At 42.7% G+C, this 141,213-nt stretch overlaps 10 protein-coding genes across 18 annotated transcripts; 4 read left to right on the top strand and 6 right to left on the bottom strand.

Moving 5' to 3' along the window:
• Positions 1 to 31,325: 31,325 nt before the first annotated feature.
• LOC109642960 (complement C1q-like protein 4) lies at positions 31,326 to 32,493 on the bottom strand. The gene is made up of 4 exons (XM_020107919.2): positions 32,374 to 32,493; positions 32,107 to 32,208; positions 31,866 to 32,006; positions 31,326 to 31,769 (listed from the first exon to the last, which is right to left on the bottom strand). Exons 1-4 carry the CDS (start codon positions 32,378 to 32,380, stop codon positions 31,336 to 31,338), a joined length of 684 nt encoding a protein of 227 aa, XP_019963478.2. The 5' UTR covers positions 32,381 to 32,493; the 3' UTR covers positions 31,326 to 31,335.
• Positions 32,494 to 33,982: 1,489 nt separating this feature from the next.
• On the bottom strand, positions 33,983 to 37,579 carry ftr86 (finTRIM family, member 86). Its single transcript, XM_020107921.2, has 10 exons — positions 36,936 to 37,579; positions 36,625 to 36,720; positions 36,261 to 36,494; positions 35,822 to 35,984; positions 35,576 to 35,668; positions 35,426 to 35,476; positions 35,157 to 35,198; positions 34,974 to 35,039; positions 34,667 to 34,869; positions 33,983 to 34,420 (listed from the first exon to the last, which is right to left on the bottom strand). The coding sequence occupies exons 1-10, from the start codon at positions 37,431 to 37,433 to the stop codon at positions 34,085 to 34,087; spliced, it is 1,782 nt and encodes a 593-aa protein (XP_019963480.2). The 5' UTR covers positions 37,434 to 37,579; the 3' UTR covers positions 33,983 to 34,084.
• A 377-nt stretch (positions 37,580 to 37,956) lies between these two features.
• Positions 37,957 to 41,789, top strand: nudt8 (nudix hydrolase 8). Of its 2 annotated transcripts, none has more exons than XM_020107923.2 (5): positions 37,957 to 38,112; positions 38,712 to 39,611; positions 39,688 to 39,820; positions 40,191 to 40,268; positions 40,458 to 41,789. In XM_020107923.2, the coding sequence occupies exons 2-5, from the start codon at positions 38,713 to 38,715 to the stop codon at positions 40,641 to 40,643; spliced, it is 1,296 nt and encodes a 431-aa protein (XP_019963482.2). In that variant the 5' UTR covers positions 37,957 to 38,112; position 38,712; the 3' UTR covers positions 40,644 to 41,789. The 2 variants fall into 2 exon arrangements, with proteins under 2 accessions (XP_019963482.2, XP_019963481.2); XM_020107922.2 differs by having other exon boundaries at positions 38,104 to 38,583.
• Positions 41,790 to 41,938: 149 nt separating this feature from the next.
• mfrp (membrane frizzled-related protein) lies at positions 41,939 to 48,690 on the bottom strand. Its single transcript, XM_020107920.2, has 13 exons — positions 47,853 to 48,690; positions 46,802 to 46,907; positions 46,068 to 46,205; positions 45,781 to 45,948; positions 45,438 to 45,657; positions 44,509 to 44,639; positions 44,296 to 44,421; positions 44,135 to 44,211; positions 43,898 to 44,046; positions 43,565 to 43,695; positions 42,896 to 43,030; positions 42,512 to 42,639; positions 41,939 to 42,423 (listed from the first exon to the last, which is right to left on the bottom strand). The coding sequence occupies exons 1-13, from the start codon at positions 47,904 to 47,906 to the stop codon at positions 42,199 to 42,201; spliced, it is 1,788 nt and encodes a 595-aa protein (XP_019963479.2). The 5' UTR covers positions 47,907 to 48,690; the 3' UTR covers positions 41,939 to 42,198.
• Positions 48,691 to 49,183: 493 nt separating this feature from the next.
• Positions 49,184 to 56,290, top strand: LOC109642964 (complement C2). Its single transcript, XM_020107924.2, has 19 exons — positions 49,184 to 49,348; positions 49,461 to 49,576; positions 50,056 to 50,203; positions 50,315 to 50,500; positions 51,621 to 51,794; positions 51,932 to 52,030; positions 52,186 to 52,328; positions 52,669 to 52,810; positions 52,942 to 53,076; positions 53,420 to 53,524; positions 53,658 to 53,795; positions 53,971 to 54,080; positions 54,170 to 54,296; positions 54,547 to 54,694; positions 54,859 to 54,932; positions 55,075 to 55,166; positions 55,280 to 55,412; positions 55,769 to 55,818; positions 55,901 to 56,290. The coding sequence occupies exons 1-19, from the start codon at positions 49,297 to 49,299 to the stop codon at positions 56,081 to 56,083; spliced, it is 2,355 nt and encodes a 784-aa protein (XP_019963483.2). The 5' UTR covers positions 49,184 to 49,296; the 3' UTR covers positions 56,084 to 56,290.
• pnkp (polynucleotide kinase 3'-phosphatase) lies at positions 56,287 to 63,494 on the bottom strand. Its single transcript, XM_020107925.2, has 17 exons — positions 63,201 to 63,494; positions 62,167 to 62,213; positions 61,630 to 61,908; positions 61,225 to 61,530; positions 60,671 to 60,750; positions 60,301 to 60,358; positions 59,827 to 59,934; positions 59,665 to 59,736; positions 59,375 to 59,423; positions 59,092 to 59,162; positions 58,856 to 58,948; positions 58,411 to 58,507; positions 58,253 to 58,314; positions 58,015 to 58,124; positions 57,059 to 57,146; positions 56,905 to 56,972; positions 56,287 to 56,789 (listed from the first exon to the last, which is right to left on the bottom strand). Exons 1-17 carry the CDS (start codon positions 63,319 to 63,321, stop codon positions 56,669 to 56,671), a joined length of 1,830 nt encoding a protein of 609 aa, XP_019963484.2. The 5' UTR covers positions 63,322 to 63,494; the 3' UTR covers positions 56,287 to 56,668.
• On the top strand, positions 63,426 to 70,739 carry LOC109634435 (TRPM8 channel-associated factor homolog). 4 transcript variants are annotated; one of them, XM_069533927.1, is made up of 13 exons: positions 63,486 to 63,616; positions 64,528 to 64,611; positions 64,891 to 65,556; positions 65,855 to 66,071; positions 66,311 to 66,602; positions 66,981 to 67,282; positions 67,433 to 67,607; positions 67,901 to 67,992; positions 68,175 to 68,382; positions 68,685 to 68,921; positions 69,557 to 69,780; positions 69,932 to 70,045; positions 70,201 to 70,739. In XM_069533927.1, the coding sequence occupies exons 3-13, from the start codon at positions 64,910 to 64,912 to the stop codon at positions 70,441 to 70,443; spliced, it is 2,751 nt and encodes a 916-aa protein (XP_069390028.1). In that variant the 5' UTR covers positions 63,486 to 63,616; positions 64,528 to 64,611; positions 64,891 to 64,909; the 3' UTR covers positions 70,444 to 70,739. The 4 variants fall into 4 exon arrangements, with proteins under 4 accessions (XP_069390032.1, XP_069390028.1, XP_069390031.1 ...); XM_069533930.1 differs by lacking the exon at positions 63,486 to 63,616 and adding an exon at positions 64,063 to 64,151; XM_069533931.1 differs by lacking the exon at positions 64,528 to 64,611 and having other exon boundaries at positions 63,426 to 63,616.
• A 3,299-nt stretch (positions 70,740 to 74,038) lies between these two features.
• LOC109634608 (endonuclease domain-containing 1 protein) lies at positions 74,039 to 76,661 on the bottom strand. The gene is made up of 6 exons (XM_020095237.2): positions 76,643 to 76,661; positions 76,392 to 76,509; positions 76,188 to 76,288; positions 75,430 to 75,544; positions 75,133 to 75,289; positions 74,039 to 74,886 (listed from the first exon to the last, which is right to left on the bottom strand). The coding sequence occupies exons 2-6, from the start codon at positions 76,488 to 76,490 to the stop codon at positions 74,495 to 74,497; spliced, it is 864 nt and encodes a 287-aa protein (XP_019950796.2). The 5' UTR covers positions 76,491 to 76,509; positions 76,643 to 76,661; the 3' UTR covers positions 74,039 to 74,494.
• Positions 76,662 to 85,207: 8,546 nt separating this feature from the next.
• dpf1 (double PHD fingers 1) lies at positions 85,208 to 126,516 on the bottom strand. 5 transcript variants are annotated; one of them, XM_069534059.1, is made up of 12 exons: positions 126,193 to 126,516; positions 114,117 to 114,146; positions 113,417 to 113,577; positions 111,939 to 112,046; positions 110,521 to 110,648; positions 108,992 to 109,081; positions 108,122 to 108,200; positions 107,861 to 107,992; positions 92,981 to 93,100; positions 90,558 to 90,670; positions 89,855 to 89,936; positions 85,208 to 88,404 (listed from the first exon to the last, which is right to left on the bottom strand). In XM_069534059.1, the coding sequence occupies exons 1-12, from the start codon at positions 126,405 to 126,407 to the stop codon at positions 88,334 to 88,336; spliced, it is 1,329 nt and encodes a 442-aa protein (XP_069390160.1). In that variant the 5' UTR covers positions 126,408 to 126,516; the 3' UTR covers positions 85,208 to 88,333. The 5 variants fall into 5 exon arrangements, 4 of the variants coding, with proteins under 4 accessions (XP_069390160.1, XP_069390162.1, XP_069390163.1 ...); XM_069534061.1 differs by having other exon boundaries at positions 110,560 to 110,648; XM_069534062.1 differs by lacking the exon at positions 126,193 to 126,516 and adding an exon at positions 125,672 to 125,900.
• Positions 126,517 to 128,319: 1,803 nt separating this feature from the next.
• Positions 128,320 to 137,965, top strand: LOC109634629 (zinc finger FYVE domain-containing protein 1). The gene is made up of 12 exons (XM_020095290.2): positions 128,320 to 128,567; positions 129,971 to 130,252; positions 130,748 to 130,970; positions 131,103 to 131,320; positions 131,419 to 131,525; positions 132,665 to 132,773; positions 132,922 to 133,019; positions 133,345 to 133,462; positions 134,187 to 134,357; positions 135,269 to 135,464; positions 135,962 to 136,060; positions 136,593 to 137,965. Exons 1-12 carry the CDS (start codon positions 128,445 to 128,447, stop codon positions 136,823 to 136,825), a joined length of 1,977 nt encoding a protein of 658 aa, XP_019950849.2. The 5' UTR covers positions 128,320 to 128,444; the 3' UTR covers positions 136,826 to 137,965.
• Positions 137,966 to 141,213: the final 3,248 nt, after the last annotated feature.

The following is a 141,213-nucleotide window of genomic DNA, read 5'->3' as shown; positions in this document are numbered from 1 at the left end:
TGACCCCTTCCGGAGGTCGTAGAAGCTCGGGGATGGTAGCAATGGATCGGGCATCCCCACATTAGTTCAGATGGAACCGACTTCCAAGTCTCTATGACCTTCAGAACAAAAGTTATTCAAGAATATCTTGATCTCCAATGGGGTTTCCTCCCCAACCCTAACCCTAACCCTGGCTGCAACCCTAACCCTAATTGCAACCCTAACCCTAACCCTCATTTCAGCCCTAACCCTATTCACCCTAGGGTGAATAACTCTGCGCTGCTTGCTCGAAACGGGCTGAAATTTGGTGTGGGTGCGTGGCTGTCTCCCATTTAGTATGTGTGAAATGCCCAAGTCTCTACGACGTTCAGAAAAAAAGTTATTCAGAAATATCGTGTACTTTTTGGTTGAGATTTGGTGGTTTGACCCCTTCCGGAGGTCGTAGAAGCTCGGGGATGGTAGCAATGGATCGGGCATCCCCACATTAGTTCAGATGGAACCGACTTCCAAGTCTCTATGACCTTCAGAACAAAAGTTATTCAAGAATATCTTGATCTCCAATGGGGTTTCCTCCCCAACCCTAACCCTAACCCTGGCTGCAACCCTAACCCTAATTGCAACCCTAACCCTAACCCTAACCCTCATTTCAGCCCTAACCCTATTCACCCTAGGGTGAATAACTCTGCGCTGCTTGCTCGAAACGGGCTGGAATTTGGTGTGGGTGCGTGGCTGTCTCCCATTTAGTATGTGTGAAATGCCCAAGTCTCTACGACGTTCAGAAAAAAAGTCATTCAGAAATATCGTGTACTTTTTGGTTGAGATTTGGTGGTTTGACCCCTTCCGGAGGTCGTAGAATCTCGGGGATGGTAGCAATGGATCGGGCATCCCCACATTAGTTCAGATGGAACCGACTTCCAAGTCTCTATGACCTTCAGAACAAAAGTTATTCAAGAATATCTTGATCTCCAATGGGGTTTCCTCCCCAACCCTAACCCTAACCCTGGCTGCAACCCTAACCCTAATTGCAACCCTAACCCTAACCCTAACCCTCATTTCAGCCCTAACCCTATTCACCCTAGGGTGAATAACTCTGCGCTGCTTGCTCGAAACGGGCTGAAATTTGGTGTGGGTGCGTGGCTGTCTCCCATTTAGTATGTGTGAAATGCCCAAGTCTCTACGACGTTCAGAAAAAAAGTTATTCAGAAATATCGTGTACTTTTTGGTTGAGATTTGGTGGTTTGACCCCTTCCGGAGGTCGTAGAAGCTCGGGGATGGTAGCAATGGATCGGGCATCCCCACATTAGTTCAGATGGAACCGACTTCCAAGTCTCTATGACCTTCAGAACAAAAGTTATTCAAGAATATCTTGATCTCCAATGGGGTTTCCTCCCCAACCCTAACCCTAACCCTGGCTGCAACCCTAACCCTAATTGCAACCCTAACCCTAACCCTAACCCTCATTTCAGCCCTAACCCTATTCACCCTAGGGTGAATAACTCTGCGCTGCTTGCTCGAAACGGGCTGAAATTTGGTGTGGGTGCGTGGCTGTCTCCCATTTAGTATGTGTGAAATGCCCAAGTCTCTACGACGTTCAGAAAAAAAGTTATTCAGAAATATCGTGTACTTTTTGGTTGAGATTTGGTGGTTTGACCCCTTCCGGAGGTCGTAGAAGCTCGGGGATGGTAGCAATGGATCGGGCATCCCCACATTAGTTCAGATGGAACCGACTTCCAAGTCTCTATGACCTTCAGAACAAAAGTTATTCAAGAATATCTTGATCTCCAATGGGGTTTCCTCCCCAACCCTAACCCTAACCCTGGCTGCAACCCTAACCCTAATTGCAACCCTAACCCTAACCCTAACCCTCATTTCAGCCCTAACCCTATTCACCCTAGGGTGAATAACTCTGCGCTGCTTGCTCGAAACGGGCTGAAATTTGGTGTGGGTGCGTGGCTGTCTCCCATTTAGTATGTGTGAAATGCCCAAGTCTCTACGACGTTCAGAAAAAAAGTTATTCAGAAATATCGTGTTTTTTTTGGTTGAGATTTGGTGGTTTGACCCCTTCCGGAGGTCGTAGAAGCTCGGGGATGGTAGCAATGGATCGGGCATCCCCACATTAGTTCAGATGGAACCGACTTCCAAGTCTCTATGACCTTCAGAACAAAAGTTATTCAAGAATATCTTGATCTCCAATGGGGTTTCCTCCCCAACCCTAACCCTAACCCTGGCTGCAACCCTAACCCTAATTGCAACCCTAACCCTAACCCTAACCCTCATTTCAGCCCTAACCCTATTCACCCTAGGGTGAATAACTCTGCGCTGCTTGCTCGAAACGGGCTGAAATTTGGTGTGGGTGCGTGGCTGTCTCCCATTTAGTATGTGTGAAATGCCCAAGTCTCTACGACGTTCAGAAAAAAAGTTATTCAGAAATATCGTGTACTTTTTGGTTGAGATTTGGTGGTTTGACCCCTTCCGGAGGTCGTAGAAGCTCGGGGATGGTAGCAATGGATCGGGCATCCCCACATTAGTTCAGATGGAACCGACTTCCAAGTCTCTATGACCTTCAGAACAAAAGTTATTCAAGAATATCTTGATCTCCAATGGGGTTTCCTCCCCAACCCTAACCCTAACCCTGGCTGCAACCCTAACCCTAATTGCAACCCTAACCCTAACCCTAACCCTCATTTCAGCCCTAACCCTATTCACCCTAGGGTGAATAACTCTGCGCTGCTTGCTCGAAACGGGCTGAAATTTGGTGTGGGTGCGTGGCTGTCTCCCATTTAGTATGTGTGAAATGCCCAAGTCTCTACGACGTTCAGAAAAAAAGTTATTCAGAAATATCGTGTACTTTTTGGTTGAGATTTGGTGGTTTGACCCCTTCCGGAGGTCGTAGAAGCTCGGGGATGGTAGCAATGGATCGGGCATCCCCACATTAGTTCAGATGGAACCGACTTCCAAGTCTCTATGACCTTCAGAACAAAAGTTATTCAAGAATATCTTGATCTCCAATGGGGTTTCCTCCCCAACCCTAACCCTAACCCTGGCTGCAACCCTAACCCTAATTGCAACCCTAACCCTAACCCTAACCCTCATTTCAGCCCTAACCCTATTCACCCTAGGGTGAATAACTCTGCGCTGCTTGCTCGAAACGGGCTGAAATTTGGTGTGGGTGCGTGGCTGTCTCCCATTTAGTATGTGTGAAATGCCCAAGTCTCTACGACGTTCAGAAAAAAAGTTATTCAGAAATATCGTGTACTTTTTGGTTGAGATTTGGTGGTTTGACCCCTTCCGGAGGTCGTAGAAGCTCGGGGATGGTAGCAATGGATCGGGCATCCCCACATTAGTTCAGATGGAACCGACTTCCAAGTCTCTATGACCTTCAGAACAAAAGTTATTCAAGAATATCTTGATCTCCAATGGGGTTTCCTCCCCAACCCTAACCCTAACCCTGGCTGCAACCCTAACCCTAATTGCAACCCTAACCCTAACCCTAACCCTCATTTCAGCCCTAACCCTATTCACCCTAGGGTGAATAACTCTGCGCTGCTTGCTCGAAACGGGCTGGAATTTGGTGTGGGTGCGTGGCTGTCTCCCATTTAGTATGTGTGAAATGCCCAAGTCTCTACGACGTTCAGAAAAAAAGTTATTCAGAAATATCGTGTACTTTTTGGTTGAGATTTGGTGGTTTGACCCCTTCCGGAGGTCGTAGAAGCTCGGGGATGGTAGCAATGGATCGGGCATCCCCACATTAGTTCAGATGGAACCGACTTCCAAGTCTCTATGACCTTCAGAACAAAAGTTATTCAAGAATATCTTGATCTCCAATGGGGTTTCCTCCCCAACCCTAACCCTAACCCTGGCTGCAACCCTAACCCTAATTGCAACCCTAACCCTAACCCTAACCCTCATTTCAGCCCTAACCCTATTCACCCTAGGGTGAATAACTCTGCGCTGCTTGCTCGAAACGGGCTGAAATTTGGTGTGGGTGCGTGGCTGTCTCCCATTTAGTATGTGTGAAATGCCCAAGTCTCTACGACGTTCAGAAAAAAAGTTATTCAGAAATATCGTGTACTTTTTGGTTGAGATTTGGTGGTTTGACCCCTTCCGGAGGTCGTAGAAGCTCGGGGATGGTAGCAATGGATCGGGCATCCCCACATTAGTTCAGATGGAACCGACTTCCAAGTCTCTATGACCTTCAGAACAAAAGTTATTCAAGAATATCTTGATCTCCAATGGGGTTTCCTCCCCAACCCTAACCCTAACCCTGGCTGCAACCCTAACCCTAATTGCAACCCTAACCCTAACCCTAACCCTCATTTCAGCCCTAACCCTATTCACCCTAGGGTGAATAACTCTGCGCTGCTTGCTCGAAACGGGCTGAAATTTGGTGTGGGTGCGTGGCTGTCTCCCATTTAGTATGTGTGAAATGCCCAAGTCTCTACGACGTTCAGAAAAAAAGTTATTCAGAAATATCGTGTACTTTTTGGTTGAGATTTGGTGGTTTGACCCCTTCCGGAGGTCGTAGAAGCTCGGGGATGGTAGCAATGGATCGGGCATCCCCACATTAGTTCAGATGGAACCGACTTCCAAGTCTCTATGACCTTCAGAACAAAAGTTATTCAAGAATATCTTGATCTCCAATGGGGTTTCCTCCCCAACCCTAACCCTAACCCTGGCTGCAACCCTAACCCTAATTGCAACCCTAACCCTAACCCTAACCCTCATTTCAGCCCTAACCCTATTCACCCTAGGGTGAATAACTCTGCGCTGCTTGCTCGAAACGGGCTGAAATTTGGTGTGGGTGCGTGGCTGTCTCCCATTTAGTATGTGTGAAATGCCCAAGTCTCTACGACGTTCAGAAAAAAAGTTATTCAGAAATATCGTGTACTTTTTGGTTGAGATTTGGTGGTTTGACCCCTTCCGGAGGTCGTAGAAGCTCGGGGATGGTAGCAATGGATCGGGCATCCCCACATTAGTTCAGATGGAACCGACTTCCAAGTCTCTATGACCTTCAGAACAAAAGTTATTCAAGAATATCTTGATCTCCAATGGGGTTTCCTCCCCAACCCTAACCCTAACCCTGGCTGCAACCCTAACCCTAATTGCAACCCTAACCCTAACCCTAACCCTCATTTCAGCCCTAACCCTATTCACCCTAGGGTGAATAACTCTGCGCTGCTTGCTCGAAACGGGCTGAAATTTGGTGTGGGTGCGTGGCTGTCTCCCATTTAGTATGTGTGAAATGCCCAAGTCTCTACGACGTTCAGAAAAAAAGTTATTCAGAAATATCGTGTACTTTTTGGTTGAGATTTGGTGGTTTGACCCCTTCCGGAGGTCGTAGAAGCTCGGGGATGGTAGCAATGGATCGGGCATCCCCACATTAGTTCAGATGGAACCGACTTCCAAGTCTCTATGACCTTCAGAACAAAAGTTATTCAAGAATATCTTGATCTCCAATGGGGTTTCCTCCCCAACCCTAACCCTAACCCTGGCTGCAACCCTAACCCTAATTGCAACCCTAACCCTAACCCTAACCCTCATTTCAGCCCTAACCCTATTCACCCTAGGGTGAATAACTCTGCGCTGCTTGCTCGAAACGGGCTGAAATTTGGTGTGGGTGCGTGGCTGTCTCCCATTTAGTATGTGTGAAATGCCCAAGTCTCTACGACGTTCAGAAAAAAAGTTATTCAGAAATATCGTGTACTTTTTGGTTGAGATTTGGTGGTTTGACCCCTTCCGGAGGTCGTAGAAGCTCGGGGATGGTAGCAATGGATCGGGCATCCCCACATTAGTTCAGATGGAACCGACTTCCAAGTCTCTATGACCTTCAGAACAAAAGTTATTCAAGAATATCTTGATCTCCAATGGGGTTTCCTCCCCAACCCTAACCCTAACCCTGGCTGCAACCCTAACCCTAATTGCAACCCTAACCCTAACCCTAACCCTCATTTCAGCCCTAACCCTATTCACCCTAGGGTGAATAACTCTGCGCTGCTTGCTCGAAACGGGCTGAAATTTGGTGTGGGTGCGTGGCTGTCTCCCATTTAGTATGTGTGAAATGCCCAAGTCTCTACGACGTTCAGAAAAAAAGTTATTCAGAAATATCGTGTACTTTTTGGTTGAGATTTGGTGGTTTGACCCCTTCCGGAGGTCGTAGAAGCTCGGGGATGGTAGCAATGGATCGGGCATCCCCACATTAGTTCAGATGGAACCGACTTCCAAGTCTCTATGACCTTCAGAACAAAAGTTATTCAAGAATATCTTGATCTCCAATGGGGTTTCCTCCCCAACCCTAACCCTAACCCTGGCTGCAACCCTAACCCTAATTGCAACCCTAACCCTAACCCTAACCCTCATTTCAGCCCTAACCCTATTCACCCTAGGGTGAATAACTCTGCGCTGCTTGCTCGAAACGGGCTGAAATTTGGTGTGGGTGCGTGGCTGTCTCCCATTTAGTATGTGTGAAATGCCCAAGTCTCTACGACGTTCAGAAAAAAAGTTATTCAGAAATATCGTGTACTTTTTGGTTGAGATTTGGTGGTTTGACCCCTTCCGGAGGTCGTAGAAGTTCGGGGATGGTAGCAATGGATCGGGCATCCCCACATTAGTTCAGATGGAACCGACTTCCAAGTCTCTATGACCTTCAGAACAAAAGTTATTCAAGAATATCTTGATCTCCAATGGGGTTTCCTCCCCAACCCTAACCCTAACCCTGGCTGCAACCCTAACCCTAATTGCAACCCTAACCCTAACCCTAACCCTCATTTCAGCCCTAACCCTATTCACCCTAGGGTGAATAACTCTGCGCTGCTTGCTCGAAACGGGCTGAAATTTGGTGTGGGTGCGTGGCTGTCTCCCATTTAGTATGTGTGAAATGCCCAAGTCTCTACGACGTTCAGAAAAAAAGTTATTCAGAAATATCGTGTACTTTTTGGTTGAGATTTGGTGGTTTGACCCCTTCCGGAGGTCGTAGAAGCTCGGGGATGGTAGCAATGGATCGGGCATCCCCACATTAGTTCAGATGGAACCGACTTCCAAGTCTCTATGACCTTCAGAACAAAAGTTATTCAAGAATATCTTGATCTCCAATGGGGTTTCCTCCCCAACCCTAACCCTAACCCTGGCTGCAACCCTAACCCTAATTGCAACCCTAACCCTAACCCTAACCCTCATTTCAGCCCTAACCCTATTCACCCTAGGGTGAATAACTCTGCGCTGCTTGCTCGAAACGGGCTGAAATTTGGTGTGGGTGCGTGGCCGTCTCCCATTTAGTATGTGTGAAATGCCCAAGTCTCTACGACGTTCAGAAAAAAAGTTATTCAGAAATATCGTGTACTTTTTGGTTGAGATTTGGTGGTTTGACCCCTTCCGGAGGTCGTAGAAGCTCGGGGATGGTAGCAATGGATCGGGCATCCCCACATTAGTTCAGATGGAACCGACTTCCAAGTCTCTATGACCTTCAGAACAAAAGTTATTCAAGAATATCTTGATCTCCAATGGGGTTTCCTCCCCAACCCTAACCCTAACCCTGGCTGCAACCCTAACCCTAATTGCAACCCTAACCCTAACCCTAACCCTCATTTCAGCCCTAACCCTATTCACCCTAGGGTGAATAACTCTGCGCTGCTTGCTCGAAACGGGCTGAAATTTGGTGTGGGTGCGTGGCTGTCTCCCATTTAGTATGTGTGAAATGCCCAAGTCTCTACGACGTTCAGAAAAAAAGTTATTCAGAAATATCGTGTACTTTTTGGTTGAGATTTGGTGGTTTGACCCCTTCCGGAGGTCGTAGAAGCTCGGGGATGGTAGCAATGGATCGGGCATCCCCACATTAGTTCAGATGGAACCGACTTCCAAGTCTCTATGACCTTCAGAACAAAAGTTATTCAAGAATATCTTGATCTCCAATGGGGTTTCCTCCCCAACCCTAACCCTAACCCTGGCTGCAACCCTAACCCTAATTGCAACCCTAACCCTAACCCTAACCCTCATTTCAGCCCTAACCCTATTCACCCTAGGGTGAATAACTCTGCGCTGCTTGCTCGAAACGGGCTGAAATTTGGTGTGGGTGCGTGGCTGTCTCCCATTTAGTATGTGTGAAATGCCCAAGTCTCTACGACGTTCAGAAAAAAAGTTATTCAGAAATATCGTGTACTTTTTGGTTGAGATTTGGTGGTTTGACCCCTTCCGGAGGTCGTAGAAGCTCGGGGATGGTAGCAATGGATCGGGCATCCCCACATTAGTTCAGATGGAACCGACTTCCAAGTCTCTATGACCTTCAGAACAAAAGTTATTCAAGAATATCTTGATCTCCAATGGGGTTTCCTCCCCAACCCTAACCCTAACCCTGGCTGCAACCCTAACCCTAATTGCAACCCTAACCCTAACCCTAACCCTCATTTCAGCCCTAACCCTATTCACCCTAGGGTGAATAACTCTGCGCTGCTTGCTCGAAACGGGCTGAAATTTGGTGTGGGTGCGTGGCTGTCTCCCATTTAGTATGTGTGAAATGCCCAAGTCTCTACGACGTTCAGAAAAAAAGTTATTCAGAAATATCGTGTACTTTTTGGTTGAGATTTGGTGGTTTGACCCCTTCCGGAGGTCGTAGAAGCTCGGGGATGGTAGCAATGGATCGGGCATCCCCACATTAGTTCAGATGGAACCGACTTCCAAGTCTCTATGACCTTCAGAACAAAAGTTATTCAAGAATATCTTGATCTCCAATGGGGTTTCCTCCCCAACCCTAACCCTAACCCTGGCTGCAACCCTAACCCTAATTGCAACCCTAACCCTAACCCTAACCCTCATTTCAGCCCTAACCCTATTCACCCTAGGGTGAATAACTCTGCGCTGCTTGCTCGAAACGGGCTGAAATTTGGTGTGGGTGCGTGGCTGTCTCCCATTTAGTATGTGTGAAATGCCCAAGTCTCTACGACGTTCAGAAAAAAAGTTATTCAGAAATATCGTGTACTTTTTGGTTGAGATTTGGTGGTTTGACCCCTTCCGGAGGTCGTAGAAGCTCGGGGATGGTAGCAATGGATCGGGCATCCCCACATTAGTTCAGATGGAACCGACTTCCAAGTCTCTATGACCTTCAGAACAAAAGTTATTCAAGAATATCTTGATCTCCAATGGGGTTTCCTCCCCAACCCTAACCCTAACCCTGGCTGCAACCCTAACCCTAATTGCAACCCTAACCCTAACCCTAACCCTCATTTCAGCCCTAACCCTATTCACCCTAGGGTGAATAACTCTGCGCTGCTTGCTCGAAACGGGCTGAAATTTGGTGTGGGTGCGTGGCTGTCTCCCATTTAGTATGTGTGAAATGCCCAAGTCTCTACGACGTTCAGAAAAAAAGTTATTCAGAAATATCGTGTACTTTTTGGTTGAGATTTGGTGGTTTGACCCCTTCCGGAGGTCGTAGAAGCTCGGGGATGGTAGCAATGGATCGGGCATCCCCACATTAGTTCAGATGGAACCGACTTCCAAGTCTCTATGACCTTCAGAACAAAAGTTATTCAAGAATATCTTGATCTCCAATGGGGTTTCCTCCCCAACCCTAACCCTAACCCTGGCTGCAACCCTAACCCTAATTGCAACCCTAACCCTAACCCTAACCCTCATTTCAGCCCTAACCCTATTCACCCTAGGGTGAATAACTCTGCGCTGCTTGCTCGAAACGGGCTGAAATTTGGTGTGGGTGCGTGGCTGTCTCCCATTTAGTATGTGTGAAATGCCCAAGTCTCTACGACGTTCAGAAAAAAAGTTATTCAGAAATATCGTGTACTTTTTGGTTGAGATTTGGTGGTTTGACCCCTTCCGGAGGTCGTAGAAGCTCGGGGATGGTAGCAATGGATCGGGCATCCCCACATTAGTTCAGATGGAACCGACTTCCAAGTCTCTATGACCTTCAGAACAAAAGTTATTCAAGAATATCTTGATCTCCAATGGGGTTTCCTCCCCAACCCTAACCCTAACCCTGGCTGCAACCCTAACCCTAATTGCAACCCTAACCCTAACCCTAACCCTCATTTCAGCCCTAACCCTATTCACCCTAGGGTGAATAACTCTGCGCTGCTTGCTCGAAACGGGCTGAAATTTGGTGTGGGTGCGTGGCTGTCTCCCATTTAGTATGTGTGAAATGCCCAAGTCTCTACGACGTTCAGAAAAAAAGTTATTCAGAAATATCGTGTACTTTTTGGTTGAGATTTGGTGGTTTGACCCCTTCCGGAGGTCGTAGAAGCTCGGGGATGGTAGCAATGGATCGGGCATCCCCACATTAGTTCAGATGGAACCGACTTCCAAGTCTCTATGACCTTCAGAACAAAAGTTATTCAAGAATATCTTGATCTCCAATGGGGTTTCCTCCCCAACCCTAACCCTAACCCTGGCTGCAACCCTAACCCTAATTGCAACCCTAACCCTAACCCTAACCCTCATTTCAGCCCTAACCCTATTCACCCTAGGGTGAATAACTCTGCGCTGCTTGCTCGAAACGGGCTGAAATTTGGTGTGGGTGCGTGGCTGTCTCCCATTTAGTATGTGTGAAATGCCCAAGTCTCTACGACGTTCAGAAAAAAAGTTATTCAGAAATATCGTGTACTTTTTGGTTGAGATTTGGTGGTTTGACCCCTTCCGGAGGTCGTAGAAGCTCGGGGATGGTAGCAATGGATCGGGCATCCCCACATTAGTTCAGATGGAACCGACTTCCAAGTCTCTATGACCTTCAGAACAAAAGTTATTCAAGAATATCTTGATCTCCAATGGGGTTTCCTCCCCAACCCTAACCCTAACCCTGGCTGCAACCCTAACCCTAATTGCAACCCTAACCCTAACCCTAACCCTCATTTCAGCCCTAACCCTATTCACCCTAGGGTGAATAACTCTGCGCTGCTTGCTCGAAACGGGCTGAAATTTGGTGTGGGTGCGTGGCTGTCTCCCATTTAGTATGTGTGAAATGCCCAAGTCTCTACGACGTTCAGAAAAAAAGTTATTCAGAAATATCGTGTACTTTTTGGTTGAGATTTGGTGGTTTGACCCCTTCCGGAGGTCGTAGAAGCTCGGGGATGGTAGCAATGGATCGGGCATCCCCACATTAGTTCAGATGGAACCGACTTCCAAGTCTCTATGACCTTCAGAACAAAAGTTATTCAAGAATATCTTGATCTCCAATGGGGTTTCCTCCCCAACCCTAACCCTAACCCTGGCTGCAACCCTAACCCTAATTGCAACCCTAACCCTAACCCTAACCCTCATTTCAGCCCTAACCCTATTCACCCTAGGGTGAATAACTCTGCGCTGCTTGCTCGAAACGGGCTGAAATTTGGTGTGGGTGCGTGGCTGTCTCCCATTTAGTATGTGTGAAATGCCCAAGTCTCTACGACGTTCAGAAAAAAAGTTATTCAGAAATACCGTGTACTTTTTGGTTGAGATTTGGTGGTTTGACCCCTTCCGGAGGTCGTAGAAGCTCGGGGATGGTAGCAATGGATCGGGCATCCCCACATTAGTTCAGATGGAACCGACTTCCAAGTCTCTATGACCTTCAGAACAAAAGTTATTCAAGAATATCTTGATCTCCAATGGGGTTTCCTCCCCAACCCTAACCCTAACCCTGGCTGCAACCCTAACCCTAATTGCAACCCTAACCCTAACCCTAACCCTCATTTCAGCCCTAACCCTATTCACCCTAGGGTGAATAACTCTGCGCTGCTTGCTCGAAACGGGCTGAAATTTGGTGTGGGTGCGTGGCTGTCTCCCATTTAGTATGTGTGAAATGCCCAAGTCTCTACGACGTTCAGAAAAAAAGTTATTCAGAAATATCGTGTACTTTTTGGTTGAGATTTGGTGGTTTGACCCCTTCCGGAGGTCGTAGAAGCTCGGGGATGGTAGCAATGGATCGGGCATCCCCACATTAGTTCAGATGGAACCGACTTCCAAGTCTCTATGACCTTCAGAACAAAAGTTATTCAAGAATATCTTGATCTCCAATGGGGTTTCCTCCCCAACCCTAACCCTAACCCTGGCTGCAACCCTAACCCTAATTGCAACCCTAACCCTAACCCTAACCCTCATTTCAGCCCTAACCCTATTCACCCTAGGGTGAATAACTCTGCGCTGCTTGCTCGAAACGGGCTGAAATTTGGTGTGGGTGCGTGGCTGTCTCCCATTTAGTATGTGTGAAATGCCCAAGTCTCTACGACGTTCAGAAAAAAAGTTATTCAGAAATATCGTGTACTTTTTGGTTGAGATTTGGTGGTTTGACCCCTTCCGGAGGTCGTAGAAGCTCGGGGATGGTAGCAATGGATCGGGCATCCCCACATTAGTTCAGATGGAACCGACTTCCAAGTCTCTATGACCTTCAGAACAAAAGTTATTCAAGAATATCTTGATCTCCAATGGGGTTTCCTCCCCAACCCTAACCCTAACCCTGGCTGCAACCCTAACCCTAATTGCAACCCTAACCCTAACCCTAACCCTCATTTCAGCCCTAACCCTATTCACCCTAGGGTGAATAACTCTGCGCTGCTTGCTCGAAACGGGCTGAAATTTGGTGTGGGTGCGTGGCTGTCTCCCATTTAGTATGTGTGAAATGCCCAAGTCTCTACGACGTTCAGAAAAAAAGTTATTCAGAAATATCGTGTACTTTTTGGTTGAGATTTGGTGGTTTGACCCCTTCCGGAGGTCGTAGAAGCTCGGGGATGGTAGCAATGGATCGGGCATCCCCACATTAGTTCAGATGGAACCGACTTCCAAGTCTCTATGACCTTCAGAACAAAAGTTATTCAAGAATATCTTGATCTCCAATGGGGTTTCCTCCCCAACCCTAACCCTAACCCTGGCTGCAACCCTAACCCTAATTGCAACCCTAACCCTAACCCTAACCCTCATTTCAGCCCTAACCCTATTCACCCTAGGGTGAATAACTCTGCGCTGCTTGCTCGAAACGGGCTGAAATTTGGTGTGGGTGCGTGGCTGTCTCCCATTTAGTATGTGTGAAATGCCCAAGTCTCTACGACGTTCAGAAAAAAAGTTATTCAGAAATATCGTGTACTTTTTGGTTGAGATTTGGTGGTTTGACCCCTTCCGGAGGTCGTAGAAGCTCGGGGATGGTAGCAATGGATCGGGCATCCCCACATTAGTTCAGATGGAACCGACTTCCAAGTCTCTATGACCTTCAGAACAAAAGTTATTCAAGAATATCTTGATCTCCAATGGGGTTTCCTCCCCAACCCTAACCCTAACCCTGGCTGCAACCCTAACCCTAATTGCAACCCTAACCCTAACCCTAACCCTCATTTCAGCCCTAACCCTATTCACCCTAGGGTGAATAACTCTGCGCTGCTTGCTCGAAACGGGCTGAAATTTGGTGTGGGTGCGTGGCTGTCTCCCATTTAGTATGTGTGAAATGCCCAAGTCTCTACGACGTTCAGAAAAAAAGTTATTCAGAAATATCGTGTACTTTTTGGTTGAGATTTGGTGGTTTGACCCCTTCCGGAGGTCGTAGAAGCTCGGGGATGGTAGCAATGGATCGGGCATCCCCACATTAGTTCAGATGGAACCGACTTCCAAGTCTCTATGACCTTCAGAACAAAAGTTATTCAAGAATATCTTGATCTCCAATGGGGTTTCCTCCCCAACCCTAACCCTAACCCTGGCTGCAACCCTAACCCTAATTGCAACCCTAACCCTAACCCTAACCCTCATTTCAGCCCTAACCCTATTCACCCTAGGGTGAATAACTCTGCGCTGCTTGCTCGAAACGGGCTGAAATTTGGTGTGGGTGCGTGGCTGTCTCCCATTTAGTATGTGTGAAATGCCCAAGTCTCTACGACGTTCAGAAAAAAAGTTATTCAGAAATATCGTGTACTTTTTGGTTGAGATTTGGTGGTTTGACCCCTTCCGGAGGTCGTAGAAGTTCGGGGATGGTAGCAATGGATCGGGCATCCCCACATTAGTTCAGATGGAACCGACTTCCAAGTCTCTATGACCTTCAGAACAAAAGTTATTCAAGAATATCTTGATCTCCAATGGGGTTTCCTCCCCAACCCTAACCCTAACCCTGGCTGCAACCCTAACCCTAATTGCAACCCTAACCCTAACCCTAACCCTCATTTCAGCCCTAACCCTATTCACCCTAGGGTGAATAACTCTGCGCTGCTTGCTCGAAACGGGCTGAAATTTGGTGTGGGTGCGTGGCTGTCTCCCATTTAGTATGTGTGAAATGCCCAAGTCTCTACGACGTTCAGAAAAAAAGTTATTCAGAAATATCGTGTACTTTTTGGTTGAGATTTGGTGGTTTGACCCCTTCCGGAGGTCGTAGAAGTTCGGGGATGGTAGCAATGGATCGGGCATCCCCACATTAGTTCAGATGGAACCGACTTCCAAGTCTCTATGACCTTCAGAACAAAAGTTATTCAAGAATATCTTGATCTCCAATGGGGTTTCCTCCCCAACCCTAACCCTAACCCTGGCTGCAACCCTAACCCTAATTGCAACCCTAACCCTAACCCTAACCCTCATTTCAGCCCTAACCCTATTCACCCTAGGGTGAATAACTCTGCGCTGCTTGCTCGAAACGGGCTGAAATTTGGTGTGGGTGCGTGGCTGTCTCCCATTTAGTATGTGTGAAATGCCCAAGTCTCTACGACGTTCAGAAAAAAAGTTATTCAGAAATATCGTGTACTTTTTGGTTGAGATTTGGTGGTTTGACCCCTTCCGGAGGTCGTAGAAGCTCGGGGATGGTAGCAATGGATCGGGCATCCCCACATTAGTTCAGATGGAACCGACTTCCAAGTCTCTATGACCTTCAGAACAAAAGTTATTCAAGAATATCTTGATCTCCAATGGGGTTTCCTCCCCAACCCTAACCCTAACCCTGGCTGCAACCCTAACCCTAATTGCAACCCTAACCCTAACCCTAACCCTCATTTCAGCCCTAACCCTATTCACCCTAGGGTGAATAACTCTGCGCTGCTTGCTCGAAACGGGCTGAAATTTGGTGTGGGTGCGTGGCTGTCTCCCATTTAGTATGTGTGAAATGCCCAAGTCTCTACGACGTTCAGAAAAAAAGTTATTCAGAAATATCGTGTACTTTTTGGTTGAGATTTGGTGGTTTGACCCCTTCCGGAGGTCGTAGAAGTTCGGGGATGGTAGCAATGGATCGGGCATCCCCACATTAGTTCAGATGGAACCGACTTCCAAGTCTCTATGACCTTCAGAACAAAAGTTATTCAAGAATATCTTGATCTCCAATGGGGTTTCCTCCCCAACCCTAACCCTAACCCTGGCTGCAACCCTAACCCTAATTGCAACCCTAACCCTAACCCTAACCCTCATTTCAGCCCTAACCCTATTCACCCTAGGGTGAATAACTCTGCGCTGCTTGCTCGAAACGGGCTGAAATTTGGTGTGGGTGCGTGGCTGTCTCCCATTTAGTATGTGTGAAATGCCCAAGTCTCTACGACGTTCAGAAAAAAAGTTATTCAGAAATATCGTGTACTTTTTGGTTGAGATTTGGTGGTTTGACCCCTTCCGGAGGTCGTAGAAGCTCGGGGATGGTAGCAATGGATCGGGCATCCCCACATTAGTTCAGATGGAACCGACTTCCAAGTCTCTATGACCTTCAGAACAAAAGTTATTCAAGAATATCTTGATCTCCAATGGGGTTTCCTCCCCAACCCTAACCCTAACCCTGGCTGCAACCCTAACCCTAATTGCAACCCTAACCCTAACCCTAACCCTCATTTCAGCCCTAACCCTATTCACCCTAGGGTGAATAACTCTGCGCTGCTTGCTCGAAACGGGCTGAAATTTGGTGTGGGTGCGTGGCTGTCTCCCATTTAGTATGTGTGAAATGCCCAAGTCTCTACGACGTTCAGAAAAAAAGTTATTCAGAAATATCGTGTTTTTTTTGGTTGAGATTTGGTGGTTTGACCCCTTCCGGAGGTCGTAGAAGCTCGGGGATGGTAGCAATGGATCGGGCATCCCCACATTAGTTCAGATGGAACCGACTTCCAAGTCTCTATGACCTTCAGAACAAAAGTTATTCAAGAATATCTTGATCTCCAATGGGGTTTCCTCCCCAACCCTAACCCTAACCCTGGCTGCAACCCTAACCCTAATTGCAACCCTAACCCTAACCCTAACCCTCATTTCAGCCCTAACCCTATTCACCCTAGGGTGAATAACTCTGCGCTGCTTGCTCGAAACGGGCTGAAATTTGGTGTGGGTGCGTGGCTGTCTCCCATTTAGTATGTGTGAAATGCCCAAGTCTCTACGACGTTCAGAAAAAAAGTTATTCAGAAATATCGTGTACTTTTTGGTTGAGATTTGGTGGTTTGACCCCTTCCGGAGGTCGTAGAAGCTCGGGGATGGTAGCAATGGATCGGGCATCCCCACATTAGTTCAGATGGAACCGACTTCCAAGTCTCTATGACCTTCAGAACAAAAGTTATTCAAGAATATCTTGATCTCCAATGGGGTTTCCTCCCCAACCCTAACCCTAACCCTGGCTGCAACCCTAACCCTAATTGCAACCCTAACCCTAACCCTAACCCTCATTTCAGCCCTAACCCTATTCACCCTAGGGTGAATAACTCTGCGCTGCTTGCTCGAAACGGGCTGAAATTTGGTGTGGGTGCGTGGCTGTCTCCCATTTAGTATGTGTGAAATGCCCAAGTCTCTACGACGTTCAGAAAAAAAGTTATTCAGAAATATCGTGTACTTTTTGGTTGAGATTTAGTGGTTTGACCCCTTCCGGAGGTCGTAGAAGCTCGGGGATGGTAGCAATGGATCGGGCATCCCCACATTAGTTCAGATGGAACCGACTTCCAAGTCTCTATGACCTTCAGAACAAAAGTTATTCAAGAATATCTTGATCTCCAATGGGGTTTCCTCCCCAACCCTAACCCTAACCCTGGCTGCAACCCTAACCCTAATTGCAACCCTAACCCTAACCCTAACCCTCATTTCAGCCCTAACCCTATTCACCCTAGGGTGAATAACTCTGCGCTGCTTGCTCGAAACGGGCTGAAATTTGGTGTGGGTGCGTGGCTGTCTCCCATTTAGTATGTGTGAAATGCCCAAGTCTCTACGACGTTCAGAAAAAAAGTTATTCAGAAATATCGTGTACTTTTTGGTTGAGATTTAGTGGTTTGACCCCTTCCGGAGGTCGTAGAAGCTCGGGGATGGTAGCAATGGATCGGGCATCCCCACATTAGTTCAGATGGAACCGACTTCCAAGTCTCTATGACCTTCAGAACAAAAGTTATTCAAGAATATCTTGATCTCCAATGGGGTTTCCTCCCCAACCCTAACCCTAACCCTGGCTGCAACCCTAACCCTAATTGCAACCCTAACCCTAACCCTAACCCTCATTTCAGCCCTAACCCTATTCACCCTAGGGTGAATAACTCTGCGCTGCTTGCTCGAAACGGGCTGAAATTTGGTGTGGGTGCGTGGCTGTCTCCCATTTAGTATGTGTGAAATGCCCAAGTCTCTACGACGTTCAGAAAAAAAGTTATTCAGAAATATCGTGTACTTTTTGGTTGAGATTTGGTGGTTTGACCCCTTCCGGAGGTCGTAGAAGTTCGGGGATGGTAGCAATGGATCGGGCATCCCCACATTAGTTCAGATGGAACCGACTTCCAAGTCTCTATGACCTTCAGAACAAAAGTTATTCAAGAATATCTTGATCTCCAATGGGGTTTCCTCCCCAACCCTAACCCTAACCCTGGCTGCAACCCTAACCCTAATTGCAACCCTAACCCTAACCCTAACCCTCATTTCAGCCCTAACCCTATTCACCCTAGGGTGAATAACTCTGCGCTGCTTGCTCGAAACGGGCTGAAATTTGGTGTGGGTGCGTGGCTGTCTCCCATTTAGTATGTGTGAAATGCCCAAGTCTCTACGACGTTCAGAAAAAAAGTTATTCAGAAATATCGTGTACTTTTTGGTTGAGATTTGGTGGTTTGACCCCTTCCGGAGGTCGTAGAAGCTCGGGGATGGTAGCAATGGATCGGGCATCCCCACATTAGTTCAGATGGAACCGACTTCCAAGTCTCTATGACCTTCAGAACAAAAGTTATTCAAGAATATCTTGATCTCCAATGGGGTTTCCTCCCCAACCCTAACCCTAACCCTGGCTGCAACCCTAACCCTAATTGCAACCCTAACCCTAACCCTAACCCTCATTTCAGCCCTAACCCTATTCACCCTAGGGTGAATAACTCTGCGCTGCTTGCTCAAAACGGGCTGAAATTTGGTGTGGGTGCGTGGCTGTCTCCCATTTAGTATGTGTGAAATGCCCAAGTCTCTACGACGTTCAGAAAAAAAGTTATTCAGAAATATCGTGTACTTTTTGGTTGAGATTTGGTGGTTTGACCCCTTCCGGAGGTCGTAGAAGCTCGGGGATGGTAGCAATGGATCGGGCATCCCCACATTAGTTCAGATGGAACCGACTTCCAAGTCTCTATGACCTTCAGAACAAAAGTTATTCAAGAATATCTTGATCTCCAATGGGGTTTCCTCCCCAACCCTAACCCTAACCCTGGCTGCAACCCTAACCCTAATTGCAACCCTAACCCTAACCCTAACCCTCATTTCAGCCCTAACCCTATTCACCCTAGGGTGAATAACTCTGCGCTGCTTGCTCGAAACGGGCTGAAATTTGGTGTGGGTGCGTGGCTGTCTCCCATTTAGTATGTGTGAAATGCCCAAGTCTCTACGACGTTCAGAAAAAAAGTTATTCAGAAATATCGTGTACTTTTTGGTTGAGATTTGGTGGTTTGACCCCTTCCGGAGGTCGTAGAAGCTCGGGGATGGTAGCAATGGATCGGGCATCCCCACATTAGTTCAGATGGAACCGACTTCCAAGTCTCTATGACCTTCAGAACAAAAGTTATTCAAGAATATCTTGATCTCCAATGGGGTTTCCTCCCCAACCCTAACCCTAACCCTGGCTGCAACCCTAACCCTAATTGCAACCCTAACCCTAACCCTAACCCTCATTTCAGCCCTAACCCTATTCACCCTAGGGTGAATAACTCTGCGCTGCTTGCTCGAAACGGGCTGAAATTTGGTGTGGGTGCGTGGCTGTCTCCCATTTAGTATGTGTGAAATGCCCAAGTCTCTACGACGTTCAGAAAAAAAGTTATTCAGAAATATCGTGTACTTTTTGGTTGAGATTTGGTGGTTTGACCCCTTCCGGAGGTCGTAGAAGCTCGGGGATGGTAGCAATGGATCGGGCATCCCCACATTAGTTCAGATGGAACCGACTTCCAAGTCTCTATGACCTTCAGAACAAAAGTTATTCAAGAATATCTTGATCTCCAATGGGGTTTCCTCCCCAACCCTAACCCTAACCCTGGCTGCAACCCTAACCCTAATTGCAACCCTAACCCTAACCCTAACCCTCATTTCAGCCCTAACCCTATTCACCCTAGGGTGAATAACTCTGCGCTGCTTGCTCGAAACGGGCTGAAATTTGGTGTGGGTGCGTGGCTGTCTCCCATTTAGTATGTGTGAAATGCCCAAGTCTCTACGACGTTCAGAAAAAAAGTTATTCAGAAATATCGTGTACTTTTTGGTTGAGATTTGGTGGTTTGACCCCTTCCGGAGGTCGTAGAAGCTCGGGGATGGTAGCAATGGATCGGGCATCCCCACATTAGTTCAGATGGAACCGACTTCCAAGTCTCTATGACCTTCAGAACAAAAGTTATTCAAGAATATCTTGATCTCCAATGGGGTTTCCTCCCCAACCCTAACCCTAACCCTGGCTGCAACCCTAACCCTAATTGCAACCCTAACCCTAACCCTAACCCTCATTTCAGCCCTAACCCTATTCACCCTAGGGTGAATAACTCTGCGCTGCTTGCTCGAAACGGGCTGAAATTTGGTGTGGGTGCGTGGCTGTCTCCCATTTAGTATGTGTGAAATGCCCAAGTCTCTACGACGTTCAGAAAAAAAGTTATTCAGAAATATCGTGTACTTTTTGGTTGAGATTTGGTGGTTTGACCCCTTCCGGAGGTCGTAGAAGTTCGGGGATGGTAGCAATGGATCGGGCATCCCCACATTAGTTCAGATGGAACCGACTTCCAAGTCTCTATGACCTTCAGAACAAAAGTTATTCAAGAATATCTTGATCTCCAATGGGGTTTCCTCCCCAACCCTAACCCTAACCCTGGCTGCAACCCTAACCCTAATTGCAACCCTAACCCTAACCCTAACCCTCATTTCAGCCCTAACCCTATTCACCCTAGGGTGAATAACTCTGCGCTGCTTGCTCGAAACGGGCTGAAATTTGGTGTGGGTGCGTGGCTGTCTCCCATTTAGTATGTGTGAAATGCCCAAGTCTCTACGACGTTCAGAAAAAAAGTTATTCAGAAATATCGTGTACTTTTTGGTTGAGATTTGGTGGTTTGACCCCTTCCGGAGGTCGTAGAAGCTCGGGGATGGTAGCAATGGATCGGGCATCCCCACATTAGTTCAGATGGAACCGACTTCCAAGTCTCTATGACCTTCAGAACAAAAGTTATTCAAGAATATCTTGATCTCCAATGGGGTTTCCTCCCCAACCCTAACCCTAACCCTGGCTGCAACCCTAACCCTAATTGCAACCCTAACCCTAACCCTAACCCTCATTTCAGCCCTAACCCTATTCACCCTAGGGTGAATAACTCTGCGCTGCTTGCTCGAAACGGGCTGAAATTTGGTGTGGGTGCGTGGCTGTCTCCCATTTAGTATGTGTGAAATGCCCAAGTCTCTACGACGTTCAGAAAAAAAGTTATTCAGAAATATCGTGTACTTTTTGGTTGAGATTTGGTGGTTTGACCCCTTCCGGAGGTCGTAGAAGCTCGGGGATGGTAGCAATGGATCGGGCATCCCCACATTAGTTCAGATGGAACCGACTTCCAAGTCTCTATGACCTTCAGAACAAAAGTTATTCAAGAATATCTTGATCTCCAATGGGGTTTCCTCCCCAACCCTAACCCTAACCCTGGCTGCAACCCTAACCCTAATTGCAACCCTAACCCTAACCCTAACCCTCATTTCAGCCCTAACCCTATTCACCCTAGGGTGAATAACTCTGCGCTGCTTGCTCGAAACGGGCTGAAATTTGGTGTGGGTGCGTGGCTGTCTCCCATTTAGTATGTGTGAAATGCCCAAGTCTCTACGACGTTCAGAAAAAAAGTTATTCAGAAATATCGTGTACTTTTTGGTTGAGATTTGGTGGTTTGACCCCTTCCGGAGGTCGTAGAAGCTCGGGGATGGTAGCAATGGATCGGGCATCCCCACATTAGTTCAGATGGAACCGACTTCCAAGTCTCTATGACCTTCAGAACAAAAGTTATTCAAGAATATCTTGATCTCCAATGGGGTTTCCTCCCCAACCCTAACCCTAACCCTGGCTGCAACCCTAACCCTAATTGCAACCCTAACCCTAACCCTAACCCTCATTTCAGCCCTAACCCTATTCACCCTAGGGTGAATAACTCTGCGCTGCTTGCTCGAAACGGGCTGAAATTTGGTGTGGGTGCGTGGCTGTCTCCCATTTAGTATGTGTGAAATGCCCAAGTCTCTACGACGTTCAGAAAAAAAGTTATTCAGAAATATCGTGTACTTTTTGGTTGAGATTTGGTGGTTTGACCCCTTCCGGAGGTCGTAGAAGCTCGGGGATGGTAGCAATGGATCGGGCATCCCCACATTAGTTCAGATGGAACCGACTTCCAAGTCTCTATGACCTTCAGAACAAAAGTTATTCAAGAATATCTTGATCTCCAATGGGGTTTCCTCCCCAACCCTAACCCTAACCCTGGCTGCAACCCTAACCCTAATTGCAACCCTAACCCTAACCCTAACCCTCATTTCAGCCCTAACCCTATTCACCCTAGGGTGAATAACTCTGCGCTGCTTGCTCGAAACGGGCTGAAATTTGGTGTGGGTGCGTGGCTGTCTCCCATTTAGTATGTGTGAAATGCCCAAGTCTCTACGACGTTCAGAAAAAAAGTTATTCAGAAATATCGTGTACTTTTTGGTTGAGATTTGGTGGTTTGACCCCTTCCGGAGGTCGTAGAAGCTCGGGGATGGTAGCAATGGATCGGGCATCCCCACATTAGTTCAGATGGAACCGACTTCCAAGTCTCTATGACCTTCAGAACAAAAGTTATTCAAGAATATCTTGATCTCCAATGGGGTTTCCTCCCCAACCCTAACCCTAACCCTGGCTGCAACCCTAACCCTAATTGCAACCCTAACCCTAACCCTAACCCTCATTTCAGCCCTAACCCTATTCACCCTAGGGTGAATAACTCTGCGCTGCTTGCTCGAAACGGGCTGAAATTTGGTGTGGGTGCGTGGCTGTCTCCCATTTAGTATGTGTGAAATGCCCAAGTCTCTACGACGTTCAGAAAAAAAGTTATTCAGAAATATCGTGTACTTTTTGGTTGAGATTTGGTGGTTTGACCCCTTCCGGAGGTCGTAGAAGCTCGGGGATGGTAGCAATGGATCGGGCATCCCCACATTAGTTCAGATGGAACCGACTTCCAAGTCTCTATGACCTTCAGAACAAAAGTTATTCAAGAATATCTTGATCTCCAATGGGGTTTCCTCCCCAACCCTAACCCTAACCCTGGCTGCAACCCTAACCCTAATTGCAACCCTAACCCTAACCCTAACCCTCATTTCAGCCCTAACCCTATTCACCCTAGGGTGAATAACTCTGCGCTGCTTGCTCGAAACGGGCTGAAATTTGGTGTGGGTGCGTGGCTGTCTCCCATTTAGTATGTGTGAAATGCCCAAGTCTCTACGACGTTCAGAAAAAAAGTTATTCAGAAATATCGTGTACTTTTTGGTTGAGATTTGGTGGTTTGACCCCTTCCGGAGGTCGTAGAAGCTCGGGGATGGTAGCAATGGATCGGGCATCCCCACATTAGTTCAGATGGAACCGACTTCCAAGTCTCTATGACCTTCAGAACAAAAGTTATTCAAGAATATCTTGATCTCCAATGGGGTTTCCTCCCCAACCCTAACCCTAACCCTGGCTGCAACCCTAACCCTAATTGCAACCCTAACCCTAACCCTAACCCTCATTTCAGCCCTAACCCTATTCACCCTAGGGTGAATAACTCTGCGCTGCTTGCTCGAAACGGGCTGAAATTTGGTGTGGGTGCGTGGCTGTCTCCCATTTAGTATGTGTGAAATGCCCAAGTCTCTACGACGTTCAGAAAAAAAGTTATTCAGAAATATCGTGTACTTTTTGGTTGAGATTTGGTGGTTTGACCCCTTCCGGAGGTCGTAGAAGCTCGGGGATGGTAGCAATGGATCGGGCATCCCCACATTAGTTCAGATGGAACCGACTTCCAAGTCTCTATGACCTTCAGAACAAAAGTTATTCAAGAATATCTTGATCTCCAATGGGGTTTCCTCCCCAACCCTAACCCTAACCCTGGCTGCAACCCTAACCCTAATTGCAACCCTAACCCTAACCCTAACCCTCATTTCAGCCCTAACCCTATTCACCCTAGGGTGAATAACTCTGCGCTGCTTGCTCGAAACGGGCTGAAATTTGGTGTGGGTGCGTGGCTGTCTCCCATTTAGTATGTGTGAAATGCCCAAGTCTCTACGACGTTCAGAAAAAAAGTTATTCAGAAATATCGTGTACTTTTTGGTTGAGATTTGGTGGTTTGACCCCTTCCGGAGGTCGTAGAAGCTCGGGGATGGTAGCAATGGATCGGGCATCCCCACATTAGTTCAGATGGAACCGACTTCCAAGTCTCTATGACCTTCAGAACAAAAGTTATTCAAGAATATCTTGATCTCCAATGGGGTTTCCTCCCCAACCCTAACCCTAACCCTGGCTGCAACCCTAACCCTAATTGCAACCCTAACCCTAACCCTAACCCTCATTTCAGCCCTAACCCTATTCACCCTAGGGTGAATAACTCTGCGCTGCTTGCTCGAAACGGGCTGAAATTTGGTGTGGGTGCGTGGCTGTCTCCCATTTAGTATGTGTGAAATGCCCAAGTCTCTACGACGTTCAGAAAAAAAGTTATTCAGAAATATCGTGTACTTTTTGGTTGAGATTTGGTGGTTTGACCCCTTCCGGAGGTCGTAGAAGTTCGGGGATGGTAGCAATGGATCGGGCATCCCCACATTAGTTCAGATGGAACCGACTTCCAAGTCTCTATGACCTTCAGAACAAAAGTTATTCAAGAATATCTTGATCTCCAATGGGGTTTCCTCCCCAACCCTAACCCTAACCCTGGCTGCAACCCTAACCCTAATTGCAACCCTAACCCTAACCCTAACCCTCATTTCAGCCCTAACCCTATTCACCCTAGGGTGAATAACTCTGCGCTGCTTGCTCGAAACGGGCTGAAATTTGGTGTGGGTGCGTGGCTGTCTCCCATTTAGTATGTGTGAAATGCCCAAGTCTCTACGACGTTCAGAAAAAAAGTTATTCAGAAATATTGTGTACTTTTTGGTTGAGATTTGGTGGTTTGACCCCTTCCGGAGGTCGTAGAAGCTCGGGGATGGTAGCAATGGATCGGGCATCCCCACATTAGTTCAGATGGAACCGACTTCCAAGTCTCTATGACCTTCAGAACAAAAGTTATTCAAGAATATCTTGATCTCCAATGGGGTTTCCTCCCCAACCCTAACCCTAACCCTGGCTGCAACCCTAACCCTAATTGCAACCCTAACCCTAACCCTAACCCTCATTTCAGCCCTAACCCTATTCACCCTAGGGTGAATAACTCTGCGCTGCTTGCTCGAAACGGGCTGAAATTTGGTGTGGGTGCGTGGCTGTCTCCCATTTAGTATGTGTGAAATGCCCAAGTCTCTACGACGTTCAGAAAAAAAGTTATTCAGAAATATCGTGTACTTTTTGGTTGAGATTTGGTGGTTTGACCCCTTCCGGAGGTCGTAGAAGCTCGGGGATGGTAGCAATGGATCGGGCATCCCCACATTAGTTCAGATGGAACCGACTTCCAAGTCTCTATGACCTTCAGAACAAAAGTTATTCAAGAATATCTTGATCTCCAATGGGGTTTCCTCCCCAACCCTAACCCTAACCCTGGCTGCAACCCTAACCCTAATTGCAACCCTAACCCTAACCCTAACCCTCATTTCAGCCCTAACCCTATTCACCCTAGGGTGAATAACTCTGCGCTGCTTGCTCGAAACGGGCTGAAATTTGGTGTGGGTGCGTGGCTGTCTCCCATTTAGTATGTGTGAAATGCCCAAGTCTCTACGACGTTCAGAAAAAAAGTTATTCAGAAATATCGTGTACTTTTTGGTTGAGATTTGGTGGTTTGACCCCTTCCGGAGGTCGTAGAAGCTCGGGGATGGTAGCAATGGATCGGGCATCCCCACATTAGTTCAGATGGAACCGACTTCCAAGTCTCTATGACCTTCAGAACAAAAGTTATTCAAGAATATCTTGATCTCCAATGGGGTTTCCTCCCCAACCCTAACCCTAACCCTGGCTGCAACCCTAACCCTAATTGCAACCCTAACCCTAACCCTAACCCTCATTTCAGCCCTAACCCTATTCACCCTAGGGTGAATAACTCTGCGCTGCTTGCTCAAAACGGGCTGAAATTTGGTGTGGGTGCGTGGCTGTCTCCCATTTAGTATGTGCGAAATGCCCAAGTCTCTACGACGTTCAGAAAAAAAGTTATTCAGAAATATCGTGTACTTTTTGGTTGAGATTTGGTGGTTTGACCCCTTCCGGAGGTCGTAGAAGCTCGGGGATGGTAGCAATGGATCGGGCATCCCCATATTAGTTCAGATGGAACCGACTTCCAAGTCTCTATGACCTTCAGAACAAAAGTTATTCAAGAATATCTTGATCTCCAATGGGGTTTCCTCCCCAACCCTAACCCTAACCCTGGCTGCAACCCTAACCCTAATTGCAACCCTAACCCTAACCCTAACCCTCATTTCAGCCCTAACCCTATTCACCCTAGGGTGAATAACTCTGCGCTGCTTGCTCGAAACGGGCTGAAATTTGGTGTGGGTGCGTGGCTGTCTCCCATTTAGTATGTGTGAAATGCCCAAGTCTCTACGACGTTCAGAAAAAAAGTTATTCAGAAATATCGTGTACTTTTTGGTTGAGATTTGGTGGTTTGACCCCTTCCGGAGGTCGTAGAAGCTCGGGGATGGTAGCAATGGATCGGGCATCCCCACATTAGTTCAGATGGAACCGACTTCCAAGTCTCTATGACCTTCAGAACAAAAGTTATTCAAGAATATCTTGATCTCCAATGGGGTTTCCTCCCCAACCCTAACCCTAACCCTGGCTGCAACCCTAACCCTAATTGCAACCCTAACCCTAACCCTAACCCTCATTTCAGCCCTAACCCTATTCACCCTAGGGTGAATAACTCTGCGCTGCTTGCTCGAAACGGGCTGAAATTTGGTGTGGGTGCGTGGCTGTCTCCCATTTAGTATGTGTGAAATGCCCAAGTCTCTACGACGTTCAGAAAAAAAGTTATTCAGAAATATTGTGTACTTTTTGGTTGAGATTTGGTGGTTTGACCCCTTCCGGAGGTCGTAGAAGCTCGGGGATGGTAGCAATGGATCGGGCATCCCCACATTAGTTCAGATGGAACCGACTTCCAAGTCTCTATGACCTTCAGAACAAAAGTTATTCAAGAATATCTTGATCTCCAATGGGGTTTCCTCCCCAACCCTAACCCTAACCCTGGCTGCAACCCTAACCCTAATTGCAACCCTAACCCTAACCCTAACCCTCATTTCAGCCCTAACCCTATTCACCCTAGGGTGAATAACTCTGCGCTGCTTGCTCGAAACGGGCTGAAATTTGGTGTGGGTGCGTGGCTGTCTCCCATTTAGTATGTGTGAAATGCCCAAGTCTCTACGACGTTCAGAAAAAAAGTTATTCAGAAATATCGTGTACTTTTTGGTTGAGATTTGGTGGTTTGACCCCTTCCGGAGGTCGTAGAAGCTCGGGGATGGTAGCAATGGATCGGGCATCCCCACATTAGTTCAGATGGAACCGACTTCCAAGTCTCTATGACCTTCAGAACAAAAGTTATTCAAGAATATCTTGATCTCCAATGGGGTTTCCTCCCCAACCCTAACCCTAACCCTGGCTGCAACCCTAACCCTAATTGCAACCCTAACCCTAACCCTAACCCTCATTTCAGCCCTAACCCTATTCACCCTAGGGTGAATAACTCTGCGCTGCTTGCTCGAAACGGGCTGAAATTTGGTGTGGGTGCGTGGCTGTCTCCCATTTAGTATGTGTGAAATGCCCAAGTCTCTACGACGTTCAGAAAAAAAGTTATTCAGAAATATCGTGTACTTTTTGGTTGAGATTTGGTGGTTTGACCCCTTCCGGAGGTCGTAGAAGTTCGGGGATGGTAGCAATGGATCGGGCATCCCCACATTAGTTCAGATGGAACCGACTTCCAAGTCTCTATGACCTTCAGAACAAAAGTTATTCAAGAATATCTTGATCTCCAATGGGGTTTCCTCCCCAACCCTAACCCTAACCCTGGCTGCAACCCTAACCCTAATTGCAACCCTAACCCTAACCCTAACCCTCATTTCAGCCCTAACCCTATTCACCCTAGGGTGAATAACTCTGCGCTGCTTGCTCGAAACGGGCTGAAATTTGGTGTGGGTGCGTGGCTGTCTCCCATTTAGTATGTGTGAAATGCCCAAGTCTCTACGACGTTCAGAAAAAAAGTTATTCAGAAATATTGTGTACTTTTTGGTTGAGATTTGGTGGTTTGACCCCTTCCGGAGGTCGTAGAAGCTCGGGGATGGTAGCAATGGATCGGGCATCCCCACATTAGTTCAGATGGAACCGACTTCCAAGTCTCTATGACCTTCAGAACAAAAGTTATTCAAGAATATCTTGATCTCCAATGGGGTTTCCTCCCCAACCCTAACCCTAACCCTGGCTGCAACCCTAACCCTAATTGCAACCCTAACCCTAACCCTAACCCTCATTTCAGCCCTAACCCTATTCACCCTAGGGTGAATAACTCTGCGCTGCTTGCTCGAAACGGGCTGAAATTTGGTGTGGGTGCGTGGCTGTCTCCCATTTAGTATGTGTGAAATGCCCAAGTCTCTACGACGTTCAGAAAAAAAGTTATTCAGAAATATCGTGTACTTTTTGGTTGAGATTTGGTGGTTTGACCCCTTCCGGAGGTCGTAGAAGTTCGGGGATGGTAGCAATGGATCGGGCATCCCCACATTAGTTCAGATGGAACCGACTTCCAAGTCTCTATGACCTTCAGAACAAAAGTTATTCAAGAATATCTTGATCTCCAATGGGGTTTCCTCCCCAACCCTAACCCTAACCCTGGCTGCAACCCTAACCCTAATTGCAACCCTAACCCTAACCCTAACCCTCATTTCAGCCCTAACCCTATTCACCCTAGGGTGAATAACTCTGCGCTGCTTGCTCGAAACGGGCTGAAATTTGGTGTGGGTGCGTGGCTGTCTCCCATTTAGTATGTGTGAAATGCCCAAGTCTCTACGACGTTCAGAAAAAAAGTTATTCAGAAATATTGTGTACTTTTTGGTTGAGATTTGGTGGTTTGACCCCTTCCGGAGGTCGTAGAAGCTCGGGGATGGTAGCAATGGATCGGGCATCCCCACATTAGTTCAGATGGAACCGACTTCCAAGTCTCTATGACCTTCAGAACAAAAGTTATTCAAGAATATCTTGATCTCCAATGGGGTTTCCTCCCCAACCCTAACCCTAACCCTGGCTGCAACCCTAACCCTAATTGCAACCCTAACCCTAACCCTAACCCTCATTTCAGCCCTAACCCTATTCACCCTAGGGTGAATAACTCTGCGCTGCTTGCTCGAAACGGGCTGAAATTTGGTGTGGGTGCGTGGCTGTCTCCCATTTAGTATGTGTGAAATGCCCAAGTCTCTACGACGTTCAGAAAAAAAGTTATTCAGAAATATTGTGTACTTTTTGGTTGAGATTTGGTGGTTTGACCCCTTCCGGAGGTCGTAGAAGCTCGGGGATGGTAGCAATGGATCGGGCATCCCCACATTAGTTCAGATGGAACCGACTTCCAAGTCTCTATGACCTTCAGAACAAAAGTTATTCAAGAATATCTTGATCTCCAATGGGGTTTCCTCCCCAACCCTAACCCTAACCCTGGCTGCAACCCTAACCCTAATTGCAACCCTAACCCTAACCCTAACCCTCATTTCAGCCCTAACCCTATTCACCCTAGGGTGAATAACTCTGCGCTGCTTGCTCGAAACGGGCTGAAATTTGGTGTGGGTGCGTGGCTGTCTCCCATTTAGTATGTGTGAAATGCCCAAGTCTCTACGACGTTCAGAAAAAAAGTTATTCAGAAATATCGTGTACTTTTTGGTTGAGATTTGGTGGTTTGACCCCTTCCGGAGGTCGTAGAAGCTCGGGGATGGTAGCAATGGATCGGGCATCCCCACATTAGTTCAGATGGAACCGACTTCCAAGTCTCTATGACCTTCAGAACAAAAGTTATTCAAGAATATCTTGATCTCCAATGGGGTTTCCTCCCCAACCCTAACCCTAACCCTGGCTGCAACCCTAACCCTAATTGCAACCCTAACCCTAACCCTAACCCTCATTTCAGCCCTAACCCTATTCACCCTAGGGTGAATAACTCTGCGCTGCTTGCTCAAAACGGGCTGAAATTTGGTGTGGGTGCGTGGCTGTCTCCCATTTAGTATGTGCGAAATGCCCAAGTCTCTACGACGTTCAGAAAAAAAGTTATTCAAAAATATCGTGTACTTTTTGGTTGAGATTTGGTGGTTTGGATTTCACTATTTCCGAAGGATTAGAATTACATATTTGCAAATCCAATTACACACAAAGTTTAAATACTGATTTGCAGATCCATGTAAATATTCACAAATCTGATTACTGAAAACACAAATCTGATTACTCAAACACTGTTCTTGGCTTTGTGTCTCATTTAATAACTCTAGGGCTTCAAGAAAAATGTGTGTATTGAAGAAAAATGTATGTCTTGAAATTGAAGGTCCAGTCCTGAATATCTTTGCTCTGTTTGCCAATAATCATTAATATTTGGGCGTCACACCCCAAGGCACAACTGACATTCATCCATCCATCCATGATGGTCGTGGGGGCAGCTGGAGCCAATCCTAGCTGACATTGGACAAGAGGCATGGTACAGCGTGGACAGGTCGCCATATAGCAGGACCAACATTACTGAGGCAAAGACATTTGTCATGAGACATTTTTTTGGCTCCAGTCTGATAAATGGAGTCATAGCAAGTTGTGGTTAAAGACTACACGGTTATGGTATTTTTTCCTCTTTTATAAAGAGTGTTGTCAGCTCTAGTTTAAATTGTGTTTTTGTTACATTTTGAATTCATGTTTTAAGTTTGTTCCATGTCCCCTCTGTGTCCCTCGCTTGTGTCCCATCTCTGTGTTCCTCTTTATGTTCCACCCTGTGCTTCTCCTGGTTTCATCCCTGTCATGGTTATTGTATTTTCTTTTATGAGGAGTGTTTTCAGTTGATGTTTCAACAGTGTTTTTGTTACATTGTGAATTCATGTTTTAAGTTTGTTCAGTGTTCCTCTGTTTCCTGTTTTATTTTGTAGTCCCTGCTCCTGGTGTGTTTTCCCCATTTGACTTCCTGCCTCTGTGTTTAAGGCAACATTAGCTGACACTCAGAAAAAGGTCCAACTGAACTGATTGTGGCTGCATTTGCATTGTGGGTAATGTAGTAATCAGGTTTTTCAAGGAAGAAAAATACCTAAAATAAAAAAAATAAAAAAAGGTTTCTCATTTTGTTGAATGTATTTTAATCCTCTTTTACAACTTCCCCTCAAGACTCTGACAGTGCTATGAGAGTGAAGTGCTGAATCGATAGTCAACTCATTTAAGTGTGCTATTCCCCAGACTAAAAAAAAACATCTCACAATGCTGCAGTTTTGTTCAAAATCCAGATTTATTTTCTTGAAATTAAACAGATGACATGTTTCAATCATAATTTCCAACACACAACATCAGTCACTGGAAGATTTTCAGCTTCAAGAACAAAGACACTTTATGTGTGATGTTGGTCAGGTCTAAGGAAGGTTGGGACACAGGATAACAACATTTTGAAATTTGATGTCTGATGTTTGAAATGGCTTCAAAAACATATTTTAGTGAATAGATAACATTGAGAATGGGAATAGTAGCATATGATGAAATGATATGGGGATGGGTTAGAGCACAAAAGATCAGATAGATTAGGGAATACATCTCACAGCTGTCCCCTCAGGAAGATTTATTCTAACAGCTTCAAACCATGTCGGTATGGTGACAGCTGAAACCCAGAGCAGCTTCATTTCTCTAACTTAGTCAGTAGCATAGAGCAGGAAACCAGTGAAAGTGTTGTAGTGGCTGTTGTTGTCGCAGAGGAAACATCCTATGGGCAAACTGACAGCCACTATGTCCCCAGCTAGCAGGTGGAGAGCCACAACAATGGTGGCACTGTCCTCTTGGTCCTGCATGTTTTTTTCTCTGGGTCCTGCCACCACCTGACCGTTGACCTGAAGAGTGGCGCAGGCGGCGAGGCTGTTGCCAGGCGACCCGGCGTCACTGTAGACAGTGAGGGCGAGGCTGTACACACCAGAGCGGGGAGCTGTGAAGATACCAGTGTCCACGCTGTAGCCGTTTCCAAGGTTGATGAAGACGTGCTTGTAGGCGATGACCTTGTCGTCACGGAAGGGACCGAAGCAAGTCAAACTGTCTTCATTGGTAAGTGCGACAGAGAAGGCGCTTCTGCTGTCTGGATATGCAGTGGGATACAGAAATAGACTTATTGTGAAGATTCAACTGAACAGTCCAGCTGCTTTATGTTGTGTAACGCATGCTCTTAGCTCACCTCTGACATTGTTGAGGACAGTCATTGTTTTTATGAGTTCCTTTTCCAGCTGATTGAGAGTCATGTTAAAGAATGTCTCCATCCTGTGTATCTGCTGCTGCATCAGACAGCAGCCACATGACGCCTGGTCCGTGAGACACACTGTACACACACACACACATTTGCACCAGGTTGGAGCTTTACATATCACATTATGGGCAGACAGTGTGTTTCTAACTTGTTTTCTGCAAAAATCTCTCACCGTTGTTTTCGGCAGGATCAACAACATTCTTGCCAGGTCCACCCCAGGAAAAACTGTCGTCTTCAGCCATAGCTGATCCCAGCAGACACAGTAGTACAATAGCTGGGAGGAAAAGAGGGAGGAATATATAGCAACAGAGAGAAAACCAACATTGCCTCTTAGGAGAGCAGATAATTTTACTCATAAGCATCTAGTCTCCATCCGTCTCCTTGTTGCATTTAAATTAGCAGCTTGTTAACAGTTTCTTCTAACTATGAGCATTCTCACCTCGCATGGTTACACTGGCAGGTGATGCTGGCGTCAGAAGAGCAGGTGTGATAGACTGATGCAGGGTCAAGAGTCATAGATATATACGTTTCCCATCAATTCCATCCAGCTGGCTCCTCCCTGTTTCCTCTGCAGTCCATCCCCTTTTTTTGGCCTTTACGCACATCTATACCTGTATACCCTAACTCATTTCTTCATGGGTGGGGGCTTGACATGTCACATATACATACACACCCGCCAGGTCTTTGTCCTGTGGATGTAGGTCAGGTATCATTTCTACCCTCTGAGGCAGGTTGTCCAAGTGGTTCAGTGTTTCCATCAACACACATAGTGTCTTTCCTCTGTGTTTATGAAAGTGTGTCACGCTTTATTGTGCATCGAAAATAGAATGATCAGTCATCTGGTTTTGTTCACATAAAATACGTTTAAGGAGTTTAGATAACTAGAGTTGTTTGAGCTGAGATTGAGGTTTTTGTCAAAGGCTGATAGTGTTCTTGAGCTAACTAAGACACAATGAGGTAATACCTCTCAATGTTTGGAATGAATGATTGGAAAAAAAAAAGTTTTCCCTCCAATAGAGGAAGGAGCTGAGAACACATACATATAATAACGAACACAAATGTGGACTTGCCATTGTAGGTTTATGGATGATGTAACCCATGTCCAGTGAAAAGAATGGGTGGGGAAAAAGGAACAATGCAGGTCAGATGGTTCTTTGCATATCCATATGGGAATACTAAAGATACTGTACTAGGGATAACTTAAGAATGGAAGGGCACTTCAAGTGATCCAGGTCACTGAGGTGTGGGGCTCAAAGATAAGATCCTCAGGACACTTGTTATACCCTTAGGAACACAGGAAGATAGGAGTAAGAAATGCCTTATTTGTATCAGCCAGACCAGAATAGAAAAAATACTGGGTGATATCTGAACCATCAAGAGTCTACACTTTCACAGGACACTGAGATGTTTCTGTTCAGTGAAAAAAAAAACTAGGGCAGTGCATGTTCTAAACCTGCCTCTTTGTGATGTTCTGTTCTCTTGTCCTGTGTTAAAGCTCCGGAGCTACTTCAGAATAACTCTTTGTCTTTAGTGAGTCCTCCTCAGCTCTACAATATACTGTCACTTTTTATTGTTTTGGTGCTGAACATTGAGTGCAGAGCTTTTTATAAACAGTCTCTGATGCAGAGTGAAATTAGAAAACATTGTGTTCATCGTACCTGGTTTATCTGCAACAAAGATTTTGTAGCCAATGTTTTTATAAAATGAAACTGAATTTGCTTTATTAATGTTCACATGTGGTCAATTTACAAAGGTGTTTTTTCAAGGACATGTTCAACTTGGTCCACAGACTGAAGCCACACTGCCTCACTCCCACTGGCACTAGGCAACCCTCTACAGAGCGCCTGTTCATTCAAAAGATTTTTTTATATTGAACTCATCACGTGTCAAAATCACACCAAATTTGACACTAAACTTTTCCGGGCCATTAAAAATACACATGCCAAGTGTGAAGCTGATAATTTAAACAGATTGCGAAATATGTTTTCCACATTCAGGCAGATATTTGTGGTATTACTCTGTACTTTTTACAAAAGTGTGAATGATGATAATGTGCATATTCCTTCTTTATTCACTTACATACACAGTTTTAGAAACTTTACATCAGGCAGTTGTATCTAAAAAATAATTGCCCATCATTCATATACAATTTAATCCAGTTGGCAGACCGTCACTGTGGCCCCTACTCCTGCCCAGAATCTGAATCCTGGGTACAGTGGTCCAGTGAAGGGGGTCTGGTGCCGGTGGATGAGGTCAGCCTGGTTGTTGACGATGCGGTAAAAGGCCAGAGTCCCTGCATGTTGGTCCAGATACACACCGATCCGTTTGGCCTTAGTTGAGCCGAGGATTTTTTCCTGCCCGTCGTGCCAGAAGGAGAAACCAGTGCCAGACCAGTACAAGCTCCAGGAATGGGGATTGTGGCCCAAACGACTTTTGTCATCAGATCCTTTACGTTCAATCTCCATGTAGGCCACACCAATAGTGATCTGCATGGGGAGACAGGGAAAACTAGATTAGGAAAGGAAGCCACTCCTGGTGGTGATGGTGCCAGAGGAGAAATAAGAGGATTAATATTCATCCAAAAATGAACCACAAATTTTCATTGCAATGCCCCCAGAAGTTTTTAATCAAAGATGAGAGAATGTATCTTTTTATTTTGGATAATAAAGCAGGCAAGACACATGTCTATATCTGAAACCACCCATTTCATGACTGAAATAAAAAGGATCCACCTTTTGGCCAGTCCACTCCACCTCCCAGTAGTAGGGGCTCCCAGCCAGGGGCTCTCTGCAGAGAACCTGTCTCCAGAAGTGGAAGCGCTCTGGGTGGTCGTGAGGGTTCAGATTTTCAGCCCGCATCGTGGCCTTATGACCTCCATCTAACAACTGGATGTGGCGATACACCGTGTTCGGGTCCATGGTGGGTTCAAAGCGAACTGAAGGGACAGGATGTATTTAAGTGAGAACTCTCACTGCTTTGCAGGCTTTGACTTTGTGGTCTATTTAATCTGTTTCATATTGTGAAGCATGATGGACTCACATTTCAGCAATTCTTCTCTAGACTTTGGTTCTGGATTCACAAGTCCTGTTGTTGTTGCAGGAGGTGCTAAGATTACAAAAACACACAAGTTTATGAAATCAGGGATTACAACTAATCTGCACCACACCTATGTCTACAAATAGATTACTACCTGCGGGCAGTTTATAAAGGGTTTGTATTTACCATGAGGTTGAGGAGGATGGAAGGTTTGAGGTGGGGCTGAAGCTTCATGTCCACAGAAATGGGGAGAGAGGGAACAAATACAACAAGTAAAGCAAATATTGAAAACCTCAACTACATTACGTTTAATATCATTTGAAACATATTTTCATGTTTTCACATTGAGGACATGCAGGATTTAGAGCTGGATATTATAATGAAGACTTATGCCCTAGGAAAAAAAGTACAATTACACAAAGCAAATATTATCTTATGTTTCTAAAGTAACTGACCTTGAGGTCTTGGAGGCGGCATAGGTGGAGGGTCCATCATCATTTCATACACTACAGAAACAAGAGGATGAGTTTTGAGAAATACATCAGGTGTCCTTTTCTTTAGTACACATAATAGTCAATACACTGCACGATTAAACATTTCTATACCTGTGTTTTGTGCTTTGTCCTGACCACAGTTTTCAGTGACTGTTGCACCTGAAACTGCACCACTGGGTGTTGAAGGCACGGGGACATGATTCACTACAAAGAAATGACAAGTTTTGACTGTCTGAAGAAGAGGAGGGGGTAAGAGAACAGGGGAGAGGAGAGGAGAAGAGAGGAGAGCAGAGGAGAGGAGAGCAGAGGAGAGGAGAGGAGAGCAGAGGAGAGGAGAGGAGAGGAGAGGAGGCTGACCTAATGTGTTGATCTTGGCCAGACTGGCTCTGCAGAGCTCCTGTATCGATGTTTGTAATTCTTGCATGACTGAACGGATGGAGGCGACAACCGCTTCCTCCCGACAGAGCACTGACTCTCCCGTGGCACCTGTCTTACCCAGTGGCTCCAGGGTTAGGAAATTCTTGAGAACAAATGACATTAAGTTTCAACAGCAATTCTCGTCTCTGTTAAACTGTTATCTTATGCTTTTATACTGTTATCTTATGTTACGCTATGTTATATAACTTACCTGCTGCTACCTGTTCATTTGCACTATTGGTATGTATTGAATGATGTGCTGTGTGTGTATTTTACAAGAAGCCAAAGACAAATTTCCACTATAAAGTGGACAATAAAGTCAGTGTCCTGTATTCATTTATTTTTCTTGTGAGACTTCCAGGCTAACCCTGCTGCACACCTTCAGGAAGCAGACGTTGTCCTGCATGTCGGCCAGCCTGCTCAGCTCCTCGCTTTTCCAGCCGAGCTGTGCCACCTCCTGCTCTAGTCTGTGAATCTGCACCTCAACCTGGCTTCCTATGGAGGTCTCATGGGTGCTGAGGAGCTCGCCAGCCTGGGTGCCTGTTAGACTCACGTTCTTGGCCAGCTCTGTGTATAAATCTGTGCTCTCTTGCTGTAGAGCCTGGACCAAGGCCTGGGGGTAAGGAGAGAGGAAGACAGGGATCACAGATGAAGAAATTACAAAAGCAGTAGACATGTATTGTATGTCATAAACTGATATACAGGTAAGATATCCGAAAGGTAATACAAAAATGATCATTTACCTTGTGCTGGCGAGCAAGATGTGGGAGCTCCTTAAGTTTCTTTTCAGTCTCCTGAATTCTCCTCTGTACCTCTGCTTGCATGTGAACAAGCTCTGTCTATACACACAGACACACACACGATCCAGAGTTTAGCATAGAAAAGAGACCAGAACACTTAAAACTCACCACATGTGACAGGTGTAAACACTAAAGACAGTTGTTTAACAAGAACTTCAAGCACATTTGGAAAATGCTTCTCGTTCTTCAGCATGGCAGAAACAACTTATAAAACAGCACTCATTCAACCCTGGTGGTCCTTTTCCATTACGTACCTGCCTCTTCTTCCTCTCTTCCTGTGATTTGAGCACATGATGTCCCTTGTGTCCATGCTGGCAGCATAGCTCACACACACACTCCTTGTCTTCACGGCAATACAGTTCCAGAGGTTGGTTGTGTTGAGGGCAGGATCTGGGGTTCTCCGTTGGAAGCTGGGGGTACACACTGCCCTGTCGCGGCCCTAAATGTGGTAGGACCTCCAGGTAGATGGGCATGGAAGGTGAGGCGGTGGAGAAGCTTTGCTTGAAGCTGTTGGTTCTCAGTTTTTCCATGGCCTCCACAAGGACAGTGCTCTTAGCCAGCGAGGGCCGAGGGCTGAAAACCTGCCGACACTGGGGGCAGCTGTACTCACCCTTGCTGTTTCTCTTGTCCCAGTGGCTCTGAATACAAGCCAGGCAGTATGAGTGTCCACAGGGTAGAGTGGCTGGGTCCTTCAGAGTGTCCAAGCACACTGAGCAGACAAATGTCTCCTCCTCAGTCCACGCAGAGGCCATATAGTGCTGGGTCGAAGGTGGCAGTTCACAGAGATCAGAGCTGGATATATACGGACAACCACGCGGTTCCCTGTTCAAGTAAGGTGAAGCGGACAAAGATGGCAAGTCTGAAATGCCAGTTGACACGAATCACATGCTGCTTAAAACCTGAAACAACCTCCAGGTTTCAGGCTGGACTGGTAAAACAGGTGGGGTGAGGAGTTTCTCGCTTGTGTCATAGGTGATTCCCAGGTAGAGAATTCATACAGATTAGGCCTCATCGACACATGGCAGCTTCACGACTCTTGAAAAACAACCAACAAAAGAATCATATTATATATTATATTATATCACAGTATTAATAAGCTGATCATACTAATAACTGCTGTGATTTTTTTTGTGAACCAGTGAAATAGGAAATAAAAAGTTAATTCATAGTGATTCAAAGAGGATAGACTGGTTCTTCTCTCGGGGGCGTGACTAGAGATGGAAACGTCAACAATGGCTTCTTTATATACAGTCGTCCCCCCCCCCCCGATTATTTGCTGCAGCTGAATGGAGAAGTTGTGAAACACGTGTTTGGCGAGAGCGCAGTGAAGGCAGCGGCCACGCGCAAGACGCCGGTCCTGCGCCATATTGACTTGGGGCAGCAGCAGCCGGTTAACTGAGGCAGAGCGCGGCTGCTGATTTCACTGTGAAGGTGAGTGTTTTCCTCGTCCAGACTGCACCTCTACATCAGCGTCTTCAGCCTGGTGTGTCTCTGAGCCCCTGTGGGACCGGACGAATCCTCACCATTGACAACACTGGAGAGTTGACGTTAGCTAGTTTTCCCACTTTGCTCGTGTTATGCTAATGTTTACTTCAGCTAGTTAGCATGCGCTTGGATGACTTCTTCAACCCGAAGAAGACGTCGACGGCTTTTCAAACCGACTGGGTTAGCTTCGGTTGTTACCGAGAGTCCACAAACTGAACACTTTGACGCAGTGTGATGTTTGTTTTGTCTCAGACGTCGCTGTCGGAGCTGAGATAGCTAGCTAAACTTACAGCTGGAGCTAACAGCCAAAGTTTGACACAAAGTCTTGATAGTAAAAATAATAATGGGGTCCAGGTTAGGTCCAGGGTTTGAATGGACAAAGCTCATACTGGCTAAGGTTAACACTTTACACAAGAGGTAATCATAACTCCTCATTCTGCTGGTAGTGTCCTGTTTACCTGAGCTAGGTGGTCTGGTTAGCTGATGGTTACACAATTGAAATGCTTTTTAAACGTGTCTCCTGGGTGTGTCTGTTTTCTTTACAGGATGTTCAGGGCCCCTCATATCCTGACATGGTCCTGTCCAACAAGGACATTGCTGCTGTTGAGAGCATGTCCCCCGTCTGCTCTCTCTGAGCACACAGTGTGCCAGGGTGCAAGACATGTGAAGGGGAACCGGAATGAAGGGATTCCTGGAGGAGGCCGAAGCAATGAGGGGCTGTCATCATTATCCAAAGAGACTGTATCCAATTCAATACAGCCACATGTATTCAACTGGAAGTGTGATAGTCATCACCTGACAGAGGTTTCATTTCATAACTCCGTATCCAAAACAATTGTATCCAGTCCTCATCAGACCCCTCAACTTTCTACCTCTGTAAAAAACAAACCAGTTCCTGAATCATGGCAATCCACTGTAGTGAAAGTTTCAGGTCGGAACCCTCAAGCTATGAGCACTCACCAGGAATGTTTAACCAACACAACTTGCCTTCTACCCTGGAGGAGGCCTCAAGACTTTTGCCATGTTTCACTCAGTTTCACCAATAAGTCTCCATGTAACCCACAAAGCCATTTATATCACAGGCGGCACACTGCCAGCTTATCAGCTATGTCATCACGCATCTTAAACCACTTTCACAGACGATCACAAGCCACCAGCTTCTTTCTTCAGCAAAGCAGAGCTATTCATCAGGTTTCCCCTCATTTGGTGGATGACTGGAGGGACTGTCTATCCCTGGAGAATGAAAACAGGTGTCGACAGAACCTCAGGCCCAACTTGAAGCTCTATGACGCAGCAAGATGGAGCAAAGCAACAAGTCAGAGCCAAGGAGAGAAACAGCGGAAATATGCATCTGTCCTGGTCTCGCTCTGCACTGTTGGGGGGCAGCCAGCGTTTCTCTTCACCCTACGCTCCTTAAAACTGGGCAGGAACAAGGGAGATGTCAGGTTTGTGGCTTGTCTGAAACTTTTCAAATTGTGTTAGACAGTCAGAGTATGTGTCCTTATTTCCATTTCTGTGTAGCTTTGCAGGAGGAAAAAGTGATCCCTCAGATAGAGATGTGGTGGCCACAGCGCTGAGGGAAACCTGGGAGGAGCTGGGTGTTAATGTTGCAGCAGACAGGGTCTGGGGAGTCCTGAAGCCTCTCAGGGACATGGTGAGTTCGATGATTTAGTTTTTAAGAATTTGGGCCATGTGGTGAAGTAGAGAGCTTTGATAAGTCTTCCCTTTTTTTATTTTCTGAACTGATATAATGTCATACTGTGAATGAATCTATCCAGATTGCAAATGTATTCTTTACATTTAGTTATTCACATTTTTTTCCAGGACTAGCCATAAATTCAGTATCAGGCCTTAAGAAACTTGTCTTTATGTCCACTACTGCACAGACAAATCTCTCTTCATAACATAAAACATGGCAAATGGTTTCATGTCACTTAAATATTTCATTGCACTTAATGTTATATATGTAATATGTTCATACTGATACTCAGTGTTGAGTTGACACCTTTTGTCCCTCTCTCCAGACAGGGATGATGATTGCTCCTGTTCTGGCTAACCTGGGGCCTGTAGAGGAGTTGTCGTTCAAACCAAACCCTGCAGAGGTACGACCGTCCTGTGTGTAGCACTTCACTACATTTATATCTGCTTGAAATGGTCAGGCTTCCACATCTGCATTGTAACAAACTCATAAACAGTTATCAAACAAATACCATAAACACACATCTCTTTCTGGTGGGTTTGTGTTTTGGACCAAAGATGTAATGTTCCTCTTTTGTCTGTTTCTGACACAGGTCGAGGAAATCTTCACTTTGCCCTTGTCCCACTTGTGCAACCCCCAGAACTGTGGCTACACACACTTCCGCACTGGTGACAAGTATGCATACACACTCCCCGTGTTTCACAACGAGAAAAAGCGAGTGTGGGGTTTGACTGCCACTGCTCTAGACCTAACCCTGAAACTTGTTGTTCCTCCTTAACAGCTTAGTCACTGTTACTTTACAGTGTAGATGTCTATAGCACACAGTATGTGACTCAAAGATGTGTTTATGAGAAATGTGCAATCAAACTTTGTGTAGCAGAACCATGTCAAGAATCAATGTGAATACTGACTGAATTTATTTTGAACAATAGCAAGTATTATCTTTAAATGAGTTTCTTCTCTACTGTTCACAAGTCTGCCATAGTTAAACCACTTCAGAAGATTAAATACTTTAGGTGCCTCCATATTTAATAACTACAGGCCAGTGTCCAATCTACCATTTTAAGTCAATTTACAATCAACTGGTTTATACATTTCTCAATGCCTTTGACTCTATGTACCTTGATGGCCTTTTTAATTTTACTCAGTCAGAACAAAAAACTCTGGAAAAAAAACTTTTGGTAAAAAAACTTTTCATTACTTCAGCTTCCCTGAAGACCCAAAAGCAGCAGAGAATGTGGATATTTTTAAAAGAGCTACTTTTCAGTCTGGCTTTTAATTAATTTTATTCATGTTATTTATTTAATTACACATCTTAGACTTGTATTCAGTTTTTATTTTCTATATTTGTTTCCCTTTGAGTAGTGTTCTTTTATTTCTAGTTTAACTTGATTGAAAACACCTTTTTTTTTAAACATTATCATTTTATCTTTGTTTACCTGCCCTATTATTCTTTGCAAATTAATGAGATCTGTGATTTATGACTGCTTCGATTCCTGTGTGTGTTTGGGTAAGGTATTGTTTTTATAGTTTTTATTCTGTAAAGTACTTAGTATTATTTTATGAAAAGTGCTTAACATATTTAAGCATTATTATTATTTAAGCGTATGAGTACTAAGTATGCTATTGGTATCATTTATATGCAATATTTTATTTAACAACTGTCAAAGCTCATAAATTCTGAGATACCTTGTAACTTCCAGTTACCAATTACGTGGGTTTTAACTTGAATAACCTTTTCCATACAGGTTTCAAACGAGGTTTGCATTTACTTGTCCTGCAGTTCATGATTTGACTCAACTCATGTCTGTCATATTGCATCTCTCACCATATCAGGTCTGGACTGTTATGAGCACTGAAATGATTTAGGCGCATCGTAATGTGCTGTGTTGAAGAACCATGCAATAAAGGCATTCAGTATTCATTCTTCCTTCATAGGTCATTTACATGATTTACTGAACATCACATCAAGGCAATAAATAGTGCAAAAAGAGATAACAGATTTTTCGGTGGGAGAGGAAGCTTCAACCCCTTCATTTAGCTCAGTGAATCAGACAAAAACACGATAAACATGTCATAAAGGTACTTTGAGGCTGTTTTTTTAGTTTTTTTAATAAAATGGCAGCTGTCACCTTTTTCTCTATGTGCCATAAAAGCTTTATAGGCAGCAGTGTGTAATGAGGTTTGCAGTAATGATGCATCTCATTTCTGTCACACTTGAGTGCTGTGGTACAGCTGAGTCCAGAAGAAAAGTTTCCAGTTGTGTGAAATTGCAGGCAAAGTCGATGCAGTGAAATGTTTTCAGAAAAACTAAACTAGAGCTGAGGTGAGCATCAAGGCAGTGAGCACTCTAAGGGGTCCTGTGAGTCGGGCAGAAGGTGGCAGTTGAAGGGCCAGCTGAAGGAGAAGAGATCAAGGGCCTGACTGCACTGCTGCTCAGCCAAGGAGCAAACTGAGCGGCAGGGCTGGAGGACGCCACCCTGGGGGCTGCACTGGGGCAGAAACATCCCACACACCAGCCTCTGCAGGGGCTCAAAGCAGCCCAGCTCCATAAGCACCTGCATGACAACATATGGGGCTCAGTCTTTGATCATCCAGCATTCAAAAAGAAAGGTGAATTGGATATTTCATGAATGTAGCTCTTACCCGGTACTGTCGCAGGACTGTGGCAGCTTCTCTCTGGTCAGCAATGGAAAGCCAGATATTTGGGAACGAGGTGAGGTTGTAGCTGAGGCCCTGACACATCTCCACCTCTATTAACTCACACGATGAAGCTGAGGACATGGAGACAAACAATCCAGAGAATCAAAAGTCACTTTCTCCAATACAAAGTAAATTATGATATAATTGGAGGTCAACATTCTTTTCTTATTTTGTAAGTGACAAATCAGCTCCACCCTGCATGCTTTTATTTTGTAGTTTGTTCTTTTATTGTAAGTGGTTCAAACAGCGGCGCTCTGGAGACAGTAAGCAGTGTATCTGTGCCAGATCAGGACTGTTATCGGGGTCAGAGATAACAGGTATACTCACTGAAGGGAGGGTAGGTGGAATTTCCACATCCCTGTTCGTCTGCTCCGTCTGGGCAATCGTTCCATCCATCGCACAACCACTGCGGCTGGAGGCACGCCCCTGAACTGCAGGCAAACTGGCTGGGACCACATGTCCCTGCAGATTCCGAGAAAATACAATTCAAAAAGACCATCGCAAGAGGCTGAAGAAGGTTGGAGAGCAAAGCAAAAAGAAAAATGTGGAAGCATTCTGGCCCCTAAAGAAAGTGTCAGATATAAATGTTTTTTGCAGAATAAATGCAGGCAAGAAAAAAGGAAGTAAAAAGAAGGAAGAAAAAGGATCAGATATAAAGGAAACTAGAAAAGCACTTAGATGAGCTCATACCTCCACCAGGAGGTGGAAACTACATTTTAATCTGTTAAATCCAGTTTATTTAAAAATATATATTTTGATCTGCACAAAATGCACACACTCATAAATACCAGTTCCCTAATCATACCTGATTTTTTTAATTAACGTCCATGAATTATTCTCTGAGAACTCAACTGAAACGTTGAAAAACTCACAATGTTAAATAAAGCGATAAACTATTTCCACACCAAAATGTAATGGGGTCATGCCCCACCCCTCCAAAAATATAATGGAAATCATTTGAGTGGTATTGCTGTAATTCTGCACTGTAAAACTCACTGTCCAGTACGGACACTGCCTGGTACGTTGCGTTGAATCCGCTGTCGGCCACTCCCTCGTCAGCCACGAACACCACAGTCATGTGGGGGCCCGAGGAGGTCAGGTCAGGTGGGACGGTGGTGCCACAAAACCTGAGACAAAGGCAGAGCAAACAAGCTTCACAGCATTGTGGCCATGTGACGTCCCAAATTTACCATAAATATACAGGATTTTAACAACGACGAAGGCAGAGGGTAACTGCAGAGGTCATGGGTCAGGCCCCCCCCCCCCACAAAATCCTACATAACATCTGACTTGCAGAGAATAAAAGATCTAAGCTGTGTTGTGTGTCACCTTCCCAGGACTCTTCCAGCTCCGCTGTCGACGCTGTCGTGCACCTCCACGTAGTCGAACTCACACACGTCCTGAGTCTCCAGGCTGAAGTTCCTGAAACTCAGCGTGATGACGTGGCCCTCCTCAACGGATATATACCACATACACAACTAATGGAAAACAGAGGAACGTGTGGTCAGGTAACAAAATGGTTCACTTCAGAGTGTGTTTCGCGGCCTGGGGCAGTTGTGAGTGTACCTGCTGGTGAGGATAAGGTTTTGGGTGGTTTGGACTTGACAGGTGACCATGAGGACCTGCCTTCTGCCCGCCACATTCTGTAAGGAGAGTCAGTGTCCACTGTTCTTATGACCTTTTCAAATCTTATTGACATTTCTGTTTTCTTATCTCAGTTCTCTCACCCTTGTGTTTATGGCTGCAGTTTTCCTCGTCTGTTTGGTCATGGCAGTTTGGATGACCGTCACACACAGACACGGGCAGCAGGCAGCGTCCACTGTCACACATGAACTCTTCTCTGGAGCAGCTCTCTGTGAAAACACATAGTAAATACATGCACAGATGCACATTAATGCATATAAGCATGCACGTTTAACTTCCATGTGCAGACTACTGACTGTGTCCAGGCTGCAGGGCCCTGTACTGAGCCGTGAAGCCGGCCCCAGTGATGCTGCTGTCAGAGCGGAAGGTGACCCACACTGTGCTGCTGTTTGTGTTGACTGTCGGTGGTGCTACGTTACCACAGAACCTGCATAAGAGAAATACAGACCTTTTGTTTTCGAATGATCAGGGTTTTTTTAAATTACAGCTTTGGGTTTCCACTTGAGTTTGAACTTTGCACGGTGAATTCTTATAACGATCTGTGAGCTTTGTGACCCTATGTTCCCTTTTTGCAGTTTCGCGAATCAGGTTACAACACTTTCCAAGAATGCAACTAACAGCAAAGGTCAAAGTATTCACAAGGGCTGAATTCTGTCACAGAAACCCTCAGTACCAGTAAGTGCTTTACGATCATGCAAAGACCTTTAGCGCCATCTACCAACAAATTAATGTAATGACATACACCCGGCAGAACGTGTAAAATTAAATCAGTTTCACTTATGTTTCCATTAAGGATGGACTGTGGCCAAAGATTATATCAAGATAATATTTTTATATCAGTATGTATTGATAATTTTAACAATTGATACCATTATTATTTGTTTTAGGTTTAAAGTTTTTTTTCCTGAATGAAGGTTGTGGTTTTAAACTCTTTACAAATCTGTGGTACATTATTATGTGTTATACCTCCTCACTGTTAATAAGCGATATATCGATGTACATTGAACCTTTGTTTTATAGCTATTGATGAAAATATTATTTCGATAATAATTAATATTGTTTTATTGCCCCGCCATAATTTCCATAATCAGCCAATGAAAACTAACACTGACTAAACTGAGTTAGCTATTGAGTGCATCAAAAAATGAAGTGCAACATTAAAGTTGTTTCATGAGTAAAACTGATAAATATGTCAAAGGGTTCGTGTCGCTTGGGTCAGACCAACCTGGTGACCACAGAGCTCTGCTCGGTCTGCTCCTGCACCTCCAGCCAGTCAAACAGACAGGGTGAGGGCCCCTCCACGGCCAAAGACGAAACGTGGATCTGGACCAGGGAGGGGGGTGGTACTCGGATCACCCACACACACAGGGAGTTGGGCGGGTAGGAGCCAGGGTGGTTTGGGGAACTGAAACTTCCCTCTGAGTCGGTCAGTACACCCCCACAACCTGACACACACAAAGGTAAAAGCCTCCAGATAAAGACATGATGACGTTTGTACTGAATGAGGTCGGACATAAAACTGACCCGGCTAACACATGATAAACTTAGATATGAGTCGAGCTGCCTACGTGTTTCAGACAAGGGGATCCTTGTAGGTTGTGGTGCTGCAGTACTGTCCCATTGACTTCTGTTGAATGGGATTGTGGGTAAAGTATTGGAATCACCCTCTGCTGTTCTCAATAGGTCTGAAGGGCTGGTGGACATCAGCTGATCCTCCACTGCCTGACCTTTGATCTCTAAAGCAGGGACAAAGTCACAGGACGTCACCTCTCTCTCACATAACGTGAAAACCCATTCTACTACATTTAATGTAATTTATTGCAATGAACGGTTCAAGGTGCAACACTTGACTCACGTGTAAGGATGAGGGCCAGCGCCAGTCCGAGGGTGGTTAACAGGAGCAGAGCAGCAGCAGAGACCACCACCACCCCCCAGCCACAACCCGGGGCCCGCAGACGCATTACACACACCCCAAGCAGACCCCAGCCCAGGCCTGAACGATAGAGCACAATACATGTACACATCAACACGATTCTATTCTCAATTGAAAATGATTTCTCAGTCTGTTTAGTGAAAAGTAGAAAATAATATACTGGGTTTTCCTTGGTTTTGCGAACAGAAGAACTAGACTCATTGTGTAATTAATTAATTTTACGTTATTCCTCATAAGTATTTTCAGTGATTTCTCCTGTGAAACACAGATTTGAAAAAGAAATAAGTTAAGCAGCAAAGATCAAAATGCTTTTACTCTGAAAAAACGTGGTCTTATATGTTCCCATAATTCATGAGAGCAGTTTTTCCTGGTAAAGAACCATGTATTTTAAGCTCCACACCCGCAGTTTGTAAGACGGGCCTTCTGTTCCAAGTTCTCACGTAGATAACTCAATGACCTCACAATGACATTATCAGGGTAAGTTTCTCACAGAAGCTTCACCGACTGAGTAGAACGAACCATAACCAGTAAACTTTGACATTTAGAATTGGTAGATGGTTTAGTCCCAGGCAACATTTAACCATGACAACCAAGTTCAACACATACTGATAGAAAAGCAGACAGACTTGCACATGCACACACTGACTGAGACTCACTAGCTGGTGGTTTGATTGGTTCAGGGGTGGACGTGGACGTCCTGAAGCCCTCCACCCGCTCCACTCGCTCCCCCTCCAGCTCAAAGGCTGGGTTGCAGAAAACATTCTGTGGAAAGCAGAACAAGGGAAAAGACATCTAAATATCTTTCAAACAAAAATTCTTTATATGGCTTCTCACAAAATAACATTGATTTATGAGTAAAACCAACCTTTGAAAGAAAGGAAATTCTTCCTCTTTAATATTAAAAGTCAAATCCATAAGAAAAAATATACACCTTTACTCATTTGGGGTTTGCTGCTACAGCTATAATAAGTTGTGTTTTCAAAACTTGAGTGAAAAGAGCAAAATCAGGCTTTCTAAAATTGTTAATGTTGCTGGGAAGGTCATTGGCAAGCCACAAAGACAACTGCACTATATTTGACAATGCTGCACACTGAAAGAGCATAATCACAGACACCTCACACCCCTGACAGAATTTGGGCTGCTCCCATCTGGCCGTAACATATAGAAGTAATTTATTCCCTACATGCAGGTATTGAATACAGAATCAGAGAATCTTATAAAGTAATCTTTATACTGTTATCTTATGATATTGATGTAACTTACCTGCTGCTCCCTGTTCATTTGCACTATTCTACTGTATGTGGTATGATGTGTTGTGTGTGTATTCTATGTGCTTTTATTGTGTTTTATGAAAAGACAAAGACAAATTTACACTGAGGTGGACAAAAAAGTCAATCTTACCTAATTTGTAATAAAAAGAACTGCAGTTCAAGTCGGTGGCCTCACCAGTACAAGTGTAATCATGTGGTAATGACTGAAAACATTGGAAGCCTATCAGGGGACTTTGAGTTAAGAAAAACAAAATTAAACTGAAAATAAAAAAGATAGGAAGCATGAAATGAAACTAATTTATAGTTGCAGCATCATTTAGCAACAGTCGATGCACAGTCAAGAGAAGGAACCTTCATCTTAAAAAAGAAAGAGTTTAACTTTGATGTCAGTTTTTCTACAATACAGCACCAACCCTGTCATCCTCCTCACACTCACCTTATAAATATCTGAGGAATCTGAGTATACAGCAACTTGGCTGAGGTCAGACATCTTAATCTGTTGTCCTCTCACTGGGAAATCTAGTGAGTCGCCCTCGTCTCAGAGAGCCTGATGTTGTGATGAAAGCATCCAGGGTGACAGTGTGAGAGAGACATTTCTCTGTGAGGGGGCGATGATGATGTTTTCCTGGGTTTTCTCAACATTGTCCACTTTCTGTTCCGATTATATGTCTCCACTGCGGTGTAGAAAGCTCACGGCCTTCAATCCTCCAGCATAGCGTCCAGTGTGAAACCCAATCAACCCAATCCAGATAAAAAAAACTCAAATAAAATCACAATTCACACCAGAGAATTATCAGACTGCAGTTCTAAAAAGTTACTGTCCATTTTTCCCAGTTCACCAGGAGCAGCATCAACCTGTTTTCCTCTTGTGGTTACAAAAGAGTTTCAGAAACTCCTTCACAGTGTCGAACAAAGCCGAGTCAGCTGAGAGGACTGAGCACCCAGGAGGAGGAGGAGGAGGGAGGTGACATGGAATGGGGGAGAAGGGGTGAGAGTGGAGGTCTTGGGTCCCGGTTAAATCTTGATAATCCCAGTAATGATCTTTTAAGCTCATAAAATGTTTTATTCACTCAAATGCTTGCACGCACAAACCTGAGCGAGCAGGAAAACAAACACAAGTCGTACGGGACTCACCAGAGCACATATATCCACCAAGGCCCAACAGTCCCTGTAAATTCAGTGAGCTGTATCAAATTCCACTTTCAAAGATAATCATTTCCTTAAATATCCCTGATTTTTTCATCAAGATCCACAAAAGATCCTGGATCCACACTAAAATCTAATTCCATGGCCCATCCCACATTCTGTCACTAAGTTTCTTGGCAATACAGTCACTTGTTTTTATGTTATCTGATCATGGAGTGGAGCCATTGAATCAAGGTCCGACCATTTAACATGCTTTACCAAGTCGCTTCCAAACAAATTAACCTCCAAACAAAAGGACAGCGGTTCCTTCGATGTGAAAATACAATTCTGTGAATTGAGAATTATATGCAACACAATAGGATTAAAGTCTGCAACCTTTTATTAATTTCATTGTTTAGAGTTAATGTTGCTACCTATGTGTGTATTTTCATTGTTTTTATCTGTGCTCTACTGCAAGCTGACTTTACCCCAGCGGGACAGTTTTAGGAGCAGCTTTAAAACATAAGAAAGATCAAACTGCAGAAAAGAGAAAAAGTCCAAAAATAGTGCAACCAGAAATGAAAGTAACTCAAATCTGTGTTCTGTCCTAAATTTCTCAATCTCTTCTTCCCTGATTGGTGCTGCTGTGTTAATGGGTAATAGGTCTTCAAATAGAGCAACTCGCTGCACGTAGACAATCTTACTGTGGTTTCTGTCACTAAAAGACGCAAACCCAGCGGCTACAGAGGGTGGTCATGTACGTCAAGTCAGCACTGTGGATCCTGCTCTTCATCACGGTCCAGGAGGGTGAGCATCTCAATGCTGTGTGCATTTACAGTACAGTTTAATGAGATTATGGATTTGTGCCATATGCCGGTTTTGGTGCATGAGTCTGTCCATTTTATTTCTTGTGTGTCAGAGTCCCTGCAGGGGGAAGAGTATTATGATGATGATGATGACATATACGAGGATCCACAGCAACTCAACTGTTCCACCACAGAGATAATCAAAGACGGACATGTCACCTACTCTCAGGTAAAAAAAACAATAACTGGACATCAGAGCTGAAATTGTTGCTTGATTAACTGATTAAATGTGGAATCGGCTCTTCTCTTATCGTTTGTTGATGCTCTGGAGTCCCTTCAGAATTATTCCTTGTGTACTAATATACTGTCACTTTTTATTGTTTGAGTGCTGGACGTTGTGTGCAAAGCATTTTATAAACAGTCTATGGTGCTAAGTGAAGTTATGGAATAAGCAGGCAGATATTTTTTAATCTATTGGTTGTAATGGTCCAAAAAGGATAATGTGATATTATTAGAAACAACAATAAACTCACTAAGACAAAGTACGCTATGAATCATGCAAGTAAAAATGAGGAACAACTTAGGTTATTTACTGGTGATGTTATAAAGGGAAATGGAAGTGAAATGAGTTACTACATTTTTTTAACTTACTTCAAAATTCTTTATTTAACTCCTAAAGTGATCATGTGTTTCCATCATTCTCCACAGGGGGGGCTGGAGGGCAGTGTGCTGACCTACCACTGTGGCCTTGGAAAATACCCTTTCCCAGTCAGCTACAGGCACTGTGGGGCTGATGGGGAATGGTCGCAGATGAGAGCAGTCAATGGCAGACCAGTGTCAAAGGCCACATGCAAAGGTTATATTGTTATACTGATGTATTCAGTGTCCTTTGTCCTCCACCCTTCCTTTCTTCCCTGCATCCTCTGTTCTCTTTCCCCATCCTCACTGCTCTTTTCCTCTTTTTTAGATTTGTTGTGTCCGGCTCAGCTCGAGCTGAGTCACGGCGACTTCTGGCCCAGAGATCAGTGGTTCCGTGTTGGGACAGTGCAGAGCTTTTCCTGCATGGAAGGGTTCACTCTGTACGGGTCAGCCCAGAGGAACTGCACCCTCTCTGGAGAGTGGACAGGAACCACACCTGTCTGTGACAACCATGGTATATTGTTTTTTTTATTTGATACAGACAGGGCTCATTGATCAACAGACAAAATACTGAGTGAGCTGTATGAGTTATTTTTCATCTGATGTCCCAAACCAGTTTTTACAAAGAAAACCAAGGTAAAACAAAGAGATCTTTTTATACAAATATTTATATATTCATGTGCATAATACATACCATCCAAACTAGGTGTATAAAACAAACCCATGAACACTACACCCGATAAAAACAAGCAAATAACCAGTGATTAAAATACATTTGGAAAATCAAACAATACATTGCTAATACACTAAGATAAAAAGCTGTAGATATAAACTAAACCCCATGAGATAAAGTGGAATAATTACACATGATCACAAGTTTGGTTTGGTTAGGGAAGCAGAGGACTGCAAACCTTGATAAAGCAGAATCACAATCATGATTTAATTAAGTGTAATAAATATTTTATTTGATCATCTTATGTTCATGCCATGGAGAGTAACTGAGAATATCTACTTCCGTGAGGCCCTGAGCCCAGTTGGTCAGATGTATTTGAGCATATAGAGTCTTAGAGAGAGCACGCACTCACTAAGCTCACACTAACCGAGCTTTACAATGTAAAGCAGCTTTTCATGAATACACAAAAGATCTCTATGAACAGATTTTAACGTGACACAGTACTTTACTGTGACAAAAAAAAACAGGTCACAGACCGAATGTTGCATTTATTCTCCGTAAGTGTATGTTTCAGTGCTTTAGGACGTGTGTTTACAATGTGTTTCTGATGGTGTGCATCATTTCAAAGTCCCACATAATCTTCTGTTGCAAATCAAGTTCTACTAGTGCAGTGCTCGATCTAAACCTGCCTGTTTGGAGTTTGTGTAAAAGCTCTGGAGCTGACCGCTACAGAGCACTGCTCAATGATCTATTAAAATCTTACAAGCGACAAGTGAAGTTGAATACTTCACAAGATATGTGCTCCACACGCAGAGAGACAGACTTTCATTGAATTAGTAGGTAGATTCTGAACATTTCTAGAGCCTGTAGCACAAACACTGGTCCAATTCCAAAATGTTGTTGTTGCCTTAAAAAATAACTATCGTTTAGTTTATTGTTGGCTCTCTGTTTTTAAATGCAGCTGACGACTGTGATGACCCAGGGATCCCGCCGGGGGCCATAAGGTCAGGGGGCCCGTTTCACTATGGAGAGAAGTTGATCTACCAGTGTCAGACCGGTCTGAATCTGCTCGGGTCGGCTGTAAGGGTTTGCCTGGAGAACAGGGAGTGGAGCGGCTCAACGCCACGCTGCCAAGGTGTTTTAGAAAATTTGGTCTTTTGATAAACATAAAAAAAATACAGCTAATCTGATTAACGTCCAATTGTTATTATCACAGCAGTGGACTATCAATATAAAGCAGCGACAATGAGCTATCTCTGTGTTTTGCCACAGGTCCAAACACCTTTGACTCCCCCAGTGTTGTGGCCAAAGCCATGGCGGGGTCACTTGCTGGAATCATGGACGTAGTCTCACCAGAAGCCAAAAAGGAAGGTAGGAACACCTAGTATCTGTGTCTTCAACCAGTGTTTTGCAGATGCACAAAGATGTCATTTTAATTGTTTGCACAAAAGGTTGTTGAGCAAATACTCTGAGGACCAAGATAAAGCCAATTCCAATATTAAAAGAAATTACTTTCCATGTATTAGCAGTAACAAGATCCTTTGGCCGAACCGTCCGTGTGGCTGCAGGCAGTCGCATCAATGTCTACATTTTATTGGACACGTCAGGAAGCATCACAAAGGAGGACTTTGGTATTTCCAGGGATGCCACCATTGCTCTCATCAGAAAGGTCTGAACCGAATGAGCTTAGTTTGATTTTAATCACAGAGATGTGGATAAAAGACAACAGATAAGCAGATATTGTTGAACTATAAAGATGATACAAGATACAGAAATTAATCTAAAGTATCCTGGATATGGCCGACCAATCACGAATGAGTCTCAGCTGTCGACTCATTCTTATAGCACCCCAGTAGAATGGCACACAAGAATAGCATACCGCCGCCAAGGCTCCACAGTCCCCTTATGGAACCACATTCAAATTCCCTAGATGTGGATTTTTATTTGGATTTGCACACACACTCATAAATATCAGTCCATGAAACATGTCTTCTTAATTTCTTTTTCAGCTGGACAGTTACGAGGTACAGTTAAATTTCCATGTGGTGTCATTTGCCAGCGAGGCTAAGGACATCGTAGACATCACACAAACAGATATAAGCAGTAGCCCTGAGGACGTCATATGGAATCTGCAGGAGTTCAACTACGACAGTAAGACTCTGCCACAGTTTTCATTTATTCAAGGCCTGAAGTCGAGAAACAAGATGGACGAACATATTAATGGAATTTCTTGTCATTTTAGGTTTCCATCATTCATTCTTTGGTTTTTGTTCTATCCACAGGCCACGGGCGTAAAACGGGCACCAACCTCCACGCTGCGCTGCACCGTGTCAGTGAGGTGATAAACTTCATGAAGCAGAACAGCGCCAAGAACCATTTTAATGAGACTCAGAACATCATCATCATAGAAACAGACGGTGAGGAGCTGAGAAAGCTTTTCACAAACTTGTGCTCAGAAGAGTAATGCATACATTTGAGAAAATCTGAGATAACGAGATTTTTTTCTTTCATTAGGAAAAAATCTACTTAAATTTTTTTTCACATTAAAACAGAAAATCTTGTTAATTCTGAAAAACTGTAAAATATCTCATGAAAGAAATCTTTTTTAATTCAGATTTATTTTCCTCATGAAAACAGAATATCATTTAATTAATTCCATCTCTTTAATTGAGAAAACAGAACAGATTATTTTTCTCAAGTGAAAAAGATAAGAGCTCTTTTCAAACTTTCACTCTTTCTCTCACGTTGCTCTGCCAACAGGTTTCTCCAACACAGGCAACAAGCCTCAGATCGCTCTGGCCCAGATCAGGCAACTGCTGGGCTACAGCCCCACGGCTCAGGATCACACACATGAGACGATGCTGGGTATCAAGAAGTCACTTTAAATTAACGCAATTAATGAAAACTGTTGAAGTTTATAAAGCAACGTTTAGTGTTGACGTAATGTGTTTTGACATGCTTATATACACATTGAGTATCTTTGCCTGTGTGTTTTCAGATGTCTATGTGTTTGGTGTTGGGACCAAGTTGAAAAAAGAAGAGTTGAACTCATTAACCTCACAGAAACGTGGCGAGCAACACGTCTTCATCCTGAAAGACTTTGAAACACTGGGAGAGGTGTTCAACAGCATCATAAGTAAGAGACTGCTCTCAACCCTCAGCCTTAAACAACTGCCTCAGTGTTTCATAACTGAGACTTTTGGAGCAGCTGCATAATGACAACAAAAAAAGTCATTCTTTTAAAAACTATGCCTTGACTTAAAAGACATTTCCACATGTTAATTTCTATTAAAAGTCAATTCTAATCTCAGGTGACAAGAGTGTGACGATGTGTGGGGTTGCTCAGGAAAACGTCGCCTGGGAAGATGAAACGTGGGCGACACCTGTCTACACCAAGCCCTGGCACGTCACTCTGAAATCAGTGAGAGCTTTGCACACTCACTGAAATCATACAAGAGTTTTTATTTCAAGCTGATCTCCACACACACGTAACACCATGCACCCTTACAGTCTGTATGGGGACCTAAGAAGTCATGTTTTGGATCCATCGTGAGCCAGAACTGGGTGCTGACAGCTGCTCACTGTTTTGTCAAAGCGAGCACGGACAGCATCAATTACCAAGTGGACATAGAACACGGTCAGTGTCAATGTGGGACAATATTGTTGGAGACAAGTGGGCCATTGGGGGTTGACAAAAGAAAACACTTGTTGAGGTTTTTTTCTGGGGTTTTAAGGTTGATGACTTTGATAAATTTAAGGATCTTGATTAAAAATCACGTTTTTTGGCATGTTATCCTTTAACGAATCAACACGGAGACAGTGTTAGTTGCATCAGAACATTGTGACTGTTTACACCCTCAGCAACAAGTGGCTTCTTTGGTTCCCAGGTGACGGCAGAGTGATGTCCAGCAAAGTGATCATTCACCCCAAGTATAACATCAGTGCACTCAAACACAGAAATGTATCCCAGTTCTACGAGTACGACGTCGCTCTAGTACACGTGAACAAGAGTATCCCCCTTTCCTGGAAGGCCAGGTAAGAAAAGTCTTCAACTATCAGCCTCTTGGGATACACCTATAGGTAAACATATATTTATGTCATGGAGGACGTGTGAGTTGTGTATTCTTGTCTGTCCTTGTGTTTTCAAGGGAAAAACATATACAGCTAACAAACAGTGATGGTGTGTCCTATTTCAACAGACCTATCTGCTTGCCGTGCACCGTACCAGCCAGCAGAGCCATGAAAAAATTCAACTCTACCTGTCAGCAGCACAGTATGTGGCCTTTATACTCATGAGTCTGTTTAGCAGAAGAATTCATATCATGAATACAAGGACATACAAACTGTTTAAGAAATAAATCTGGCTAAAATCCTAAATAGGTTCTCCTGATGTTAAATGTCTGTACTGTATACAGGAAATGAACTACTGTCCCATGAGGAGACCGCTGTGTTTTTCGTCCATAAGAACTCGCAACGCAAACAAACACACCTACAGATGAAGGGAAGGGTGAGAGCTGCAATCATCGTTTTATGTTTCATGCTTATGGTCAGATGTAGATGTGGTGGACATAGATCTGTTGAAAATGTAAATCCTGCTACACTGTGTTTGGCTGTCTGCAGAGGCTTGGCTGTGTGGAGAAGGCCAGGCAGACACTAAAAGACCCCACCGATGTCACTTTGGAAGATTACGTACCCAACACACTGCTCTGCTCTGGAGGCAGCTCTGGATTTCAGGATGCTGTCACCTGCAAAGGTCTTGACTCTGGACACTCACTGTATAGCTTCAGACATGCACTGAATCCCAAAGTTCCTCTGGACAATCTCCGTAAAGGCTCTATGGGTATAAAGTCTGCAGAAAGTCCAGAGAAGCTGGTGTGAGAACACAGCACGACCGAGGGTCATGTTGATGACGTTTCTGCTCTGGTTATTTCTGTGATGTCGTGAATGCATCTAAGCGATTAATCTCCTGCTGTGTTGTACAAGTGTGAAAGGCAAACTCTGGAGAAAGTCCAGGCCCAATTCTCCCACGTTCTTAGGAGGTCATGTCTGAAACCAGCTGTATGACCCATGTTTTTTTTGACGAGTTACATTTTGTCTCTTTTTATAAAGGTGACTCTGGCGGATCGCTGTTTCTGCAAAAAAGAAAGCGCTACTTTCAGGTCAGTATTCTCTTTAATAAGAGCCTGATCATGCAAAGTGGAATCACTATCACATCGACTCTTCTCCTGCTTTCATCCCCAGGTGGGGGTCGTGAGCTGGGGCACCATAGACGTTTGTGACCGACTTAACCCAGCCGTGAAAGGGTTCAGCAGCGACAAACCGCCTCCTGACGCTCGAGACTTTCACATCGACCTGTTCCACATTGTGCCGTGGCTGAAACAGCATCTGGGTGAGCAGATTCAGTTCCTGCCCGACGTCAGCTGAGAGGATCCAGAATCTGCAGGGATCCACTTGGAATAATAACAGAGATCATGCACATTTATAATTACTTACTTCACAACATATGGGAATAATTACAACTAAACGTCATAATCAAATGGAATAGCAATGATTTTCCTGACTGTAAGCTTACTTGGAAATCATTTTTCTTTTAACAAATCACTGATAACAAATAAAAGTAATGTAACTGTGTTTTTATCTATTTTATTCTTTCTAAACAACACATATAAAACGTATATGCATAATCAGGTCGTGGGACACATACATGAATATATCATACATTCCTGTACAATTCCTGATTCTGTGCTGCGCTAAGTCTAGACTACATCACCGTTCTTAGTGTGCAGTTAGAGACCTTAAGCCATAAAAGCTGTGTCTTAATACAGGGGCTGCATCCTTCAATCCTCTGTAAACCAGATCGTCTCTTTTCGGTTCAGACTTTGAGGCTATGCGGTGCACGAAGGCAGCCTTCTAAAGCAAGCGGCCCCTGAATTGAGACACACTTATTGCATATAAGGTGAACAGGTCAGTGGGGATCCCAGACAAGATGCAGGTCAGCCAACCGTCCAATCAGCCCTCAGAAAACTGTCGGAACAGGGTCTCTGATTGGCTGTCTTTGAAGACCGGGACAAAGTGGATCTGTAGGATCTCGGAGAATCCCTCAGAGAGAGCAGGAGCCACAAAGTGTTTTCTGTTCCAGAGGGAGACACAGACTCAGAAAAACATTGCACAGCTGATGATAAAGTCTGTTAAGTTATTACAGCCAGGATTCAAAGTGCACTGAGTCAGTGTGGTAAAAAGCTTACTTGTAGCTGTGGAAAATCATGTCGTTGACCTTGGCGTGTTTGCTTTCTGACGGAGCCATTTCACGGAACTGACGAAAACAATATCAAAACAACATCAACAAACACACACTTTGTGACCAGATGAAGCACACCAGAGTACAGAGACCAGTCTTACTCTGTTGTTGTGTTTGGCTTGCTCCAGAGAGGCTGAGAAGTGGAAACAGCGACAGGACACTCCTGCCGCTTTGGCCACGTCCACATAGCTAGAAAATGCAGAATTAGGTGAGACAAGGACGGAGAAAACCAAACTCACAAGCAAGCAAGCAGCAAATTTAAGAAAGTGAAAATTTTATATATTCTAGACCCATTTCTCACAAACTAAAATGTTTCAGATGCCACACTGGATTGATGCAGTCAATTGTGCTAAAGGAGCCCTGACCAAGTATTGACTGCATAAAGGAACAGACTTTTCAGAAGTGGGACAGAAATCCCCAATTTTTTTGATTGATCTTAGTAAAAATTCATAATTTATTAAATATTCTCAGATACTGAATTTTTGAATTTCATAAGCTGTACACTGTCAATGAAATTTAAACAAAACAGACTTGAAAGTTTCATTTAACATGTCGTGAATTTAGACTATGCAAAGTTTCTCTTTTTCAATACATAATGAATACACAGATTATTAAATACACCCATTTAGTACGATTCCTTGAAAAAAGACTGGAAGTGGATTGGACAATGTTTCCATGAAATTCGCTGGTGTGTCTCCAGGAGACTACATCATCTATTGGACTAAAACCTTTTTCTTTCCGGTAAGTGATTCCAGTATTCCTATGTCTGTGGGTCATTTCTCAGTTTTTTATTATTGTGTCATTCTTGGTACAGTGCCACAATTACAAATAACACTGTCCTTCAAATCACATAAATCATAGCTCAGTGTAGACAACAAGGAAAACCCTTCTCATCTGTTTGTGTATCTTTAATCTTTTCTCTTGCACGACTGTCTATTGATGCTTTTGTTTGTCTAAAGGAGAAGTCAGTGAGGTGGAGCTAGAGATGCAAACAGTCGAGGGAACACACAGATAATCCGCCTTCATAGTAAATATAGATGAAACACTGCTGCATTACCGCTTGCGAGATTCAGGGTCCGGGTTGGTGTTGTCCACAGCAACACTCCGGCCTTCCTTCAAAGCACGCTCACATGCCGACACACAGCTCTGCCATGACCCGAGTGTGTCCTGACGCATTATAAAAACAAGTGAAAGGATCAATCTATTGTTCCTGTGATGAAACATAAAAACTCTAAATCAAGGAATCAAGGAAAAAAAAAGAAACATCATCTGGAGTCCTGTTCGTATGCACTCACCCTATTGACGTACACATAACCATGTGGAATGATGTGGGTGTGGAAGAAAGTGGATTTACCCGCTGCGGAGAAAGAGAAGAGAAAACAACGTGAGAAGGGTGTTGTCGGGAGGATAGAACAGAAAATCTAAACATGATAAACCGTCCAAGTTCACTTACAAGCAGGGAAACCCACGGCAACAATGACTTCTGTCCTGCTGGACGTGAGGGAAGCCGATGGAGGGTCGTACAGCCTGTCAGCCGTGTCGAGCTTCCTCTGACGATTCAGACGAAGGAAAAAGTTTACGAAAATACAGAAGCAGACAAAACTTTATCGAAAACACTATCATGCATTTCCTCCTCCACAAAAGAAGCAATTTCATCAAAGTCTTTGTAGTTCTTTCTTCAGAATAGACTCGAAAAACAAGAGAAAATGTCTGGACCTGATACTCTTCCAAAAAAATTCTGCCATCCCCCTCTACAATAACACGTAGTCTAAAATAAGTTATTAGTTCTCATAAGTTATTAATTTTTTCCCCTCAGTAATTTTCAACATGGAGCTAATACCAACACAACTTAATACATTAAAAAAAACTGTTCATGGTAAATTGGTAATTGTACTTACTGGGTCAAAATCAGGCAGGCTGTAGGGGGCGCTCTTCCAGCCCAAAAAGTACTCCTCTGGGGTGTGGAACTTCAACCCCATGTTCAGAGCAAACTACAAGAAATAGGACAATAATAGTTACACTTACACATATTGATAATAGATTATTTTTACACCAGACTTATTTAATGACACAATACTTCAAAGAAGCAACAGTCAACAAAGTGGTCAAACTTAACCAGACTAAGAAGTCTCACCAGTCGGTCACTGCAGGAAAAATCCTTCTTCTTCTTCCCTGGAGCCCAGTTTTCAGGCCTCCCCGCGGCATCTGAGCACACAGGTTAAGCCATTAGATCCCGATTAGTCAGATAATAGATAAAATAATAATTAAAGTTAAATAACAGGCAATTAATAGTGTGCCTACCAAGCACATTTCTAAAATTAGGAGAAAATAACAGAATTTTTCTTTTCAAAATCTAGTTTATATAGCTTATGTAACATATGTGCAACACAGACAGTCACAACCATGACTCTACTCACCTCCCACATAAAAACTTGCTGTCTTATCAACGGGGACACCATCATTAGCCTGAGCAGGTGACAAACGTGCAACAATTCTTTCAGTTAAATCACACATACACCATCATACATGCAGGCACAACAGTAAATAATGTTATGAGGAATGACGACAGGGCAGTTTCTATGACTCAGTGTAGTCAGTGTTATTTATATTTTGTGTTGTCAGCCTCAGCTCAAAGGCTGGAAATGAGGTGTGGTTTTTTAGTTACACAGGCGTGTGTGTGTGTCCATGTGTCTCAGCTGACGGCTACCTTCTCACACAAGTGGTTCCACATTCCCAAAACTGGTTTCCTGTAGATACCAGGACCGCTGGCTACAAACACCTGAAACACAGAAATATGCAGCATCCAAATTTCTGCTTTACATAATATATCTACTTAAGTGGTTATGAGTCAATTTACAGCCCAGCAAACCTGCACAGGTAACTGCAGCCTGGTGAGTATGTCCTCAACTTTAGACTTGAAGACTTCTGGTCTCAGTTTGCCTCTAGTGATCCCCATCTGGTTTGTGAAGAACACCACCTACAAAGGGGAGAGCATTAGCAGAATAAATCAAGTGGTGAATCCACCCATTCACTTGTACACATTCATACAGTGCATCTATGTGCAGCACTTGTTGATCAAACATCAATCGCTGCAATTTGGAGTTTAATATTTTGACCAGGGACACTTAAAGAGGAATGAGATCCAACAGCCAACCACCTGGTTGGTGGACAACCCGCTCTACCTCCTGAGCCATGTACTTCGTCTTATGTTGCAATTTGACATGATGCCTTTTAGATTTTATGTGAATCATTTTGAAATGCCTCGTTGTTGAAATGTGCCTTTCCTTTAATCTTGCAAAGTGCACGAGGTATTATAAGCAGCTGCTGTGTTTTCCCTTCTCACCTTATATCCTCTTCTGAGCAAAGTGGCCAGTCTGGGCTGAATCTCTGGAAACAGAATCCTGGGATTCAAACACAAGAATGATTACAACAAATCCTGTAGAAGTGAGATATAATCTGCTGGTGAGCAGGAGTAAGCACACGTGAGTAAAGAGTGTGATGTGTGTGTAGAGTGCAGAGAGAAGAGACTTATTAACCAATTCACCATCATAGTGTGCATCCTTGAGTTCAAACCACACATATGTACACACTCAAGCTAAAGTTCAATACCAGAACTAGCCAGTCAGCACCAGGTGAGACAGTCTTTTATTCTAGCCTCATTGACAGACACCTAATGATCACTATTCTTAGCTATAGCAAACACGTGAACATACCTCCAATCATCTGGTGCGGTAGGAAAGACTTTCCCAGACTTGGTGGTGATGATGCAGCCATCTATGTCAAACCCAGCAATCTGGAGGTGGAGACAAGAAGAGGAATATTCAGAGATTTTCACCGGCGCTGGATGATCTCCTCATCTTAACAACTTATAAAATATGAGAAAAGGTGATGTCAGTAAAGCGCTAATCAATAATGGATATGCTTTGTATATCAAATATCAAAAAATAAAACAAAATGTCTTCTACACTGTCACTGCTACACTGCTTTTTTTGTATTTCACCATCTTGTTTCGTTCAATCGACAGTCCTAACCCAAAGATGAGTTCACACTGATGTAAAATACAGAAAAACAGCAAATGATCACAATTCATAAGCTGGAATTCATCAATCCTGCATGAAAATAACTTACTCTGGGGTGAATGGTGTTTTTTTTATTATATAAAACCCACACAGCGTTTATTTAGCCTATTACAATGCTGTGTCACAGTGCTGATAAAGATGAATACTTGGATAGAGACAAACTTCATTAGCATTGAAACAGTCCCCACCTTGTCACTCCCTTTGACTCCAGCAGCAGTGTAAAGCATCAGGTTGCCGATCAGCTGCCAGCTGCTCTTTAGAGAGGCCTTTGACGATGATGATGATGAAGACGAAGACGAAGGGTGGGGGTTGTTACTCATCTCTGTCATAGACTTCTCTGCCAACTCCTGCAGCTGCTTGAGCTTTTCCTCTGCCAGTCTTTCCTCCTCATCCTCTTCTTCTTCCTTCATCCATTCACCTGTCACCTCCTCATCTATCCTTTGGCGCTTCACCTCAGGTTGCCCCTTCTCTGGGCTCAGTTGTCTTTTATAAGACTGAACAGAAAAAAAAACACTGCACTATCACCGACACTATCATTGTAATATAAAAAAAAAAGACATCAAGATAGATTAGAACAGTGAAAACTGTGTTACCTTTGTGGGGGAGGTAGGAAAGAAATCCTTTATACTGCGTTTCAGTGCCGGACTTGACTGTGTCTCTTTTTCTTTCTCGTTCCTTCCTCTTTTTGTCTTATCTGTGGCTTTCAGCATTTTCTGTGCAGCACTGGAGGTTGTACCGTTGGAGCTCAGAGAGTAGTGCAGTTTAAATGGATGGTTGTGGTTAACCAGGTAGAGAACACCTCCATGGGTGAGTTTACCAGACTGACCTCGGCCCAGCTGCTCATCATCCAGGAAACTGGGATTGGCACCAAGCTGTGGAGCAAAATAGGAAATGTATCAACACAGTACTGTGGCATTGTATGGGGTTATGACTCTAGGCAGTCAAGGCAAGAGAGTGAGAGTCGCACAATGACATTTTGATTGTGCAGTGCCAAAATGCTAAATATTAAATATTCTGTGGCATCTTTTGCAGTGTATTCTGGCAGTGGTGTTTCTAGCCTGAGAATTTCACAGGGAGACTAAATAAATATAAGCTGTGAGCCTGTGACACACATCTGTTTGTTTTCATACCTGAGTAACAACCACATCCTTGTCTGGATAGCAAGCCACCACTTTCACTGGAGGAAACACAAAGGTAAGTGTCACCACACACATATATTCACACACACACAAACATATACAGTTTGATATATATGTTCATTTAGAAGTTAAAGTTTTAAATGAAAAATTGATTAATTGCCCTTTTTATATTTATTTATGCTACAATTTAACTGATGCCAGTTTCTCAATTTGTTTTTTGCTTCATTTCTTGGTTAACTTAAAGCATTTGGGCATTGGACCTTTGGACAAAACACGCAGACTAAATGTGTAAACATGGGTTGCTGCATATCAATGAGGGAAGAAACATCTCTCTGTATTCACACAACACTGTTTAAACACCCAACTAACCGTGTCCCCAAAAATGACCACACAGGTGAATCAACAAATCCTTAAACAATTTAAACAAGAATTATAATCTTCAGGATGGATATTTGTGTTTGAGCCTTCTCACCCTGCCAGTTATTGCAGATCTATAGTATTAGACTGTATCTGTTTTATCAAGGCGTACCTAACAAACTGGCAGCTTAGCGTTGTGTCCTGCAAAGTTAATGGTGAACAGTTTATCACATTTGTATTACTGTTGTGTTACTGTCATTAGTTCAAAGATACAAATCAAGATGATCACTGAAAAAAGAAAAAGAAGTACACTCTATGCAAATAGTTTGAAATCTTGAAAAGTGACTCAAAACAACTTTTAATTATATTAAAACAAATAGATTTACATTAATGGTTTGATAGACTAATATTTTAGACTCTATGTCTACCTCTGCCCTCTTTATTAGAAAGCTGGGGTCATAATGACACTCAACTCTGAGTCTCACACAGAGGGATGCTGGTTTACTAACCTCAGTGAGCTGGAGTTGGATGAATCCGTTTTCTTCCTGGTTGTTATAATGTGTTTAATACTGAATTGGTACCAATTTTTAACTTTGAGTAATTAAAGCAATTCTTCCCAAACATTTGAGCACTTAGAACTCTTTGAATGATGATGAACCCCTCCTCACCCTGGTGCCTGGAGCATTTCTTATCGCTGACCCCGGTCTGCGGACCCCGGCCCAGAATCACAGCCCGGCCATCCTGCAGAGGGATCCGAGCCCCGGAGGCGCCGACCAGCGTGCACGACATCCGAGGGACCGCAGCAGCTCCGCGTTCAGCCTGACGGTGGCGCGGACTCACACTGTTACTCGCTGACTGTGTAATAAATATGAATTTACTCGAGTAGCCACTTTATCACAACTTCTCCATTTAAGGAGTGGGAGTCGTTTGAGTGCTGTACCCGCGGTCCACTCGAAAAATACACTCGACCAGAAACCGGCCCAAGTCGATGGTTCCGCTCTTTCTTTTCCGGTTTCCTTTGTAAAACCCTCTGTCTGACAGCGACTCATATCTCTGTGCGACGAATGTAAAAGATACACGCCTGGTAAAGTTGTTGGTTTATTTATAACCATTTATTGCGGTGTTTTGGGAAATAAATGCTATTTCAATATTATTTTGAGGAGTTCCGGTTTTGACTGAGCGTCGAACAGCAACGATTTAAAAAGGAAAAGTCAGATGTGAGGAAAAGTCAGGACAAGATGATAAACTCTCAGACTAAATGTCTCTTTGTGTAACAGACTCCTGCATATGTGTAATCACCTGTTCCTCCTCTTTTCATGTTATTGTGATGTGTGTAATCTTTCTCTTTTTCTGAGTTCATCATAACAAGCCTGTTTGAGAGATTCCTTTTATTTACATGTGTATTTAGTTTTTATAGATGTTTGTAGATGTATAGTTATAGATATATACTTTATAGAGGCAGGTGTTTTGAATATTATCTAGATGATCGTAAATTGAATGTTGCATTTACATTGTTAACCCTCAGACAGCCCAATGAAAAAGTGACGACTGGTCAAAATGTCCTCACTTTCCAAAAATGTCACTCTGTAGAGTCTATGCTTATAATGGTCCTCACAAAGGTATGAGAACACACATACACCAAATGCAAACACACATTCTCTACAAAATATTAATCATCATAAGTTTGTTTAAGACATAAAAACACAGATGCCCTGAGTGGTTGATTTCACAGCTAAAATGTTGTGTCAACATCAACTCATTTGCTTCCTCACCATGCCAGCAGGAAAATCAGGTTTCTTATGTATTGTCATTCAGGGTGTATCTCCAGCAGTTTATTATTCACACGCTGAGAATGTTAGCAGAGATGTGCTGGTGTTTGTTCTTTGCTGGTATTAACAGCCTGTAACTGAAGTCACTCCTCTTTTTGTTTTTGCCCTTAAATACCCACTCCCATACTGCCTTCTCTCGTTTATATTGTCTCATCTGTCCGGTCAGATATACATTGCATGAGAGTGGCTGTCTGGAAAACCGTCTGGTGTCTGCAGCAGTCTGATAATACAAGAAGAAACTCTTTAACAGGTAAAAAAAACTATATTATTTTCTTTCTTTCTTTCTTTCCTTCTTTCTTTTCAGTAATTATTGCAAACTCTTTGGTCTCTGTCAACCCAAGTCGAGTACCTAATATTTTTTTGTCTCCAGTTGTAGAATCAAAGTGACGTTGTAATGGATCCGATTTTTTTAAAGAAATAATCTATTATCCCCCACAGTACAGACTAACTAAATAAATATGTTATCGAAGTCAGTATTGTGTCTGAGTCAACTCTTTTCCTGCTCTCCACTCTCTTTGTACATTTTCAGGGCATCAAACATTCTCACCATGTCCAACCAACCCATGCAAAACCACCATGAGGTTGCCTACATGTCACTGATGAGAGGCTTGAAAGAGCTGGACCTCCGTGACCACTGTGTTCCCAGCGATCTGGTCCTGATTGGAGACCATGCCTTTCCTTTGGCAATGAACAGCCAAGGCCAGACCCTGATGGCTGCGTCTCTGTACGGCAGGGGAAGGATTGTAGTTCTGGGTCATGAGAATTACCTGTCGACCTTCCCAGCTCTTGTAGAGAACGCTCTGACCTGGCTGAGAGGAGATGGATCCGACAACCTGTCTGTAGGGGTCCACAAAAATGTCTCTTCAGTCGCTGATGAGCTCAGCAAATCTAGCTTCCAAACCAAAGTGGTGGGGGCCTTTAGTGACAATCTGGGGGTGGGTGTGTATGTGACAGATGCCTACAGTGTGGGTGCAGACCAGAAGCATCTAGTGGCATTTATGAAAGCTGGAGGAGGAGTGTTAATAGCAGGTCAGGCGTGGAGCTGGGCTGCAAGTCACCCTAAAGAAAACACGCTGCTTCTGTTTGAAGGGAACAAGGTTTCTGGTGTGGCAGGGATCTACTTCTCTGATCATCGTGGTGATGCAGAGTACCTGCCTGTCTATCCCAAAATCCCATCCTCCTGGATGGCTGTAGTGTGAGTGTATACACTTCCCAATTATTGCACATTTAGAAAGATTTTACTTTGTAAAGTGACTACTCTAATTTGTAAACTTTCAGCAAATTTATGATGTTATTTACAATAATAATTAATTATAATCATTATTATGTTAAAACACATTTATAGCAAATTCATATTATTATTTTTCATCCTTTAAAGGTTTTGGTTAAGAAAAATAAAAAGATTTAAAACAGTGACTGGTCCCTTCCTAAAATTCTGGAACTCACTGTAACTGTCACATATATCTTTTTTACATCCCCCCTTTCAAATACAGAAACGGAAAGGATTTTGAGGATGACTTGGAGTTCTTACTCAAGGGGGTTCCAGAGTTCGACCTCCCACAGGGAGGAGTACTTTCTGAGGTTCTGGTCCATGGCCCTCTGGCCTTTCCCATTGGGACCACAGAGCATGGACAGCCGTTCCTGGCAGGAGCCTACTATGGACAGGGACGGGTCATTGTGATTTCTCATGAAGGAATTCTTGCACGAGAGGTAAAGTCTACATTAATGATTCGACTAAGTATTTCTGCCTTTTTAAGTTGAAATGAGCATTTAAGTGCAGGTATAAAATTACCATGTGTACATAGTATGATCTATTTGAGACAGTAGATATAATTATTTTCCATTTATATCTTGTTAAATGTTTCTGGTCACCAGCAGTTTATTGTTTAGAATGCTTATCATTGTTGATTAACTACATTTCTGTTTTGAAAACTTTTTTCTCATTACAGCCAATGACTCAGTTTTGGAGTAATGCGCTTCACTGGTTGGATGAAGGCCGGAATGGAGTCATTGGTGTATTGCCTGATCACGCCCTTGGAATCCTCAACAAGTCAGGGCTAAAGTGTGAGAAGACAGACTTCAGGAAAGACCTGAGTGTATTTGTGTGCACAGCATACCGCGGTGATCACATTGAGGAAATCCAGGACTTTGTGGCAGAGGGAGGAGGCCTTCTGATTGGTGGACATGCCTGGTACTGGGCACAGACACACTGTGGACAAAACCCATTAACAGAGTTCGTTGGTATGATAATGCACCATCTGCAAAGTTCATGATAACATAACATAATGCATCCTAACATCCTTCTGCTGTCTAAATTCACATGTTAGTGTATCAGGTATTAACTCATGTAAGGCACAATTTAAAATATCCCCACACAATGAATTCCTCATAGCGAGAGACACAATAGCAAAATACACACACACACACACACACACACACACACACACACACACACACACAAAAACAATGTAGGGGGTTTTCATTGTGTTGGTTAGGGCTACCCAACGGAAAAACACCTCCGCAATGAACTTGTTAATAGGCTTCTACTTGATATTTGTGCTTCGAATATCCATATCAAGTCAGAAGATGTCAAGTCATGTTTGTTCCAATGTATTTCAGGGAACAAGATCCTGACCAAAATGGGTTTGAGCCTGCTGGGAGCAACAGTCGGAGGGACTGTATACAAGGCCCCTGTACCCAGCCAGGCTATCAAAGACACCTACAACTTCCGCCACCTTCTGCACCGCTTTGCTGGACATGTAAACAAAGGCGAACAACTTACGAAGCATGAAGAGGAACTTCTGAAAAAGCTGGGCTCAGACTGTTCCACCTACCTGACCATGAAGGCTCATGACTGCTCCTTCTATGCACAGGTTCTGTCTGCCCTCACTGATATTGTAGTGAGGTCCGGCATGCCACAGGTGAGTAGACAAAATTGACTCTATACATGTTCCAACAGAGCAGCACAAAGCTCTTTCATCAGAGCAATATACTATAGATCTGATATGATGTATATGACAATTAATCCTCAGCTAGAGATCAGCATGATGTGTGATTCGTCTTCTTTCAAGGTGTGTGACAGCTGTCCTGTAAGGAGTTCCAAAGACCACCTGCTCCTCAGTGTGGGCACAGAGATATATAAGGTTTGCCCGAATCCAGATGCTCTCCTGCCATTCCTCATTAAGGATAACCCTATGATGCCAGTTATCTATAACCACAGGATCCAGATCAGTGTTAATACATCAGGTGAGACCAAATATATGAAGATGTTATGAGATCAACTTGTATACAGTATATGCACTATTGCACATACCTTGAAGTTAGTTAATGTGACACCTTCTTAACCTGAGATTAAGACATTTAAGACCAGGCACTGACCAGCAGCAGCACAAATAAAAACTAATAGAGATAAATAAAATGACTGATATGTTATCTAACTACTTCTTCCTTTATTTTGTTTTTAAAAGCAAATTTTGTGTTTATGTTTTTTTTTTGTATCTTTGTGTGTGTGTGTGTGTGTGTGTGTGTGTGTGTGTTAGACTGGGAGTGGATCAGTACAGGTCTCTACCTCTCTCCTGGCATGAAGACCTACATTGCCATACCAGCAGAGATGGTCAACAGTGGATGGAAGGTACAGCCCACAAAGCCATTAAGACATCAAGGATTAATTAGTTTGTTGAAGTGAAGCACCTTTTTGCTTCTACTCAGTAGGCCTGTTAATGACTGTTAGCAATTTCATGCACAGAAGAATATAGTTACTGCTCCATAGTCCACGTCTTCAAAGCAGTAAACCATATTCCTTGTCTTCCTCAGATCCAGATAGGCTGTCAGACAGACAGACTGAATCATGCAGAGTTGAAGAGAGCACCATGCGTCCATGAACAATTTTCCATAACTGCAGAGATGATGCAGGTGTGCAACCTCTGGGGTGGACTCATCTACCTGGTGGCCCCTGCCAAAGCACAAGTGGAGGGTCAGATCATTGTGCAGATGGCTGTACCTGCGCCATATTACAAATTTGGTGAGTGCTTTAGAGGTTGAAAGGTGCAATGTGTTTACCAATGTGTGCATCTATGTGTGTTCATGGGGTTAATGGAAGATGTTTAGTCCCCTACAGTACGGGATAAATATAGTTGTTTTGAGATTCAGGGCGAGTAAGATAATGTTATTATTATAAAATATAATGTTATTTAGGTATTTTCAGACTCTTAAAGAACCCATAGACAGAGTCATGATACAAGTTTATATATATGTTTGATAATTCAATTTTTATACTCTTCCTAGCATGGGAAATTTGACATGCCTACCCTTTGTTTTCTTCAGGTGTGACAACAGCAGCAGAATGGTCCTTGCTGCGCACTGCTCCCTCACCCTGGGCAGAGTTGGAGTTTGAAAACATCATCCTCACTGTGCCGTCAAAAGTGGTCCGGGACCTGGATCGCCCCGACGAGTTGGCAGCACTCTGGAATGAAATGATGAGGGCCATTGCTGACCTGGCTGCAAAACCACACAAATTTCCACGCAAAGAACGCTTTGTAGCCGATGTGCAGATTTCCCATGGTAAGTGTATTTGAATTTGTAAATGACTCCCAAGGAAATTGAGCCAATAACAACTCATAATGGATCAAAAGCATCATAGAGCAGAAACTATTTGTTCAAAAATGTTAACAACTCAAATAGGGTCCGGGTTAGAGTGAGTGTTAATTTGAGTTTCGTAACAGAACTACAATGAGGTGTGCATTTTGTGCTGTGATGTGACTACATGTTGTACAGTGTTTCTCTACCATACCTATGAAACCCAATCAGCATTAAAGGTGCAGCAGGTTAGATTTAGGTAGAAGTAAGTAGAAGGTAGGTCTATTGGCAGGAAGTGAATATAAAATAATCCTTGTGATGTTTTCACGTGTTTCATCTAAATTGTACCAATTAGTGTTTTCTTTTCCTTTGAATGAGCCCTTTATATTTAAATACTTTACATTTACATCAGGAGCAGGTCCTCTCTTCAGAGGCCGCCATGTTTTTTACAGTTAAACTAAAAACCTTTTGAGGTTTTATGACAACTACAGGCTACCACAGGTTCTCTTTCATGTTTGGAAGGGGAGGGTGAAGTGAGGGGTATTCAGCTGCAACATGCAACTTCACCACTAGATGTCACTAAATTCTACACACTGAACCTTTGATTTTCCTCTGCTCAGGTTGGATGCATGCAGGTTACCCTGTAATGATACACAGCACTGCTGCAGCTGAAATGGTCAGTGTTGACCAGATCAGGAAAAACGGAATATGGGGGCACATCCATGAACTGGGACACAACCAGCAGAGAGGTTGCTGGGAGTTCCCATCACACACCACAGAGTGTACATGCAACCTCTGGTCAGTGTATGTGCATGAAGAGGTGCTGGGGATTAACAGAGCAAAGGTGGAGTAGATTTGCTTTGTTTTTGTGTGTTTATGATATATTTTATATTCATAGAGATAACAAAAAGCAGCTCTTTTATATCTTTCATTTAGAGAAGTATTAAGCTGTTCATGGAGATGATATTGTTTCTCAATCATCTTCTTCAATGCAGGCTCACCCAAATATGACTTTGGAAAACCGAAACTGTCGAGCAAGGGAGTATGCTAAGGGGGGCAGGAAACTCAGCCATTGGGACATGTGGGTGGCCCTGGAGACATATATGCAGGTAAGAGAGAATTTGTCTGTATTACACCTAATATATTCCATTGAAACAAAACCACACACACACAGGCACACAAAAATATAAATAGCACTGAAAGACTCGAAGCCAAATCAGCAATTTTCTTACATTTCCCTCTACACTTTTCTCCTTGCATGTAGCTCCAGGATAAGTTTGGCTGGGATGCCTTTAAGAAGGTGTTTGCTGCCTACCTCACAATGAGCGACTTCCCCGGAAACAACGAAGGAAAGATGAACCTGTACGCCGAGACTTTCTCCCAGACTGTGGGGATGAACCTGACTGGATTCTTCAAGGCTTGGGGTTGGCCCATCGAACAAGCCACAGAAGACAAATGTTCCAACCTGCCCGCTTGGAGTGACCACCCCATGACTCAATATGACTGAACTGCAGTATGATGCTGATTGAAGTGTAGAGATATGGGTTCTAACTGCTTCTATCTGATTTTGGGTATTTGTGGGATATTCAATGACTGAGTCTTGTATGTATAGTTGATGCATTTCACCATGTCTCATCTAATATTTTAAGACTGCTAAAAAATATATTTTAAAACTTAATAGAGCTGATCATATATTTACAGCTCTTAAATGTCTTGCTTCTGTGTGAATTAGTAAACTTCATCTGAATTCTATACTGAATGTTCTTCAGTCAGACCAGGTCTAATATAAAAAAAGATTTTCAATGGATGGGTAATTCTGACTGTCTTTCTTGTTGTGTGATTAATAAGAGGCATAAAAAAAGTTGCAACATTTCTACAGGGAGATTTAATAATAACTTTTAACAATATCTTTTTTTGTATGGCACTTATCTAAACAAGGTTACAAAATGCTTCACAAAACACATGGCAAAAACAAATGAATGGAAATAAAAGGTATTCAATTCGATTTTAAGCACCAAATCATAACATTAAGGTCGAGACCTTAAAATGTATGAAGAAACCCATTAGCTCCCACAATGATCAGCACTTTGGCTACAAGAGAAAAAACTCCCCCATGGACTGGAAGAAACCTCTAGCAGAACCAGACTCAATGTGGATGGAGAGAGAAGGGGAGGGGGGGAGAGAGACCAGAAACAGTTGTGTAACCATCATGTTATTAACAAATCCGGCCTCCTGAAAAGTTAGTGGAAGAACACTGACACTGCACATGAAGATGGACATCAGTTTAGTTTCTGTTCCCCCTGAACAGAGTCTGTTAACAAAAGTGCTTTCACAAGAAAGCAATTGAATTCATTGATTAAATTAATTAATCATCTATCAGAAGAATATAATTATTTGAAAGAAAAAAGAGAGCAAGAAAGTAAAATACATTATAAAATAATAAACTAAATATGAGCAAAGAATAAAAAAAACTATTAAAATAATAAAAGTGCTTACAAGAAATCTGTGTTATTTGGTCACTTGGTCAAACCTGTACATCTCTAAAATATGAACTACTCTGCAGGGACATAAAGTAAAACACCATACATACAATAACACAGGATGGCAATTAGTGAGAATTGCCAGGCCAAGAAAGACCTCCTCCATTACCTCCCTCCTTCTACTGCTTTGCTTTAAGGGGGGGACACAATAATCAGGCCATGTGCCAGCTCTTCAAACATACAGGTTAATGGCTGCTCCTCCTGCATACAGTGGTGTCCGTCCTCACCGACATGCTGAAGAGGTGGGCTCATCTAACCCCTGACATACAGCTGGAGGGTCAGAGGTCTTGGTTCAGATAGCTTTGTCTGCTCCATACATGAGCAGAAGCTGGTCATGAAGTGCTTTGCTGCTTGGTTTCTCTGCATTGTTTTTATATATTCCCAGTTGTGTAAACTGATGGTCAGATTAACATGATGGGGCTTAGAAAAATGCATTTGGGCCCCATTTCACCTTTTTTAGTGATAACAAAACAAAAACCACACAGATATTACCCCACTATCAATGTAGCTCATAAAGCCACATGAGTCCCTTCACAAGAGAGCCAATACTAAAACTAAACAAATGTCCATCACACTGTCAACAATATTTGGCTTCACATCGACGTATGCAGACCCAACTGACATGAAGTGCATCAGGGGCTAGTGGAGCCTTAAGAGTCTGAACTATAATTACATTCATAAGCACTATGTATTCATGGAGTCCATTTGATAAAAATATATTGTGTTCCATAAGGACCTGTAAGGAGCAGTAAATATATTTTAAGATGAAGAGAGACATGTTTCTCTAATTAAGCTTTTAGTCTGTCCTTACTATGTCGTGAACCTTTAGGTCATTTTTTACCAACTACTCCTGTTTGCTTCTGAATAACAACTTAAGTGTTTCTACATCACAAATAGAAAGCTTTCACATAACAACACTCTCAGGGATGTAGAGGAGTAGGTTCTTTGTGGCTAAGCCAGGTCTATTGACAATCACTTTTATAGTTTTCCCCAAAGATTTAAAAAATAAAACATAGCAAAATATAACACCGCCTCAAAGATGGTGACTGTAAAGACACTTATATCTCAAAACCCTACATATGGAAAACTGTATGCAACCTGCTTCTGCATAACACATTTGACATTGTCAGTGCAAAATTGCTGGTAAGTTTTAAATATCTTCCATCAACCATAACACAGGGAAAGGTTGTCATGAACTAAAATGCATTTGAATGTAGGCAGTGTATTTGTTGAGCAGAGATTATCCTAGAAGGCAAATGAGGGTTGATGTCCACTATCCTGTGGCTGTGGGGAAGATAATCCACTTTGCTCTCTTCTTTAAAGAAGTACTTATCTCTGCCAGCGACAAACAAATGAGGGATACAGTATTTGGCAATCAAATTTCATTCGGACAAGAGGCAGTCAGCGCAACTTGGCATCATACCACATGCGTTGGGCAGATGTATTGTTGTTTTTCTCAAATTCTGGGAACTTGGCATTGTAGACTGTCCCCATTGAGCCAAGCAAAGCTATAAACAGCACTTTGAAACCAATCTATTTAGCCCTTGACCTTAAAATATTGAATAATTCTAAACGGCAAAATCATTTTTATTCCACAAATGAATCCAGAATAATTTTAATTTCTGGCTCACGGTAACCACCAAAACCCAACTTTGTGAGCATATTCCCCATTTTCTCCAAGTGAGACTTTAGCTAATAGGCAATAGATTTGGATATGCAGAGTTGGAGCTTATCCCTATCAGATCTGATGTATGTGGAGTCATTAGAAGACTGTGGCTAACTACTGCCTATTTAAATGATGCAGACATTTTAAAGCAAATTTAAAAAATGAATGCACATTTCTGCCATGAAATAAGAAATATATGTCATTGATCAATTGTGTTTTCTGGATCGTCACCATTTGGGGTCTGACTGGCAGTTTTTTAATAACAGCATCCTCTTGCAATCATTTAGTTGCACTCGTCTGAAACATTTGGTCTTAATATTCACTGGATTTGCGTGTTAATCAGCATTTTTCTTTTTCTTATTGAAACTTGGTGTAAATTTGCATTGCATGTGAATGGAAACAATAAAAATGTATGTGATGAGAAACTACAGTCAAGTGGAAATTTTGTGTCTGCTCTCATCAAACTGTGTTATTGTATAAATGGTGTTTTACTTTATGTCCCTGCAGTTCATATTTTAGAGGTTTACAGGTTTGACCAAGTGACCAAATAACGTAGATTTCATGTAGCCTCTATTCTAATAGTTTTTTTTATTGTTTGTTCATATTTAGTTTATTATTTTATATTGTGTTTTTATTTCTTTCTTGCTCTCTTTTTTCTTTTTTTCTTTCGTTTATTTCAATTCTTTCGATAAATGATTAATTGGCATCTAAACTGTTTTTTAATTGCTTTCTTGTGAAAGCACTTCGAAGCTTTAGTTTTTAAAATTATTATTATTATTTAGAAAAAAACTTTTCAAGGTCTTTTAAAAAATAAGACACTGAAAATGTTTTTCCACTTGCTTATATTGATATTTGCCTTTACTATTAATAAAAGCACAACAATAAGCAGTCACATCATCCCTCTGCAACTCCTTTTCATTTATTGATAGTGGATGCATTAGTGTTGCTGTTAAATGATAACATACACCAAATAAACATTTGTCGTTTTGCACTTATCTGCATTTCCCCCTCCTCGTCTGCCTGTACTATCTGGTGATGAAAATGTAGAAGTCATCATACAGGGGTGTATTTGCATGCTTGTGTCTGATAAGTGTCCAGTATGACACCACACAGGTATATCTATGCAAACATCATCCTGAACTAGAATACGCATACCTCCTCCAACAGTCCCCATATGAAACCACATTTAATTTCAATAGGTTACAGAAGTGAAAACACTCATAAGGATCACAGATTTTTTTCATCGAGATCCATGAATTATTTATCACAATAATATCAATACCGAAACAGCATCAGGCAGTTATTAAAATCTAATGTAAAGATTTAAGGTTCTGTCCTCATCATCCCTTCTTTCATGCCCTGCAATTATTGTAAAACAGCTCCCCTACTGGTTGATTGGAGAACTGCTGGAGGAATTCTCCCAGCTCATCCAGAGAGAGATTCTCCACCCAGTTGTCCTCTGTGTTCCTCGCTGTGGCAGCACCGCCCTGAAGGGGCCTCCCATTGTTGTCAACACAGCAGTAAGCGTTCCACAGGTAGTCTGGGATGTTCACACGCTTGATGTTGTTTTTCACAATCCAGTTGTCTGCTGAGGGAACAGCACCAACCAGCACGTAGGCCGTAGAGCACTTGCTGCGGAAAAGGTCGTTGAGCTCGGACTCGTGGATCCTCCAGGCGTTCTGGTTCAGCTTAGGGTTCTGAGGAACCACATTGGTCAGGGTGAAAGTGGCGTTGCGGCCAGGGACTGTAAAAGAGAGGGATGAGAGTTCCAGTTGATAATGCAAGAAGAAGTGATGCATAAGGGAAAAGACCGAAAGATGTGTGTCATTCCTCAAGGATAAATATTAAATGAATGCTGATTGGGAAAATAATTTGAAAAAAACAACCTTACATAATAATTATTTATAATTTTACTGTGAACAATATACAGTAATTTACACAGCCACTGTTGAACTTGACATTTTTGGTGTAACAAACAAACTCGTCCTACCCGCATGGTGTCCGTTGGGGTTAAGGTGGCCGCGGTCGAAGCCAGAGTGTTTGTAGTCATCATTCAGAGCCTGTCTCTCTCCCAGGTAGACCCCAGGGTGGTCCTTCCCCAGCCAGTAGCCATCCCTCATCTCGGCTTGCCAGGACGAGTTAACCAACTAAAAGGCAAAAACTAACTCAGTTCCCACTTTAATATCCTTGTACTAAAAATATATAGATTCTTTATTTATGCATTAATGCTCTCCATACTGGATATGTATGACAAATTATGGTGATGATGAATTTTGAACACACCAACCTGAGGCTCTACAAACCACCTCTTCTCCCTGCCTCCTCCATTGCTGGGCTGGAACTGATAGGCAGAGTAGACAGCAATGCGATGGTTGGTGTCATAGAGTGTGGCAAAGTGGTACCTGATGGAGATAAAGTCGAGTGATGAAGACATCAGATGCAGTGCTATAGAAAATGAAAGCCAAAGAAACATTTATTCTAAAAATATTAACTGACAAGACTGACTCACCAAAACATTAGAACAAAAACCACTCATGCGTTATTTCCTGTCTTGATGGCACTTATTTGCAAAGAGTTGAAGAAAAGTTACTATAGTATCAGTTTTTCTTTATCGATCTAGATACTTCACTGTAAGAAAGAAACTTGCTTCACAACTTGTTTTACCAATTCTTGATAATGCAGATATTGCAGTTGTATATCAGACTGCATCTAAAACTAATCCTCCCCTTAAATAGCTTATAATCAAAATGTATTTTTAAATGTCTACATTCTTCACATCTTCACTAAATTTGTCCGTGTTATTTTGTGCCACTTTGTTTTGATTTGTAGCAACATTTTATTCCAAAAGAAAATGTCTGTGCTGTATGAATTTGTTTTTTTGTAGACGTACAGTATTCTTGATTGAGATTGAAAAATAAAGTTAAAATGACCCAGATAAATAATTGTATGTATTATCTGGGGATAGCTTTTTATCCTTAACTCCAAACATATAGTTTAAAGATGTAAGTATGAAGCAAACCTATAATGTGAATTAAGTTTATTTACCTGTTGACAAGGCGATGACAGAGACGAGCCGCCCCAGGAGTAGAAGCCCCCCACTCTGGCACCTTCTCTTGATAGAAGTACTTCATACATTCTGGTTCATCCTGGGTCAGAGTGACAAAATGAGACAAGCTCCTGATTGAATCACCAACACAACACACACATACAGATAGAGATGTTGTTAATAAATAAACTGAGGTCACCAACCTCAAAGTGTTGCACAACATCAGCGCGGACAGAGAAGAGGAAGAGGAGGAGAGCACACAAAGTTACCAAGCTCTGCATGGTGGACAAAACTTTAGGCATCAGAATTCTCGACCGCCCCCTTGAGTCAAATAAAACAAAATAGGACACATTCATTTTACAGTGTCGGTCGACTGTAAACGCCTGGAAGCCCTCACATGGAAGGGGGTCAGCTTGTTTGCAGTGTGTGTTTGCATGTGTGTATTTCCACTCACCTGCTGGTGCACCAGTCCCCTGAGCAGGAAGGGGCTTTTATATATGAGACCTCTCCTCACCTTTCACCTTATTTCTCCGCTGCTTTTATCTGCACCCCTGCAGTCCAACACGGGAAATTTTTGTGGAATGACCCTGAAACATGTTCGGAGTACAAATTGAAACTAAATAGAAACTAAGATATGCTAATCAAGTTAGCTTTTGAGTAGTAATAAGTATTAAGTAGTTTGAACACATGAATTTGACTTGCAATAATATTTCTACACTGTAGTATTAATACTTTTAAAAGATTTGATATACTGATTTGATATACTGTATAATGTATGTCAGACATGGAGCAACAGCTCTATAATGATTGTGAGGTATTAAAATATGTTTTAGTGCATGTAGATTCTATTAGTGCGGCAAAACTCTCTGACTCTCTGATGTCCATTCCCTTCATTTGATATCAAGATTTTCTGCAGTTATGTTTACAACATGTGCAACAGGCAAACTGAGTCACAGACACTTTTTGCTCAGGTAACACTGCGATATGGGTTCACGTGTTGTTTTTCCCACGATCAAGGTACACACTGTGTGTGCAAACCTAACATATGGACTTATCCCACTTTTCTAAGTTAACCTTCCATAACCCGCTCCCTCACCTCTCCTCTCTCCCCCGATTCTCACCTCTCAGCCCAACCAGTCGAGGCAGATGGTTGACCACACGAAGTCTGGTTCCAGAAGGGAGGAGTTTTTTCTTTCCACTGTCGACAAGTGTTTGCTTACGCTCTAATACCTTCAGGTCATATTGAAGTGCCTTGAGATAATGTTTGTCTTAGTTTGGCGTTATACATATAAAATTGAATTGAATTGAATTTTCGATGTCCTTATCTACTGTCCAAACAGTTGGACTGACTGGACAATTTTACATGTTGTTTAATTAGTTACAGAAATTGCAATATTTACTATATTAGGATACAGAATATTTACAAATGCTGAAATGTCTCACAACCAAAACTTTCATATTTTCATATAAAACCATCCATCTCAATCCATCAGGGGTAAAAAGCTGAATCCCAAAATTTCAATAGCCTACAAAGCAAGGAGTTCTATTCTTACTACTGCCTGATACGGAAAAACTCCTTTTCTTTGACAGAGATTATTTAGTTCTAGAGAGATTCAAGAGTAGGGGTGCAGGTACAATGAAAATTAACCAAACAGAATTATTTTTCTGTATAAAAGCATTGAAGTTTTATTGTCAAAATTATTTAAAGTATCTTTACTGCAGAACAATAGCCCCTTTGAATATAATGTGATTGTAATATGTTAGACAATTAGAATGATAGTTCATCAATGTGTCCATAGTATGTCCCCACTGTAGCTGGTAAAGCTAAAGCTATGACTTTAACTACTATTAACAGGGCAGAAAATAAAAAAAGACAAAGTTCTGCTTTGCATCTTGGAGCCTGAACAATTATTTTAGTGGAAGCAACTAACATTTTTAGAGAAAAAAAATCATTTTAAAAAGTAGTTCAATCAGTTGATGAAGTGGCACTGATTGAAATACAAGGACAAGTACCTCAAACTGTGCAGCACAGTACAAACAAATACAGTACTTGAGCATTGAGAACTTGTACTCAGTTCTTTTGCAGCACTTTATGTTTGTGCATAACATCCCAGACAAAAAAAACACTGCACTCTCACATGATGTGGAAGTTCAAATGTCAAAACATCAAAGCACATAAAAAGAAATACTCAATCTTTTCTGCTTCTTCCGACAGGGAAAACACAACTTCATCATTTGAAAAAGTGCTCATGTAGAATGTTTTTTGAGAGGTTTATGTATTTGATAAAAGTTAGATCATCCTCAATATTTAGTTAAATGTTATGATAATTAATTATATTTAGTTGGTTCATTGTGAGAGAAAATTTCAGAAACATTTTGCTTTAACATTTAGTTGAGTTGAGACGTGACCAGCTCTGTTGCCCTGACACTTAAGTAAGTTCATTCTGTAAATAAAAAGTGACTACTGCCATTACCTTGCAATAAATCGATCCGGTGTTTAAATCTCTACTTCAGTCTGAGAAGGTAAGTTCTTGTAAATTAAATGAAATCTCTGGAACTCGTTCATGGGCGCTGCACTGAGGCTGCCTCCTAAAAAGACAACTCAAGTGAAAATCAGATTAAAGTTTCATCGATTAAGTTGACTTCATTTAAACATTTGTAATTTAAAATCATTATAGTCAAATAAAGGTTGAATAAAACTGAATTTGAAAAAAGCCACAGAGGCTGGTGGATGCCGGAGAACACAGAGAAAACCTCCGGAATAAGATAAAGACTGAGGCTTTATTTAATCAGCCTTGTGTTTTCCCATTACTCTGCCGGCATTCATTTTTCACATTAACCACACATGTAAATCTCACAGCAGAACATGAACTGGAAGACACTACACAGTGTTATAATTGTGTTTGCCCAGTGTAATTGCTTTATTGTTAAGGGAAATAAACAAATGCAGTCGTTAATGAGCCGTACTGTTTGGCTTTCTATCTAATTTAAGATGTAAATAGTGTAAACACACAGAGAATGAAGAAAGGACAAAGAATGCAGTCAGATGATCATTACTAAATGGGACAGAGCTGCAGTTTTTGATTGACAAGATTGTATAATTTAGTATGAAAGTGTGCAAAATCAATCCAAAAAAACATATATAAAATCCCATGTTCTAGATTTAATTATTAGGAAATTAAATTCCTCTACTTTATTTTGCTTTTGATTTATTTTTGCAGCAAAAAAAAAAAAAAGGCAGATGTTGTTGCATTAGTCTGCCTCTAGGTTGCAGTGTTGATTTATGATTTCAAGTTCACCTGTTTCCTTTGAATACTGTTGCACTGCAGAACCACCTGGAAAATATCTGTCCTGCACACTGACGATCCTTGATGGGCTGTGTCGTCAAAACTAAAAACAAGTAAATTACGCTTTCGTCTCAGCAGATGGCTTCAAAGCCGTATGACACAAAAGTGCAAATTGTGGCAGATAATCATTAGAGGTGACACTAAACGACACGAGAAATGTCATCGATTTTTACCAACGTCTTTGGTGGGTTTTTGAATTTGGCCCAGAAGTTAATGTGAGTGGACATCTTTAATTGACTTGAACTGAGCTTTGTGGAGTCGGGTTCCCCAGACACAGATTTATTCTAATCCTTCCCTCAAAAGCATCTTCACTGAGGTTCTACAGGAAAACTGCACAAAACAAAAATCACTGCTCACATGCTGAATTAGACATGTGAGCAATTTTCTCAATTCACCCTTTGTACACAAACCTCTTCTGACTCCACATGCTTTGATTTACAATGGTCCTGGTCATTTGATTAAATAGCTAATTAATTCATTTGATTTGATTGTTAATTGCCTTTGGGCTCTCAGGTCGTACACATCCAACATGGATAATGAAAGTTATGGTGTGAATGAATTTGTCTGTGAAAGGTTTTAGGATGTTTTTACTTCCACGTAGGAGGTTTACGTCCGTATTTGTCTTCTAGTTAGCAGGGTTACAAAAGAAACTCTGCAGAGACTAGTGTGAAACTCGGGGGAAGGACGAGGTATGGCTGAAGAAGGAACTCATTAAATATTGGTTCGGATCCAGATCAGGGCGCGGATACAGGATTTTCTTTTCACATTCTTCAACATTGAGCATTTTTCAATTTTCAATGATTTCTCAGAGAATAATTCATGGATCGTGATGAAAAAAATATTTTTTGTGCTGTTTGGTGCAGATCCAAATAAAAACTCAGATCTAGTGAATTTAGATGTGGTTTCATAAGGAGACTGTCGGCCTTGCTAGAGTGGTCCCTCAGTGCCCTTTTAGTTTTGTTATTTGGATTAACACTTAGAATCTTTAAGCAATCTCTTTATCAACTAAAAAAAAAATATATCTTGATTTATTAATATTAATATTTATTTTTTCTGAATTGCTTATGAACATGATTTTTATACTGACAAAATATATCAGACCTTGTAAAACACAATTAAATAGACTTTCACTATACTTAATACAACACTGTCTTCCAGAATCCCAAATTTTTATTCTCCATTGTTGAAGATTTTTTCAAAGCCTAGTGACCTCCTGGCCTAGTTGGCAACCATGACAACAAAGGTACGCAAGCAATGTCAATGCAAGGTCCACTTTGTAGCTGCTCTGGAGCTTTTGATCGGATAATCTTCCTTATTAAATTGAGTTTGAGTTTGTCCAGGGTCATTAAAGAACTTTGTGTTCTCATTGACTGAGAAGTAAACATCATATCTGCTCAGGAAAACCATGTAAAGGTTTGAAAACCTACTTAATGTACCCTGAGGGGAGAACAACATAGTATTCTTATTCCTCAGTGCTTTCCTCTTGACGATCACTGGGCAATTTTATAATAATTTAAATAATAATTTAATAAAACCAGTGAAATGGAGACACAAACCTCATTCATTTTTAATGTTAGGAAACCAGTTGTCTAATTGACCTCAAACAAGTTATGGCAACATTTAAGATAGTACACTGTACTTCTTTGTATGTGAATGACTCATTTAGCAGATAAACTAAATATATAGGTATTGATGCATCGCCCACATATAAGATTAAAAACCTTAAAAATGTAATATTTATGCCTTTTGGTCAATTCCTTAATTTGTCACCTTCATAAAATGATTGTTGCAAAGGGAAGAGTAACTACTTCATCACCTCGTTATGTTTTGAGTCGTGATGAGGTTAGAAGAAAAGAAAGTTAATGTCCCTCAGCAGAGCACATATCTCCACCGAGGCCCAACAGCCCGTTTAAATTCAATCAAGCTGCATCAAGTTTCACACTTTCAGATATCAGTCCTTTAAACATGCTTGATTCATTCATCAGGATCTGTCAATCATGAACTTGGGAACCAGTGAAAATGTCTTTTTTTTTATAAATGCAACTAACTAAAACACAAACAAACGTTCAGGGGGAACAACACAATGTCTATGTCGGATGTAAAAAGTGTTTGGATCAATGTGGGAACACTAATGTCAACACAACATTCCGATCACTTTTCACTTTTTTTTTTTTTCTTTTTGTACAGAAAGGAATCAGAAGTTCATCCTATGGTGAAATGGAACATGGAGTATCCTTCTAATCGGGTTAAACACTGCTCACGATAACTTATCAAGTTGTCAAAACATGCACAGTTGTAAGATTCCATCAGACTTATTGCCGTGCAGTATCTCAGCCCTCACATGACAGGTTGAGTTAGAGCAGGTTTTTGAGACTGGGGGGAAATACTGAGGTGGTTGTGGTACAGACTGATTGCAGTGCTGCTGAGGATGCAAAAAGGTGAGACTGCAACTTTCCAGGTAGTTACCTCTCCGTCTTCTCCAAGGACAGATGGCCAGACGCCCATCTCAGCCCCGACAGACGAAGGAAAGACAGAAATTCAATTCGCCAACCCCCATTTACAACGACCCCCCCCCCCCTCCTCTCCTCCCCCTTTATCATTTTCTCTCATTCTTTTTTTTTTCATCTTTTTAAGTCGCTTCATTTCAGATGCATTCATACATTTTCAATATCTTTATGTATGAGTCTCTCTCCCCCTTCCATCCTCCTCCACACCTCCCCTGGTCGCCTCCCATCCCCCCTCCCCTCATTTTCTCTCTTTCTCTCTCCCTGTTCCCTTTTCCTCCCATTGTCACCACCTCCTATACCTTCTTCAGTTCTCCATCTTTCCTTCTTCCCTATCCTTCCTTACCTCCCTCCATCCTATTACTGTAATCCATCACTCTTCCATCAGCCACCATGCAAACAGGCCTCCTGGTTTCCATAGCAACCGCCTCCGGCCCGGCAGTGCGCAGCCCCTCTCTGATTGGCTGGCAGGGCCAAGGCAGTCTCAGTCTGTCTGGTAGATGTGGTAATTGGCTGGGAAGTCATACACACACATGGCCACGCACACACACACACACGCACACACACACGCACACACACACACACACACACACGCACACACACACACACACACACACACACACAGTACAGTATTCAAACACTGACATACAGTATCCCATGCCCATGCACACAAATGCACAAGCATATTTTTTAATGGGCATTAAACACACGCACACACACACATGTAAGAGAGACTGGGGTCAGAGTAAAGACGCCCATAAGAAGATGGGGGCTTCAGGCTGTGTATGTGTGTGTGCATGCAGCCTACAGTATGTGTGTAAACGTGCCTGTAGTGTATGTTGTGTGCATGCATGTGTGTGTGTGTGTGTGTGTAGGTTTTTAGGTTTTAGGATAAGGTTGGACTTCTGCCAAAAGATAGACAGAGGAATTGTGTGGGGTTTTTTGTAGCATATTGTTAAAAATACCTATATCTCCCCAAGGAGCAAAGTGTGCACTGGTTTTTGGTTTTCTGGCGTCTGGAAGGAAGCAGGAAAAGAAAAAAAATGGAATTGTTGATCAGCTTGACTTCCCCCTGCTGCTGTTGCTCAGCCAGGTCTGGCCAACACAGCAGCTATGATGAATGCCTCATCTCCAGGAATACATCACAAATAGCAAAAACTGTACCTGCCCTGAATAGGAAAGTGTATCCTTCTGCAGTGTTGTTCAAAAACAATTGTTGAGAATGGGGCTCTATTGTCCCCCTCATTCCCAATTCTTCAGGCAGCTATAGGATCTAAACAATACTGTCCCTTAATCTTTTGTCAGTCCAAAGTCAAATTGTTCTTTTATTCAAATGAATTGTATGTTTTGGGAGTGCACTGCAAAAAAGACGACAGAGGGGTTCTGATAGACGTGTTTCAACTGCAAAGTGCAAAATTGGAAATGATAATTGGTAATTCAGAGGTTTGAAAACTGACTTTGAACACACAGCTTTGATAGGTTGTTATCTGCACAGTGAAAAGAGGAAACAATGGCTGGTGTTGGTTTGCAAGTACACCTGAATGCGAGGGAAGGATTGTGTGGGCTAGAATGTGCTCCCAACCTGAGAATGTTTTTTTAAACTGACTGGTAAACTGGCCTAGTTGGCAACGATTCAGACAAGCAGACGAGCAGATAGACAGACTGACTGCCGTCCAAAAAACACACAAATATTCAGTGATTTATACCACAGGGACGAGAACAAATACATGCACACACCTGCAGACGCACACACACACACACACAATGACACATAACACAAAAGTAGAGGTCATTTTTCAATCTCATCTTTTTAATGGAAAAAAATGAGTCGAGGGAAGAGAGAAAAAACGGGGTAAAACGAGAAAGCTGTATGAATTCACAGAGAATGACTGACAGCAGTGATGACAGCAATGCGGTCACAGTCCACATTTCAAAGCATTCCCAGGTACCAGTACCAGACAAAGAAAGAGAGAGAGGGGGAGAGAGAGAGGGAGAGAGAGAGAGGGGTGGGGACGGGGGTTAAAAAATGTCCAGGAAGATTCTATCTTCCTCTCGAGGTAAAAAATACAAATTAAAAATTCATCTTTATCCAGTGTTGTTTACAACAGACAATCACGTTGAAAAAATGCAAAGATTGAAAAATTAAAAGTGCACCAGCACTCACACTCACACACACTTACAATAAGTTTCTTATTTTTGGGGACTGAAACAAAAAAAAGAAAAGTGCAAGCAAAGATTACAGAACGACAATTTACAAGAGAGGCCGAGTCTCAACCCTCTGACCGAGCCGCCCCAACAGTACTAAAGTTGTAGGCTTCGACTTAAAGGCCGAAAGGTTGCTGCTGCGGCTTAGTTTGACCCACCCACCCCATCACCACCACCACATTGGTTTGTCTATTTATACAAACGGAAGGCTCAAGTTTCATAATCACACTGATACCAACATTTTCCAAAACCCCAACATGGCTTCCCCACCCTCCTCAGATAGTACAATCAAAATTGGTTTGACTCCACCATGCTCCTCCTATCAGGTGCCAGGAAGGCTCCCATTATAAAGGCTTTTCAGTCGCCATCGACATCATCATCATCGTCTATCCACTCAAACGTGTCCATTATATTCAAATATCATCAAAATCCATTTCATTGTTAAACCTGTTACCATTAAAACAAATCTACATGTTGGATCTGATTGATGAATGAGGATAATCATTTGTTTCGATTGAACACTACTTGTTTTGGTGGCAAATATAACATTGATGTTACACAGGTATACCTGTTTTTACACAGGTAAGAACAGCTACACGTCTTGATCCAAGTGGCTTGTGTGAAAGATGTGCATTCATGCACATGCTTTTTTTGTAACCTGCACTAACCATTGCAATCTCCTAGCAGTGCCAAGTGGTTCTGCTGAAAAGAAAATAGCTGCAAAATAAAACGATTTCACTATTTTGGTTTGGTTTGCTTCTCTCTGACCTTCCAGTATTCATAAGTGATTATTCACACACACACACACACACACACACACACACACACACACAAACACACACACACACAGAGAGAGGCATTAACACACGTTGAGAGCAAATGCAGCCACGCTGTGCAAAATTTGAAAAAACGCAGATTACGAAACCAAAACAATGAAACAAGAAATAAACAGGAAACCAACAGTAGTTTAAGGTTTTTTCCTCTTCATTATTAAAAAAATCAATACTGACAACATCAAAATATGAAACCAGAAACATTTCAGGTGTCATTCATGCATCAGTGGAGTTACACTGAATCAAGGGGAGTTGACTCGATTGCAGGTCAGGTACATTCTCACAGGTCACCCGATCTTGGGAGTTTCCTTTTAGAGATGTGATGCAGCATTTAAATGAGATGGTCATTCAAAAAACCCACAACCAGCTGAATTTGACCTGTTTCATACTTTGATATGTACACAAGAATATGAAATACTGTATGAAAAAGGCCAGTTGTTAATTCAATCCCCTATTTACAGCTATTGTCTCCAAGCTTTAAGCTCACAAATCACTGGATGTTTGTCCTCTCTAGACCACATGAACGATTCATAAATATTGAAAACATCCTACAAATTCAGCACCAACTTCTGCTACCTTGCAATCCATCCATTTAAGTCGTCTTGAGACTTACAATTAAACTGGTTGAGGATAATATCCTGGGCCTTTGGGTTAAAAAGAAAAAATATATTTTTCTCAGTGCAAACACAAATAATACATGCTGGCTGGCTGGCTGGCTAGATCAATCACTTTATAAAAAGCTCAGCCTCAACATTTCAGCTTGGTCTTCAAGTGCTGATCTATTATACTGGCTTCTAACGTGCAGAGCAGACTGACAGATAGCAGGATTTTAAAATGTTTTTTTAACTGTCAATTTTTTCTCTTGCAAAACAGGTGGCCTCGAGTTTTGAAAGACACAAAGACGATGAAAAAAATCTATTATGTGCTGGCAAACTAGCAGGTGAATTCTACCTGCCATCTTAATTTGTCTTCTCCAACACTAATTTCTTGTGAATTTACTTTGCTGTTTGATATCTTCACCAAAGCCCAAGATCCCAAAATCTTGTTATTAATTACTTTTTAGTTTAGTCCATGTCCCATCTGCTAACATGGAGGAGGCCTCCATCAGGGGGTGATTAAGTTGATTAGGCTTTTACTCATGGGAGTGGTCATGTCTACCAGCTTTGTTTACAGTCTATATAATATAGTGGAGATTAACAGGGGTTGTTTAGAGTTTCTTATAAGCCATACCAAAGAGTTTAGTGTCAAAATCAGAGACAGTTATTTATAAAAGTACTCATATACTGCAGGTATATGTACCCTGTTAGAAATTAATAAAGTACAGATCTTACTCTGCAGTTAATGTTCTAAAAGGCATTAGATTTAGTAAGAAGCTGACTCAAAACTTAATCTTTTGACATTAAGGACTAGTTTCATATTTTGGAGAATATCACTTTTGCTATATTGCCAACAGTTAGACTGGAGGATTAGCCAGGTATCATGGCTTGAGCCAAACGTTGCGGAATCCATCTCCCAGCAGTTCTACAGCTCACTAAAAACATTTCAACAAAGTCGTTTTACAAAGGGTGAAAGTGACAAGTTATGGTTTTACAAAGGGCAACGTGTGCCAGACAGAGTCTTGGCTGAGTGCTGTAACTTCTTGGAGTCACTTCCAAGAAAGAGTCTGGCACATATAATCCACAACTTGTCTTTTTGACTCTTTGGTTTGTGCATATGTCAGATATCAGCCTCTTCCTTTTACAGTTGCTCACTTGACTCAGGACTACATTGAGACGACTCGTGACTTGCAGAACAAAGCAGTTGTTTCACCTCTGTTGAAACAGAAAAAAATGACATTCATATAACCTTCCCGCTGCTTAAAAATCCTCTCACAGATCCCTCCCGGCATGGAGCTGGCTACAGTTTCTGTATCGTTCAAATAAACTCACATAAACAGACACACAGGCACACGAAGAGTTAAAACACACAGTTTGGCCAACAGTTATTATCACAAACACATTATTGCGAATTAAGTGTGCTTTCTTTTCAATTTCAATCAAAAGATTTTCTTTAAAAACAATTGAGATAGCAACATGCAAATGAAAAATAAAAAATAAAAAAGGGAATCATAAAAAAAGACGTTTTTAGGCCTTGGCATGGGCCGGACAAAGATCTGCATTGACCACACATCAATCCTACATTCTTAACACACAGATAATAAACACCAAGCACCAGGAGAGTTTCAGTCTTGCATTGGCTTCACAGTTGGTGTTTCCTAGAAGGGGACAGGTGAATGGAGGTCGGGTTCAACTTGTGAGAGCTGCTAAGCCTAAAATGTCATTTTTAAATACATTGTTTGATCGGAGATAGTTGATGAGAGAAAAAAATCCATCTCTCCTCTCATCCGAGGACGACATTTGAACTCTAAAGCCTTCTGTGTCGGTCCTAATATGCATCGTTAATTTGTGGAAACCTCATGCAAAGAGAGAGAGAGGACAGGGCGGGGACAAAGATGGCCTGAGCTCCTGACCAGTTGTTTTCCGGTTAGGGGGAGTTTTTTAAAACATGTGAAGATAGAGCATCAGTCTTAATTCTGTACAATTCTTTCTCCCTTTGAATCTGCACAGGTCAGTGAGCCCTGCAGACAAGAAACTGAGCGGCGCTCCACAGCTCAGCTCTGACATACAGTACACTGCAAGGGACAGAGGGAGGATATGAAAGCTTGGTTCAGTGTACTGTATATTTCACAGTTGGCTAACAAACTGCTCTGTGGTTACCCAGGGTCTTCCAAGTCCTGTCCTCAGCCTAACACCTATCCATCTTATGAATCCTCACTGTCTTCCTGACTGACTTTCAGCTGAAGATCATTAGGGCTCTTCCAAGGGCCCTTAAGAGGGTTCCTGTGGAGTAGTATGCCTCTGAAGTGCCCTTGGCAGGCTGGAGTGTTTGTCTCGCTAGCAAACTTATAGTCAGCTGATGAATTCCTCTGTTGAGACAGAGCAGGAGTGAGGGGGGTGGCCGCTCAAGCACAACAGGGAACGTGTATGACACAAAAGGACAGAGGTTGGCTCGCCGCTGGAGAATGGGTTTAAGAATGGGTATGGTGCCGTGGATGCTGTGTGCTCGGTCGTGTCAAAGGTCGCGGCGACAAACTGTAGAGGAAGTGGCGACGAGGAGATCAGAGGAGGAGGGAGGCAGCTGAGGCACAGAGAGGGGTGATGGAGAGGTGGCTCGGGAGAGGATGAAGGGCCGAGAGGACGAGGCGCAGCTTTGCAGATTAAGTGAGGGTGATGTAGGCTGAGGCCTTCTCCTTCAGTTGTCTCAGACACAGATGACAGCTCCAGCTCCCTACAACACAAACACACACACACACACACACACACGCACACACACACACACATCACAGATCAGCAGTTCAATCACCGCTATTGTAAGCCTTGTGAATTAATCCCTCATTTCAGACAGCATTAAGTAACACTGTAAATTAAAGCCCCGTGGTGAAACATCACATGCTGTGCCTGTGGTTTGTAGATGCAGGGGACTTGACAAGTACTTTGCTGTGGATTTTGGCATGTGGTTTGTACCATTAATTAAACATCCACTTGAGACAGATGTTCAAATCCAACACTCATTGCAGTATTTTTTACTCTTCAATGAGAATGTATTTATGAATGTGTGTATTGCGGCTGTAATGTATTTTCTTGTAATGTGAGCGATAAGCACAGTTCAGTATATTTATATACATATATATATATTTATACATTAACCTTTCACGTTCTGTGTTCAAGCGTAAATCTAAAATAACTGAGTGCATGTCTTTCATAAATCAAAAGTGTTGCATACGTGGGCAGAGCATGACACTGTTAGCGAGCGTTAAACACGTGTGGCACTGCTGCTGTATGTTCAGCCAAGTGACACTCTTGCCATGGAAACAGATTATCTTTTGGAATACCCGTTTCCATGGCAATGCCATCAAACATCCTAAGGCAGCCATCTTATGTATTGTAGGGAAATAACTACTGAATTCAGATGTACCTGCTCCTGTTCTGTGATCACAGACACAGCATTGGGAGCATTTCCACTTATGGCTTATTCAATTCAATTCAAATCAATTCTACTTGTATAGCACCAAATCATAATATACATTATCTCAAGGCACTTTACTGGAAAAGAGGGGACGAGTCCTGAGGGTGGCTCAAACAACATTCAAAATCATTTTTTAAAGTCAGCTTGTCAGATTGCATGTTTTGACTCTCCTCATTACCTCTGCCTGAGGTTTCACTCCGGTCGGTTTGTTTGTGAGAAAGATTATGCAAAAACTATTGGATGGACTGACCATGAAACTTGGTGGAATGATGTGGTATGGGTCAGGGAGGACCTCATTCAATTTTGGTGCTGAATTGGATCAGGAGGCGGCTGCAGGATTCTTTTTTTTTTTTTTTGGAGATTTTGCAAGAGGGTGTCTTTCAAACTTTTTAATTTTTGTTGATTTGTTAGAGAACAAGAATACATTGAAATTCAATCATGAATTGAAAAAAATTCGTCCTTCTTCAGGAAGCTGATATCTATGAGTGTGTGCAATTTGGTGCAGCTTGATTGAATTTAAGGCGACTGTTGGGCTATGTGCTCTACTGAGTGTCCTTCTAGTTTTGATTGTCTCCCATCCTACTGTGCTGTTATGTCATTATTTACATTAAAAAAAACTTGGACCAAATACATGCAGGTGTGAACACTACAGATCCTGGTATGCAGTGTCTGGATTCTGCTGCATTGTATTCGTGCTCCGTGTTATACATACCCTCTGGTGGTTCAGACATGGGAGGGCTCAGACAATACATGTGGTAGCCTCTGTCACAATCATCACAAAACAACAGCTGGTCCTGGAACAGAGGAGAATATTCAGATAAACATGTCATTATGAAGTGGGACACTTTAAATAAAAGCCGATGACAGAGCATGTGTATAATACTAGAATATATGAGTTGGTGTTCATAAAAATCAAAGGGTTAAGGTGTGACAAATATGCCCCTTGGTTATTTTTAAATTATAAACGTAGATGCAGACCTAACCTCCCTTCATTGAAATTGTTCCTAATTCTCTCTGCGCCGTGACTCTGCTTTACTCTGTTTACCTCCTTACACTACATGGATTTTAAAAAAACTGCATTTATTTCAGTTGACAATTCTTTCTTCAAAGTTGTCTCATAGGTTTAAAGCTGTTTCATTCCACGGAGACTAATTGGGCAACAGTACAGCTCAGTGGATGGACGTCATCCTTCAGCCAGAGGGAGCCACTCTCGCATCCTCTGAATCTAAACCAGCTCCTGACTCACTGTTCATACACGCTCAACAAGACTGTTTAAAACTTTATATACTGTATGTACAGGGTGTTATGAGTGTGTGTGAGTGTGTGTGTGTGTGTGTGTGTGTGTGTGTGTGTGTGTGTGTGTGAGTGTGTGTGCAGCCACATGTGTTAACATGTAGTATAAAGTGAGATCCTACATCATTTTCAGACGTGCCACACAGGCTGCAGGACTTGCACTCGATGCACTGCCAGCGATAAGTCCTCACCGCAGCCGTCATGTTCACTGTGAACTGCAGACAAGATGGGTGGCCTGGGTGCACACACACACACACACACACAAACACACGCACACACACATGCATGCCCACACACACACACAAGCACAAATTCACACAATGCTCACTGTCACTTTCTGTATTTTGAGTAAAGTCATCCATTATCCACTTATTCTATCTGTTCATCTATCTGTTTGTTCACATGTGTGTTTTATACATTTCAGCAGTGGTGCTTTGTGTGTATGAATGAAATTAAATTACTTGACAGAAATGTTGCACAGTATTCTTCTTGAGGTTTGGATGTTGTGATATTGAGCTGCGTTATTTAGCAAAAGGTGAAGAAACGTGGTTTAATTGGAGCTGTCTCAGGAAATATCATAAATTTGTGATTTGATTTCTGAAAAATACTGATTCTGGGAAATATTTTCAAAATGACAGTGTCACTGCAGTGCACTCAAACTGACAATGAAAAAATATGTCTCCTATTGTTATTTTTCCTGGTACCTGCTGTTACATGGTAACATAAATAGAATTATCACATCACCCTCACTGCCTGACCTTCATCTTTGTGAGTGATTATAAGATATAAAGAAGAGGACCATACCAATGTTTGCATGCATCAGCCCATTCAGTACAAGTCACATACATCATTTTTGGTTCTCTTTTTTTATTTCTCAGATGAAAAGGAACAGATGGGGAAAGTATATACAGTACATGCAATAATACACAAATTCTGCATTATATACACTGCAATCTCTGCATGTATACATGTAAACAGAAAGAAAAACAAATAAAATAATACAACCACATAAAATCACACTTAAACTCTACTCCAATAAAATATACTGTACAACCAAAATACATATCCCACATATTTATTCATGTACCTTGTAATACATGAGAGAAGAAATAAACAGTGGTTTATAATATCACAAATGTAAACTGATGCAGAAAAATCCAGGATTGAAAGGTGTGGAACAAGATTTAAAACAATTTTGTGTTTTTGCTGGAAAAGGTCACACCAAGATTTTATTGAATCCCTCAACATTTCAATGCCAAGAAATGTCTGTGTTTGACAGCACAGTGATCAATGGACATGACCTCTTTAGATGAAACTAGGAGCCAGATTGAAGGTGAGTTTATTCCTGACCTTGAAATCTGGAGTTTGACAAAGACCAGTCAGTGTGTTTTTTGCACTTCTGTAATACACAAGCTGTATCATTGTGTGTATTGCACATACAGGAAGCTGCATGCAGGTTGTTGAATATATTAATTTGTATTTTATGAGATTTGTCTAAACTAATTCACACGCTCAACATTGTACAAAACTTTATAAAGTCCCCAATCCTTCTGCAACAATGATTAATGAGATGATTACATTGTTTCTGAAATATCACTATATTATTGGCTGTTGATTCTTTCAAAATAAGACTTCAAATTTGAATTAATTCCTGACACGTCTCAAAGAGAAATTCCTCTTGCAGAGAGAAATCTAGTGCAACAGTCACAGTTCTCCAAATGATGTCTTATTGTTTGAGATGTTTTAATGTGTTGTCTTCCTTTCAGGAAGCAAAGGCTTCATATTCCTTTACACACAGAAAGAAAATCAACTTGTAGAAAATAAGTTGACAATGCAATACTTTTTGTTTTGTAAGTTATGTTATAGTTGAATGGTAATGCAGCAGACTTTTAAAATCAATCTGCATATAATCCAACTACAAAACATCAATTACATAAATGAAAGCATGAATTACAATTTTGGTATAGTGGCCTATAAGGACAGTAGACAATCAAGGTAGTAATTACCAATTCCAGCTCTATTGATAGGCCAGTTTTTCGCTGACTACTTAAAGTCACAGTGTGAGATGATGTTAGTTTGTTCACTAACTTCATTGAATAAGCAATTTTAGTTTTTATTAACTTCTGTATGTAGGTTATATTTATTTGTATATTTATCAGGAGAATCTCAAATAAGCTTTATGCTTTCACCGTATGAATTTTGTCCTTTTAGGGCCACCATCTCAGGTCAGGTTCAATTCTCTGCAAATTGATTTTCAAACTGTGTAAAAAAATAAAATCAATTGCTCAACAAGCAACAACAAAGATGTAAAAACACTACAGCAAAGGGTTATTGATGCGATTAGGTATACTGTACATGATAAGTAGCAGATGGGCTGAAACAAAAATAAAAAAACACTGGTATGGTCCATCCATTTTACTTGTTACGTGAAACTTGCATGTAGTTATGTAGTAGATCTATTCTCCACAAAGGAAGTGATTCGAAAATGTGCATCAACAGAGGACTGCCTTCCTCCTGCCAATTATCCCCTTCAGCGGTGCCCTACCTGAGCGTCCACAGTCTGCACAGGAGATAAGGTCTTCAGGGCAGCCGGTCTTCTTTGAACCTCCGAGGCAGAAGTCGCAGTAGCCGTTGGCGATCACTGAGCCGTCCGGTGCTTTCTTGGCTGGAAGTAGAAGAAAGAAAAGAGAAGAGGGTGAGGAAAATGGGGATTTTTAGCTTAATCCCTCCTGGGCTCTGGAAGAGTGGGATGAAGAGTGTAAACTCAGTAAAGTCAGCGAGGGAGCTGCAACAATCTCTTGACAGAAAGACAGATTGGACAGGAAAAGTCTATAAAAGTCCTAACACATCAACAGAGCAGCAGCCACCAAGGTATGTCGAGAAAGAGGGAAACATCACCAGCAGTATTGTAGAGACAGAGAGTGATTAGAGGTAAAACACGATGTAAGACAAAGAAGAAGAAAGTAGATCTGTAACTAATTCCCAGTTGCCACTATAGATTGCATACCATCCCAGCTGGGACAACACTCTGTCTGTCTCTCTCTTTTTCCATCTGTTTGATTCAGTAAAAACAAGCACTGGCTGGTGCTGGCGCCTGGGACTTGCCAAAAACCCTGTTCACCCAGGAAGTGAGAGGGGAGGGGATGAGGAGGGAGAGAGGGGAATGTCCAGTGGGCGCTCGTGAGGTCTGGTGAATACTGGAAGAAGAAAGGAACTGAAGAATGACGTGTGAAAGAAGTGTGTGTGTGTGTGTGTGTGTGTGTGTGTGTGTTTGGGGAGACTGCTGACTGCTGGGACAGACCTGCCATCATGCTGAGCACGGAGTGGCAAGCACTCGCTGTGAAGCCATTTCATAATAATTATTAACAAGAGAAATTCCCCTTGCCTGACTGCCGTGTGTGCAAGAGTGTGTGTGAGTGTGTGTGTGTGTGAGTGTGTGTGTGTGTATGTGTGTGTGTGTGTGTGTGAGTGTGTGTGTGTGTGTGTGTGTGTGTGTGTGTGTGTGTGTGTGTGCGTGCGTGTATGTGTGTGTGTGTGTGTGTGTGTGTGTGTGTGTGTGTGTGTGTGTGTGTGTGTGTGTGTGTGTGTGCGTGCGTGTATGTGTGTGTGTGAGTGTGTGTGTGTGTGTGTGTGTTATCCCTCTGTCATTCTGTCTGTCTGACTGTTGGTCTGCCTGCCTGTCTTACTGCTGTTGATTGCATAATCACTTTAATGGAAACAATCACATAACCACTGCAGACGAATCTGTACTTGTGCTTTCTTCTCTTCAGATGTGATGTAGTGGACATGTCCTCCACAATGACTCACCAGACAGGACGGAGCAACAGTGAACACAATGGAGTGGATTACAAAGCTACACACATATACACAGGCATGCATAGCAACCCAGTCATCCCACAGAAAGACTAAATACTACTGCTGGAGGTGATACTGTTAATGTAGTGTGTGTGTGTGTGTGTGTGTGTGTGTGTGTGTGTGTGTGTGTGTGTGTGTGTGTGTGTGTGTGTGTGTGTGTGTGTGTGTGTGTGTGTGTGTGTGTTTGCATGAGCAACAGAGAGAGAGGTCATTAATCCATCCATTTCAGGGTGGAGTCTTGTTTGGCCGAAAGGGGAGGGGGTGAGGAGAGGGAGAATTTGATGGAAAAGAGGGAGAAAATGGAGAGAGAGAGAGAGAGATTGGCTTTCTACTCCACAGGGTCTGGCTTTAATCCTCAGAGAATAATATAATAAGGACGAGAGACAGACAGAGAACAGAGGAGGGGAAAGAGATGATAAGATGTACCTGCTCCTGCAAAATTCAACAGGGTTACACTGAGCAAAAACCATGCGAAACTTATATATATATATAAAACCAACCTTGTTTTATATATATGTATATATATATATATATAAAACAAGGTTGGTAGACTAGTATAAGTAGACTTATCAAATTAAAGTAACACTGTTCAATCCCATGATGTACTCATAGTCTTCCAGTGCCACAGATTTATTGCAAAAAAGAGTGAATTCACCAAAAAGGGTGAGTTGTCTGGATCTTAGCTACAAGCAAGCAGCAACACCTGAAATTCACAATGTTTTATTTCAACACAGACGTCTCCATCCTTTCTCAATAATCTCTTGCCTGTGAACCTGCTGGTTTCAGCTTTTTCCAATGAAGAGCATCCAAAACCATTGGTGCACAGTACAAAGTATCTGCCATTTTACTTAGGAGTCCTTGTTGGGTGAAAAAAGCACAACAAAGCGCCTTCAGAAATCTGCTCTTCTATTGTGCAGCATTGCAAAGAGCCATATAGTCTGTCAGTGACGAGGCCAAACGATAAGTGTCTATAATCTGAATTGGACACTCACTGCAAAGACGTAAAGAAAAAACGGAGCACTACCACCAGAGATCGAGGGGGGCAGTGTAGCGAATAGTTCAAGCGAGACAACCATAAGACACGAGGAATACATTTGAACAGTGGAATAACGTTTTGAGAAGAGACTTTACAAGATGGTAAATAACTACAGGAATCTGTATCATGTTACTTCGCCCACGTATACAAACAATCTCCACTGTCACCAAGTTTGTTAGACTCTCCAGACCCTGCGCTGCTCTCTCGTGGATATATTGCTAAGCAACCATGCCCACAGATGCTAAAGGACACGTGTGGCATGTGGGAAGTGACGGTTGCATCATTTGAAATTGTTCTATGTAAAATGTTTTAATATAGGGAGTAGTAGTCATTTCAGACACAGTCCAGGTGTAATGTTTGTCCTGTTTACCATCTTATCTTGGCATGTTACCATGCCATGACTGCCTGATGGAAACACTATTGTAGCCTGCTATTGAAAGCTTTTCCAAGATGACCAACATTGGCTTTAATGGATCACCAACATCTGTACATGTTACGCCAACATCTGTACGTCTGACATGGGTTACACAGCTTGAGAGCAGGACATTGAACCTGATGTGAAATCTGTATAAAGAGTTCCCGCTCCATATCAAAACAGGGAACAAAATAAAGTAGCTGCTCTGGAATGACGCTGGTCATACAGTAGAAACATACAGTAGCTGTATGAGTACATTTACTTTTTAAGAAACTAACACAGCCAGATGTTTACTGAGTCTAGCTGAGGGATGGATAAACTGTAGAGAGTCTGGGTGTATATGGTGTGCAGGCCTGGAGCCAATACAAACACGTCTCTGCCTCCTTGTACTGGTCAAACAAATTGCTTTTATCTTCGCTGCTTTTATTTGGGCTCACTGCTGCTGATTGGGCCTCGCAATCCCTGGTGGGATTGGTACACATGCGGATAGCCACACACAACACACACACACACAAACACACACACACATACACGCACACACACACAGACTGCATTTTATCTGTGTCTGTGTGCTACTGTTATGTGCGTGCATCTCTACCTTTTGTACTCATGTCTGTGTGTGTGTGCGTGCGTGCGTGTGTCTGTGTGCGTGTGTGTGTGTGTGTGCTTGTGTGTATGTGTTTGTGAAGCCCCAGAGAGTGAATCAGCAGGTCCTGATGCATGTGAGTGAGCTGGGGCTGCCCGCTGGCCTGCCTGCACGGAGGAAAAAAACTCCATCAATGATTAAACGCCTGTGGCCATGTTTCAGAAGCTGCCTGCAACCACAGACACGCCATTGCTGGCTAAGGGAAGGAGAGAGGGAGGGAGGGAGGGATGAGGACAGTGATAGAGAGAAAGGGAATAAAGAGGGGTGAGCTAATGAGCAAAAATAAAAGAGATATATGCCAGGTTGGGGGGAAAAATGAGAGGGCGAACAAAGAAAGATGGCTCTAGTCAGGTGGCTTTTTTTCTGCTTTTCTCTTCTTCCTAACCCCCTCGTATACCTTTACCACTCCCCCTGTCCCTCTATGTCTCCAAATCCTTACCTGCTTCATCCTCCCTCCTCCTCTTCTCTTTTTTACCTCCCTCCTTTACCTGACCCTCCTCTCCCTCCCTCCCACATTCCCTCCCTCCTCTGCTCTCCTCTTCCAATTACCAGGAGGAGTATGAGCAGAACCGCACACTTCACAGCTTTCAAGTGTTGGAGAGAGATCCTCCTGGGAATTATCCAGCAAGAGATGAATCCTCAAATGCTCCTCACCCCCTCCCCATCCCTCACCCCCACAACGCATACACCCCCCCCTCCCCCCCCAGCAGCTACCCTTCCCTATCCTTCCTCCCTCTCTGCTTTATAATACTTTTTCTCATTTCCTCCTCCATGCTGCTTCTTCGTTACCTTGTATTGTTATTTTGCACTCTGCAAGCTCCCTTTTTCTGATTGTACATTCTCACGTATTCAATTTATGAATTTTCCTATTTTCTTTAATGCTTTCAACGGGGCAGTTAAGTGACGCTTAAAAAAAATTGGGGGGTCAAGCCTAACATATGAGGAACTGTGGTTTTTCCGGAAACAAAAGACAGAAGAAAAAGGAAGAAGAACGGAAGGAAACAATGAAACTTGAAAAGCTTAACTATTTATACGTAAAATGTAATATATGATGAATCCTTGACAAATTATCACACAGATGTGATATATATTTTTGATTTGTGCACACGCATTATCCAAAATGTTTCCAACAATTTTCAAACCCAGAGAAATCTCAAATTTTATTCAAGGTAAGAACATGTTTAATTTTGGTCACACTTTAATTGCGTCATATCAGCTTTACCCGTCGCTTTGCAAATTTCTGCTTCAAGTTCAGGGGCAAATGATGAATGCAGAAGGGAAAACACAATGTTAGCCAGTTAGCCATGTCTGCAATTTCTTCCTTGTATTGGTGACTCGTAACTGTCGAATCTGAGGACAACAACTCCCAAGATCCCACGCTGCTTTACGACATCATCATAGAAGGTCTTCTGTTTTGATTCAGAGATGCAGCGGGACCAGGGTACGTTGCCTATTGTTTAAATTACTCTGCTCTGTAATAACTGTGCATGTCCAAAACATGAGCTTTTCACAAGCTTAGAAAATCACCAATGATAATTAAATGGGTATTAACTTTAAGATTTACAAAGTAGGATCATTTTTTTTCAACCCACAGACATGACATTCAGCTTGTCTGAATTTTTTTTTTAATAACCATAACATTTGGAGATGTGTGGATTTAAATGGATAGTGACAGCGATTAGCGCTGCAAAAGTATTCAAATTAAGCTTCTCATATTGAGCCCACAGTTGCCAATGTGGTTTTTAAAAGTCAGGAAAACTTGGACTGCACTGTGAAGTGATCTCAACTGTCTGAGAGAATATTTGCATCTTTAGAATAGTTTGTTTTCTCTAACCATTGCTGACCGGCATTAGAGGAACATTTCTTACAATGTGTTATGAAGAAAAGCAGCGAGAGGAGAAAAAAACCTATGATTGGGTGCAGGGTGCATGGTGTCTTTATCCTCACCCTGCATCTCCCCCATTTTCTTCCTCCAGCATCGCCCTGTCTCTTTCTCTACCCCACCAACCTCTGCTCTTCCTCCCCCCTTATACCCCCTCTCTCCTCCATCTCCCTCAAGACTCTGACCTGGAACCAAACCACAGCCCGACTCTGGCTGGTCGATAATCTCCTCCTCTGGCTAGCCACAGTGGAAGCCTCATCAACTTAGCGCTTCCATCAGAGGGGAATTACCACTGCCTCCTGCAAACACACACGCACACACACGCACACGCACACACACACACACACACACACACACACACACACACACACAGCTGTGTCTCCATGACATTAGAGGACATTACATTGACCTACATAGATTTCCTGGAGACTTACTCTAAACTTAACCATATCACGTAACCTGAACCCAAACCAATACCTAACCTAATCCTAACCCTAACCCTAAACCTAACCTTGACCTAAACCTAACCTTGACAGAAACCTAACCTTAACCTAAACCTTACCTGAAAACATATCTTATAAAATGTAATGATTTCGTTCTCGACAACATGAGATAGAACTGGACCACACACACACACTAACATGTCAATCAAATGCCCCTACCTGTTGACTTGTCTCTTTATCTCCCTTCTCCTGTGTCTCTCTGTCTGGTCTTTGATTGGTTGTATATTGCTCCAAATTATTTTAAATGCTTCTTTTTTACTTCTGTTATATGCAGTTCTGTTGTTTGTTTCGATAAAGGTAAGCCATTCAGTCAGTGAACAAAAAAAAAAGTTGCCATGGTTACGGATATCACAAAATGCGAAACTTGGTTAATCAAGGCTGTGGTGTCCCGGAAGGTTGAGTGTGAATATTTTCACTTTCAATGTTACTGTTATGGGAGGCAGCACACAGTCCAGTGCAGCAGGTGTAGACGAAGGAGCGAGAATGAGGAGGAGAAACGAAGGTGGAGGAAAAATGAGGAGGCGCGGTGAAACAGATTGGGCAAGTGGGGAAAGAACGGGTGAAAAACAGAGGGAGAAGAGGAGCGGAGGAAGATGGAGGCACAAAGGGGAGAGAAGGAAAGGAGGTGAAAAAAAGTGGCTCTCGTTGTATCGGAGCAGCGGTGTGTGAAAACACACACTCTGCACTCCTGTCGCCTCACTGCTTAATGAGGAGAGCCTCTCAGGAGCAGCACAAAAACACACGATTACAATGAGAGCATGTACACACACACACACACACACAGATGAAACAAAACCACACACGTACAGTAAAGTCCATCTGTGCTCACAAACACAGAACTCAAACACACCCAAAACACACAACTACAATATAGTACACACACACACACACACACACACTTAAAGATTTACAACCAATCCTTTGCATAATAACTTTTGCTGTCCAAATCCAGTCCCATCCCCCAACTGCTCTCTTTTACTGTGATGAAGGAAAATCCTTGTAACTCTGGTTCAGCCACACACACAATCACACACACAAACACGCACACAGAATTACATACAGCACAATGCAAATGTTGCACATATTCTAAACGAAATGGTCACAAATCCCAAATTCTCAAGGAGACATCTCCAGGTTTTTTTATGCAGACACAGAGGCAGAGATGCAGTCAGATGGAAACCGTCAGTCACAGATGAAAAGTCACTGCCACCAATTCTCTCTCCCTTTGGATCTTCCTCCACTCACTCTTTCTCCTATCCTCTTCCTCTTTGCACTTTCATGCATTCTCATTATTGCTGCTGCTCTCTCTGCCTCTGATTCGATCTCTTCTCTGCGCATCATTGTGCTTCATTTTTTTCTTTTGCTTCCCCTTTCCTTATTTCGGTCGATCTATTTTTTTCCCCCTTTACTCTCAAAGAGAGGAAATTGGAGCTCTTTCCTGCAATCCATCTGTTGTCACTCTAATGCCTGCACCAGTGCCATGCTTTCTTCTCCCTGTTTTTTCCTCGTTTCTGCTCGTGAATCCACCGAACCTACCCCACCCATCACCCTTATACACACACACACAAGTACTACTTTCACTCATGTCCAGTCAGCAGGTTGCGTAACTCCTAGTGCATTGTGGGTCTGGATGCATGCATTTGTGTGAATGTGTGCAACGTGAGCTTGTGTGCAGGGATGACATTGCAAAGGAGAGAGGACAGAGGGAGTTTTGGTGCATAATAAAACTTGATCTATGGCTGCTATGTAATCACACTGACCCACAGAAACAGACACACAAACACACACGCACACACAATCCATCAGGCTCTGCAGCCTGCAGATATGTGCACATTTAGCCAGTATACACACATGTTAATAAGACTCACACATTCAAACACACGCACACACACAAATGCACAAACACAAAAACTCCCCATAAATCATGTATGTAAAGAAATCACACATAGACACAAACACACACACACACACACCGTATACCCTAATTTTTGTGGTGTGTAGATATATACACACTTAAAAAGAGCCACTTAGCCCGGCTCGTGTCTCTGTCGATGAAGAGTTAAAATGCAAATTATTAATCCTATTTTGTTCCAGGGAGAGAGCCGGCTGGGAATGTGACTGTGAAATCCTGTTTGAATTGTGCCCAACCACACATGGTCCACTATACTGTCTGTCAGCGCCGCACTGTCATGTAGAAATGTCAAATGATCAATGATCAAGAAAGAGGAAAGAAAAAAAACATTTGTTTGTTTGTTTTCCTGGTATTTTTTTTCACTGAGATGTGGAGTTGGAGTTTCTGTAGGAGGTGCTTTGTGAGTTCAGTCATGGTAGCTATCACTGCTTGTGCTAACTACCAATTAGAATTTTATTCTAAACAAACCAGACTTGTGAAAGGCATCATTTGGGTGCAGGAGGAGGTTTTCCTGGAATAGCACAGCAAGATCAGTATGTGCAAAATGTTAATTCACCACTGCATTATGTGAATCAACATTTGGGTTTTCATATCATTGTGGAATGTAAAAACTGTTGCTGAGTTGTATTGCCTCTTGTTCTTGTTACTGTGAGATTTCAGAAACAGAAAGAAAACCAGACTACAGGAGATGGATAGAGGGTGAGGATGGATGTCGGGCTGGGGGTGGCGGGGAGGGTTGTGGTAGTTAGGGTTGGGGGGGCTTATCCAAACATGGCCAACACAGCCGAGGAACCACAAAACAACCAGCCAGCGAGCCACAGCACCACATCTTAAGACAGAATACCAAATGAAGCAGACTCCAATATTACCCTGCCTTCACCATCCCAACTGTCTGGGGGAATCTATATGATGAATCATGAAGAGATTTTTTTTTTCTCAGTCTGTACAACTCTCTGCTTCTCGCTCGGCTTCTCTCTTTGTCTGTTTTCTCTCTCTCCTCCCATTCTTTATGTTATTTTTAATGAACTCCTCTGTGCCCCCTCCGCTCCTTCTACACTTCAACTTCTTCCATTCTTCTTCTTCCTTCCCTCTCCTCTCTTCCTCCCTCCCCTTTTCTGTTCTCACCACACCTCTCCTCCCTCTCTCTCTCCTTCCCCTACCATCTCTCTCTCTCTCTTTCTCTCTCTCTCTTTCTCTCTCCCTCTCTCTTTTCAATGTACATAACAGTCTTTAGGAGGGAGCCCTGGCGGTAACTATGGCAACCGGATTGCTAGGCAACAGCCGTTTCTCCCTTCCTTTCCTGTGCCGTGCAGCAGCAGCCAAGAGTCAGCCAATCAAAAGCTGGGGAGAAATGCCGGTGTGCGTGAAAAGTTCAGAACACATCCAGAAAGCATGGCGTGCTCTTTATCTCCACAACCGCCGATGTTCTAACATGTAGAGATATGACATGTTCAGCAGATCACAAAATCTACACGCGAGAGGAAGGAGGAAGCAAAAACCCATTGAATCGTCGAAGAAAATTTAGATGAACGGGTGACTTCATTGTTAAACATTCACACAATAATCAAATAATAAAATATACAAGTTTACTTTCTAGCTCACGATGGACAAAATGTACTGACAAAGAGTAACACACCTGTATCTGCCCAGTGATTCTTCTATTAATCTAACAGCTAAAGTAAGAGGTAGAATCTTAACACACTTCCAAATCATCTTTGCTGAATAATTCAGAATAAGGAGGACGGGGTGTAAAGAGAAGCAGTGGTGCACATGTTGAGTGAAAACAGGCCGGGGAGCGGCCACTTCAGGTCGGTCAGCTTTGCTTCACATCGATGTTGGTTGAACAAAATTTCTTTCAATGACAGCGGGGAGGAAGACGAGAGGCCATTTTGAGACACAAGGCAACAAAAAAAAACACTGGAGAGCAAAAAAAACACCACAACAACTAACAATGGTGGATCGGAACAGAGAGATGCTGACCTTCAAAGAGCTCAATTACATGACACACACACACACACACACACACAAAGTTGGGCATGATTGCCCATATAGCACATTCACACAACTCAGTGGCAGACACACACACACGCAAGCACTTCTTACAGTGTGTGTCAATGTGTGTGTGCGTTGTGTGCATTTTCAGACACACACACTCAGAGCGTCCCTGCTGCTCCACACTGTAGGACCGTCTGTCCGTCCAGATAAAGTGGCCTCTGAATCTCAGTTCTGATTTGAGAAGGGGGATTTAATGACAACTATCCCCCCGCCCTCTCTCTACCTCCCCCTTCCGCCTCCCCTCCCTCTCTCTCTCTCTGTCTTTCTATTATTTCTCTCATTCAGTTGTCATGTCCTTCGTGCAATCTATTTATCTCATTTCTGCTATTTCACTATTTCGCTCTCTCCCTCTTTCTTCCACTTCCCTCCTTCTTTCTCTTTCTCTCTCTCTGCTCTTACCCAACAAAACCAATTTTCAGGTGGACACAGCAGGGCTGACCTCCAAAGTAAACATCCCCCTTATTCATCCACTTCTCCTCAGCCTCCTCCTCCTCTTCTTCTCCCCCCCCCCCCCCCCCCCACCCCCTCCCACCTCACATCAATGCCAAAAGAGAACCCCCCACACCTCTATCCTAGCACCTACTCCTTCTCTACCTCCAATGTTCTTCTTCTCCTGTTCAGAAGAAAGAAGTAAAAGAGAGTAAAAAAAACAACAACACTGAATGTGGTGCAGTCATGAATTTTAATGGAGCTGATCGCTTTGAGTCAACAGTATATCGGCTGGGATCCAAATATACAGGGAGGTTTAATAGTGGTGGCTGGTTTTGGCGATGTTGCTCAGGGGGAGAGACACAAAACAGTGAAATGAATTAAAACAAAATCCAAAGCTGGATGATGGATGAAGCAAAAGAAGACGGAGGAGAAGGGAAAAGGGGGAGGCAGAGCATGAGGGGAGAGGAGGGTTAAGTGAGGATGCAGAGGAAACGCAGAAGAGGAAGATGGACAGAGAGAAAGAGAGGGAAGGAAAATCTCATCTCCTGGTGGAATAATCTGGCATTTATCACACTGATGGAAAAACAGGGAGTGAGAATGGAATTGGATGAGGTTCAGAAAAGAGAGAGTTTTATAGTTTTTGTGCAAACTTTCAGCTTCCACTTGTACCGTGGATGCTGCATTCATACTATAGCGTCTAGACAGCTCTTTCTGAGCAAGAGTATAGCATAAATTATGCATGCAGGGTTGCTCTCATTTGGGGGAGCCATATTAATAATATTACATATGTGGCAATATACCAAAGGCTGGAGGAGTCTCCTTCATGACACTCAGCAGATTGGGGGAAAGTTATAATGGCATGGCGCATGTACATACACACAAATGTAATCACAATTGCATGCATGTACGCACTCACAGAGCCTTGCAAATGCATGTGCATGCGGGGATACACACACACACACACACACACACACAAGGGCTAAGCTTCTTTTTCATTTCAGCAGAGAAGATTGCATTTTCTGAGGCTGTGTGTGTGTGTGTGTGTGTGTGTGTGTGTGTGTGTGTGTGTGTGTGTGTGTGTGTGATTACTGACTGTTTGGGAGGGAGTGATGGGGGATATTAAACGATTCAAATGCTGTCTCCCTTGCTCTCCTCCACTGGAAAGACCTAAGACTGCAGCATGGCCACACACACACACGCACACACACACAGGCACAGGCACACACACACACACACACACACACACACACACACACACACACACACACACACACACACACACACACACACACACACACGCTTACAGACTGGGCCAGTCTTTTCTGTCAGACAGGCCAATTTAAAAACGCACGCTGCCAATTAAATGAGAGGCAGCATAGTTTCAGTGTGGACATTGTTGTAGTGCAGCATACACGGATAATGTGGACACGTGTGTTTTTGTGTGTATTTATCTACGTTCTATTCTGAGCAAGTGGCTTGTTTTAAGAATGGGACGAACAAAGAAAGTGGATGAATTATCTGCGTTCCATTTTTCCAATGTCCACAGCTATTTTTTGTTTTTTTTGTGAACAACTATAGCCATTTTATTGACAATTACTTCCAAACAAAAACACAATCTCCCACAGGATAAACACACACGATAAGAAGAGTTTACAAAGAAACAAAAGACGCAGACAAAAGACAACGTTGGACAAAAACCACACGCTGATAGAAAACTGGCCCTGGGGGGTGGAAATGAGTAGCTACAAGACAACAAGCTGTTTAGTTATTGTGGATATGCTGCATCTGAGGGGAGCAGAGGTTTGAGGTCTGAGTCATGACCAGCTCATAGAAACCTAAATATTTGCTTTACTTACTATTCACTCTTATTTCTCTCTCATGGTCCCCATTAGCAGATCCTTTGTCGCACTGTAATAACCGCAGTCTTAGGATGCATACAACCCGCAGCACTATATATTCTGCCATTCAGTGCGTTTTTTACAGCCCAAGTGATATTTGGAGCTTGCTCTCCAGGTATTGCACTCGGCCTCTTTGCAGCATCACAGACTCTGCCAATATTCAGTAACTGTCAGATTTACTTCCCGTGATCTGATTAAATACAAGCAATGTCCCAGAAGGAATAATGTGGCATGAGGTGAAATCCAGACTGACATTCAATGTACATTAAGTAATAACATTTATAATGGCCACATTCCATCAAATTGCGACATGCAGTGCCAAGACCTGGGTTCCACTTCCCAAAAGCTTTTCAAGGCTATAGGACGATCTCAGCACACAGATTTACAACTGGCCAAAGAGCATCTGAGCCTTAAGATGCTTTCAGGAAACAGAGTCATGGGTATTATACAATGGACTTTTGAAACACATTATGAAACAAAGCCATCACTAATGTATGTAACCTGCATTATTTCATCCATCAATCCACAATCTATTCTTATTATCCTTGGAATGTTGTGGAGAGCTGTATCTGATATAGCTGACATTAGGCAGAAGGCACACTACATCCTAGGTCGCCAGCTTATCACGGGGCCACTAAAACGGCCGAACAAGGAATCGAACCGATGCGACCTTCTTGCAGTTAGGCAACAGTGCTAACCCACACATCTGTAATGGGGTGAATTTGCAGACTGTACTCTTCCCTTTGATGACACTGTTCGATAATCGTCAGCCTCATTGGCAGAATTGAAGGATTTTTATAATTCAGAAAACCCTGACTTACATTCAATAACAACGTTATAGGACGCACTACACTCTGCATTGGAACTGAACATTGACACCATTGTCATGATTCCAGAAAAATGGGCTGAGGTCATCTGAATGTGATAAACTGATGAAGAACCTTCTGCAACAACAGGGATCCTCAACATTAATGATTTAACATTGTGAAATAAAATGTTTGATATCTCAGGTCACTTAGAAAAAAATTAAGAGTCTGTACTTAGGAAGGCTACAGCAGTGCTTTTAGCTCGAAGCTGTTAATGCTAACATTGTACTTATGTTAGAATGGAGTAGGCTACAGCACAAATTACCATTTCAATCTGATGGTGGAGATAGAGGAAGAGGAAGAAGAATATCAGGGCATCACCAAAGTTACAATAGTTCAGCCAGGGAACATGAGTGATTGCACCAAGTTGCACTGTAATACATCAAATAGCTGTCGAGACATTTCAGGATCAACAAAGTGTTAGACAACTGACCAACAAACCAACGCTGCTGTTCACAAAACCACAAGCATGGTTGAAAATACTGAAGTATTAATATAAATATATGATAAACCACTTCACAACAAAAACATCTGTTCCTTTGCCCTCCTGCATTTACATACATTCCTACACAGTCTGGCACAAAGTGCTGGAGGCATTAGCAAGCAATACCATGGGTCTTAATTATAACTTAATGATATTCTGGAGCAGCACATTAATGGAAACTCATTAAGCTGTTGATAGCTGCAGCAATACTGCGTGCTTTAAACTGAAAGGTACATTGAAAGGTACAAATATAGAGTGGGCTGGAAATTTCCCAGAGTGTATGACTGGTGTTTGCCCACTGATTTAGCTACTGAGCTGATGAGTGTCCATTGAAGAGTTCTCACTGAGCTCGTGTGTCTATGCAGGAGCTGTTAAATCTGTTAAGGTTGTGTAAACTGATGGAAACACTGACAACACTTTATACTCTCAGAATAAGATTAACATAGATTATTCTGCACTGATATTAAGTCAATGCTTTATTTCACGTTATTTCTGCTCGCCCATGGCCCCTTGTCCTATTACTACATGTAAGTAAGACAAGATAAGATATACTTCTAAATACTGTATATTCATATATAGACTGTTAAACGTATACAGTTTTAATATGAGTATGGAAATATGTTTAAAGATAATGCGTTGTATTCATAAATGAGTATTATTTCACAGTAGTATATTAAATAGTATTATATTATAAATGTACATATAGTTGTGATGTACAGTATGTATATTAATGTATGTATATGTATGTACATCTATACTAATTCCACGAATGTTTATATATATATATTTATATATAGTGAAAGAGAGAGGGATCCTTTCATATTAAAGATAATTTTCTTATGTCATTTACAAAAATTTAAATAAACCTGAATTTAATTAATTTGGTTTCAGTTTCCTTTTATTCCTCTTTTTAGTCTTTTGAAGTCAGATCTTTTAAACGTTACTCAAACATCAATAACATCATTGAATCAAATCTCCATCCATCACTGAAATGTCAGTTCACCATAGCGTCTGACCTTTGTTTCACGCAGGTCAAGAAGTGGGCTAAGAAGCCAAGTCGAAGGATTTTTATAAACCACAAACACAGCTTAACACAGCCTCACTGCCTCTGTCTGAGTCTGTTGGAACTGTAGAAATCTGCTAAACCCAGTTCTCCACTGGGAGAAATCTTATCTTTCATCCACTCAAGAGGAAAGTTTGGATTCAGCTCAGTCAGCACAGTAACTATCTATAACACTGCAGGAGGAACTCTGGGACGATCAATAGTTCTTGATAATATTCTGATTATGAAAGCTCATACTGCTAACCCTGCTATATGTTCATCCTGTCGTGAGGTCTCAGAAGCAGCTCTTCCTGCCAAACAATATCGTCAGCATGAGGTGAATAATGATGGACAACAAGACGACTGTGAGAAAGTTTAATATTCAGGCAGCAGACTCACGCTTGTGGTTGTTCTTGCGCTGGAAGGGTAGTGTGTGTCGCTCTGAGTCTTCCTCCCCCTCCTCATCTGCCAGGTGGGTGTGAGTATAATGGTAACTCAGCCCTGGGCGGTTCTTATAGCGCTTTCCACAAACTGGAACACACACACACACACACATTCAGTCTATTAAGTCTATTATAAAGTATCTAGGTTTTCTGTACAAGTAAGTTATGCATACAAACATAAAGACAAATGTGAATAAAGACGTAACGATGCACTCACTGTCACAGACGTAAGGCTTGTCTCTGTCTTCAATGGCAGGCAGCTCTTGTCTCTTTCTCATGCCCCCGACGCCGTAGGCCTGGAGCAAACACACACACACACACACAGAAAATACATGGCTAAAGTTTCAGCTTCTTGAATTGTCACAGAAGTCCTGTATTCACACACACACACAAAATGAAACTAGCGTAACAGCACACTCTTGATTTGTGTGTTCAAGTGTCTACAAACCCATATTCACACGATCACGCACACACACTTACACACACACAAGTTTGCATGCTAATCATCTGCTCTCAGTGTAAAGCTGCACTTCCAGCAGGAGGGGGCTGATGACACCAAGCAGGGGAGCAACAGCTCCAATTAGCAACCCTGGTGTCTGCGTGTGAGCATGTGTTTGTGTGAGTGTGTGTGTGTACACGTGTGTGATACTTTTCAGAATACATTGTTAACACTTGATTATCTTCACATACGATGGAGCGAGTCTGATTTAATCAAAGTTGCAGAAATTTTAAAAAATAAAATAAAATGTTGTCCCAGCACGAGCGGAATCTCAATTTCTGGATCACTTTGTATCTATTTTTCGTAATGACTGTTGGTGTGTAGACTGTATTCATCTTGTAAAAAGTGAAACGTTCACACACGCATGCAAAGGTTGTGCTCAAGTATAGTGCATCAGAATATCTTGTAGGCTTATTCAAGAAACCTTCACCTCAGGCCCACCACACTTGGACTTTGAGCTCAATCTCGATCATTTCTGCAGACTTTGAATCTTCCTTGGCTTCACTCCTCTATACTGACAGCCAAACTTTTTCTTTCTTGGCTTAATTAAAGAGAGATGGAGTATGAAATGTCACTGCTGTGTTTTACCCGTGCTTTGGTGCGGTTCTTGCGCTTCGGAACGTCCTCCTCCATCTCATCCACCTCCAGCTCGTGAGGGAAATCCCCGACAAGCAGCTTCTGTGGGGGCGAAATATAGGAGAGAGAGGTACAGGGTAGACTGTGAGACTTCTCTTTTCTTTTTTTTCAGCCATCTCAGCCTTTCCTTCCATTTGTTCCATATGACCCGTGGGTGGTCATTAAATTGTACATCTTACTGTTGATTTTGAGGTTGTTTGCTTAATCATAGTGCAGGAAACAACTGTAAGAGCAGAACCATTAACACTAAATATAGCCAAGTGTGTCACTGTTCTTAACTGAAGGGGCTCAAAATGCATCTTAGTATTCCAAGCGAGGAGACTCCGTAGATGCACATTAACAAGTCAACTGGTGGCCTATGCCTGCTTCTTTTAAAACCCTCAACTCCAGTTTATAATACTTGAAAAGTCTAAGTAATGACATCCGTGACGTGCTGCAGGTTAGTGGGCCTCACACATATGGATGCTTGGATCTTCAGTTGGGTTCCGACCCAACCCTTTGCTGTGTGTCTTCCCCCATTCTCTATACTCAATGTCTACTAGTCTAGAGGAGAGATGTACAGAGCCCCCAAAGTCCTGAAAGGTTGTTCATCTTGTGTGCACATGATAAATATGCCCATGATATGAAATGATTCCTGTCGAGGACAATCGCATCATCTGGGTCAGTTTTATTATTTTCAAACTTAAGTCAGCTCCATTCTTCGCCACTGAAGACATTATATAAAGCTGCCTTCATGGGCTGCGTACTACTCTCCACTGAACTCCAAGTGTAAAATCAAAGCTCCTTTAAAAGATGAGAGTTTATCCTTTTTTTATGCCTTATAGGAAAACAACAGCTTTGTGTTACAAGACTTTAATCTGATTGTGTTAAAAAAGGGATCGCTGTAAGGTGTTGACGTAAAGCCCTGAGTGAGCCTTGAGACCATGGATTAGAGGAACTGAACACTACTTCAGCTTTCAAAAAGCTGTGACGGCCATTCACTCAATTGCTGATTGATTAGCTGTCGTTCTGAGTTCAAGAGTTCAAGAGCAACGCCCTCTAGCTGATGAAATACAGAGTCAGGTGGACTTTAAGTTTGTGCTCAGTGGTGCCACATACCGAAAAATGACCCATGACAAAGAGCTAAGAGGTGGCTCCACTTCCCTCAAATGTCCCTTATTCAGAAAAATGTGTCTACTCATATACATAAATGGATTCCCAAGACTGACTGCAGTGCAATCACACACATTTACAAGTACACACAAAAATGCGCACACACACATATGCACACATTCTGAGCCAGGAGGGATGTCACCAACAAAACACGATCCAAGAGACAAAGGCGGAGACAGACAGAGGAACACAAACACAGAGGGTAATACAGACAGATAAAAAGAGGAAGACAGGCTGACATAAGAGGAAAACAACAAGAACAAGACACAGAGAATAACAAACAACTGAAGAGAGAAATGAGAGGGGGAGGGAGAACAATGAATTCTCACCTGACACTCGCTCATTGGCTCTTCTTCCTTGGTTTCTACCTTCTTGTCCAGGGTTTCCCCGGCGAGAAGCGACTCCAGCACAGGCCCATCCGGGATGCCCCCCTCCTTCTTTAGCGAAGCCTCGTAATCTGAGGGATGACACAATTACAATCAGAAAGCAGCAGAGACCTCACAGTCATGCTGACATGCTCATTTGAGCTAACGCTGCCCTGAGGAAACTAAACTTGGCTGGTTTCGTACGGATGTGGTTTCGGGAAAGTGTCCACATTTTCTTTACAGATGTTTTCTCTTCATGTGAGCCACCTGCTACACATAATATGAGTTTAACATACAATTTGGTTTGATAAAGGTTTTTGTGAGGGGAAAGCATCTGCACATACATATAAATAAAATAATAAAATAAATATAATAAAGAAATTTCGTCGTTTGACCCCTTGAATTTTTAATAACAAGGCACATTTTAATCCTCACTGATCTCCTGATGGGCCAGAAATAACAAATTAAAGTTTTCCAAAACATGGTAATGAAATAATATTGTTTCAGCTACACAAGCTGATGCAGAGTCGTGTATGCAATAATATTAGATAATGTGGAATAAACATGAATTTTTAAAATCCAAGCTACTCAAGGGGAAATAAAAGAAGCATGCCAGGAGCCTGTTTGTGTACTATAGGCCTATTAGCATTTTAATATGCTTAACTAAACATGCCAACCATAAAGCAGCAATATGTGTAATCAAGTCTGTAATATTTAATGTTATGATTGTATAAAATATGTGTACATTACCCGACACGGCCAGGCTTCCATAGGCAAAACGTGCAAAACGTTTCTGAACCACTACTCCTATTTTTGGAGACCCTCCTCAAAAAGGTGCTTCTCCTCTTTTTGCTGTTGTACTTTATGGGAGGGGTATGTGACGTTCTGTGGTACAAATTTCCTTATTTAAGCCTCTAACATATTTGTGTTGTTTAATTTGTGTTTTGGCTCTTTCTGTTGGGTATGTCTTCCGTGTTTTAAGGTACTTTAGGATTTTTGCTGTTGTGCTCCATGTGAGAGGGGCTTTATGTTCACATCTGACAGTATGATTTTGGAATTTGGCTAATATAGTCAGGATAAACGGAGATCACCTCCAAACAATATTTCATGATCTGGCCCTTCTCACATCAGAAAGCACACAATGCTAGATTCCACTGGTTATACTTAATTGTTGTTTTAACAACCCTGTGGAATTTCTGAGGACTAGCCTTGAGCGAGAAGAGAACCAAATAAAGCATAAACCAACAAATTAAAGGGAAAAGTGGCATGTTAAGAGGTAAATGGGCAGCATTTATTTACGACTGGGAATTAGGAATATGTACCCAAAGTGACAGATTCCACAGTGCTGTTGATGCTAAAGAGCTGGCCCAGTTACTCCTTACCAATTTTGAACTCGATGGGTACGAGCCGTGGGTCCTCCAAGATGTTTAGCCGTCTCTTCTTGCGCCAGCAGCGAGCAGGATATGTGTACAACTGACCTGGTGCATGGCCTGAAACACAGAGGAATACACAGCTTGACAGAGAAACAAACATGACTCAGAAGACAGAAAACAGATTAGTAGAAAATAAAGTTTAAACTCTGACATGTTCAAAAATGTTTCAGACTATTTGACATTATGTTTTTCATTTATTTTTTTTTTTTTTCAATATTATATTTGGACATAAAAGTATTAATGTATGGCCTATGATATATATACTGTAGATATATATGCTGTAGTGTCCATGAAGGGGAGGTTTCATGGGTTTCTGGTTTTGATATCAACTCTATTTTCTTGCAAAGTGCTATATGAATAAAATTATATTATTATCATTATTATTTTAAAAATCTGATACTCTTCAAGCTATTTTATTTACTCTGGTGTTAGTAGAGTTACAACTCTAGCATAGCCAATAGTATACATGGTTGTCTGAGGTACTGCACATCAGAGAACAGATCAAAATGTGTTATTATTAATGCAGTTTATAAATACTTCATAAACTACCTACTTTTGTGGCTTTGGAAAACTTTATCTCAAGGTTGTGTCTAATGAATAGTTAGCTATTAAAAACACTACTGACAGAAACCAAATAGGAATTAACTTTACTTCTTAAGCACCTGCAGAATGTTAATTAATGAAGTCAATTAGCAAAATTGATTCTGTTACTTTATGCAAATCAAGAACTAAAAACTAACTAACAAACAAAAGAGTTTAACTGGCAGACACCAAAGGCTACAAACTCAGTGAACCAACATACACACATACACGTACAAGATACACTCACACACACACACTCACACTCACACACACACACACACACACACACACACACACACACACAAACACACACACACACACACACACACACACACACACACACACACACACACACACACACACACACACACACACACACACACACAGACACAGACACAGACACACACATAAAGAGCATTCTCTCTGGAATAGCTGGTGCCAGCAGCATATCATTGCCTACAGGGGTGTCTGATTCACTGCCAAAATACACTGATGTTACAGAGAAAGAAAAAGTGATGAGAAAACGCCCTTTAGGGAAAGAAGGAAAAAAAGTTGAGGTGTGAAAGGTAGGAGGCCTGGAAACGAGGGGGAGGAAATAAGGGAGTAAGGTAAGACAGACAGAAACAAGCAGAGCAGAGGAAGGCAGGAAGCTACGGGACAAATGACTGAGGAGAATAATTTGTGTCGCACAACAGCTGGCACAACACAACAAACACACACACACACACACACACACACACACACACCAACAAAGAAGCGTGCTCTGGAGGACTCCTCCTGCTTCAGCCAGACACTTAATTCTGCCCAGGTACTGAACACACAAACACACACAGAGAGACACACACCCGGTCCACGGTGGTTCTTCTCCATCCAGATGTAACAGTTGCTCTGGGCCACGCCGGTCTGGGAGTCCAGGAAGGGGAGACGCATGGAGCGCTCGGCACACAGACGGGCATTGTAGCTGCGGCAGTGTTCAATGGCCTCCTTATAAAACTCCTCACCAAGACTGAGGGAGGAGAGAGGAGGAAAGAGGGGAAGAGGATGTGTAAGAATGGAAAGAGTGAAGAAGGGGTGTGGGGGTCAAAGGTGAAGGAGAAGCAGGGAATACAGTTCAATGTCAGCAAGGGAAACAAGATGTGTGTGTCTGTGTGTGTCTGTGTGTGTGTGTGTGTGTCTGTGTGTGTGCATGTCTGTGGGTGTGTATGTGTGTTTCAGTGTATGTGTTTGTGTGTATCAAGGTGCACACACATCTTAGTGCATGTCATGGGCAGTTATTGTGTGGGTGGTTAAGTGTGTGTTCATGTATTGAAAAGCCATACACATACACAGCCCTATCAACCTGGGTCATGGCAGATAAGCTGGTAACCACACACACACACACACACACACACACACACACACACGCCAACTATATGCAATCTATTTTCCCACCTGTCCAAGTGTGAGCTTGATTAACATTCAGTGTTATATTCTTCTCTTTGTTCCTCCCCCCTCCTTCCTTTCACTCCCTTCACCCTCTCTCCCATCCCTCACCCTCCTTCTTACCTGTTCTTGATGACTGCACCTCCAGATTGCCTGTAGGGAGAAGAAGAAGAAGAAGAAGAAGAAGAAAAATCCAATAGACATGTGGTGAGTCACTCCTCACCCCACCCAACTTTCGTTTGGCTTCATGGTCCTTTACATCTTTCCTTCGTTCTCTCGTGTCTTCACTTTTCTCTGAATCAGCTCCCTTTTCAGTTTTGTTTTTTTTTTCCTGGCACGTTTACCGTTCACACTTCTTTTTGAAATGTTCATCGCTCTTCCCTCTTCTGTCTCTTCTCTCTTTGTCTATTTCCTGTTAATCACTCCTCTCTAGTGTCTTCCTGCTGAGTGCAGACATCAAGGTCACTTTGCTATACAGGGCACACTAAACTACAGCTACAGCACACACACACACACACACACACACACACACAGCAGAGCAGAGCCAACAGCAACCTCTGAAGAAAGTAAGTGCAGTTTCAGTGCGATGATAAAAAGTGTGACTGATTAAATGAATGATTCATTTTGCAGCAATTCTCAGTGTAGATGCGTAGTTTTCATCAAACTGGCTTGAAATTATACACTATCTTAATGCATTATTGCTTCAAATGCTGAATGAGTACTCCATCAACACTGCGCTCATATCACACCTTCAGACCAACTACTGATAGTTTGAAACAAAGCATCAAAATCAAAGTTGCACAGCCAGAGACATCACCTTTTTTAATTAACACGTTCTTTGTCAAAAAGTGAGACATAATTACCCACAATTCAACATGAAAGCTAACAGTTCAGTCAGAGACATGTTAGTCTGAAAGAAACCAACGTAAGACATGAGACTCAAGCAGAGATGAGGGATGAGGAGCAGTATACAGAGGTATGGTTAACTCACTCCTTTTAAATTCCACACTCAGACTTTTATCCCTTTCTAACTTGCATCCTTCAGTCTGAAATAGGACGGGGCAATGAAACGATATATAATTATGGCAAAAGAATTTGCTTTAATAGAAATACATGAGAACTCTGATGTATAGCAATATAATTCTTGTGTAAGCACAGTGAGGAGCTATACCACAGTTTGATTAATCTCAGATTTGCCAAATGTTCTGGTGTTTGCCGAGTGTATATCATCCCCTCCTCATAAAGTTTAAAATCACAACCTTCACTCAGGAGCAAAAATCAGTCGTTAAACTTAACAGAAATAAAAATGTGACATTTATCTTGATTATTATCAATTTAATGAAATGAACATTTTCAATCTCGCTATAACTTTAGCCATATGGCCCAGCCCTACTACGGATAAGACATTAATTTAAAAATGGTCTTTACATGAGTTGCTAATAGAATATACTATTTATATTCCCATTATCATGTTACACAGCAGTCTGATTATGAATCATGTCGACATTACATCTTACAACTCATGTATATTGGAGGGCATGTTTCTTTAAGCAGTATTTTAATGTCGCAAAACGCTGTGAAAACTCAAATAGTTCGTTATCATGTGATTATTGTGTATTCATGTCTATATAATGTGAATAAGATCAGAATACTCCATATGTCTAAATTTGATCATTGATTATTTTCCGAGCATGACCTCAGGTGAGGGCATCAGGAAATGCTGTTTAGATGACAGTGTCTTACTCAGACTGTCTTAATCAGGTTAATAAAGCACTATTGGTCCATGTCTATTGACTCAAGTGACTTGACGTTATTTTCTAGATTTCACACAGCCGAACCTCTGGAGACACAAAAGGCTTTAAACAGCTGTTTTCACCTAATACAACTTTGATGTTTACAGCTTAGAGGAGTTTGCCTTCTATAGGCTAAACATGTCTCCTGATGGAAGCCATAAGAAGAAGTATGTCTTACAATAAAGTCAGTTATTAAGACTGCAACACTGTTCTGACACTTTGATGCAGTTTTAACACTAAAAAAACGACATTTAATATAAATTATGAAACAACTACTGAAGAGAATCTTGTTTGGTTTGTTGAAAAACAGACAAACCATAAAACTTATTCAGGGGCTCATCCATTATGCACCATAAACTGGATAATACTGTAAAAAAACACAGTTCAAATAATTCAAAAAGATTTGCACCACAAATCCAATCAGTTCCTCTCCTCGAGGCCTAAACTTCAGCCAAAGTTTACTGAAATCTGTAAAACAGTTTCTGGGCTATCAGCTAATTAAGAGACAAAAAGAAAATAAACTCAGGGGACTAAAAGTCTCTTTGGTGTAATTATTGAAAAACAATGCACCACAACAAGACTGTTGAGGTACAAACAAAGCATATAATCATCTTAGATTAGAGCAAAAGCAAAAAGAGGTTTTAAAGGATTCAACTTTTTTGACAAGACACTCAAACAAAAAGAAGATTATTTATGGTTTAATGTCCTTAGAAGCTGGATTAAAACTTGGGTCGGGGGATAAATGCCCGACCCAGTAGATTCTGGTGCGGTCTGACAGCTTGAGCGTGGCGTCTTCGAAACTGCCTAAACCAGTTGTGCAACCTCGCAGTGCCATCACTGGACAATGACATTTAAAGGATGTGATCAGGGCGTCAATATGTGGGCCACGCTGCACTCATGTGCATTAATGTGTCACTGTGAATGAGCTGCTCACCCTCTGCAGGACAGAATATGTTTCCTTACAGCTCAGAGCCCGCGACTGGCTGTGCATGTGACCGTACTTTATGGCCGCATCACAGGTGCGTCATCGGGACTTTTCCTCACCTCACTTCACCTTGCTATAGTGCTGCGCCCGTGATCCTTCCTGCAGTTTACAATAAACCAATGAAGAGAGGAGCAGGGAAGAGGCCTGTCCAAAACAATAGCAGGTTAGATCGACACAAGCCAGTCAGACACTGTTCAACCAGAGTGGGATGCTGCAGTGAGGAGCAACACTTAATTTCTAAATCAAAGTTTGAAGTGTAGCTACAATGGAAAGGCAGCCATTGGATGCAAATATAGGCCCACCTTCTGTTTGCATATAAATAGTCATAAGGTGGGAAAATAAACACTCACACCCACTGAGAGGAGCTCAAACAGCTGCATACATCCACAGAACACCAGTCCACAAAGCCCCACACAGGCTTTTTAAAATATTAAGAGCAGCATGGTGAATAAAAGACTTGGACTTCAAGGGCAGCATTGGTGACCACACCTAAATATACCAGAGAGAGACTGGGTGAGGGAAAAAAGGAAAGCATTCAAATTTGAAACAGCTCACCCCTGAGCTCCCCATCCCTCTCCTCCTTCAGCAGCCTTCTCACTTCAAACCCCGCTCCCTTCAATCCCTCCATCACCATCTTCCGCTCCTCCGCTGCCTTTAGAGGTACTGGCTCACCCCTCTCAATAATAAGTTGACAGCTGTAGAAAATGGCTTCTTTCAATTTGGGTGCTCCCAATCTTATTACATTTCGATAGCAGAGCTGCATGACTGTTTGCCTGCTTGGAGGCTTGTACAGGAGAGGAGCTGAGCCACTCACAGTGGAGGCCAGGAGATGCAGGGGGGAAAAAGAGAAAGTTAGGAGGAGACTCGAAGCAAGAGAGAAGGGAGAATGAAACAGGCAGAGGAGAGAAAATGTGGAAGACATCAGTTGAAGAATTGGCAGACAGACAGTGAGGGAAGAGTTGAACAGAGAAAGGGACAACAAGAGAGAGAGACAGAAGTACTGAGCTGTGCAGTAGCAGAGCAGGATGACCTGTGAAAAGCTCGCTGTCATTTGATAGAGGGCTGCAGACGCATTTTTCTAGACCAGGAACTCTTTGTCTTTCACCTGCAAATATCCATCAAAGATGATTCACAGTCTGAATTTGTATAATAATCATCTTCAGCTCTCAGATTTGATTCAAAAACTCCATCCGGGGAGTGGCGAGAGCAGAAAAAGCTTGATCAGCAAACACTGCCTCAAATGCTGTCTCTCATCATGCTCGCTAAGTAACAGTGAGGCCGAACAGCAGAGAAATTAAACTACTCTGAACTCAGCGAGCGACAGACACCATGTCCTCCCTCAGGATCTCTTTGTGGATCACACGCATGCTTTAAAAAGCTGAGAGATGCATAGGAAAAAATGTTTGTTATACGAAGTTAACTGACATGGTTGCATTATTGGGGACTGGTAGGTTCCGTAGTATTGTGCATATGGCAGCAGAGACTCAAGCAGCCTATGTAGTTACAGCATTAAAATATAGCGTGTGTAAAGATGGGTGATGCGTCTCCACTTCCTCACACTATCCAGGAATGAAGCCAAACGATCCTGCATATGATCGTGGCCATCTCGCACTGATGTCATAATTTGTCTGTGCAGTAGTAATCGGGGGATAGAGCCATGGTGCAACGTCGCATCGATACATGTGCTCGACCAATCATCATGAGTACGTCACAGCTGTTGATCGTGACGTTTCACTCTAACTATAAGTCACTCACTGGATTCCAAACCTACGCAAAGGCCCAAGAGTCCCACAAATTATATCTGAAAAATCATCTGCATCCACCCTCTGATCCACATCTGCAAAATGTATTGGATCATTCTTTGGGTCCTGCTCCACCTCTCCACAAAATTGTATGGGAATTTGTTGAGTACTTTTTGCATAATCCAGCAAAAAACAAAAACAAACAACCAAACGACAAGCAAACATTGTCGGGAAAGTATTTAGAATCAATCTTAGCCGAACGAGCACTAGAACATACATCTGAGTGATAAGTACCACCTGAAACCAACCCAGAGAAGGAATATTTTATGTGTATGACCGACAGTCGCATCTAAAGAGAATCTGAGAGTGGCATTTACACATCGCTGAAACTGCTTTAACACTTCTCTCACACAGACGCACACACTGATGGTACATAGCCGAGGTATATGCGTACTGCATACTGTATATTATCCCAATTTGTGTGTGTGCGTGTGTGTGTGTGTGCAATAATGGATTTTCCTCCATGTAGAGAGGGAAACACTCACTGAATCACTGCTCTGTGGTCTGAGGTCCAACCAAGCAGGTTGCAGAGAACACAAACCACAGAGAGTGGCTCAGAGAACAAACCACACCAACGATGAAGGAAAGCCAAAAACCTGATGCCACGTCAACACACTGTGATTATATATCATTCAGCATGAAAACTGCTAAACTACAATTCCATTCAGTTTCATTTTGCTATAATGTTATCAACATTTATTTCTATTTCAGGTTTATTCCAAGTATAGTTTCGGCTCAGAGATGTGCGCTGACTCACAAGCACAGAGCGAAATACTAGTAATTAACTGGCACAGAGCCAGCTCTCCAACAAACTGGAGCTGACTACCGAAACTGTCCAGGCAGACATGACAGAAATGACAATCACACAGGGCTGCACTGTGCAAGGGCACGAAAACAACACAGAGGACACCTGTACACACAAGCACAAATACAGAAATGTGGGAAAGAGAATGCATGTAAATACACAAAGAGGATGTACTATTATGCTTGAATATATACAAATATCACAAATATTTCACTTCATACACAACTGACAAGAACAACCAATATTATGAAGATCTAACCAGAGACAGACACTTCCACATAGTAAATCGAGATGAGGAAAAGGAATGAGAGAGTAGTTTATGTGTTTGTGTGCGTATGTGAATCCCAAGCTCAGACTACGCTGTCTTCCTCAGCCTGCACTGTGCAAACAGCAGGGAGGGAGAGGCCTCCATGAAAACACTGAGGAAGCTGCTGAGTCTACATACACACACACACACACACACACACACACACACACACACTCAAATAAACACACTCATACTCTTGATAGGGAGTTGACATACAGTCTTCCTGAAAAGCACAGCCACCCCACCAGGCCCACCCTGGCTAAGCTATTGTCTGAGTCTCTGGGTGATCCTTCAAGTCCCATCCAGCAGATGCAGTTCACTTCAGCACACACTGAGTCACAGTCCACTGGTGCATACACATGCACACACACAATGCCGGCGGCAGTTTTAAGGTTAAGGTGCAATTAACCACACCAATTACCTGGTTCTCCGCTTAATAGTGAAACAAAGGGCTCCCCCTAGAGGTGAAATTGAATCATTGGAAAATTTGACGAGAATGGGGGAATCATAAAAATTAGACCACAATCACAAAAATTGTCGATGCCAGCGAAGGATTTCATTCCAATGGTGGTTTCCAACTGTGTGGAATGAGGTAATTAAACTGGAAGGGAATGAAGTAGCCCACATGTAAATGGCTTCAGGAGGGCTGAGTGCAGATTGTATGGGAGTGTTTAGGTCTGTGTATATTCCTGTGTGAGTGTGTGTGTGTGTGGGGGGGGGGGGGTTACTTTAAAGCCTGTAAAACACTTGTGTCTACATCTTCAAGTCTGTGCACCTGGACCACACACCTGCCTCATCCACCATTGTCCATCTGTGCAGCTACTCACACACACACTGACACACACACACACACGAATGTTGTCTGGCCTACGGAGCTTTGTCTGTGTGTGCACAGTGGAGAACTAATATCAAGCGGCCTACGACTGTACTGTTCCTCCCCTCCCCCAGCCCAGCCCTTCCATGGCTGAACTCAACAGATTAAACTATGCAATATCACCCTTACCAATTCACCCCTCCTCCCTCTCACCCCTCCACCCCATCCTCACCACCCGCAATTCAATTTCTTCTCTCTCTGCCTCTCTCTCTCCCCTCTCTCTCTCTCTCTCTCTCTCTCTCTCTCTCTCTCTCTGTGAAATGATTTGTCTTTTTTCTCTCTTTTCCCAATCTGCGTGTGCATGATATATATTTTCTGTTCATCTGAAAATTGCTAGGCTACAAAGGCAAGGGATATATATATATATATAATACAGTGGTGGGGATTCTATACTTACATATATATATACACTTATAAATATGGATTTATACATACATGTATATATATATATATATATATATACACATAGAAATCATAGAAATAACACAAATACATTTTTATGAGCGTGTGTGTGTGTGTGATCTCTTATGGTCTTCTGTCAGTTAATAAAAACAGGTACCTTTGTGTTTGTGTGTGTGTGTGACAGGGTGCATGTCAGTCAGAAAGACAAAGAGGCCAGATACTCGGTTTGACAGTGACAGACAGACAGATGGACAGACAGGAGTGTGTGCGTGTGTGTGGCAGTGTCTGTGTAGCAGTGGACGTCTGTCACACTACCAGCTGGGAAACGTCAGTTCCCTTGAATCGCTGTCACAGCACTGCATCTGCGCATCTGTGTGTGCATGTGTGTGGGCAACTGACCATTTGTCTACCTGAACATGACGAGAGATATGACAGAGAACAGCAGAGTGAGAGAGGCAGAAAAAGGCAGAGCCATGCAACAAATCATACATGTGGGAATTTAATGAAGAGTTGTGTGTCATTTCCCATGTGGGTACCTCTCTCGTTGTCCACTGGGTGTGGTTATCTTGGAGCCCACTATATAACTGTGAATCATAGGGCCTCTTGGTGCATGTCTGTGTGCATGTTTCCCATTTGTGGGTTTTGGTATGTGTTTTTTTCCTACATATGCATGAAAACTTACATACTTATTACTCAAGCATACTCACATACCCATTTATGCAAACTGAGTATTAGTATTTGTGCATGCATTCAATCCTGGTCTATATGTGTGGGTGTATATAGCCCGTAGCTAGCTGCAGTGTGTATTGAGGGCAGTACATCAGGGTAAGGCAATCTGCCTCCGAACAGCTCCTTCAGGTGAGATTTATCACCACTGCACTTGGCCTCTTATTATGGCGATGGATTCCCTACCTCTGTATCTGGCTGTGCACGTGTGAGTGCATGTGCGTGTGTGTGTGTGTGTGTGTGTGTGTGTTTTCTTATCCAGCCCCCCCCCCACACACACACACACAGACACACACACACAGTCTGCATTCTTATTAAAGTGCTGCAGAGGGGAACAGCCATTGGTTTGTGTTGACTCCACCCAGGACAACTCCTGATAGGGATCCACTGGACACGCGATGACACTGGGAATAAAATAAATGGGGAATGACAAGAGAAGGGAGGGGGATTAATGCTAAGGAGGAGAGGAGAGGAGAGGATTCACTCTCTGCTTCTTCCATTCTTTGCACTTGGACTACAAGTTCAAGCCCCAACAGAACTACAAATTCCAAAATTCCTGGCTGGAAATCACGCAAGGTCCCAAAAGCAGTGGAGCTAACTGTCAGTTAGTTAGGTAGCACTGGAGAAATAGGTCATAGAGCTAAAAATACTTATCTATGTCTCTCTCTTTTTCTTCCTCTCTCTGTCTCTCTTGAAAATGTCGTCTTAAAAAAAGACAGAGTAAAACAGATAGAAAGTCTAAATAATGGGGGTGATGAAAGGAATAACTCGGAAAAAGAAATACCCTTAAAAACATCAGACCTGAGGCTCACTCCCACGAAGTGAGAAAAAAACTGAGAGCAAGAAAGGGAACGAGGGAGTGCAACTGTGTGAATGTTCCCTGGTGTGTGTGTGTGTGTGTGTGTGTGTGTGTGTGTGTGTGTGTGTGTGTGTGTGTGTGTGTGTGTGTGTGTGTGTGTGTGAGCCCCCATCCACACGGGTGATACTACTCAAATGAGCGAGTGAAGGAATGAGAGGCAGAGGCTGAAAGAAGAGAGAAAGATCTGGAAATGGATGCACAGGCTGTGGCGCGGGGCTGTTTGCACACAGAGCCGGTTATTACATGGAACTCATTTAGCCTGGCTCAGTCAGGCAGGACAGAAAATAATATTATATAGGCCCCTGCCACAACCGCTGCCAATACCACAGCAAACCATTATCTACATCTCTGCCTCCACAACCAGCACGAGGAAGTAATATCTTTGAGACATACACGCAACATCAACTGCCATAGTGACTAATTCTGCCACCTCTCTAATTGATTATAATAATGTGAGATTCTAGTTGTCAATTTGATTTGATTGCACTTTGTTCCTTAAAATATTTCCAGTTTAAAATATTTTGTCATCTGTTTCATAAGCAGGAAGCATCAGAAATGAACAACCGCCATTTGGAGGCAGGGTCTTCATGTCTCCTTTGTAACTAAAACAACACTTTGTGATGCCGCTAATGGTATAATTTGGTGTGAGCAGTGGACTAAAAAACACTTTATGTCAGTGGATAATCCAAATCTAGAGTAAATCCCTCCAAAGGAACTGTTAGGAATGAGCTTTCCGACAAGATTTAAAGGGATCTAACAAAACGCACTGAGATTTTCCTGTACTATAGTTTTGCTGAATATTAAAGCAGTGACAATGCACAGAAGTGTGGTGGCAGGTGGGGGGTGGGGGTTAACAGTCGGTAACACAGAGGGCTCAGATGGTTTGAAACCAAAGGTGGAAAAAATAAGGAAAATGAGGAAAGAGAGAGTGAGTCAGAGAGGAAATGGCTGAACAAAAGGGAGACACCGAAAAAAACAAAACAGTGATGGATGGAGGATGATGGTGAGGAAGACACAGGGAGGGAACGTGAACGATGGGGTGGCAGGGGTGATGGGAGGACAGAGAGGAAATAAGAGGGAGAGAGAAGTAGAGAAGGAGAGAATGGGAGATTAAAAGGAGTCTCTAATCCAGCAGAGAGATAGACGGCGTGAGGGCTGGTAAAAGGAAATGCCCAGTAGATTGGAGGCTGGAGCTGCATGTTCGCTCCTCCACTGATTTGCCTCAGCACACAAATGAAGCCTCAACTGTACTTACTACACACACACACACACACACAGACACACACACATACACACACACACACACACACACACACACACACACACACACACACACACACACACACTGCAGGCCCAACACACACACACACAAACACACTTGGCCGGGCAATGGGCAACAACTGTTAAAGCTTCCCACAGAATTTATATCCATGAATTAAATATAATTTATAAGGTTTCAAGACATTTAAGGACACAACAGACACTGTCTCTGGCATGAAGCCAGTCATCGTATACTGTTGTTTCGTGTACAGTTGTTTTGCCCATTTTACTGCATGGGCCCCTCATTTTTGTACAAGCCTCTAACAGCAAGTTAGTTTGTAGACATGCTCATTACCAGGGCGTATTTAAAAGCCCCATCAAACTGTGGTAACTGGAACCTAGTTAAACCATTCTGGGTATAACGATGGTTTGTATAAAGACATTGTTGATTTCTGTGGCCTCGTAGGATAAATACATTTAGCTTTAGTCCTGCTCATAGAGTCAGATGCAGTAGTGACAGAGGATGCCAGCATCCCTGCAGGGTTTAAACTGCATAGCTGACAACTTGGCTGCTTCTTTTATGTTTTCTTTTTTCTCTTTTGCCAAACTTTCTAAGCACTTAAAATCAATGTAAGACAACTATTTAAATTGGGTACTATGTCATGTCTCAGGCCCTAACCTATTTACTCTCAATTCCCTTCCCCCTATCGAGTTCTATTCCTGCCACCACCAAAACGGCTTCTCTCAAATTGTCCCGGTATAAAATCCATGCAAATCAGTCAATTTAAACTGCTGACATGGTGTCAGTGAGGGCCCCTGGGAGCAATCAGGCCACACTTGGGCTCTGCTTGGTTGAGCATCCCTTAGAGAGGAGGAGGAATAGGAGGAAAAAGGAGGAAGTGGAGGTAGAGGAGGGGAGAGGAGAGGAGAGGAGAGGAGAGGAAAGGAGAGGAGAGGATGCTCTGAACTCTGAAGGTCCAACGTGCAGCCTCCGTCTGCCCATTCCTGTCCCATTGTCAAATGATATAACTAGGTATCAGCCTGTACAGTAATTAAACCTTAAAATTGACAATCCACCACTTTTTATGAGCTGTGTGCTTGAGGACCAAAATTTATTTTGGCAAAACAGTAAAATACCATCACAGCCAATCAGGGAAGCACACAGTTGCCCGATGAGTAGCTAACATTGCAATCCTGTCTCTCATGTCAAGTGCTCTTCAAAACAGGCACGTACAGGCCAGCCGTTCATGGAATTGCACGAAATGTCGCCTGTGTCTGCATCTCAGACACACACAAGCACACACACACACACGCACGCAGGCAGGCACGCACACAGGCACGCACACAGTCAGTCTTTATCCCTGCTCAGGTAAAACCATGCCCAGCATCAGATTTATACAACAGCTCCTGTGACTTTTCTTTGTTTCAAACTGCCTGAGCTGAGCTGAATCTTCACTGGCCTCAAACTCTCTTGTGTTTGTTTGTGTGTTTATATTGGAGCTATTGTGTTTTTTTCTTCTTCTTCCTCCACGGCTAGACGTGCGTAAATACCCGCTGACAGACCCACCACCATCAGCCACCTTTTTGGCCAGGAGCCCAGGCGGGCAGCAGGCGTCTGCATTCCGCTGAAACCAGTCTCCGCAAAAAGGACCCCCCTCCAAAAAAAAAACGCACAAAGGGGATCATCACAGGAAAAACTTCACGGGAAATCCACCCGTTAATAGACCCTTTGCGGATATAAATATCCGCTGAGATGCGCGTTATACGCGTAAAGCGCCAGATTGCAATTTAGGGGGGTTATTCTAAGCTTTATTATCGGCGCTGAAGAAATATACGCAAGTGTCGGAGTATTCCAGAATATTTACCTCAACCTATATTCCCGAGAGGTCCGGCAGGAGAGGTGACGCTGCAGCCTAAAACCAGAGCACTCGTCTACCTGTTTACCCCGCATCTCTGTGTCCAAATATCAAATGTAAAGACAGGGACAGTGAAGTCTTTCGCTCCGTGTCTCCCTGCCTGGCTTTGACCGTGATCTTGGCTGGCTACACTGGCAAGGGACACACCGGGTCACCCAAATCTACCTCCAGCATTCCTCCATATCCCTGCACACACGCTGCTGCTGTTGGCTCAGGGAGACATGAATAGCATCGGAGCGCACAATAATCCCCATCCAAAGAGACCAGAGCCAACCCCCGTCGGCTTTAAATATAACTTTTTCTCCAGGGCTGAATCCCTGACGTTATCATCTCTGCTCTGTGCATTGCATGTCTATATGTGCTGGGAATCATGCTGAGAATTATCTGGCATTCTCAGGGTGCTAAATTTGCACTGACAGCATGCACAAACACACAAAGCGCAGACGCTCAGTAAAACGCGTAGTACTTACGATTTGAGGGGGTTCTGCACCGCTGTGGCCATTTTGATACAGTGTGATAGAATGCAACACTGCAGAGCCCGGTATTGTACATGTAATGTAGCAGCTATTTCAATTTCATTCATTCTCTGGGGCTGCGGCTGGAGCGAGCAGCCAATGGGAGGCGGAAGCGCGCCGTGACAGCTTTGGGGGAAGTGTAGTTTTTTACGCATGTCAACATGGAACATGCCGAGGAGGTGGGTACTACAAGTACCAGCGGGGACAGCGGCGTGAGTGGACCACGGTCCCGCCTCGGACCTGTAAGGGTAGATCCATCCCCCAAGATCCGAATTTATAATGAAATGTCTACAGTTGTGTCAAAGCTGGATTGCAGGTCTGTCTGTCTGTCTGTCTGTCTGTCTGTCTGTCTGTCTGTCAGCCAGGTTTCAGTCTATGCAGTGGGAGGTCACATCATCACATCATTGCAAAGTGTTGAATGCACTTCGTGATTATCTAATTTAAGAGAGAATGCAATATTCATAATTTATTTATATTTTTTATTTTGCATATGCACAGAAGTATAATAAACGTGATCTATTGGCCAGATGTGACTTTACGTAGGTGTGTATTATGGAGAATAACTATTTAAGGGATCATAACAGTTGTCAATCATGCGCTATACAAAAGTTAGAGAAACTATATCAGTAGTGGGCTGTTTGCCCTTAGTAATACTTAGTAAAGTATATTTTAGGGCAAATTAAGATTTTGCAGCAGGTTTTGTGAGATATCAGTCAGATGTGACTTTGTCTCTGTGTATAGAGAATAACAAGTCAAGGCATCAAACATGCAAAGGAAATATTTTCAAACAGTTATTACTCATGCAGTGTATAATGTTGGGCTAATATGCAATACAAAGGTGAGAATATTGAAATGTGGGTGGTTATCTTCTATTAACAAGTGAATTATGTCTATTTTTGGGCAAATTAAGTGATATATTTATTTTGCATATATGAGCACAGAAGGGCAGCAGTTCTTTGTAAGATTAGTGAACAATTGGCCAGGGTGAATATTATGGAGAATATTATGGAGAATAAACAAAATACATGCAAAAAATACTTTCATAAGCACCATATGGTGCTCAATTGCTGTGCAAAAGTTAGAAAAACCTTATTATATATTTCTGTGGGCTGTTATCCTTTATTAACAAGTTAATAATGTCTTTTTTAGATCAAATTAAGAGACATAATGTCTACATAACCTTACATTAATGGTGGCATGGCTAATCTTATACTATCTAGGTAGCCTTGCACTGAGCAGCTTTAATTATTCATTAATCAGGGGTGATGGGTTGGGAGTAGGCCTATAATTGATTCTTTCAGACAAATTGTCTCTCATGGTAGAGCCCAGAGAGCGACTAGGACCCTCTCCAAACCCCTTCACTCCTCCATGCTTCCTTTGTACCCTTCCTTCATCTTTTAATTCAATCCTATTTCCCTGCCTGCTGGTAGCTTTTGCACACATGAATGTGTTGCACTAGTTATTTCAAGTTAGGATTTCTTGAATTTGATTATTTGTGGGAAGGAAGGAAGGAAGGACGGAATGGAGGAGGAGGGGGGGGTAGAGCTCAGTCAGGACTGTCAGAGCACCAGTGCAGGAATCTCTTTCTCCATGTCATGTTAGCAGTGGCGCCGCTCTGAAGCCTTTCAGTGACATGTGATATTTATAGATCTGTACTAACAAATATTTAATGAACATTAGCAAGCAGCTCTAACACAGCAGCAGGGCTCAGATAAAACACCCTCTGTCAGTTAAATGGAAACATTGATTCTCTGAATATTGCTGTGATTAGGACTTTGGCCTACACTTTCTGTTATAGAACAGGCCTCTGTGTAATTTCCAGCTTTATTTGGAGGTGGATCACAAACACGGAATTTAATTTTGCACAACCTGCAGCTTCAATCCAGGCTTTTAAAAAATCCACCACAGAAAACATGTATAAGTTACGTGTCTGCTAAGTTGTGTAGTCTTCATGCCATTTTTTACAACATGATATCTGAAGTTTACTGAATGCCATGTTGTGTGTCATGCCTGATTCTGACCACACGGTGGTGCTGATGCATCGTGGCCCGAGGGTGCGTTGTTGCGTCTTACGTCACGACACCCGTGGCTCCTCCCACGGCGTCAGCGGGTCCACGCGCTGTTGTTGTGATTGACAGACGGAGTCATGTTGAACTTTCGTTTCTGTCTCTCCTCGTCCCAAACATGTCCCAAGTGACCGGGGGACCATGTCTGAGGCACTGATGATGGACATGGAGAGTCTGACAATCGGGCTGGAGAAGCCGCGGGAGCGTCCGGAGACGAGCGGGGCCCGGAGCTTCCTGCTGGTGGACGATCAAGAAAACCTCCAGGTAAAGTTAGCCAGCCGAGCTAAGCGTTGCTAACGGTTAGCTTTGCGAGGCTAAGAGCAAGAAGACAACGCGCTGGCAGACGAAGGCCATGAGCCGTGTGTTGTCACCGATGCTAACTGTGCTGACACATAACCCAGCTAGCTTCACCGAGCTAAAAGCTAACTTCCTGTTGTCACCTGAAGAAGGCGAGCGTGTTGACACATTTCGCTTCGGCACTCGGAGCCGCTCGGACCACTGTCAACATGTTCCAGCTAACGAGAGCTCACGATCCGTCTCCGATGGAAGACAGACACACGCAGGGAGGCAGAGCAGCGAGTGGTGTCTCAGTGGGAATGTCCCTGCTGAGTCAGTCCATCTGAGCCGCGGACAGGCCGCGTCTGTGCTGCGTCTACAGCTGGAGTCCATGTTGACCGTGTTGAAGCGAGTCTAAGGAGCCTGGGTTCCTAATGAAATGTCTATTCAGTCCTTAAGTGTTCGTCCAAAGAGCTCTGCAGACTCAGCGCCACGCGGCCTTCGTGTTAAAGATGTTATCGCTCCGTTGAGTGTAAAGAGATAACACGCGTTGTTGTGTGTTTTGGTGTGTTGGCCTCCTGGACTGCATCGCCCACACAAATTCAATAAGTGACTCAGTGAAGTCAGCAGAAGAACCAGCTGGGCAGTGAACCAGTGTCAACATTGGGCTCCAAAACTGTGGCAGAGTCATTTATTTCAGATCAGCTGATGTGATCATTGTCACGATAAATCTCACATTCATTACCTGAGTGAAACAGCAAAACTTTCCACAAATCTTAGGTCGAAGTGTCATCCCCTGTGATTACACTATGCATTATGTTATATTGCATTAATTATAATTGTTTCATGATCCATCCTTATATAAATAATCATCACAATATCATGTCCATCAATTGCAATGTAACAAAAGTTGAATATGTAAGAATATCATGATTATGCATCGTGTCAGCACACGATAATTCCAGAGCAGTAGGAATTACATGTAATTGAGAGATTTTTAACATGTTTTTACTGTTTATGTCTTGTTCTTAAAGAAGAGTTTAAAACACTCACTCAGGATGAAAACTTTGTCTTTAAACTTAAAGTAAACTAAATAAAAAGATGTTTAGGCAGTAGGCTCTATGCTGAGGGTTGAGTCCAGGGGCTGCAGGTTTGTTTCTGACCCAGCCCTCTGCTAAATGTCTTAATCACTCTCTATATTTTAATAAACAACAATGTGACATCTATCATACTTTATTATCTCTTTTTTTATTATAATTTATTTGTTAGACTAATGTGAAAATGTTTATCTCAATATAAGTTTTGGCCGTATCATCCATCCTTATTGATATCATGTTGTGACAGCCTAGTAATCCATGCTCTAATTGGTGTTCCCCCTTTTTTCCCTCCAGGTCCAAGATGAGTCAGAGTTTTTGGACAGACTCGGGTGTGGGGACGTTGCAGGCGTCAAGGTTCTCTCCATCTTTGGCAACACTGGCGACGGCAAGTCCCACACCCTCAACCATATTCTGTTTGGTGGTAAGAGTGTGTTCTACACTTCCAAGTCCCCCAGCTCCTGTACGGTGGGAGTGTGGGCCGCCTACAACCCCACCCTCAGCCTGGTTGCCCTGGACACTGAGGGCCTGTTAGGTGCAGCAGCCAACCAGAACCAGAGGATGAGGCTGCTGCTGAAGGTAATTTTTATGGTCCAGTTGGTTCAGAAGTAATTAATGAATAGCTGGGTCTCTGTACATAAACTAATAAATTGTAAATACACTTCAGTCTGCATATGAATCACTGTTCAGTTCACATTTGGTGTCTTTACATGATTGGGAAAAGGGATGTTGAATCTTGCCTGTTGCTAGTGGGTTGCACTCAGACAGTTTAAGGGATTATTTAAAAAAAAAATACAGGCACTATAATGTCTTAATAAATTAAAAAAATAATTATAGCATTTCAAGATCCCCAGTCTTCTGCTCCCCAGCTCAGTGTTGCTCTAATACCATTGCATGCTGGCAGTATCAACACAGTCGTCCAAGAGTGGTGCTTGTTTTTCTAGATGTAATGTGAATTTGGGGACTGATCAACTCCTGCTATTCTTTTTATTATTGTCCTCACACAATTATCAGATATCATGTGCTAAAGTCTATTGTCTTAACTCTCTATTCATCCACTCTTCTCTCTTTCAGGTACTGGCAGTGTCTGATATTGTCGTCTATCGCACCCGAGCTGAACGCCTCCACAACGACATGTTCCACTTCCTGAGCAGTGCCTCTGGGGCCTACCTGAAGCATTTCACCCCAGAGCTCAGGGCCCTCTCCAGCCGCTGTGGTCTGGATGTGCCCCTCTCTTCTCTTGGACCTGCTGTCATTGTCTTCCAAGAGACAACGCACACCCAGCTACTGGGTCATGGTAGGAGAAGAAAATATATATATATATATATATATATATATCAATGCACACTTATACTAAAACACAACTTGGTTTGACAATTTTCGTGTGAAAATTATGTATTTTTATCGGTTTCATTTTCTTTTGCTCTAGACTCCATGGTGCCAGGCCATGCCGACACGCTGCTCAAGAAGCGTTTTCATGACCTGGGGTTGGGGACAGAAGCCTTCAGCTCAGTGCAGTACGTAGGCACCCAGACCATCACACCTCCCACCAACTACAACACTCTGCTGGAAGCGGCCACACAGCAAGTGAAGAACACTCACACCCGCTCCCCCCGCCAGCCGGGGATAGTGTTTCATGCACTGGAAGTACGTGGTAGATGATTTCCTGTGGTGCTTAATAGACAAAAAGTGGGAAATGAGAAATTTAAGTGAGATGGAGAAACCTTTGCTCGCTGTGTCTCCAGGCCCTGAGTGAGCGTTTCTGTGGGGAACTTTCTGACGACAAGATGACCCTGCACTCCTTCTTTCCAGATGAGTACTTCACCTGCTCCGCTGTTTGCCTCAGCTGCAAGTAAGTCGTTACAGACACGTTTGAACAGATGCTTATTGTCGTCAGATTGAATTTGGTCTTAAATCTTTATTCAAGCTTACACGCTACGCAACTCAAAGATTCTGAATTAAAACCCTGGCTATGGAGATGAGACTCTTCAATCTTCTCTGCTTTTCACCACTCACCTTGTGCAGTCACACTTATTTTCTTCCCAAATCACATTTTCTGTTTTCAGTAGTTAATGAAATCCTTTATTTTTTATTATTAAAATAACCCCATACAATTTCAGGCATTGTTATTGCTGTTATAAGAAATGTTGGTGGTGGATATATTACACCTCCACTTTTATTATTGGGCTGCAAATCTCAGCCTTCTCCTCGGCTGGATCTTTTCATATCTACTTTTTCAAAAAAGTTAGAATCATTCTTCTGGGCTTCAAGACAAGAATCTGCAAAATTTCTGATTAATGCAGAGTTTGTCCTTCATATATGAAGAATGCAGGACATTGTCCAGGTCTGATGCGTTCACAACAATAGGAAAATGTCCTAAAAAGTCAGGCAAGGAATGATATGACTGATTAAAAATTATTATTAATTGTAAAAAAAAAAGGTTGTACATCTGTCGAGTGTTAGAAACGTCATCAACACGCCCACTCACTTGCTGTGAACTTCCCGCACATATTCCTGCTTTATTCTCTCATGGACTCACTCTGACATTTTCCAGAATATTTTCAGAGAAAGCAACTTGGACATTTGATTTGTTTTCCCATACAGCCTCTGGAAAATGTCAATCCATGTCTGAGTTAGGCAACTTCCGTCTTCCTCTCCTGCCAGATGGACAATGGAAATTGTGTAGTTGTCCCTGAGCTGGGTCCCTGGCTGAATCACAGTATTGGAAGTCATTCCTGCTTTTGTGGATGTTGTCTCCCCATCGAGTCCTATAAAACTTTATGTCTTTTCCATGTTTTGGAGTGTGGACATGGAAGTCCCTTACTTGTTTTCTTCTTGATGTTGAGAGGACAGGGAGTGGGAGAAATCGTAACACTGCTTCTGAAAGGAAACAGCTCTGGATTGATGGAGTCATAATTCAGACTTCTACAAAACCTGAATCTAAAGTCTGTCATGTTGTCTGAACCATTTGGTTTTCTCTCCCGCCTCCAGCGTTCGCTGTAAAAATGGAATGAACCATCTGAGAGACAGGTTCCCTCACATGGCAGATGGGCTCTGCCAGTATGCACACCAGTTCAACAACAAGGTCCTCATCTGTAAAGTAAGAAAGACCCCGATACTATCATCAGCCAGTTTAACTGTTAAAAATATGAAGTGTGTGTTTTGTGATAATTCTTTACATGGTAGCTACCAAAAGAGTAAAACACTTTATTATTTCCTATATCATGATCTGTGTGTTGCCTCTCCAGCGGTGCTATGAAGGAGGCAGAGAGGTGATTGTTATGCCCAAAACATCAGCTTCCACTGATAACCCGTGGTTTGGACTGGCCAAGTATGCCTGGTCAGGGTGGGTAAATACACACACACACACACACACACACAGATTATTGGGGGGAGTGGAGAAGAAATTTAATTGAGGAGGTGGATGGGGAAGAGAAAAGACGTGATAAAATGGCAAAGGTGATATTACATAGTTGTATCTATTGTGTTGTTACAGGGTGAGTACAGTAGTTGGCTGCTTGATTTTAGTTTTGTGGGTGTGGGTGTGGTTTGTGGTGTGTGTGAGTAATTGCACAGATTGACAGTGCTGGATGAGACAGGTCTGTGTGTGGTCCAGGTGTTCAAACTTGGCACCAGTGAATCTAATCAACAACAACCGCTGCCTCCCTCAGTTTTGTGTTGGAGTGTGCTAGCTGTGGTGTCATCTACCGCAGCAGACAGTACTGGATGGGAAACCAGGACCCCGAGAGCAGTGTGGTGCGATCTGAGGTTAAACACGTCTGGGAGGGGGTGAGTAGCCGCAGTCTGAATTTGATTTTATCATCTATATTTCAAAAATAGCTTCTAAGTTTGACTTGAAGGTAGAACTATACACAGATTATAATTATTATTTAGAATTTTTGGGACTCCAAATGTAAGTATGTTACATCCTGTCAGCTTTTAACAAGAGTACTTATGTTTGTATACATGTAATTAAAGTTTGTTGCATCTAATGTATGAGACTATGGAGTTTTTATGCATTAAGTTTGAGGCCAAACATTTAGAGGCTGAGATTTAATGATTTTGTGTTTCTATCCACAGTAAAAATAAATTTAACTGTAGTGATTCACTGATTCTCCTGTAATATGAGGATAATGTGCGATGGGGGTTTTCTCTCATCAGGCCAAAGTCTTATACTGTTATAATAATCATCTTAATTCAGATACACCTTATCCAGTTATTTATTGATTCTCATATTGGGTCTTCTTATTTTTAACTAGTCAAATTTAGACAGTATGTAAACTAAAGAATGCAGACACTTCCTCTGTTCTCCTCCCTCTGCTGCTTGAGAGGAGGCGGCTGCTGTTTCAGCATGTAGCTACAAGTGAATAAAAATGTGGCAAATGAAGCTAACAGTCTACTTACAGACAGTTTCATTTTAGCTTGTTGGTAATGATTTACTATTAACTCAACAAGCAGGCTGTAAATCACCTTAGAAGATGGCACCATTTTTTCACCCCTCTCTTTCTTTCAGTCGGACGCCTTCATGACCAACCACCAGAATGCTGCTCAGAGGGTCCTGGATGGGATGAACTACATGATTCAGTCGGTGTCCGAGTACAGCACCGGCCCCACCAAAGCTGTCACTGCCTGGCTCACTGACCAGGTGGCTCCTCCCTACTGGAGACCCAACACAGAGATAACAGTGAGTAGAACAAACTAAAGCTCTGACACACAACAAACCTCACTGTTGCTATGAAGTTACTTTCACAGGAAATCATTCCAAGTGCCAAGCACAAGATGGCAGACCATTGTTTGATATTGCTGAGTTAATTATTCTCTAGTCCAAGTGTCAGATTGGAGAAATTTATAATATTATTATTGCAATACTACTATACTACTACAGGGCTCCTGACACACACACACACACACACACACACACACACACACACACACACATTGATAATTGTAAAGGGTCTACCTTAATATTTTTAATGATGCACCAAGTTACAGGTTTCCTTGCACAGTTTAGAGCTTTCGTTCTCATAGAATTTGTTTCATCTCCAGGCAAAGTTATTGGACACGGAAATATCCTTAAGTAAATCAATATTGGAACAGATCAGATGGATCAAACCCAGTCCTAGTTAAAAAATTACCAATGCATATAGACAGAAGAGGTGAAAAGGTGTAATCTGTGTATTATTGTGGAGCCAAAAGACACAGTGAAACATTTTGCGGCACCTAAATGAAAAAGTTAAGCTCACCAGTGCAACTAATGTTAGTTTAGACCCCTGATACAAAACATTATGAATTAATTTTAAATATATTATTTCAAATTATTTTTATGCACTAATTTTTTTAAAACAGAAGCAAAAGCTTAACCCTAAAAAATAATTTGTCTGTGTGAAGAAGAGCAACTTTAAAAAAGAGAGAAACGCGGATAAAAATGGATGATAACGAGGGTTTTGCATGAATAAGAATACAGGTGTGCCCTGCTTTTCCTTCAGTGTGCCTCGGGCAGAAAAACTTTATAACCTCTGCTCTAGGCAAATGTGTTGATGATATTATCATGTCTTTCCTTCCATTATCATAACCTCCTCTCCCTGTGCTCCTCAGGCCTGTCATGGCTGTCAGAAGGTGTTTGAGGAGGCAGAGAGGAAGCACCACTGTCGATCCTGTGGAGAGGGTTTCTGCCACCCCTGCTCCAGCAATAGGATGCCCGTGCCAGAAAGGGGTTGGGGTAATGGCCCTGTCCGGGTGTGCAAGGCCTGCTATCGCCAGGGTGGCCCGGCTGACACTGTCAACAATCAGGGTAAGACACTAATCATGATTACATGGACACCGATATTCTGATACTAGCTCGATTAAAACAATGGTCCACATAAGACATTGCCATGTAAACAGCATTTTCTGTTTACCCCGACCTGATGAGGGTCACACTCAGATTAAGCAGGACCTGGCACGCTGTTTCTGAGCGACCCAGAAGCCATAGCAAAATGGTGGAAAACGTTTGGAGATTGAATCCAGATCTAATCAGGCAGAGTAATTAAACAACTGTGTGGGTGAGCAGAGGCTTTGGGGGGTTGGAACTAATAATGAATTATTCGATTATTATTCTCCACATTAACTGATCAATCATTTGGTCTCGAAATCATCAGAAAATTACAGTTGAAATATAAAATGTTTCATTTGATTTCTAATGTTTGATGCAGGGTAAAGGGTCGCTGTCATTTCTGAAATGTAGATATTGTTATTGCTGCTTTGGCAAACGTGTCTCTCTCTGTTTCTCATACACAATTATTTCTTCAGTGTCCAAGGTGGAGCCTCAAGGTCTGATAGCTCGCAGGGTGACGGAGGTGGCTCAATCTACACTGGACATGGTCTCCACAGCGGTAGACTACCCTCTCTGTGAGTTTTGATTACAATAATAGTTGTCTCATGGTGTCACATTGGTGTGTGATGATGAGTGAATCCTCCACTGTGTATACTGCCCTTTGCATGTTAAGATTAACCACTTGTTAAAAAGTTTGATTGGTATTAATGGTTTTCATGCGTCAGACACTCATCTATTATATCTTTAATCTTGTTGGTTAATTGTTAATAATCAAATAACAATGTAAATGTTCTTCCCTAGCTGACTCTAAATTCTGATAATTGAGGTGGACAAACTGAACCACAGGACCACTTTGAATTGATGCTACACCTGCAAGGAAATGTCATAAATATACATTTAATGGGTTAGACCCTATCCATCCTTCCAGATATTAAATGGCTGCTGAGGGAGTTACTCCATAAACATTAATGAATCTTTATATATAAGTGATTCACCGCAGCTTCAGTTTGTATAGTTTAGATATATTACGCTCCATCACATAAAAACCCTTCCAAGATCTAAACAAAATTTAGGATGATGATTTAACGTTCCATCCACTCCCCTCAGGTTTTGTGAAAGAGGTTGCCCGACCAGACTACTGGGTGCCAGACCAGGAGATCACGCAGTGTCACCAGTGCTCCAAAACCTTCACCCCGGTCATGTCCAAGCACCACTGCAGGGCATGCGGACAGGGAGTGTGCGGACCTTGCTCCACACACATCAGGCCCGTGCCTTCCCGAGGCTGGGACCACCCAGTCAGAGTGTGTGACAGCTGCCACGGCCGCACAGACACACTGTAAACGTCTCTAAAAGTGCACTCAGTCTTCCTCTGATGAAAAAACAAACACTGTGAGTCCTGCTCTGAGGAAACCAGGAGGATCGACTGAACACAATGAGACAACAATTGGAATCAGCCTTGTTTTTTTGAAAAGACGATCACTTGGATTCCAGAGGTTTTTTGGCGCAGACCTTCGATCTGTTTACCAGTTCTTCTGCCTTCTTTGATTCAGCCTCAGTTAAGAGACACAGATAATCTTCACTACAGGCCCACTCAAACCTGCTTTACAACTGATTGGATTACTGGAAATCTGGATTTATGTTTTTAAACAAGTTGTAATTTTGAAGACATACAGCTCCCTTCAGTTCTTATTATAACAGTAAAACCTAAACTGCACTCAAGTGTTGTCTTCCTTGTTCATTCATTCATCAATTTGCACAGGTCTGCAGCAGACTGCCTGCTCTTACTGAGATCACTTTGTTTTCTAAAAATGACAAGTTAAAAGAGATGTGCAGGGAATGGTGTGAAAGTTCAGGGTTTAAATATCTTTTAATTCTGTCTTTCTCTGCTCAGTGCAGAGAGATGCAAAGTGTAAAAAAAAAAAAACTAAAGCAACAGCAGTGTGTGCCTTCATGGGAATTTTGATTTCCATTTCTGAAGCTCCTAACATTTGTTTTTGGAGAATTTCGAAATCGTATGTAAGGCCTGAGATTATTTGTGCCTAATCACAGAGCAATGTCTTTTATAGCCTTGCTTCTCTCACTCTTTACAGTTGTATGTACAATATTGTGAAATGGATAGCAAAATAAAATCTGTAGCATAACACATTATACATTCCAATATATGGAAATACCTGTGTATTGTATAGATTTACTTTCTGAGGTTGTTAAAATTAGTAACTGATGCTTCAGAAAGATGTTTTCTTAACATGAAAACGCAACTGGAACATTTTTGTTATTCAGATTTTTTTCAAGATGTTTGTTAAGTCACTTTCAATGTAAAGTAAAAATGATGCACACATTGTTTGTCTGTGTAACACATTTTCTACACCCTGTGTAGAAATAACTCATCAAGTTTCAAGATGTTTTCCAGCAGTTGACAATCGTTATAATGTTTTTCTTTAATAAATCAGACTCATCCAAATAAAGAAAACAAAAGGAAATGTCTGTCACTTATTCCCACAGATGCTCATTTTTGAATTATTCATATAAGTGAGTATTAAACATCTATGCAAAGTAACTATAATGCAAAATAAAGACAATGACAGTGGAATGCAAGAATATTCAATGATAAATAATGAAAAGTCAAAAACTGATGTTATCGCTAAGAATATAATCTTCAGAAACTATTCTATATTTTCAGTGTGAAAATGTTTCTCTTCTAATTGGCAGTGTTTTAATGTCTTCTTTGCAATTCTGCGTCCTCAACTAATCAATTATGGAGCAACATAATAAATACCTAAGAAAGTGATTTAATCCTATTATACTGAAGCCTCTATCCTACTTATAAACTTCGAGCCGTGTACATTTCTGTGGGTTTTGTGTCTGTGAGCAGGAGCTCTGGTGTTTGTGACGCAGCTCATTCTCTTGTTTTTATAAAAACAAGCTTTATCTGAGTAATGAATTGGGGGAAAACTTTGCTTCTGTTTACAGCTCTTTTTTATATTTGCAGTCGCAAAATAAATAAGGTTGGTTTCCCTTTAAACACACATTAGTTCGCTGACTTACACAGAGAACTGTCAATGACGCTGCTGTTTACAGCAGGTGGCCCCAGGTACACACTGTGCGACTGTTTCCACACAATTTGTTCCCTCCTTTCCATACAACCTCCAGTTCATGGTTATCTGAAGGTCACAGCTCCTGGTGTCCAGCACACTAATGCATCACTGGTTATTATCCCTGAAGCAGCGTTCATTTCCTTTTATAAATGAATTATGCACACCTAAATTGATTTCAGCCTCACAGACACAGATTATGCACGGAGCTGGACAACAGACAGAGGAGAGCCAGGAGCATCTTTATAAAGACGCTGTCACACATCACAGTGAATTAGCTTCTAAATGTAGGAGATAATATACATAATATGTTGCTGATCTGAAAGTAAGGCGGATTATTATTGCAGGGCCTCCACACTTTCAAATGGATTTAACGTGAGGCTGCACCTGCAGACAGAGACCTCACACTCTGAAGGCACAGTAGAAAAGTTGTGATGGTGTTGGCGTGGACGACTGGTGGTTGTGTCTGCTCTGTTATCACTGTGTGTGGTCCTGCAAACCGCTGTGGAAAAATCAGTCAAGAGGCAAAATGACACATTCAGTCAGTGATATGAAAACCCACTGGACTCGGGATCAGACTGAAACAGGTGGAATTCAGCGTGTGGTCTGGCTGCACTCATTATCTGTGAAATCCTGCCTACTGCTCAGCTGAGGTAATGTTATTTTATGGTTTTGATCCAGAGGAAAGAGAACCACGAATTATTCTGTTACCGTTTTTAATAAGATCATAACCACTGAGTGTGAAGATGTTGATGATGTACATAGATGTCCTTTGATATTGTATCTTGTGTCGTAGTGTTGTGTTTCTGCTGAAGTTGTTATTTTAATACGGAGTGGAAACAGTTTTTCTGTTTAAAAATCCAAAGGGTGTTTCGTGTTTCATAAAAAATAAAGTTTCCTTGTGGGATTTATTGGCAAGAAACATGAGGGACATCTACAAAGGCAGTGGAAGAGCTGAGAGTAAAGGGTAAATTTAGAATAGAATGGTAGTGTCTATATGCAGGTGCAAGGTGGAGCTTGTGTAACCACGTAAACGGACTACATATTGTGGGAGTAGTTTATTTATACTATTGAACATTTCATCAACACTGCAACTGGTAATGGTAGGGCTGTGTCACCCCATGCACCACAACCGTTTCACACATAGATGTCCCTCGTGCTGCTGTGCGTATATTGAGCATATTTTGATATATCTCGAACGTTTTAAGAAGGGATTTAAAAGCAGTATCAGGTGAAATATTTCTGATCTCAGCTGGTTTAGTCATTCCAGAGTTTGGGGGCCTGTGCTGCAAAAGCATGATGGCCTCTGGGAGCTATCAGAGGATGACTATCAGCTGGTGTAAGATGGAATGCAGGCTCATAGGGAGTTAATAAATCCTTGATATCTACAGTGGTGTGGAGTTTACAAATTTGCCGTGTAGTAGAAATCATTATCATTAAAGTTCAGATATGGTAATTGAAATTAAAATCCCGAAAAATCAATTTGATGATTATTCTAAAACACTCCGGGCCATAGTGAGCCGCTGTGATGATTGGGACAGTATTTATCAATGTGAAACAGACTGTTTTATGCCAGAGGCATTTTTTTAAGTGACATTTGCTGCTCTTTAAAAGTTACTGGTGCTGATGCCAGCATCACACTGAACCCAGAGCTGTGACTTGAGATTAATTAGGTCAGATCTACTTTGGATATGTAGGTGATGGTCCGGCCCATGTTGTGATGCCTTCTACGTACACTGGGAGGTGCTAGATGAACATAGTATTGTAGGGGCACCATGGTAAATTTTACATGAGACCACCTACTGTTAAATGTCCTGGGTGAGCCCCAACAGGGGATTTCACTATTAAGTTGCTCTATTTGGAAGTCAGAAATTTGCATGTTCCCTGCCAGTAAGTTATTCATGTAGTAAGACTCTCTCACCACTCTTAAGAACCGCAGCTGATCTCACAAAAATGGTGCAGAGGAATGTGTAACGTTGGACATGGACCACATGTAAAACCGGCAGAGATGATTGGGGTCTGTGCATGTATAGAAGGCAGTGATTATGAAGCAGCATCCTCACCGTCCCATGCACTGGAAAGCTTTCTACGATTATCTAAGCTTTGCATTTACTAGTAATCAGAGCCGCGACTGTAGCATCATAATAAATCAGTCATTTCAGAGGAAGACATAAATATTACAGCATTTACTCATATTACTGACAATCTGTCATGCACATGATGCCAAACAATGAGCGAGTGAGTGATTAAGCTTGTGAGTAAGCACTCACATAATGAGGAGATTGAGTTCATTTCCAAGACTTGGCAGCGCAGTCTGCGTTAGGCTTATTAGGTATAACAGAGCACTCAAGGAAGCCCCCCCTCTGGTTTCTGCTTCAGAGGCCTAATAAGCAGACGATGTACATCACTGCTCGGATGATGAGAAGACAGTGAACAAAGGTTGAGTGAGAGCGACTGTCCTGCTCCTCTCTGGCTCCCAGCACTGTTGAGTGACAGCTGCTGCCAGGGGGGTGGTAGAAGCTGACACTGTGTGTGTGTGTGTGTGTGTGTGTGTGTGTGTGTGTGTGTGTGTGTGTGTGTGTGTGTGTGTGTGTGTGTGTGTGTGTGTGTGTGTGTTGATGGGTTAAGGGTAAATT

Source organism: Paralichthys olivaceus, chromosome 11 (genome assembly GCF_024713975.1).
Source record: "Paralichthys olivaceus isolate ysfri-2021 chromosome 11, ASM2471397v2, whole genome shotgun sequence".
NCBI lineage: Eukaryota > Metazoa > Chordata > Actinopteri > Pleuronectiformes > Paralichthyidae > Paralichthys > Paralichthys olivaceus.
Note: the sequence above shows the minus strand (reverse complement) of the source record. Positions and strands in the feature narration are given on the sequence as shown.

Excerpts from the sequence above, each read along its gene's own strand:
- LOC109642960 (XM_020107919.2), bottom strand. Across the intron at positions 32,007-32,106 it reads TGATCCTGCCGAAAACAACG|TGTGTCTCACGGACCAGGCG; the intron begins GTGAGAGATTTT and ends GTGTGTGTACAG. Across the intron at positions 31,770-31,865 it reads TGTCCTCAACAATGTCAGAG|ACAGCAGAAGCGCCTTCTCT; the intron begins GTGAGCTAAGAG and ends CTGCATATCCAG.
- ftr86 (XM_020107921.2), bottom strand. The coding sequence starts at position 37,433 with ATGGCCTCTGCGTGGACTGAGGAGGAGACATTTGTCTGCTCAGTGTGC. Across the intron at positions 36,721-36,935 it reads AAGAGAGGAAGAAGAGGCAG|ACAGAGCTTGTTCACATGCA; the intron begins GTACGTAATGGA and ends CTGTGTGTATAG. Across the intron at positions 35,040-35,156 it reads CCATCCTCCTCAACCTCATG|CACCTCCTGCAACAACAACA; the intron begins GTAAATACAAAC and ends TTGTAATCTTAG.
- nudt8 (XM_020107922.2), top strand. The coding sequence starts at position 38,510 with ATGGGGTCCAGGTTAGGTCCAGGGTTTGAATGGACAAAGCTCATACTG. Across the intron at positions 38,584-38,711 it reads GTTAACACTTTACACAAGAG|GATGTTCAGGGCCCCTCATA; the intron begins GTAATCATAACT and ends TTTTCTTTACAG. Across the intron at positions 39,612-39,687 it reads AGGAACAAGGGAGATGTCAG|CTTTGCAGGAGGAAAAAGTG; the intron begins GTTTGTGGCTTG and ends ATTTCTGTGTAG.
- mfrp (XM_020107920.2), bottom strand. The coding sequence starts at position 47,906 with ATGTCTGACCTCAGCCAAGTTGCTGTATACTCAGATTCCTCAGATATT. Across the intron at positions 44,212-44,295 it reads CTGCAGCCATAAACACAAGG|AATGTGGCGGGCAGAAGGCA; the intron begins GTGAGAGAACTG and ends CTCTCCTTACAG. Across the intron at positions 44,047-44,134 it reads AACCTTATCCTCACCAGCAG|TTGTGTATGTGGTATATATC; the intron begins GTACACTCACAA and ends GTTTTCCATTAG.
- LOC109642964 (XM_020107924.2), top strand. The coding sequence starts at position 49,297 with ATGTACGTCAAGTCAGCACTGTGGATCCTGCTCTTCATCACGGTCCAG. Across the intron at positions 49,349-49,460 it reads CTTCATCACGGTCCAGGAGG|AGTCCCTGCAGGGGGAAGAG; the intron begins GTGAGCATCTCA and ends CTTGTGTGTCAG. Across the intron at positions 50,204-50,314 it reads GTCAAAGGCCACATGCAAAG|ATTTGTTGTGTCCGGCTCAG; the intron begins GTTATATTGTTA and ends CCTCTTTTTTAG.
- pnkp (XM_020107925.2), bottom strand. The coding sequence starts at position 63,321 with ATGTCGTGCACGCTGGTCGGCGCCTCCGGGGCTCGGATCCCTCTGCAG. Across the intron at positions 60,751-61,224 it reads GAGTCAAAGGGAGTGACAAG|ATTGCTGGGTTTGACATAGA; the intron begins GTGGGGACTGTT and ends CTCCACCTCCAG. Across the intron at positions 59,935-60,300 it reads TGCTCAGAAGAGGATATAAG|GTGGTGTTCTTCACAAACCA; the intron begins GTGAGAAGGGAA and ends TCCCCTTTGTAG.
- LOC109634435 (XM_069533931.1), top strand. The coding sequence starts at position 64,910 with ATGTCCAACCAACCCATGCAAAACCACCATGAGGTTGCCTACATGTCA. Across the intron at positions 65,557-65,854 it reads TCCTCCTGGATGGCTGTAGT|AAACGGAAAGGATTTTGAGG; the intron begins GTGAGTGTATAC and ends TTTCAAATACAG. Across the intron at positions 67,993-68,174 it reads TGGTCAACAGTGGATGGAAG|ATCCAGATAGGCTGTCAGAC; the intron begins GTACAGCCCACA and ends TGTCTTCCTCAG.
- LOC109634608 (XM_020095237.2), bottom strand. The coding sequence starts at position 76,490 with ATGCCTAAAGTTTTGTCCACCATGCAGAGCTTGGTAACTTTGTGTGCT. Across the intron at positions 76,289-76,391 it reads ATGTTGTGCAACACTTTGAG|GATGAACCAGAATGTATGAA; the intron begins GTTGGTGACCTC and ends ACTCTGACCCAG. Across the intron at positions 75,545-76,187 it reads TGTCATCGCCTTGTCAACAG|GTACCACTTTGCCACACTCT; the intron begins GTAAATAAACTT and ends TATCTCCATCAG.
- dpf1 (XM_069534059.1), bottom strand. The coding sequence starts at position 126,407 with ATGTTCCATGTTGACATGCGTAAAAAACTACACTTCCCCCAAAGCTGT. Across the intron at positions 107,993-108,121 it reads CAAGCCTTACGTCTGTGACA|TTTGTGGAAAGCGCTATAAG; the intron begins GTGAGTGCATCG and ends TGTGTGTTCCAG. Across the intron at positions 89,937-90,557 it reads GTGGCACGTCTGAAAATGAT|GACCAGCTGTTGTTTTGTGA; the intron begins GTAGGATCTCAC and ends CCTCTGTTCCAG.
- LOC109634629 (XM_020095290.2), top strand. The coding sequence starts at position 128,445 with ATGTCTGAGGCACTGATGATGGACATGGAGAGTCTGACAATCGGGCTG. Across the intron at positions 131,321-131,418 it reads TAGTGTTTCATGCACTGGAA|GCCCTGAGTGAGCGTTTCTG; the intron begins GTACGTGGTAGA and ends CTGTGTCTCCAG. Across the intron at positions 134,358-135,268 it reads GACCCAACACAGAGATAACA|GCCTGTCATGGCTGTCAGAA; the intron begins GTGAGTAGAACA and ends TGTGCTCCTCAG.